This window comes from Notamacropus eugenii, chromosome 3 (assembly GCF_028372415.1).
Source record: "Notamacropus eugenii isolate mMacEug1 chromosome 3, mMacEug1.pri_v2, whole genome shotgun sequence".
NCBI classification, from domain to species: Eukaryota; Metazoa; Chordata; class Mammalia; order Diprotodontia; family Macropodidae; genus Notamacropus; species Notamacropus eugenii.
In genome coordinates, this window is record NC_092874.1 from 155,731 (window position 1) to 275,920 (window position 120,190).

Sequence of the window (120,190 nt, forward strand, 5' to 3'; positions counted from 1 at the left end):
TCATAATAATCATGTTACATAATTTGTTCAGCCATTCCCCAACTGATGGGCATCCCCATGATTTTCAGTTCTTTCCCACCACAAAAAGAGCTGCTATAAACATTTTTTAAACATATAGGTTCTTTTCCTTTTTCCTTAATCATCTTTGGAAATAGACCTAGTAGTGGTATTGCCGGGTCAAAGGGTACAGGCAATTTCATAACTCTTAAGGATGAGTTGATTGGTTATTAATTATTGTCTCTAATGGATATACATGTATACACAGATATGGGTGTATGTATGCACACTCATATATACAAAAGGAGCCCAAGGGCACCTGAAATACAGTTGTATTTCCCTCATCATTCTGATACATGGAAACAAGTCTACTTCTTACAGTGTTAGAGTCTAAAGGACTCATATTTACGTATGTTAAATGCTGACATAGGTTATCTAAAAAGATGTGGCCAATATGGTGACACTGGTACGGTGAGATTCCTCAGTGGTCGTGTACCTCAGGGGAAGAGCCTCCGACGTAGATAAATATAACTTCTACTTTGAAGCTGAAGCCCCTTTCTCAATGGGAACCTTCTGTGAGTGTCTGAAAACCAATGGCTGACCTAACCTGGGCTTCAGAGGCTGCCCCCAATCACGACCCTGTGTTGTTTACTATTGTTTCATACATGTGCAATTCCCAGTGACCCGGAAAGCAGCTGAAGGGCCCTCTGTTTCTAGAATCATACTTCAATAACTTGTTATCTATCATATAATAATCAAGTTTATTAATAACTAGCAAGTAGATTTCACTTTCATAGAAAAGTCCTAGATATCAGAGGAATGGTTTTGGGGATTGAAGTCAGAGTGTTCTCCTAAGTAGCTGGACCCAAGGGCCTCAGAGGCCCCTTCAGACTCTACATTGATGAGCCTGGGAAGTCCCTAAGCTCACCAGGAAGTCTGAAGGCTTCAGGGGCTGACTGCCCTCCCCTTCACACTCATCATTTCCAAAAGGAAGAAACTCTAATTCTAAATTCTATAATACTATGAATATCTACTGAGTGGCAAGAGGGTCCCTGCTTAGGAGATAAGTGACTGATTTCACACTAGGAAAAATTTATATTTTTCTGAAAGGATGGGATGGAAGTTATCATTTCAATGAGTTTAGCAATAACTGTGCACATTTCTACAATAAGTTTGACAAAGCACTTTTTAAATACTATCTCATGTGATCTTCACACCCACCCTGGGAGGAGGTGCTATTATGACTCCCTCTTACAGATAAGGAAACCTGAGGCAACAGATTAAGGGATCTGCTCAGGGTCACAAAGCTAAGTGTCTGAGATTGGATTTGAACTCAGGTCTTTGTAACTCTATGCCAGAGGCTCCACTGACTGAGTCACCTTGTTAACTCAACATTTAGACCCACTCTGTTGCAGCCCCAATTTCATCTCACATAGATGCCTGTGAAAATGAACTTCATCTCCAGGTTTAATATTCCTGTAACATTGGACAGGCCAGAGGGGTTGAGATTCAGGGGCTGCAATCACAGATTCTGGCAGCACATGGCTAGGACATGCAGGGAAGCCTCCTCTCCCCTCCCATCTTTTGTCAAAGGAGTCCAGAAATTCCAGAAATATTTACTAACTCTGGCTTTCATTGGGCATGTGTCTCTGAGCACCTCACTGAATCTCTCTGTAACTCAGTTTCTTCATCATAAAAATAATATTTGCATAATGTAGGAGAAGATGTGGGAGAGGTGGAACAGTAATCCATTGTTGGTGGAGCTGTGAGCTGATCCAACCATTCTGGAGAGGAATTTGGAACTATGGCCAAAGGGCTACAAAAATGTGTATATCCTTTAACCCAGCAATATCGCTTCTGGAACTCTATCCCAAAGAGATCGTAGAAATGGGAAAAGGTCCCACATGTACAAAAATATTTATAGCAGCTCTCTTTGTGGTGACCAAAAACTGGAAATCAAGGGATGCCCATCAATTGGGGAATGACTGGACAAGTTGTGGTATGTGAATGTAATGGAATACTATTGTGCTATAAGAAATGATGAACAGGAAGACTTTAGAGAGGTCTAGAAGGACTTATACGAGCTGATACTAAATGAAAGGAGCAGAACCAGGGAAACTTTGTACACAACAACACCCACAGTGTGCAAGGAATTTTTCTGGTAGACTATTGAAATGTATGAACTTAAAAAATTTCCAACGGACTCTTGAGGCAAAACGCCTTCCACATCCAGAGAAAGAACTATGGAATTGGATCTCAGATGGAAGCAGACCATTTCCTTTTGTATTATGTTTTGTTTTGTTTTATGGTTTCTCCCACTCATTTGAATTCTTCTATGCAACATGCATTTAATAGGAATGTACATGCAGAGCTGTCTCAGGGAGGGAGCAGGGATGGAGGGGGGAACGAGAGGTAGGGAGTGGGAAAAAATCTAAGATATATGGAAGTGATTGTTGAACACTGAAAAGAAATAAAATAATTCAATTAAAGAAGAGTATATGATCTAAGATTCAAAAAAAAAAAGAATACCATTTGTATTATCAGTAATCCTGAGGCTAATAAGAAGCCAGGTCTCTTGCTTGGAACCTAAGAGCTACAGGGAGGCTGTTAAGAGAGGAAGAAGGCAAAGCCAAGGTCCTTACAGGGCAAACTAAGGTTTAGGATGGGACGGCCTTGGTTTGCCAGACCCTGACCCCAGCACACATATATGAGACTCTAGAAGGATGGTGACCCAACAACTGTGCCCAATGGGCAGTCTCAATATGGTCCTATGTGTGGGTGGGTAGCAGCAAAGGCTGGGGAAGTCCTTGATAGGAACCAACCATAAGTGCAAGGGAAATCAGAATCACAGAATTTGAGACATTTGGGCCCTCAGAGGTGAGCTTGTCTAACCAATGATGCCAAAAATCAAAGAAAAATTTGCTGTTCTCATTCAGTCATTTTCAGTCATGTCCAACACTCTGAGCCCACTGGAGCTTTTCTTGGCCAAGATAGAGAGAGGTTTGCCATTTCCTTCTCCAACTCATCTTACAAATGATGAAACTGAGGCCAACAGGGTAAAGTGACTTGTCCAGAGTCACAGAGCTAGTAAGTGTCTGAGGCCAGATTTGAACACAGGAAGATGAGTCCTCCTGACTCCAGGCCCTGCACTCTCTCCACCATACCACCTGGCTGCCCTCAAATAGAAATAGGAGCCACTGATCTGTACTTAAGGATCATTGTAGACCACATATTAACTTAGTTTTAAAATAAAATGTTATCTGCTTTTTGGTATTTTCATGTCTTCATTAAATATCTCCCACTTTAATCTGGTTCCAAAGTATTCTACAACATAGCTGTTAGGCAGCAAGCTGTGTATTGGACCCCGCTGCTCAAACCTATACCTGCTGGCATCCACATTGGAACCAAGCCCATACAATCTGGTCACTCAGTCCCTCCAAGGAGAGGCCCCCTGGAGCAGTGCCCCCTGGAGCAGCCCCTCCTGCTTGTGGATGCCTATGGTGGTTAAGAGGGGGCATTTGGAAAGCTGAACTTTGGGGTCACAGAGTTTGGAGATCAAGGCCAGAGAAGTAACTTCAGTTCTATGAGAGAAGTTTCACATTTCAGTGAACTTATGCATTAGAGATAAAAAAGCAGCACTCTTGTCCTGCTCCTTGTAAGCCATAGAGGGGCAGGAAGTCTTGTGAGAAGAGAGAAGGCATGTCCTCCATGTACAACCCTCCACAACTGGATGAGCAAGGCAAAAGGAGGCTTCTGGGATCAGATGAAGACAGATACAACCCCTCCAAGCTTTTTCCTTACTCCAACCCCAGGCCCCCAAATCATGGTATAAGATGGCTTACACCCCAGGGGAGATCATCCACCCACTTACTACCACTCCCAGTCTTTTCTGGTCGATGAACAGTGGCTCAAAGAGAGCTTCAAGCTTTCTGTTGCAAAAACTATATCCTAGCCACTCATTTCAGTATGAATCACAAACATCCCAGCATGACCCCAGGATTTGACCTGACATATTTGTATCAAATGTTTTCTCTTAATTATCATATATCAGCTAAGAGACAGTAGGACCTAAGTCTGTCTGCCTCTACCACTTTGTGATTGCCTTCCTTAGAACAATTAATAATTGTAATGGGAAACACACACACACACACACACACACACACACACACACGGATTTTAAAACACAAGAACAAAACTTGGATGGCCTCAGATGAGGGGAAAAAAAACTGATGTTAAGCTGAGATGGTGATTATAAGATGGGAGAGAAAGAGAAATAATTAAAACATTCCTGTCTTTTGGAAAGACTGGAGCAGAACAAAAGAGGGAAAGGCAAAGGCTCCCAACAGCCTGGATCATTCCAAAAGGGAAAGGAGAGTGGGGACGGAGGGAAGTCATAGGTGGAAAGAAATCAACTGGCTCTAACCATGGACAGGGTCCAGACTCCAGGGAGGTAGGATGGGGAGGGGCTTCTTCCTATTTAGAGACTAGATATTCCCTCCTTCATTGATTACAAAGGGTTAGGTTAGGGTTCTGACTCTTCCCTTCCTCAGAGGAAAGATAAGCCCCCACCCTGGGCCAGTCTAGAAAGGGAACAAGGTGGTCACTTAGTGCGGTGGCCGTCATCAACAGAGGTGGAGCCCCAGGGCCCTGGACTGAGACCGGAGCAGAGAGCACGGAAGCCCTTAGGGAGCTCCTCCCTCCACCACCACCTTTCCCCCTCCCCTCCAATGAAAGAAAAGGAGGGACACACACACAAGGGGGGAGAGAAATGACAACCAAACAGAGTATTGGAACTCTCCAAAAGTTGGTGCTGAAGGCCGGTGGAGGGACTCACCACCTAGCAACCTGTCTGGGAATGGCTCCAGTCCAGGAGAAGTGTGAAGCCTGGGCTCTGTCTGAAGCCCCTAACAAGTCCCAACACACATTGTCTACACATGCCCCGAGCAGAACAAATCAAAGACAAACATCTGCCCCCACCCAGGCTCCTTCCCCTCTGAGCCCAGCCCCAACTTGCACTCCTAGACTTAGCAGAGCAAATATAGGGGTTCTTGGGTGCATCCAAACGTTCATTTATTTTTCCCTTCATGTGGCCAGAACATCTCCACATGTCATTTTGTCCCCCACAATCCCCCACAATGTGAAGCTGAGCTGAGATTGTGGAGAAAAGCTGAAGACTGCAGAGCAGTGATTCATCAGGCTGTTTGGTGGTCAGATAGAGACCCCAGAGGTCAGGGCGGGGGCACACATGAAGGAGGCTCATTCCCAAACCTCTCCTTGGAGAACACAGTGAGGGCCCTGATAATGCTGCCTAGGCTTGGGCCAGTAGAGTCCAGGGATGATCCTGATGGGGTGCTTGGATGCATGTGCTTAGGCCCCAGTTCTAAAATCACATTTCTTCCTAGTCTCAAAACACCATCCCAGGCAGTTTCTCCCCAGCCCAAGGACACAGCCTGCCTTAGCAACAACCATTACCTCCCTTCCTGCTATAGTAGCCAGCTGCACCTATAGGATTTATTAGTCTGAACCAGCTGTGTACTGGCTCAGTTGGCTGTCATAACGACATTAACTACTCACTGACCAATCATACGTATCCTAGACTTAGACGTACATATACCCCCTTACATGTATCTTGTCTAATAAGACTTTGATGAGAGCAGCCTGGTATTCCTGAGTCAGTCCTGACTGCTAGTTGACTTAGGAAGGTATCAGGCCTAACATCACACCTCCTTATAGCCCCCTTCCCCTTGGGCTGTTTCCTGATGATTCTGGGTAAAATACCTGCAAAGTAAAAGTTCATGTTCCTTTAAGAACTAACTACTCCTTAACCACTCCCTGATCCAGCCCTGAATCACCAGCTAGCATACTTGGCACATGTTTTGCTACAGAATATCCTATATAAACTTTACATCTACCCCTCTAAGGTTGAAGGTTCCCTCAGAACTCACGCCTGCTGAAAAGCGTAATAAGTCTTTCCTACCTTGATCTTAGCAATGCTTGAGTCCATGAATTCTTCTCCAGACTAAGGCCCAAGCAGGGAGCTCCAGTCCCAGGGGCCAGTGCTGGGGAGAGAGGCCAGGGGTCAACAGAACAACCTGGGGACTGCAGACTGGTTTTCTATCTCAGGTCCATGCCAGAAAATTCTCTCAAGCTGAAAAAGGAAAGACAGATTCATGGGGATCCTCCAAGTGCCCTCTGGCCTCTAGCCTCTCATCATTCTGAAGGGTCTGCCTCACCACCCAGCCAATCCTCAGCCCAACCTCCCACAGACCCTCCTCTTTGCTTGACCCCTCTCTCCTCCCAGGCTCCCAGTCTCACCTTTGGTTGTGAGAGAGACATCAGGCCCCTGTGCTCTGTCATTGTCTGTAGACAAAGGAGGGAAACAACCCAGTCAGAGACATGCATCCCAGAACTAGGGTATGGGAAGGGAAGGGAACACCAAGGGAAGGCTATTGGGCTAAGCCTCTCCTCTGCCTTCTCATTGCTCAGGTCCCAGAGACACCATGGCCTGGCCCCTTCTTTCTACCCTCCATGTCTACCCTCCACTTACCTGCAGGCTGAACATAATTGCCTCCTTTTCCACCTGGAAAAGGAAAAAAAAAATCCCAGTGAAGAGGGAAGGAGAAGAGACCACACTAAGGTCTCAGAAGTTCAGTGGTTTGTCCTGGAGACATAATAAATTACAACTGGGACTGCACCCTCATCCCCCACTCCAGTCTTGGCTCTAGACCCAAGGGGAAGAGAGAAAAGGCCCCCAAATGGGTACCTCCCCCTCTCTAGGCCTGCCTCCAGGGGCTCCTAGGGCTGGACTACAACCTTAACCCGAACCCTAACCCTAACCGTAACCCTAACCCTAACCCTAAATGCGCTGGGGACATACCCACCAACCCCTCAGGCAGAGATCCCCATATTCATGTCTGATCTGAGGCTGAAGCAGATTCCCCACTCAGCCAGCCTGTGACACCCCTGCCAGGTATCCTCCAGAGAAATGGCTTCTAGTTAGGGATTTGTTTATCTACACTTTTAGGGCCCATCTGATAGCTCCTTAGAAGGGAAAGAGAACTTGGGGACAGAAAGACAAGTTGCTGGGTCAGGGGAAGCCTGGATCTCCATGGTACCTGCTCCCTAGGGACCCCCCCTCCCAGTCCTGCTTACCTGAATTCCTCTTTTTTCAGATCACAACTCCGGCAATGACTGCAGCAAGGAGGAGGAGGGCAGCAGCAATGCCCCCCACAATAAGCCTGGTGGATGAGGACTGTGGCTCTGAAATGGAAAAGGGAAGTGAGAGGCCCTGATCTCTGTCTGGCCTGAGAGTCACTAGCCCCTCCTCTATGTTTCCCAGTAACTCCCCTCCCTCTGGTCCTTTGAGGAGGGAGGTGGTCTTTTCCCAGACCGTCCTCACTGTCCTTACCCCACTGCAGGGTGAGGGACTCAGAGAGCCCCTAGTGCTGAACTCAGCAGGTGTATTTCCCTTCCTAGCCGGAGGTCACATACACAGCTGCCCACTTCTGAAAGATGCCATCTTCTGCAGGTCTGGTCTAAATGAACTCCTCGTCCTGGGGCTGTTCCTCCCCATACTTCAGCCAAGTCAAGAGATCTCTTTAGGGTAACCCTAACCCTAACCCTAACCCTAAATGCGCAGGTTCTCCAGGCCCACTCGGTAATTCTGTGCTGTCGCCCCGTGGATCCGTGTCTGCCCCTCCCACTACTCCGGATCCTCCTGGACCACCCCCTCTATCCACACAGACCGCGGCTCCTCCCTCGGACCTGTGCTGTCGGGGTCGAAGCGCACAAACTGCTGATCGTCCACATAGCCCACGGAGAGGAACCGCGGCTCCCCGAGCCCGGGCCCGGTCACAGCGGTGTGGAAATACCTCAGGGAGTGAGGGGCTGGGACGTGGGGACGCGGCCGGGGTCAGGGCAGGGACCGAGGCGTGATCCATGACTCCGGACCCCTAACCCTGACCCCCACGTCCGCACCCGGCATCCCAGCCCTCCGCGCCGAGGCTGATGGCATACTGTGCCCAGCGCTTCTAATTCTCATAACTACAGGACTCTAGGGCTTGGAGATCCGCCCATCGCCGTCACTGACTACGCAGACAGGTCCCAGTGCCCTTCTCCTGGACCCCGCCCCCTCTCCCTGTCCCTACCTCAGGTTCGGGTCCCGGGTCTCTCACACTCCTCAGCCCCAGAACCCCACTTTGTGTACTCACCTGCCCCCAGCTCCATCCCACCCGCCCCCGCGATCCTCCGTGAAGCTCTCTAACAAAGCTGTTCCTGATTCTCTGTCCTCCCCCCTGGATTCGGGGGGCTCCCAGATAACTCTGATCCTTCTTAACATCCCCAAGACTGTCGCGCCCATTCTCCATCCTGGCGGCTCCTCTACCTCAATGTTCCATGTACTCCCCACTCATCCCTCCCCAAACAAGAGGCCAACACTAATGCCCCACAGCGCCAATGCCCAGCTAAGGGTTAGGGTTACTGCTCTCCCAGTCTCGCACACACAGGCTTATTCCCGGCTTCTTCCCTTCAGCACCACCCGGACTGCACCTGACGTGAAGGAGCAGGTTCGGGGGAGACGCTCCCTGCGCTTCCCCATCCCAGCCACACGCCTAGCCCTGGATGCTTTGTCCAGTCTCCAGGCAGCTCCTTAATACTGTTCTCTACTTCCTCGCCCAGGTCTCTGGCTGGGTCAGGATCTCCAATAAAAAGAGAGAGAACATATAGCGCTCCACAGTCCATAGGCATGGTCCATAGGTTCAACACCTGAGACCTGTTTGTGCTGGGTTTAGAGAGGGACAAATCCCTCACTTCTGGTTGGCTTCACACAGTGCCTGCCAGCCAATAGCAAGATTGGGCGGAATGATCATGCGCAGGTTAGGACACCATGCCTGAAACGGACACGGAAGAAATCTCGATCTTTAAGCACCCTTTTTCTAGAACAGATTCTAATTCTACGCAGCCCCCAGTCTCCGTCCGTCCCATTATCACTCTGGAAGCCCACGGCTCTTGTGACCCCAGCCTGAACCAGAGAAAAAGAAGCCCCCTGAATGCAGTAGAAAAAGCTAGAAAATGAACAAATTGAAAATCCCCAAGTAAATACCAAATTGGAAATACTGAAAACCAAAGGAAAGATTAATAAAATTGAAATTAAGAAAATTATTGAACTAATAAATAAAACTGAGTTGGTTTTATGAAAAAAACAATAAAATTGATAAGCCTTTGGTCAATTTGATTTAAAAAAAGGAAAGAAGAAAACCAAATTACCAATATCAACAATGAAAGGGGTAAACTCACTTCCAATGAGGAGGAAATTAAAACAATAATTAGAAATTACTTTGCCCAACTGTATGTCCATAAATTCGACAATCTAAATGAGATGGATGATTATTTTAAAAAAATATAAATTGCCCAGATTAACAAAAGAGAAAGTTGAATATTTAAATAACCCCATCTCAGAAAAAGAAATTGAACAAGCCATCAATGAACTCCCTAGGAAAAAATCTCCAGGGCCAGATGGATTTACAAGTGAATTCCATAAAACATTTAAAGAACAGTTAATTCCAATACTATATAACTATTTGGGGAAATTGGGGAAGTAGTCCTACCAAATTCTGATACCTAAACTAAGAAGATCCAAAACAAAGAAAAGAATTATATACCAATTTCTCTAATGAATATAGATGCAAAAATTTTAAATAAGATATTAGTAAAAAGAATACAGCAACTTAACATGAGAATAATACATCATGATCAGGTAGGATTTATACTAGGAATACAGGGCTGGTTCAATATTAGGAAAACTATTAGCATTATTGATCATATCAACAACAGAAACCATATGATTATCTCAATAGATGCAGAAAAAGCTTTTAACAAAATACAACACCCATTCCTATTGAAAACACTGGAGATCAGAGGAATAAATGGATCTTTCCATAAAATAATGAGCAGTATCCACCTAAAACCATCAGCAAGCATTATATACAATGGGGAGAAGCTAGATGCATTTCCAATAAGATCAGGGGAGAAACAAGGATGTCCATTATCACCATTATTATTCAATGTGGTACTAGAAATGTTAGCTTTAGCAATAAGAGAAGAAAAAGAAATTGAATTAGAATACGCAAAGAAGAAACTAAGTTTTCACTTTTTACAGATCATATGTGCCAGGCCTAGAGGCCTGTGGGCTACCCGAGTCTTCTTACCTCACCTCCCGAGGTCTTCGGTTGGCCAAACCAGATGCTCGTATGAGAGAAAGGACGTTCCAGAGTCGAACAAGGGTTGAGCTTTATTTCAGGGTCTAGTTACAAGTGCAGGGGATTCTTCCTTAGGAGGGATAGAAGAATCTCCCAAGGAGGCAAAGATCTTACAATAAGAGATTGGAAGTAGAAGTACAAGCGGGGAGAGAGGGGGAGGGGAGAGAAGGAGAAGAGGAAAAGCGGAGCCTTGTGTCCTCTTTGGCTCCTCATGTGCTAAGAGAGCTTTCAGGTTTCCCTAATCCTACTTAACTCTCCAGTCGCATAGTTTGCATCTAAATACCATGCTGTTAGATAACAATAGTGTGCCCAGATCCGGGACAATCTCGAGGGCAGGGAGATCTCTCTCCCATCACGTTTCTCACGGGAAGAGGCGGAAATACACGAGATAGCTCGGTTCACCTCGATTCCCAGCCTTTTCCTGGGGGGGTCTCGTGAGAGCTCTAAGATTTAGAAGTTCCCACTTTTACCCACCCAAGACTGTCCACATGGAATTGAGCTTCCAACCCCAACACATATGATGATCTATTTAGAGAATCCCAGAGAATCAAGTAAAAAACTACTTGAAATAATAAACAACTTTGGCAAAGTTGCAGGTGACAAAATAAACCCATTTAAATCTTCTGCTTTTCTATATATTACTAACAAAACCCAACAGCAAGAAATAGAAAGAGAAATCCCATTTAAAGCTACTATAAACACTATAAAATATCTGGGAGTCTACCTGTCAAAACAAACCCAGGTAATATATGAACACAATTACAAAATACTTTCTACACAAATAAAGTCAGGTCTAAGCAAGAGGAAAAACATAAGTTGCTTGTGGGTAAGCTGAGCCAATATAATAAAAATGACAGTTCTACCTAAATTAATTTACTTCTTCAGTGCCATACCAATCAAACTACCAGATAATTATTTTCTAAAGCTAGAAAAAATAATATCAAAATTCATCTGGAAGAGCAAAAGGCCAGAATATCAAGGGAACTAATGAAAAGAAATGCTAGAGAAGGTGGCCTAGCCCTACCAGATCTCAAATTGTGTTATAAAACAGCAATCATCAAAACCACTTGGTACTGGCTAAGAAATGGAGGAGTAGATCAGTGGAATAGGTTAGGTACTCAAGACACAGCAGTCAATGAATATAGCCATCTACTGTTTGATAAACCCAAGGACACAAGTTTCTGGGATAAGAACTCACTGTTTGACAAAAATTGCTGGGAAAACTGCTAACAGTATGGTGGAAACTGGGCATAGACCAGTACCTGACACCATACACAAGATTAAAGTCCAAATGGATACATGATATAGGTATAAAGACTGATACTATAAACAAATTAGGGGAGCAAGGAGTAGTGCATTTGTCAGATTTATGGAAAATGGAGAAATTTTTGACCCAACAAGAGAGAGAGAGCACATTATGAAGTGCAAAATGGATAATTTTGCTTACATTAAATTAAAAAGGGTTTGCACAAACAAATCCAAAGTAACCAAGATTAGAAGGGAAGCAAAAAACTGGGAAAGAATTTTTGCACTAGTGTCTGTGATAAAGGCTTCATTTCTAAAATATATAGAGAATTGAATGTACAAGAATACAAATCATTCCCCAATTGATAAATGGTCAAAGGATATGAGCAGGCAGTTTTCAGAGGAAGAAATTAAAGCTATCTATAGTCATATGAAAAAATGCTCTAAATCACTATTGATTAGACAGATGCAAATCAAAACAACTCTGAGGTACCACATCACACCTATCAGATTGGCTAACATGACAAAACAGGAAGATGATAAATGTTGGAGAACATGTGGGAGAGTTGGAATACTAATTCATTGTTGGTGGAGCTGTGAGCTGATCCAGCCATTCTGCAGAGCGCTTTGGAAGTATGTCCAAAGGACTACAAAAATGTACATACCCTTTGACCCAGCAGTATTGTTTCTAGGAATTTATCCCAAAGAGATCATAAAAATAAGCAAGGGTCCCACATGTACAAAAATATTTATAGCAGCTCTCTTTGTGGTGGCCCAAAACTAGAAATCAAAGGGATGTTGGGGAATGGTTGAATAAATGTGGTATATGAATGTAATGGAATACTATTGTGCTATAAGAAATGATGAACAGGAAGACTTCAGAGAGGCCTGGAAAGACTTATATGAACTGTTGCTGAGTGAAAGGAGCAGAACTAGGAGAACTTTGTACACAGCAACAATGACAGTGTGCAAGGAATTTTTCTGGTAGACTTAGTACTTCATTGCAATGCAAGGACCTAAAAAATTCCCAATGGACTCTTGAGACAACACACCTTCCACATTCAGAGAAAGAACTATGGAACTGCATCAGAGAATGAATCAGACCATTTTCTCTTGTATCATATTTTGTTTTGTTTTGTTTTATGGTCTCTCCCATTCATCTCAATTCTTCTATGCAATATGACTAAGGTGAGAATGTATTTAATGGGAATGTATGTGTAGAACCTATATAAGATTACATGTCTTGGGGAAGGAGGGAGGAAGGAGTGGGGAGGGAGGGGGAAAATATCTAAGATATATGGAAGTGATTGTAAAACACTGAAAACAAATAAAATAATTTAAAAAGAAAAACAAAAAGAAAAAGAAGGCCTCCACCCTCACCCCTCCCTGCTGACCTTCCAGGCCCCAGGCCTCCTCAGTGTGACCCTTTCTCCCTCATTAGAAGTTGGAAAGAAAATGTCCCCACCCAAATTTGAGGTCGTCTGAGGACTGAAGAAATCTTCAGTCTGATTTAGAGTGGGGCCTTGCTATCTCAAATTTAATGACCTCCATCCCAGCTGTGACTCAGGCAAGTCATGTAAACTCCCCAGGACTTGTACCTAAGCAAGCAAGGTGCCCAAGAAAAAAGAATATATCAGAATCCAGTAAATGGAATGTGGAATCACAGTAGAAGATTTTGTCTCACCAAAAAAGGGGCAGTTAGATTTCCCAGAGGACAGGACTCGGGTCCTAGAGCCAGGAAGACCTCAATTCCAAGCCAGGCATCAGACATTTTACTAGTTGTGTGGCCCTGGGCAAGTCACTTAACTCTATTTGCCTCAATTTGCTCATCTGAAAAAATGAATTGGTGAAGGAAATGGCAACCCCTCCAGTATCTCTGCCAAGAATACCCCAAATGGAACAGAGGGCAAGACAAAACTCAATCTTTATTATTAACATGGGGAGAAGTACTATTTCAGCATAAGGTTGGTTCTGAACCGCCTGAAGTATGAAGCCATGAATTCCTAGTAACCTTTTTGTCAGAAACAAAGAACCTGGGTACATTTAATGGGATTTTCCCCCTTTCTTACCTCATCACCCTACAAGGAAACTATATTTAATTTTTAAGGAGAACATCAAGTTACCCCTGGAAAGGATCTTAGAGATAATCTCTTTTATTTTACAGATGTTGAGAGACTCTTCCAAGATCATAAAGATAGGAAGCAGCAAAACTGAGATTTGCACCTCCATCCTTTCATTACAAATTTAATCCTCTCAAAGAATTTAAGACTGGCCTAAAGACAGTCCTGAATGAGCCTCCCCTGGGGAAATACACTTCAACCCTTCAGCACATGTTGGAATCAGCACTGTGTGGAAAGGCAAGGAAAGAGCTGGATAATTCTGTTTCTTAGCATTTTCTGCTACCAGACCCTTCAGTCCAATTTCTCTCCCATCTTTCTTCTTTTGATCCCAATGGAGCTTTAAAAAATTCTCCTAAAAACCCCAACCTTGGTCATTTTCCATTGGGTTACCTTCTCCACTGCACAGCTGTCTGATGTGCCAGTTTTCTAGGGAAAATAGAGACAAGTACAGAGATTTTTCCATCCTTTCCATGACATCTCCCTTGTGAAAGATTAGGATCCAGCCTCCTCAGTCTTTCTCTCCCTCAGCTGCTAAGATTGTCCTAAGAGATTTCCTTGTTCTCCCCTCCCCCCAGACTCCTCTAAAGAGTAGTACTGCAAGACACTGCCTTGGTCAGGCCACATCTGGAGGATTATGCTTAGTCTTGGACACGGTGTCCAGAGGAATGTGTCCAGAAGATGAGGAGCAGAATGGCGAGTGAACCATAGACCTTGCTATGGAAGATTGGGGGAAGGAATTGGAGATGTTTTCGTAGGAGAAGATACTCAAGGGAGAAGATGGTTGTCTCTAAGTATTTGAAGAATTGTTCAGAAACAGACTCAGAGGAGTTCAAGTTGGTAGAAATGAGACCTGAGGGAACATTTCAGGGAGGCCAATTTCACCCGAGGATTAGGTCTGTCTAGAAATGTGCTGGCACTCCCCTGGAAGTCATAGCTCCCTTCTCCTTGGAGGTCATCAGGCAGACCCTCAACCATGTGGTTAAGATGCAGAGGGGACTGATGTTCAGAAAAGAGCTTGAGTGGATGCCTGAGGTAGCAGGGCGCTCTTAGTCTCTGATCTGAGTTATCAGCCCCAATCATCAACAACCATGCCTGCAAGTGAAAATCCCCCCAGTCATTCAAATAGGAGAGGGACAGAGAAAGAGAAAATAACTCAGGATGCAAAGCAAACATATCCCTCTTGCTTAATACAAGTTTTAATATAATTTTAAGTCTACAGGTTTCAGGGTACAGGGGGAGTGGAATTCAGTGACCTTAGCTTTGTTAACTGGAGGGATGCAGGAAGCCATTGTAGGTATCACAGGTCCAGGGCCCTAGAGATGGTGCTGCCCAAAAGAAAGTGCTAAGAAACAAAGTCAAGCAAGTGCTGATAGAGAAGGGAGTGAGGAGAGACAGGGCCACAGAAACAGAGAGAGGGAGACCTAGAGAGAGGGAGGAGAGAGGCAGAGGGAGGGACACAGAGAAAAGGTGTGGATGATCCTGACACAGGCAGGGAGAGAGTGGCAGCAGCACCAAAGCCATCTGACATGAACTGAAACAGCCAGAAAACAGCTGCCTGAGGAAGGAAGCCTGAAATGTTGCCTGATTTGAGTTTAAGAAAAAGGATGGCAGGGACAGAGTCAAAAGCGAACCTGAAAGAGGCATCTTAGACTAAAAAAGTCTCTCTGCTAACTTCCAGCAGCTGAGGATTAGTAGGAAAGGCTGCTTTCTGGCGCCATCTACAGGGGAGAGAAGGACCAGGCAATTCTGTTAAGAATTCTAGGCTGTCCAGAAAAGAAAATGACTAATGTGAAGGGGCTGCAGGGAGACAGGCCTGTTGGTGCCCTTTGGGTGAGGCTGTGAATTGGCCAGTCATAATGAAAAGCAGTTTGGAGCTGTGTCTCCAAGACTGTTCTAGGTGTCCTTTTACCCAGCAGGAGCACTTCCAGGTATGAACCCCAAAGAGATCAAAGAAAGAAGAAAAGTTTAACCAAATATATGAACCTATATGTGTGTATACATACATACATACATACATACATACATACATATTTTAACACCTTTTTAATGGCAAAAAACTGGAAACTAAAGCAGTATGCACCTGTTTCAGACTTGGCTAAATGTGGTGTGACTGATGACGAAAGAGATTGTTTCAGAGAGACCAGGGAAGCTTGGTACAAGAACTACATAGTTAAAATAACCCATTTTGAAACCTTACAAATTCCAATAAATACAATGGCCAATCCTGGTTCCAGAGGACCATCGATGGAGAATGACATCCACCTCAGATGATGGACTCAAGAATGAGACACATCTTTGGACATTTCCAACAGCAGAAATTTGTTTGTTTGACTTGTGTCTTTTTATTGCAAGGGCTTTGGTTTTCTTTCTTATTGGGGAAGGACACTGAGGGAGGGAAGGTGGAAGGAAGAAAAAAATTCTTGATAATTGAAATAAGTTTTATTTTTAAATTTTAATTAAAAAGATAATTGAAATATTTAATTTTTAAAAGACAAACTCCATATCTGAGAATTACTGAGAAAACAGGACAGCGGTCTGAGAGAGATAAGCCTGGGACCAGCATCTTATGCCACCAGCTACAAGTTCAAAATAGGCATGTGACCTAAATACTAAAGATCATGTCATTTTAATTTCAGTTGTTGGAGAGCTCGTATTCATTTTAAAGCCTCCGGTAACAGATGGATTCTGAAGCAAGCAAGGCAGGGAGACAATAATAAAAGATAAAATTGATCGCTTCCATTGTTTGAAATGTAAAGCTTCTGTAGAAGCAGAATGTATGCAGAAAGGATGAGGAGGGAAGCATTGTGGGGTCCCAATCCTAGCACTTTCTCCCGAGACAAAGTTCCAAAGATCCCTTTCCATGGATAGGACCTTGTTCGACCAAGAGGCGGAACAGATTACCTTTGGCCAGCAGAGGGCGCCAAATTCAGACAGTTGTGGGTTGAAGCCGCCTTAAATTTGCCTAGATCCCGCCTGGGGTGGGAGGGTCTGATCACGTGAACCCTCCTCTTCTCCAGAAATAGGACAAGGATCAAGAATTCCACCCTTGGCTTCCTCTCGCGAGGGGAGGTTCAGGAAAGTCCTTAGCTGGAAGGCATTCAGCTCCTCTTCCCCACCTCCCACCCTCCTTCATCTAATCGGAAAGCTTCCCTGCTCTAACCAGCAAAGGGGTGATGAGAAAGCACAGCGCCCCCGTAGGCAGGAGACTTTAGGTCGTTGCTGTGTGACCTCGGGCTAGTTATCTGCTGTCTCTGAACCTCGGGTCGCTCATCTCTAAAACACCATCTAACAGGCTGAGATTCTGCGAGAGAGACGGGGTAGGGAACATAAAGGGAAGCTGAAAGGAAGAGAGGAGAGGAAGACGACTGGGGAGAGAGTTCTTTCTGAAAAGATGAAGGAAATATCGGGGCGATCGGAACCGTGCACATCGAGGCACGCAGCCCCCCGCATCCATAGGTCAACTTTGTCACGGAAAACGCTCTGACTGGAGAGGTTAATGGTAGAAGAGAGGTTGGGGAAGGGACAGGGGAGAGAAGGGAGGACCTTCGATCCAGGAGGTTGGAGGCAGATGAAAGCCGGCTGAAATCTGCCTGCGTGATGAATTGGCTGCATCAGCGTCCCACACACATCCATCCAGCCGCACGAGTTTACAGCAGCCTCGGGGAAATTAAAATCCTGCTTCCGCGCCTGGCTTCCGAGTCGAGCTCCATTCCTGCTCGGACATAGGAACCTTTTCCCAGACCACCTCCAGGGACTACAGGAGTCCACCTTGTAAGATTAGACATGAGGCTGGGATTATTATAATTGTGCAGATGGCAAGGCGCGCGGGGGGGGGGGGGGGGGGGGCTAGGGGGGGAACTCCCCTAGATGGAGGTCTAACTGGCCAATGAGGGGCGCTAGTAGCAGGAGCCACTTGGAGGTTGGTAGGGGCATAACTACCACTCTACAGCAAATCTGAACCCGGGCTCTTCCTCGCCCCAGGGATTCAAGAAAGGCTGTCAGGGGGTCCATGTCAGGGAGTGGAGTGCTAGGGTGAGGAATCACGTCTTTATTTCTGTTATTGGCTTTCTGTGCCATTCTATGTGCTTTATTGATGTATTTAAAAGCTTTATTCCTCAAAGGGGTCCCTAGTGGTTATCAGACAGTGGAAAGGGTCCAGGACACAAACACGGTTAAGCACCCGTATATACAGAAGCTCCATCCTATCCCTTGCTTCCTATAACTCAGAGCTCAGACAAGTCCAAGGTTCGTAGGATTTCAGGGCGGAGGATGATCACAGAATTTGACCACCTACTGGGAAGTACCCAGCTTTAAGAGAAAGCCTGAGTTTCTTTTTCCTTTTTCCTAGAACAAGAATCTTCCCTAACTGGACCAGCTAGTAACGAGTGACGTTACAGCCCCTCGAGTTCTCATTGGCTGCGGCGGAACAAAGACTAGCTCAAACAAGGTTCATTAGGAACCCCTCCTTACTCCTGGATGTCAGCTCTGCTTCTTTGTAAAGCTAAAGAAAGAGGAGAAACGTGGGATCTCATTCCCTTTCCTCCACCTTGCTGTGCAACAACTGAATCAGGGCATCTCAGGCCTAAGTTTTTTATTCTGTCCTGAGTGTATTTTGATACATTTTAATTGTACATTGTAATACATTCTGATCGATACATTGTAAAACACATTTTGATACATTGTAAAACACATTTTGATACATTGTCATTTAGGGGTTAGAGTTATATATGTATACATGTATGAAGACATTGTCATTCTCATAAATGATCTCAAAATTTCTTCCATTTCTCTCATATGCTCTTAGGGCCTCATTTCCAAGGACAGATGCCAACTATTTCCCAAGGCTTCATGAAGCTAGGACACCTAGGGCTTTGCCTAAGGTGGACACTTGGGATGAGCCACACTGCTGACCTCGTGCCAGTAGTCTCCCTGCTTAGAGCCTCACCACTCTCCCGTCTAGTTCCTAGAAAGATCTTAGTGTAAAGAATACAGTCACCTCCCTGACACAGCTCAATGAAGAAACCCCAGGGAAGCTCTAAACTGACAGGAAAGTGAAGTCACCCTGTCAGTGTGAAACCAACAGGAATCACCCAAAGTTCCTTTTCTGCCAAAAGGGACTGTGAACACCCTCTGACCTCCAATGACCCAGGAGCCTTTTCTCCCCCCACCAGCATGAATCAGAACCAGCTCCAGGCTCCTTGGTTGCTGCCCCAGTGTCTAGTCCTCCTAGACCCAGAGAACTCTATAAAAACTCACCATACTCTGCTGGTTTGGGAAGGGGTAGCCCATTCTTTCTGGGACCCCATCATGATGCTCATGCCCTCCTAGGAGCCCAGCAGACCTGTTTCCATCATCCTCTCTGATGACCCTTCAATTTGTAACTATCTCCCCTCAATAAAGACTGGCTTACTTTAATATCTTGGGAATTTTGTTTCTTTGTACTGGGCCCTTGGGATTCTGGGCCTTCCTGAGTCTGTGTTAAGGTGCTGAACCAGAAGGCAGTCCCTGGGCATGGGGGAAGTCAGACAAGACAACAGGTTCATTATGAACAGAGGTCAGGGAGGAGGATACAATGTCCACTTCACATCTGCATTCTACACGGAACTGTCTTTGATGGGCCCACTTGGCTCCTCAGCCCTTCCTATCTGGTTTCATCCTTTTGTGTCCCCAAACTCCCCACAGTTTTCAGGCTTCCAACTGCCTCCTGCACCATCTGTCCACTAACTGCTACCATATCCTGGTTTTGGCAGGGCACTGGCCAGGGAGAAAGTACCAGAGGAAAGGTGACTGGGGTCAAGGAATAGGAGACTCCTCCAGTATCCCATCTCCTACCCTTCCCACCTCAATTCCACCTCTCTCCTTCCCCCATGTTTGCCTCTCTCCTCTCCCCTGAGGGTGCCCCTACAGCCACTCACCAGTCTGGGCCTCTCCCTTAATCCCTGCTCTTTACCACATATACCTGAGTTTGAATCTTGTAGACCTTCTTAGCAGCCAAAGGGTTGGAGATCCTTTTCTTTGGGGAGAGGGACTGAGGGGAGGAAGCAAAGCAATTACCAAAATTATTGGATGCTCTCCAGTACAAGTCTGACATAAGCATTTCCAATTTTTAAACATAGAAGTGAAGTTCAAATATGTCACCAGAATTGAGCCTGACAAGATAAAACTCTTCATCTGACAATGAATCCAGCCCAGTGCCCAGCCTCAGCACCAGGTCGTGACATACACAGACTGGCTTTCCCAGCCCTTTCTGCCTGGAACTTGTTCTGTGTGAACATGAAGTTAATCTTTGCATAAGAGTTAAAAATGTCAAACCATCTCTTATATTTCTCCACTTCCTGCATTTTGGGCTGTACAATAATAATTAAGATCTTAGTTTACAAAAACCTTTGACAATACCAAAATTGAAAAACCTTCATAACTCCAAAAATCGTTTGAAATTTTCAACTCACAAAATTTATTATATAAACTGTATGGTATAACGATCTGATTTTTTAAGTGAGGGGGAGATGGAATAGGGGAGATTGTTGGGGGTGTAAGCTCGGTTCCGTGTGGACAGTCTCGGGCAGGTAAAAGTGAGGACTTCTAACCTCAGAGTTCTCATGAGGCCCCCCAGGGAACAGCTGGGAATTGAGGAGTGAGACACGGGCTATCTCGTGCGTCTCCGCCTCTTCTCCCTGGGATATGTGCTGGGGAGAGCATCCCGCCCTTGAGATTGGCCCATGGTCTGAGCACACCTGTTGTTGACTTACAAAGGGCTGAGAGCACGCCCGGTGCAAACTATGCAGCGGGAGAGCTTAAGTAGGGACAGGAAAGCCTGAATGCGCTCTTTGCGCTGAGGGGCCCTTAGAGGGCAGAGGGTCCCTCCCCTCTCCCACTCCCATTCTCTTGCTGTACGATCTTTGCCCCTTGGGAGGAGGAGGATTCCTCTCTCCTGAGGAAGAATTCACCCTGCACATGTAACCAAGACCCTGAATAAAGCCTAACCCTTGTTCGACTCTGGAAAGTCTCTTCTCTCAATATGTTTATCCGGTTTGGCCACCGAAGACCTGCGACAGGTGAAAGGTAAGACTCGGGTAGCCCATCGGCCTCAAGGCCGAACACAAAAGGAAGCAAAAATTCCCCAAGAGTTGCAGAAAGTCAACAGTAACACAATAGTAAAGAAACCAAGAAGGACAGGGTTGAGAAAAGGCCATTGGCTTTAGCTACTAAGCCATCTTGGAATGCCTTGAAGAGAACACTTTCAGTTGCAGGATAGAGACAAAAGTCAGCCTAAAAGATGTGGAGAAGTGAGTAGGATATGAGGAGTAGATCATAAGTCTTCTAGTTCAGCTGTGTAAGGGTTGGCTCCAAGGGCCACTTACATGGTACTCTCTTCTGATTGGTGGAGACTCATTCTTCAACCCTTCATGCCTGGGTTAAGGACAGGTGAGTTGGTGAGAGTGGGAGAGAAGAAAGATCTGCATTCTTCTAGCTTCTACCATGTAGAGAGATGATGGATGATTTCAGCCTCTCTACTGGGCCTGTCCTCACCAGCTCTCCTTCCTCAGATTTTTTCTCTCTTTTTGGACTTGCCCAAAGTCACACAGGGAGTAAGGGTCAAAGGTCAGATTTAAAGCCAAGTCAGAAACTGCTTTGGGTTCATGGTGTATTGTGATGGAACCATCTCAAAGAATTCAGATCAGAGACTCTGCTCCATGTTGGGAGGAGTGTGTGTGTGTTGTGTGTGTGTGTGTGTGTGTGTGTGTGTGTGTGTGTGTGTCACAGTCAGAGAGGCTCTGCCCACAGGGATGCCAAAAACTACTGCAGCTTTATGATGTGTTATGGTAGAATCATCTCAAAGAATTCAGTCAGACTGCCTCTAATCCAAGTACAGGTATTTGTTGAGATCATGAAGAGGGCTAAGTTCTAAGAGGAACCAGCAGCTTCAGAGAAAGCAAGATTGATTTTTATAGGGTAAAGATGCAGTTGCATAACAGAAATTATGAATATTAAAAAAGCAGGAGTGGTTTGTGAAGGGATTGGGTAATAGGGGATGGGTCCCAGCTGCAATGGAACTGAACATGTGATTACCCACAATGCATACAGAATAACCCATTGGGGGGGCAGTATGTATGTATGATAATATTATAGCAAGCCTTTCTACATCAGAATTTTACTCTTCTTTCCTATTCTTTTCTTTTACTGTTCTTTCAGTTCTTTCCTATTACTGCTCAGGTGCCTACTTAGAGAAAGTCCCTTCTATTATTTTAGGGTTCACATCCTGCTTAGGCCTCCTGATTGAAAGCAGAAAGGCTGCTTTCTGATTGGCTGAGTATTGTGGTCCTGTCTGAGACTAGATCAGCGTGGTTTTGGTTGAGAGCATGGACACACCTGCTGTTTCTGTGGAAAATATGAGGAATGGGGGGAGGAGCCAAGATGGTGGAGTAGAAAGACACACACATGCTAGCTCCGAACCCACAGCCCATAAATATCTGTAAAGAAGAACTCCAAACAAATTCTGGAGCAGAAGAAGCCACAGAACAACGGAGTAGATGAGATTTCTGTTCCAGAGAGCCCTGAAAACCTGACGCAAAAGGTCCGTAGCACACCGGACCCAGAGCAGAGCCCAGCCTTGCCTTGCCTGCGTAGCACCTAGAGGAGCAGATCCAAGCAGGCTTCAGGGACAGAATCTCTAGCGGCCATGCAAGTCCCTCCACCCACAGGTGACAAGGGTCAGTGAGAGAGTCTTTTTGGGTGGCCGAGAGGGGAGTGGGGTGTCCGCATAACTCAGGCCCCCTTGGGAGGCAGCAGCAGGGGTGGCAGCAGACAGGGGCTCCCAAAGCAGGCAGGAGCTCCCATCCATTGTTGAAGGTCTCCACAAAAACCCCCTGAGGGAACTGAGTCCCATGAGGTGGCCCTGCCCCCACCTGAGCACCTGAACTTAATCTCACACTGAATAGCAGCCCTGCCCCCGCCCAAAGCCTTGAGGCTGGGAAGCAGCATTTGAATCTCAGACCCCAAGCGCTGGCTGGGCGGATCTGGAGGCAAGGTGGGAGTGGAAAGAAAACTCAGAAGTCAAGTTACTGGCTGGGAAAATGCCCAGAAAAGGGAAAAAAAATAAGACTATAGAAAGTTACTTTCTTTTTTTTTTTGGGGGGGGGGGGTCACTAATTCTTTTTTTTTTTATTTAACTTTTAACATTCATTTTCATAAAATTTTGGGTTCCACATTTTCTCCCCTTTTGTCCCCTCCCCCCACCCCAAAACACCAAGCATTCTAATTGCCCCTATCACTAATCTGCCCTCTCTTCTGTCATCCCTCCCTTCCCTTGTCCCCATCTTCTCTTTTGTCCTATAGGGCCAGATAACTTTCTATACCCCTTTACGTGTATTTCTTATTTCCTAGTAGCAAGAACAGTACTTGACAGTTGTTCCTAAAACTTTGAGTTCCAACTTCTCTTCCTCCCTCCCTCCCCACCTCTTCCCTTTGGAAGGCAAGCAATTCAATATAGGCCATATCTGTATAATTTTGCAAATGACTTCCATAATAGTCGTGTTGTATAAAACTAACTATATTTCCCTCCATCCTACCCTGTCCCCCATTACTTCTATTCTCTCTTTTGATCCTGTCCCTCCCCATGAGTGTTGACCTCAAATTGCACCCTCCTCCCCATGCCCTCGCTTCCATCATCCCCCCCACCCTGCTTATCCCCTTATCCCCCACTTTCCTGTATTGTAAGATAGGTTTTCATACCAAAATGAGTGTGCATTTTATTCAGAAGGTTACTTTCTTGGTGAACAGATATTTCCTCCCTTCCTTTCTGATGAGGAAGAACAATGCTTACCATCACGGAAAGACACAGAAGTCAAGGCTTCTGTATCCCAAACATCCAAAATAAATATACCATGGGCTCATGCCATGGAAGAGCTCAAAAAGGATTTCGAAAATCAAGTTAGAGAGGTGAAGGAAAAACTGGGAAGAGAAATGAGAGAGATGAAAGAAAAGCATGAAAAGCAGGTCAACATCTTGCTAAAGGAGACCCAAAAAAATGCTGAAGAAAATAACACCTTAAAAAATAGGCTAACTCAACTGGAAGAAGAGGTTCAAAAAGCCAATGAGGAGAAGAATGCTTTCAAAAGCAGAATTAGCCAAATGGAAAAGGAGGTTCAAAAGCTCACTGAAGAAAATAGTTCTTTCAAAATTAGAATGGAACAGATGGAGGCTAATGACTTTATGAGAAACCAAGAAATCACAAAACAAAACCAAAAGAATGAAAAAATGGAAGATAATGTGAAATATCTCATTGGAAAAACAACTGACCTGGAAAATAGATCCAGGAGAGACAATTTAAAAATTATGGGCCTACCTGAAAGCCATAATCAAAAAAAGAGCCTAGACATCATCTTTCATGAAATTATCAAGGAAAACTGCCCTGAGATTCTAGAACCAGAGGGCAAAATAAGTATTCAAGGAATCCACCAATCACCACCTGAAAGAGATCCAAAAAGAGAAACTCCTAGGAACATTGTGGCCAAATTCCAGAGTTCCCTGGTCAAGGAGAAAATATTGCAAGCAGCTAAAAAGAAACAATTCAAGTATTGTGGAAATACAATCAGGATAACACAAGATCTAACAGCTTCTATATTAAGGGATCGAAGGCCGTGGAATATGATATTCCAGAAGTCAAAGGAACTAGGACTAAAACCAAGAATCACGTACCCAGAAAAACTGAGTATAATACTTCCGGGGAAACAATGTTCTTTCAATGAAATAGAGGACTTTTAAGCATTCTTGATGACAAGACCAGAGCTGAAAAGAAAATTTGACTTTCAAACACAAGAATGAAGAGCAGCATGAAAAAGTAAACAGCAAAGAGAAGTCATAAGGGACTTACTGAAGTTGAACTGTTTACATTCCTACATGGAAAGAAAATATTTGTAACTCTTGAAACTTTTCAGTATCTGGGTAGTGGGTGGGATTATGCACACACACACACACACACACACACAGAGAGAGACAGAGAGCACAGAGTGAATTGAATAGGATGGGATCATATCTTAAAAAAATGAAATTAAGTGGTGAGAGAGAAATATATTGGGAGAAGAAAGGGAGAAATGGAATGGGGCAAATTATCTCTCATAAAAGAGGCAAGCAAAAGACTTTTTAGTGGAGGGAAAAAGAAGGGAGGTGAGAGAAAAACATGAAGTTTACTCTCATCACATTCCACTAAAGGAAGGAATAAAATGAACACTCATTTTGGTATGAAAACCTATCCTACAATGCAGGAAAGTGGGGGAGAAGGGGATAAGCAGGGTGGGGGGGATGATGGAAGGGAGGGCAATGGGAGGAGGGAGCAATTTGAAGTCAACACTCTTAAGGAGGGACAGGATCCAAAGAGAGAACAGAAGCAATGAGGGGCAGGATAGGATGGAGGGAAATATAGTTAGTTTTACACAATACAACTATTATGGAAGTCATTTGCAAAACTACACGGATATGGCCTATATTGAATTGCTTGCCTTCCAAAGGGCATGGGTGGGGAGGGAGTGAGGAAGAGAAGTTGGAACTCAAAGTATTAGGAACAACTGTCGAGTACTGTTCTTGCTTCTAGGAAATAAGAAATATAGGTAAAGGGGTACAGAAAGTTATCTGGCCCTACAGGACAAAAGAGAAGATGGGGACAAGGGAAGGGAGGGATGACAAAAGAGAGAGCAGAATGGTGATAGGGGCAATTAGAATGCTCAGTGTTTTGGGGTGGGGGGAGGGGACAAATGGGGAGAAAATTTGGAACCCAAAATTTTGTGAAAATGAATGTTAAAAGTTAAATAAATTAATAAAAAAAATCAAAAAAAAAAGGAAAATATGAGGAATGAGTCTGGGGGTGGTGGCTGGGGTCCCAGTACAGGGACACGCCTACTATTTCTGTCAGAAATAAGAGTTCATAGACATACCTGTTGTTCTAGTGAGCAGTGAGGCCTATATGAAGAAGGTAGGATGGGCAGGGGCGAGAGCAGTGGGCCTGCTGTTCAGTGGGGCCTATAAAGAAGTTAGAATATTGGGGCTGGGGGCAGCTTGATCAGGGTTCCACCACTAGGGCTCAAGCCAGTATCCTTTCCATTGTTGTGCATAACTGCAGGGGATAAATGGAAAGGTTTGATTTTAAGGAGGAGGGAGCCTGGAAAGGGATAAGAAGATGGCATGATGATGTCTTCCCCTTCTCAGCTAACCTCCTTGGAAACTCGTGGGCATTTGGGGCCCCTTTGTCCTCTTCTCACCCTCTTCTGAACCCTCTCTAACGTGGCTTTCTTTGTTCAACTGAAACTTTTCTCCAGAGACACCAGTGATATCTCTCATTCCTGGGCCTTCTCAGTCCTCAGAGGTCTTCACCTGGTGCATCATTTCAGTGCTGACTACCTTCTGATCCTGCATCTCATCTGCTCTCTAGGTTGTCATGACACTGTTTTCTCCTGGTTCTCCTCCCATCTACATGACTATTCGTTCTGGATCACTTTTCCTGGTTCTTCATGCAGCTACTAACTGTTGGTGTCTCCCAAAGCCCTGTCCTGGACTCATTTCTCTGAGCTATCTCCAGTCATCCTGATGAATATCTCGTCACTGGATCCAGATGGCTCAGGAGGGGAAAGTGAGACTGGTGACCTTGCACAGCCCTCCCTCACTCAAATCAAAGTCAATTGTAAGTCATGTCATCATCTCCCTGATGTCACAGTCCTCTTCAAGAGCTAAGGACAAACACAACCTGTGAGTGGTCGGAGCTGCCTGAATGGGGACCCATTCAGTTGGGTAACTCAGCTCCTGCTCTCCCTCTCCTTCCTTTCTTCTCCTCTCCAAAGGAAGGCAAATTTTGATGGCTGAAAGCTGCCTAGCTAACTTGGGGTTTACTGGCTAGATTTTCTTTCTCAAAGACCAGACCTTAAAACCAATTCATTCTGGGGCTCATAGATTGAACAACAATAGGTCCCTGCCCAACCACCACTTAATGGCTAATTTGGGGGGCCTTTCTGGCTCAAACTCAATGTAAATGGTAACTTTCTCTTTTGGCCAGCAACTCTGGGGGTCTTCCCCTCTCAGTCTGATTTTTTTTTTGAAGGGAACATCCGTTGAGTCACTTCTTAAAGAGGTCTGTTCACTGAATGGATCTTACCTCACTCAAAGTGAGAACCTGAAGACCTTAGCTTACAAGAGCCAGGGTCTCCCAATGCATCCTGGACCATCTCCAGTCATCCTGAAGAATATCTGGTAACTGGATCCAGATGGCTCTGGAGGAGAAAGTGAGGCTGGTGATCTTGCACACCCATCTCTCACTCAAAACAAAGTGAAGTGCAAGTCATGTTATCATCTCCCTGATGTCATGGTCCTCTTGGAGAACAAAGGACAAGCATCTCCCAAAGCTCTGTCCTAGGCTCATTTCTCTGTTCTCTAAGTACTCTCTCACTTGGAAATCTCCTTGGCTCTCATGGGTTCAATTCTCTGTATGCTGATGATTCTTGCATCAATTTATCTAACCCAAGTCTCTTTCCATTTTCATGGGGCAGCTAGATGGCTTAGTGGATAGAGAAGTGGGCCTGCAGTCAGGAGGACTTGAGGTCAATTCTCAGACATTTATTAGTTCTGTGACTTTTGGCAACTCACACTTCTTTGCCTTAATCTGCTGGAGAAGGCAGTAGGCAGTATGGTCCATGGGCTCACAAAGATTCAGACATCTTAAGCAACGACAAGTGTCTTTCCTAATCTTAAGGCCTACCTCTTACTTGCCCTATAGGACACTTCTTAACCAGCTGTTGGGCTGGGCCATCCCCAGCTCTCCGGACTTTTTCTCTCGCCTCTGTCTCCTCTGACTCCAGAGGAATCAGACTGATGACTTCTCACAGTTCTGCCTCACACCCTCCTGAAATCATTGGTCTTCTTCAATTACAAAGGATGAATGAAATGTCAACCAGGCTAAGCCCATCCTTCAAAAGGCAGAGAAGTCCAAGCTGAGTTGAAAGCACAAAAGTTTTATTAGGAGGAAAATCAGACACTAATGAAGTGGAACCCAGGGACAAAGTACAAAGCAGCCCATAGTCTAGGAGAGGTAGGGCCAATTTATGCTTGAAAACTAAAAAGATGATGCTCAGGGAGTGACATTCACTCATGGAAACACATTCATATATACAAAAGGGCCTAAAGGTACCTAAATTACTGTTGTATTTCCCTCATCATTCTGATACATGGAATCAGTTCTAGTTCTTAATATTGTTATGGTCTAAAGGATTCATACCTATGTATGCTAAATGCTTATATAGTGTATCCAAAAAGATTTGGTCAATCTGGTGATGCTGGTATGGTTAACTTGACCAAAAATTAATACAACTACATTTACTTAATAACATATTCCCTGATCATTTCTATTGCTGCCCCAACCTAGATCAGAGCATCTTAACCTTTTTGTGTGTCATCGGGTAAAGCTTTTAATAAACATCTTCTCAGAGTGCTACTGTGGTTTTTGAAAATTTAATAGTCAAATGAATGCTTGTATTTCAATTAGAAATTAGTTAAAATAAACATGCATTTCCCCCTCCAAGTTCTCAGACCCCCTGAAAACTCTCATCAAATTCCTCAGAGGTCAGTGTACCTCATGGGAAGAGCCTCTGACGTAGATAAATATAACCTCGACTTTGAGGCTGAAGCTGCTTCTCACTGGGAAGCCTTCCCTGGGTATGCCAAACCAGCTTCTCTGAACACCCATGGTCTTCATAAGCCACGTCTCAACATACACTTGTGTTGTTTACTGTTTCTGTGGATATTATTCCCCAGTGATCTAGAAAGCAGCTGAAGGGACTTCTATTTCCAGAATCTTCTTTCAATAACTTGTTATCTAACATTGTTCTAGTTTTTAATAATTTAGTTACTAGTTTTTAGTAATTATCAAGCAGATTCTACTTTCACAGAAAAGTCCTAGAGCTCAGAGGAAGGACTTGGGGATTGGAGTCAGGCAGGGCAACAGCCTTGATCGAGTCTCCTCTAAGTAGCGGGACCCGAGGGCCTCGAGGTACTTTCAGACTCTAGCCTGATGAGCCTGGGAAGTCTCCAAGCTCACCATGAAGTCTGGAGGCTTCAGGGGCTGACTACACCCCCCCATTCCGAAGGGAGAATACTCTAATTCTAAATTCTGTAATACCATGAATATCCACCAGGTGGCAGGAGGGTCCCTGCTTAGGAGATAAATGACTGACTTCACTGGGGTGAATTCTGAACCCCACAGGATGAAAGTCATCGTTTCAATGAGTGTCACGATCATTGAATGACTGTCTGGAATTGGCAGAATCAGGAATTAGCACTTGAAAGCAATAATAATAACAGCGCTCCTTCTATAATAAGCCATACAAAGTACTTTGTAAATTTATTTGATCTTCACCCCACCCTGGGTGGAGGGGCTATTATGACCTCCCTCTTACAGATAAAGAAATCTGAAGTGAGAGGTTAAGTGACCTGCTCAGGGTCACAAAGCTGTTAGGTGTCTGAGATGGGATTTGAACTCAGGCTTTCCTGCCTCTAGGTCAGAGGCTCCACTGACTGAGCCACCTTGAAATTTAGACCCACTTTCTGCTGCAAATGAGGAAAGTGAGCCCCCATGGAAGACTTGTCCTCTCCTCTCACAAGACTTCCTGTCCCTCTATGGTTTACCAGGAGCAGGATGGAAATATTGCTTTTATATCTCTGATGAAAATGACAAAACAGAATGAACCTCTCCAAAGGTTGGTGCTGTGGAGTGGCCTGTAGGTGGGCAGCCTATGGGCTAGTGACCCAGCAGCCTGTCTAGGCATGGCTCCAGGCCCAGAAGTGTGCAGCCTGGGCTCTGTGAGAAGCCCTGGAACAAGTCCCAATAGACCCTATCCCTAAATGCCCCCAAGCAGAACAAATCAAAGACAAACGTCTGCCCCATTACCATACACTGCCCCTCCCAGCACCCCCCCCCCCCCCCCCAGCTCCTCTGGGCTCAGCCCTCACTTGCACTCACAGACTCAGCAGAACAAGTAAAAAGATTCTCAGGCATCTCCAAACTTTCATTTCTTCTCTCCTTCACGTGGCCAGAGCATCCCCACACTGTCATCCTGTCCCCCACAATCTACCATTCAATGTGAAGCTCAGCTGAGATTGTCGAGAAAAGCTGAAGACTGCAGAGCAGTGATTCATCAGGCTGTTTTAGCGGTCAGACAGAGACCCCAGAGGTCAGGGCAGCCTCAGATGTGAACCAGACCCATTCCCAAAGCAGACAGAAAGATAGAAGGGAGGAGGGAGGGAGGCCTTAGAGAGCAGGGTGAGGGCCCTGATGAGGCTGCCCTGGGCTTGGGCCAGTAGAGTCCAGGGATGATCCCAGGGGCCACTGCTGGGGAAAAAAGCCAGAGGTCAACAGGAATAACACAGGAACTACAGATTGGTTTTCCATCTCAGGTCCATGCCAGACAATTCTCTCAAGCTGAAGAAGGAAAGACAGATTCAGGGGGATCCTCCAAGTGCCCTCTGACTTCCAACCTCTCATCGTTCTGAAGGGTCTGCCTCACCACCCAGCCAATCCTCAGCCCAACCTCCCACAGACCCTCCTCTTTGCTTGACCCCTCCCTCCTCCCAGGCTCCCAGTCTCACCTTTGGCTGTGAGAGAGACATCTGACCCCTGTACACTGTCATTGCCTGGAGACAAAGGAGGGAAACAACCCAGTCAGAGACATGCATCCCAGAACCAGGGTATGGGAAGGGAAGGGAACACCAAGGGAAGGCTCCTGGGCTAATCCTCTCCTCTGCTTTCTCATTGCTCAGGTCCCAGAGACATCATGGCCTGGCCCCTTCTTTCTACCCTCCATGTCTACCCTTCACTTACCTGTGACTGGAACATAATCACCTCCTTTTCCACCTGGAAATGAAAAAATACTTCCAGTGAGGAATCCAGGAGAGGAGACCACATTAAGGTCTCAGAAGTTCACTAGTTTGTCTTGGAGACACAACAAATAACCAAGACTGCACCCCCTCCCTCACTCTAGTGCCCACCTCTAGATCCAAGAGGAAGAGAGTAAAGGCCTCCAAATGGGCACTTTCCACCCTCCCCAGGCCTGCCTCCCGAGGTTCCCAGGGCTGGTCTACAGCCCCCAGGTGGGGAGACACCCAGGCCCTCAGGCAGAGATTCCCATGTTCATCTCTGATCTGTGTCTGAAGCAGATTCCCCACTCAGCCAGCCTGTCATACCCTAGCCAGGCATCCTCGAGAGAAATGGCTTCTACTTACAGATTTGTTCATCAAGGGTCTTAGCATCCATATGATCATCCCTTAGTTGGGAAGGAAAAGACTTGAGGAACGAAAGATAAGCTGCAGTGTCAAGGGAAACCCAGATCTCCATGGTGCCTGATCCCTAATGGCCCTCCCAGTCAGTCCTGCCTACCTGAATGCTTCCTTCTCCAGATCTCAACTCCAGCAATGACTGCAGTGAGGAGGAGGAGGACAGCAGCAATGTCCCCACAATGTACCAGGTGGGTGATGACTGTGGCTCTGAAATGGAAAAGGGAAGTGAGAGGCCCTGATCCCTGTCAGGTCTGAGAGTCACTAACCCCTCCCCCACCTTCCTCAGTAACTCCCCTTCCCTCTGGTCCTATGGAGGTGGAGAATGGCCTTTACCCAGCCCCTCCTCACTGTCCTTACCACACTGTAGGGTAAGGGGCTCAGACAGCCCCTCGTGCTGAACTCGGCAGGTGTATCTCCCTTCCTGGCCCGAGGTTATCTGCACAGCTGCCCACTTCTGGAAGGTGCTATCTCCTGCAGGCCTGGTCTCAATGAACTCCGTGTCTTGGGGTGGTTCCTCCCTATCCCTCAGCCAAGTCAAGAAGATCTCCTTAGGGTAAAAGTCCTGGGCCCTGCACCGCAGGATCACCTCCCCACTGGGGTCAGTGTGGCGGGTCACTGGCACAGAGTGGGTCTGGAGGCCAAGGTCAGAGGCATTTCCAGGTTCTTCCTTTCTCCCTCCCCTCCAGGGGCACAAGTACAGGTGGAGCCAGGAGGAACAACTCTAAATGTAAGCCCTAAGGTACAAGGGATTCCTAGGGTCGGGAGCTCGCGGCTAAGGCTGCAGAGGAGGTGGAAAATGGCCGGCCGGGGCCTTGAATGCCACGCACTCACACACCGGTTTGGCCACAGATGCGGTGCCGTCCTGAGGCGGGCCGGCGGTACCTATCCTCATCAGCTTCTCCTTTCCCATCTCCAGGTACTTTTTCAGCCACAGTACGCACGCCTCCTCCAGACAGACCTTTTTTATCTCCGCCAGGCTCCTCCGCCTCCTTCTGGTTCTTGGAGTTCACAGCCTGGGGCACCGATGCCGTCCACGAGTAGGTCTCCGTGTCTAGGGTGAGGTACTCGCGGCCATCGTAGACTTTTTGTTCAAATCCGCGCTTGAAGGTGAGCTCGGGGGACACCTCTCAGCCATACGTGACCTGGAAGGTGTGGACGCCTGCCCCGTTCCTGGCCCCGGGTCAGCACGGCCAGACTTTGGCTGATCCCGTGAACCGCCCCCCACCCAGGACGCCCCCGAAGTATCTTCTTCAGCCTCGGGAGACCCCCCCACCCCCAGGCAGGTGACCACGGGATGATTTCGGCCTCCCACTCCCGTCACGCACCGCCCGCGCAGTAACCCTGTGCGTTGGCCATGGAGACCCACGTCTGACCCTCCCAGCAGTCCGGGTTCATCTGTTCCATCCACGCCGCCCGCGTCTCCTGCCTCGGGCCCGGGCAGTCACTGTCGAAGCGCACGAACTTCTGATCGTCCACGATGAACCGCGGCTTTCCAAGCCCGGTCCGGGACACGGCGGTGTCGAAATACCTCAGGGAGTGAGAGCCTGAGACGTGTGGACCCGACCCCGGCGGCACCGCATCTGCAGCCAAACGGGTATGGGACCCTTGACCCTGTGCCGACCAGGGTGTGACCCTTCATTCCAGACTCCTAACCACGCAACCTGGAGATGCCTCCCCACCCCCAGCATCCTAGCCCCTCGGACCCCCGAGGCTGCTGGCTCACCCGGGTCCCTCCCACTCCTCACCCTCAGTCCCCACCTTGTGTCCTCACCTGGCCCCGCCTCATCACACACTCCCCCACGATCCTCCGTGAAGCTCTCTAACAAAGCTGCTCCTGGTTCTCTGTCCTCGCCCTTGGATGTGGGGGGCTCTCGGACAGCTCTGTTCCTTCTTAACGCCCCCAGAACTGTCTCCCCCATTCTCCCTCCTAGTTCCTCTGCCTCATCGCCCCGTGTGCTCACACCCACCTACCAATCCACTCACCCTCCCCCCAAAACTAAGGAACCGACACCAAGACCAAGCCTCCTGCCAAAGCCCAGCTAAGGGACGACGGGCTACTGGTCCTCGAGTCACACACACGCTCCTATACTTCATTCATGGCTTCTTCCTTTCCGCACCAGCCAGACTGCACCTGAGATGAAGGACCCGGTTCCGGAGAAATTCACGCTAGGCTGGGGTCGGAGGGAGCTTTCTGTAGGAAACCCCATCTCTGCCACACGTCTACCCCTGGGTGCTGTGTCCAGTCTCCAGGCGACCGTTTAATAGTATTCTCTACTTACCTGCCCAGGTCTCTGTCAGGGCCAGGGTCCCCAACAAAAAGAGAGAGAGCATATAACAGTCCATGGTTCACAGACAGAGAAGCTCAAGATGCCTGAGGCCGATTTGTTTGGGGTTTAAAGAGGGACGAATTCCAAACTTATGGTTGGCATTACAGTGTGTCTGCCAACCAATAGCAAATGAAAGTCAAAAACGTCATTGGTGACTGGGCAGAATAAGCATGCAATAGGAGACCAAAACTGAAACTGACGCGGAGGAAATTCCCTGCTTTACAGACCGTGGTCCTTTCTTTTGTTCACAGAACAGCCTCTAATTCTGTGGAGTCTGAGTCTCCCTCCCTCCATCATCACTCCAGGAGCGCACTGCTATTGGGCTCCCAGGTTGAAACTGAGAAAAAGACGCCCCACCCTTCACCCCTCCCTTCCTGACCTTCCATTCCCCCAGCCCTCCTCACTGTGACCTTTTCCCTGCCTTAGAAATTAGGAAGAAAAATGAAGGTCTTGTACCCATAAGCAAGAAAGGAATGCAAGAATAAAGGGTAAATCAGAGCCCAGTAAACAGAATTCGGAATCAGAGTAGAAGACTTTGTCTCACCATAAAATGTGCTGCTAGGTGGCCCAGTACATAGAGCCTAAGGCCTAGAGTCAGTAAGACCTGAGTTCCAATCCAGACGCCAGACATTCACTAGCTCTGTGACCCTGGGCAAATCACTGAACCCTGTTTGCCTCAGTTTCCTCATCTGAAAAATGAGCTGGAGAATGAAATGGCAAACCACTCCAATTTCTTTGACAAGAAAACCCCAAATGGGATAACAGAGAATCTGACAAAACTCAAAAACAACAAAAGGAAAGAGCTTAATTATTAAAGTGGAGAGAAATGCTATTTCCGCATAAGGTTAGTTCTGAACTGCCTGAAATATGAAGGTGTGAGTTTCTAGTAACTTTTTTTTTTCTTCAGAAACAAAGAACCTGGGCACATTTGAGAGGATTTTCCCTCTTTCTTGGATCATCACTCCAACTAGGAAACCATGAAACTTGAAATTTTATGGAAAGCATCAAGTTTTCCCTGGAAAGGATCTTAAAGATAATCTTAATTTTACAGATTGAGAAACTGAAGACCAATAATGTTGAGAGACTTTTCCAAGACCATAAAGAGAGAAAGCAGCAAAACTGAGATTTTCACCTTTATCATTTCATTGCAGATTCCATCCTCTTTCTCCAACTCCAAGGGTGGGCTGGAGACAGTCCTGAAGGAGTGTACCCTGGGGGAGGACACTTGGCCCCTTCAGAGCATGGTGGAGTCAGCACTATAGGGAAAGGCAAGGAAAGCACTGGATAATTCTATTTCCTATCATTTCCTGCTACTAGATCCTTCAGACCAAGTCCTCTCCCATCTTTCCTTTTTTGATCCCAGTGGAGCTTTAAAAAATGTCTCCTGAAAACCCCAAACCTTGTCATTTTCCATTGTGCTCCTTTCCCCAAAGCACAGCTGTCTGGTGCACTAGTTTTCTAGGGAAAATGTAGACAAGTCCTGAGATTTTTACACTCTTTCAGCAATATCTCCCCTGTGAAAGATTAGGATGGGAAGCAAAGCCAAGATGACAGAATGAAAGCAGAGACTCACCTGTGCCCATCCACAAATTCCCTCAGATATCTCTAAGAAGTGAATCTGAATGAATTTTAGAATGGTAGAATCCACTGGGAGACAGAGTGTGGCAGATATCTAGCCCAGGACAGCCTGAAAGATCAATGGGAAGGATTTGTTACATAGGAATAGAGGAACAAAATATCCACAGAGGCACTAGTGCGGATGTGGCCAGAGCAAAGCAGAAAAGGTCTTGGGTGGGTTGAATCATTGGCAGCAGTTCAGATTCCCAAACTGCTCTTCACAGGACAGAGTCCAGCAGAACAGGGTGAAAGAGAAGCACTGGGCCTATGACAGCTGTAGCAGCTGTTCCTGGGCTATCAGCCCACAGACTAAATGTTTGAAAGTCACCTACCTGAACATCTGGGAGCCAAGATGGCTAAGTAAACTGTAAGTGCTCTCACCTTCCCTGATTAACCTTGAAAAACCCAGAGAATATTGCCCAAGGAAAAATTCTGGAATAGTGGAGCCAGCAAAAGAGGTAAAGTGTCTTTTAGCTCAGAAGATTAGGGAGACTACCGGGAAGGGTCCCTCTTGCTGTGACTGAAGGGAACCCGTGCAGCAAGGGATCCCAGCAAACCCCAACCTCACTGAACCAGCAGAAGATCCTGAGCCCAAGTGGGGTAGAGCTGGCAAGTGCCAACACCAGGACCCCAAGTATGCCTTAGCACAGCCAGGGGAACTGTCAGACACCAGTGCAGAAAGGGTTAGTGCACCACTAGGGGAGGAGGAAACCTTCAGATGCCAGACTACTCCTCCCCCACATCTCATACCGTGAGCTTAAGTGTAACCCCCTGGGAAACTCAGACTTCACCTGGCCTCAGCCTTGGCACTCACCAGTCAGCTCAACTGACTGCAGCATAAGCTGCAGCATTATATAGCTCCTTGTTGAGAGAACCAGAGGCCACAGAATACAAAGCCAGTAAGCAGGAACTAACTCTCAGCACGAGAAACATATGCCCCAGAAGCAGAGATCCACTTTAAAAGCCAGGAAAAAGACAATCACCATGAGCAAGAAGTAAATTAAAAAACCAAAGACCATAGAATCTTATTATAGGGACAGAGAAGAAGAAAATATGAATTCAGAAGAGGACAGCATTGACATTGTACTCACATCTGAAACCTCAAATGGAATATGAACTGGTCTCAAGCCCAAGGAGCATCCTTGGAAGAGCTCAGGAAGGATTTTAAAAGCCAAATTAAAGAGATAGAAGAAAAATTGACCAATGCTTTTTAAAATGCATCCAGCTCCTTAAAAAATAAAATTGGCCAAATGGATAGCCTCACTGGAAAAAACAACTCTTTAAAAGGAACAGTTGGACAAAAGGAAAAGGAGGTACAAAAGCTAACTGAAGAAAACAATTTGTTAAAAATTAGAATTGGGCAAGTAGAAACAATGACTCTATGACGCATCAAGTATCAGTCAAACAAAATCTAAAGAATGAAAAAACAGAAGAAAATGTAAAATATCTCATTGGAAAATCAACTGACCTGTAAAATAGATCCAAGAAAGAAAATCTAAGAATTATTGGTCTACCGGAAATCCATGATGAAAAAAAAAAACCTACACAGTATCTTCCAAAAAATCTTTCAGGAAAACTTCCCTGAGATCCTAGTTCCAGAGGACCAATAGTCATTGAAAGAATCCACCAATCACCTCCTGAAAGAGATCCCAAATTGAAAATACCAAGAAATACTGTTGTCAAATTCCAGAATTATCAGGTCAAGGAGAAAACACTGCAGGTAACTAGAAAGAAACAATTTAAATATTAAGAAACCACCTTCAGGATCACACAGGACCTTGTACCTTCTACACTAAAAGATTGGAGGGATTGGAATATGATATTTTATAAAGCAAAACAGCTTGGACTACACCCAAGAATCAACTACCCAGCAAAATTGAACATAATCTTTCAGGCAATGAGATGGACATTCAATGAAATAAGGGATTTCCAGACCTTCCTGATGAAAAGGCCAGAGCTCAATAGAAAAATTTGATCTTCAAATACAAAATTCAAAAGAGGCATAAAAAGGTAAACAGGGAAAATAGAATGGAAAAAAAAAACTTGTTATTCAATATGAGCAAACTGCTTACATTCCTATATAGGAGGACGATACATGTTAATTTTGAGAATTGTATAGTTATGACAACATTTAATAGGGATATACATAGATAGAGTTTGTGGGTATAAATTAGCTGATGTGATGATAAAAAGACCAATTAGGTGTGCAGAGGGAGAAGAGGAAAGAAGGAGACAGAAAAGGGTAAATTATATCACATGAAGAGGCACAAAAACACAGTAAAGGGAAAGAAGAGAGATGAATATTGAGCTTTACTCTCATTGGATACAGCTCAAGGAAGGCATAACATTCTCAGTTAAGTATAGACATCTAACCTGCACTACAGGCAGTAGGAGGGGAAAGGGGAAATAAAAGGGAGGTGGATTGATAGAAGGGAGGGAAGACTGACAGAGGCAGAGGACAAAAGTAAAACTCTTGAGGAAGGGAAGGGAAAAAGGAGAATTAAAACTATTATGGGGGGACAGAAATAGGAGAGAGAGAAAGACACAGACAGTAATTATAACTGTGAATGTGAATGGAATGAACTCTCCATAAAACAGAGGCAAATAGCAGAATGGATTTAAAAAATATAATCCTGCAATATATTGTTCACAAGAAACACATCTGAGATGGAGGATACAAACAGGACAAAGATAAAAGGATGGAACAGAATATATTATGCTTCAGCTGAAGTAAAAAAAAAGCAGAGGTAGGAATCATAATCTCAGGCAAAACAAAAGCAAAAATAGGTCTAATCAAAAGAGATAAGGAAGGAAATTATACCCTGCTAAAAGGCACCATAGACAATGAAGTAATATCATTACTAAACATATATACACCAAGTGGTATAACATCTAAATTGTTAGAGGAGAAGTTAAGGGAATTACAGAAAGAAATAGCAAAACTATACTAATGGGGGACCTCACCCTCTCTGATTTTGATAAATCCAACCTTAAACCATAAACAAGAAAGAAGTTAAGGAGGTGAATAGAATTCTGTAAAAGGTAGATATGATAGATCTCTAGAGAAAACTGAATGGGAATAGAAAGGAATATACCTTTATCTCAGTGGCACATGGCACATACACAAAAATTGGCCATGTATTAGGGCATAGAAACTTCACAATCCAGTGTTGAATGGCAGAAATACAGATCATGATGCAATAGAAATTATGTCATAAAAGACCATAGAAAGATAGAACAAAAAATAATTGGATATTAAATAAACTAATCTTAAAGAATGAATGGGTCAAACAGCAAATCATAGAAACAATCAATAACTTCATTCAAGATAATGACCATGATGAGACAACCAACTAAACCTTATGGGATGCAGCAAAGGCAGTTCTTAGGGGAAGTATTATATCTGAATGCTTACATGAATAAAATAGAGAAAGAGGAGATCAAAGAATTGGACATGCAACTGAAAAAGCTAGAAAAAGAACAAATTGAAAATCCCCAATTAAATACCAAATTAAAAATATTGAAAACCAATAAATAAAACTAAGAGATGGTTTTATGAAAAAATCAATAAAATTGATAAAACTCTAGTCAATCTGACTTAAAAAAATAAAGAAGAAAACCAAATTACCAGTATCAAAATGAAAAGGGTGAATTCACCTCCCATGAAAAGGAAATTAAAACAATAATTAGAAATTATTTTGCACAACTGTATGCCCATAAATTTGACAATCTTTAGTGAAATGGATGATTATTTTAAAAAACATAAATTGCCCAGATTAACAAAAGAGGAAGTAAAATACTTAAATAATCTCATCTCAGAAAAATATATTGAACAAGCTGTCAATGAACTCGCTAGGGGAAAAAAATCTCCAAGACTAGATAGATTTACAAGTGACTTCTATCAAAATTCAAAGAACAGTTAATTCTAATACTATATAGATGATTTGGGAAAATTGGAAAAGAAGGAATCCTACCAAATTCTTTTTATGATACAAATATGGTGCTGATACCTAAACTGGGAAGAATCAAAACAGAGAAAGAAAACTATAGACCAATCTCACTAATGAATATAGATGCAAAAGTTTTAAATGAGATATTAGCAAAAAGATTACAGCAACTTATCATGAGAATAATGCATTTTGATCAAGTAGGATTTATACCAGAAATGCAGGGTTGATTCAATGTTAGGAAAACTATCAACATAATTAATTATATCAACAACAAAACTAACAGAAATCATACAATTATCTCAAGAGATGCAGAAAAAACTTTTGACAAAATACAACACCCAAAAATGAAGGAGAAGAAGGATGGACCTGTAGAAGCTCTCACTCCACAGCCCATAAAATACCTGTAAAAAATGACTCTAAACAAATACTAGAGCCGCAGAAACCACAAAACAACAGAGTGAAAGAGATTTCCAGCCCAAGAGAGTCTAGAAGGCCAACAGGAAAGGTCTATCACACCAGGCTCAGAGCAGGAGCAGAGCACAACCTTGGCCATGCAGCACTGCATGGACAGGACTGGAACAAGCTTCAGAGCAGTGAAATCACATGCAGCACTGCACAGACAGGACTGGAGCAGGCTTTGAAGCAGTGGAATCATAGGCAAAAGCTGCAGTTCCAAGATTTCTCACTCCACAAAAGCCAAAGACAGCTTCAAAGGTCAGTGAGAGAGCTCTTTCACCTGGGTGAGAAGGGAGCAGGATCTGGCTCTAGCCCTGGCCTCAGACAGGGCAACATCCATTTTTGGACGCCTGGCCTCAAGACCCTGGGGGAATCAAGCTGCTTATCTGGGTCTCAGCCCTGAGTGGCAGTCCTGCTGTGAGCAGAAGCACTGGCTGGTGGAGCTGGTAGAGACTCTGGAGAGAGAATCATACTCACAGATCCTGGGCAGAAAAACTTGTGGTTGTTCCCAGACTAGAGTGCAAGCCAGGAAAAGAGTAAGCTCCTCTCCCTTAATTGTGCCACCTTGGAGGATCTGAGAACTTACAGGTCCCTAGAATATACCCTCCACTTGACAAACGACTCAAAAGGTCAAGGGAAAATGCCTTAAAAAGGGAAAAAATAAGACTATAGGAGGTTACATTCTTGGTGAACAGGTATTTTCTTCCATCCTTTTGGATGAGGAAGACTAATGCATACCATCAGAGGAAGCCATAAAAGCCCAGGCTTCTACATCCAAAACCTCTAAAATAAATTTGTAGTTGTCTCAGGCCATGGAAGAGCACTAAAAGGATATTGAAAATCAAGTAAGAGAAGTGGAGGAAAAACTGGGAAGAGAAATGAGAGCAATACAAGAAAATTATGAAACACAAGTCAACAGCTTGCTAAAGGAGATTCAAAAAAGTGCTGAAGAAAATAACACGTTTAAAAATAGACTAATTCAAATGGCAAAAGAGATCCAAAAAGCCAATGACGAGAAGAATGCTTTAAAAAGCCAAATTAGCCAAATGGAAAAGGAGGTTCAAAAGCTCACTGAAAAAAAAGTTTTTTAAAAATTAGAATGGAGCAGATGGAAGCTAATGACTTTATGAGAAACCAAGAAATTACAAAACAAAACCAAAAGAATTAAAAAATTGGAGACAATGTGAAATATCTCATTAGAAAAACAACTGATCTGGAAAATAGATGCAGGAGAGACAATTTAAAAAATTATGAGACTACCTGAAAGCCATGATCAAAACAAGAGCCTAAACATAATTTTTCATGAAATTATCAAGGAAAACTTCCCTAATATTCTAGAACTAGAGGGTAAAATGAATGTTGAAAGAATCCACAGATCACCTCCTGAAAAAGATCCAAAAAGAAAAACTCCTAGGAATATTGTAGCCAAATTCCACAGTTTCCAGGTCAATGAGAAAATATTGCAAGCAGCCAGAAAGAAACAATTTGAGTATTGTGGAAATACAATTAGGATCACACAAGATCTAGCAGTTTCTACATTAAGGGATCAAAGGACTTGGAATATGATATTCCAAAAGTCAAAGGAACTAGGACTAAAACCAAGAACCACCTACCCAGAAAAACCTTGATTCAATGAAATAGAAGACTTTCAAGCATTCGTGATGAAAAGACCAGAGCTGCATAGAAAATTTGACTTTCAAACACAAGAATCAAGAGAAGCATGAAACAGTAAACAGGCAAGACAAATCATAAGGGACTTACTAAAGTTGAACTGTTTACTTTCCTACACGGAAAGATAATATTTGTAACTCTTGAAACTTTTCTCAGTATTTGGGTAGTTAGAGGGATTACATACACACACACACAGACATACACACACACATACACACACACACACATATATATAAAGACAAAGAGGGGGGACACAGGGTGATTTGAACAGGAAGGGATGATATCTAAAAAATATAAAATTAAAGGGTCAGAGAGGAATATATTGGAAGGAGAAAGAGAAAAATGGAAGGGGGCAAATTATCTCTCATAAAAGAGGCAAGAAAAAGCATTTTCAATGGACGGGAATAGGGAGGGTGAGAGGGAAAAAGTGAAGCCTATTCTCATCACATTTGGCATAAGGAGGGACTAAGATGCACACTCAATTTTATATGAAAATCTATCTTGTACTACAGGAACATAGGGGAGAAGGGAACAAGTGGGGTGGGGGGGATGATAGAAGGGAGGGCAAATGGAAGGAGGGAGTAATTAGAAGTAAACACTCTTGGGGAGGGATAAGGTGAAAAGAGCGAATACAATAAATGGGAGCAGGATAGGATGGAGGGAAATATAGTTAGTCTCACAACATGACTATTATGGAAGTCATTTTTGTGCAGGATGCACAAATTTGGAATATCCTTCCCAAATATTCACATGGACTATCTGTGCCCAACCTGTGGTAGAGCATTCTGAGTTCATATTGGTATGATCAGACACAGGCAGACACACTGAAATTCCACTTTATCATGGTGATGTCATTTTGGTCCTCTTCAAAGATGGACAACAATCACTATGGAAGTCTTTTGCTAAATGACACATATGTAGCCTATGTTGAATTTCTTGCCTTCTCAGTGGGGATGGTTGAAGAGGGAGGAAGGGAGAGAAGTTGGAACTCAAAGTTTTAGGAATGAATATTGAGAATTGTTTTTGCGTGCAACTGGGAAGTAAGAAATAACAGGTAATGGGGTATAGAAATCTATCTTGCCCTACAAAAAAAGAAAGAAGATGGGGATAAGAGAAGAGAGGGGTGTGATAGAAGGGAAGGCAGATTGGGGGAAGGGAAAATTAGAATACATAGTGTTTTGGGGTGGGGGAGGGGAGAGATAGGGAGAAAATTTGGAACTCAAAATCTTGTGGAAATGAATGTTGAAAACAAAAAATAAATAATTTTTTAAAAAAAGAAGATTAAAAACTACAACACCCATTCCTATTGAAAACACTGGGGAACATAGGAATAAATGAAACTTTCCATAAAATAATAAGTAGCATTTACCTAAAACCGTCAGTAAGCATTATATGTAACAGGGATAGGCTAAATTCATTTCTAATAATATCAGGGGTGAAACAAGGATGTCAATTATCACCACTGTTATTCATTATGGTACTAGAAATGTTAACTTTAGCAATAAAAGAAGAAAAAGAAATTGAAGGAATTAGGATAGGCAAAGAATAAACTAAGTTATCACTCTTTGTAGATAATATGATGATATAATTAGAGTATCCTAGAGAACCAAATAAAAAATTACTTAAATTAATGAACAACTTTGACAAAGTATCAGGATACAAAATAAGCCACATAAATCATGTGTGTTTCAAAATCACTAACAAAGCCCAACAGCAAGAGACAGGAAGAGAAATCTCATTTAAAATTACTGTACACACTATAAAATATTTGGGAGTCTACCTGCCAAAACAAAACCAGAGGCAAAACACTTTTCACACAAATAAAGTTAGATCTAAATAACTGGAAAAACATCAGTTGCTCATTGATAGGCTGAGCTAATATAATAATAACAAGAACTCTACCCAAATTTATTTACTTATTCAGTGCCATACCAATCAAACTACCACATAATTATTGTCTAAAGCTAGAAAAAATAACATCAGAGTTCATCTGGAAGAACAAAAGGTCCAGAATATCAAAGGAATTAATGAAAAGAAATGCTAGGGAAGGTGGCCTACCCATAATTGATCCTAGATTGTATCATAAAGCAGCAATCATCAAAATCACTTGGTACTGGATAAGAAACAGAGGAGTAGATCAGTGGAATAAGCTGGGTACATAGGACAGAGCAGTCAATGACTATAGCAGTCTACTGTTTGATAAACCCAGCTCTTTATTTGACAAAAACTGTTGGGAAAACTGGAAAATAGTGGGTCAGAAATGGGGCATAGAGCAATGCCTGACACCCTATACCAGAAAAAAGTACAAGTGGTTACAGGATCTAGGTGTAAAAGCTGATATACTATAAACAAATTAGGGGAGCATGAGATAGTGTATCTGCAAGATTTAGGGAGAATTATGACAAACAAAAGATAAGGCACTTTATGATATGCAAAATGGATAATTTTGATTACATTAAATTGAAAAGTTTTTGCACAAACAAAACCAACGCATTCAAGATTAGAAGGAAAACAGAAAACTGGGACAGATTTTTTACAACTAGTGTCTGTGATAAAGGCCTCATTTCTAAAATTTATAGAGAACTGAGTCAAATTGACAAGAATTCAAGTCATTCCCCAATTGATAAATGGTCAAAGGATATGAACAGTTTTCAGAGGAAGAAATTAAAGCTATCTATAGTCATATGAAAAAAATACTCTAAGTCACTATTGATTAGAGAGATGCAAATCAAAAGAACTCTGAGGTACCACATCACAACTATCAGATTGGCTAACAAGACAAAACAGGAAAATGATAAATGTTAGAGAAGATGTGGGAGGGTTGAAACACTAATACATTGTTGATGGAGCTGTGAGCTGATCCAACCACTCTGGAGAGCAATTTGGAACTATGTCCAAAAGGCTGCAAAAATGTGCATACCTTTTGACCCGGCAGTATCGCTTCTAGGACTGTATCCCCAAGAGATAATAAAAGTGGGAAAGGGTCCCACATGCACAAAAATACTTATAGCAGCTCTTTTTGTGTTGACCAAGACCTGGAAGTTGAGGGTATGCCCATCAATTGGGGAATGGATGAGCAAGTTGTGGTATATGAATGTAATAAAATACTATTGTGCTGTAAGAAATGATGAACAGGAAGACTTCAGAGAGGCCTGGAAAGACTCACTCTCACTTGGGTGAAACAAGTGGAAAACAGCTACCCAAGAAAGGAAACCTGGGACATTCATTTCTTTGGCTCTAAGGTAAAGGATGGCAGGGAGAGAGTCAAAGTCGAACCTAAAAGAGACCTCTTACACTAGAGGCGTAGCTCTGCCAACTTGGAGCTCATGAAGATTAGAGGAAAGACTGCTCTCTGGCGCCATCTACAGATTCTAGAGGCATGAAGGCCCAGGTTAATATGTTAAGAGTTCCAGGCTGTCCAGAAATGAAAATGACCAATGTTGAGGGGCTGCCAGGAGACAGGGCCATTGGTGCCCTTTTTGGGAGTCTGTGAATTGGCCAAGTCATTCCAGAAAGCGGTTTGGGACCAAAGCGATTGTATTATTCATGTTACCCTTCTACCCAGCAGGACCACATCTATGTCTTGAAAGCAAAGAGTGCAAAGAAAGAGGAAAAGGTTTAACAGATATAACCCCCTCCCTTTTTTTGTAATGGCAAAGAATGGAAACTAAAGCAGCGTGCACCTGTTTTAGACTTGGCGAAATGTGGTGTGAATGATGATAAGATTGCTTCAGAGAAACCAGGGAAGCTTGGTATAACCCAATGCAGTGAAATAAACAGAACCAGTAGAACAACTCGGACAAGAAGAACATTTTAAAAATAAACCATTTTGAAAGCCTTATAAATCCTGATAAACACAACGACCAACCCTGACGGAGAATGCTACCTACATCAAATGATGGACTAAGTACTCAGAATGAAGCACATCCTTGGACATCTCCAATATGGGACGCTTTCTTGCTTGACTTGTGTCTATTTTTCACAAGGGCTTTAGTTTTCTTTTTTTTATTTAGGGTGGGAGAGAGGAAGAAAAAAACAAATTCTTAGTAACTGAAATGCTTTATTCTAAAATTTTAATGTAAAAATAATTTAAATATAGTTTAATTTTTAAAATACTTGAAGTCTACCACTAATTTGGGAAAAGATCACAAAGAATGGTGCACCATGGCCTTGTGTGGCACAAGAATCCCAGAATGTAAAGAGGGAGACTCTGAGAGGCTGTATGTGGCTGACTTGGCTATATTACTGGCAGAGCTTTCTGAGGAAAAGAGATACGTATAGCTCCAGAGCACTAAAGACCCTCTCTGTCTTAAGAGATACAAACACATGATGTCTCCCTAAACCCAGCAGCCAAGGACTGAAAGAACCATTAAGATAGGAAGAATGGCTGCATTGCCTGGGCATCTCTACCCCTGGTTCTCCACCCTCAGTCACCAGTGAGCATTTCACTCACTCCTCTGAATGTGGAGGCCAAATGCTACCTGGTGACATTTTGCTACACCTGGGAAGTTCTCCAGTTTTTCCTCTTCTGTAAATAAAGCTGTGGAAAGAATTGGGAGGGCATTATATGATAGAAAGAATGCAGACTTGTGAACAGCTTGCTTTGGTGGGAGGAAGCAATTGGGGTTAACTGTTTGACTTGCTTAAGATCACACAGCTAGTAAGTGTCAAGTGTCTGAGGCTAGATTTGAACTCAGGTCCTCCTGACTCCAGGGCCAGTGTTCTATCCACTATACCATGGAGCTGCCCCACAAATATAAAATGCTTTTCTCAACATTCCATTGGGCCTCTCATGATGATGGTTTCAAGTGTTGATTCTGACACTCATAAAGGGCAAATCCCTTCTCTATGTTTCAGTTTATTCTGTGAATTGATGAGAATGCAATTAGATCAGTTTTGAAGTATATTTCAAACCTAAATCCTGTGAGTTTTGACATATTAGACGCTGGTGATATTCAAGGATGTAGCTGTGGACTTCACCCCAGAGCAGTCAGGTCTGCTGGAGCATACTCAGATGGAATTGTATAAAAACATGATGGTGGAGAGTGTTTTCCCTGGGTAAGGACCACTTCTCTTGATTATTCTGAACCTGCCATCAAAAGGAGTGTCTGCATTCTGTCCCTAGTGTGCAGAGTTCCAGGCATTTATTACCCTCTAGAAGGCCAAATGCTGGTCTCTGGGTCCAAGACACAAAGTCCTCCTGCTACCTGGTTTTGCATTGTGTGATAGGGAGCTTGGACTTTCCCATTTCTTCTGAAGCTGTCTCCAGATGTGGGCAACTTCAGGATAAGGTACTGAATCTCAGACTTGGAACTGCAGACATCTTGTCATGTCTTTTTTTTTTAAACTATTTAGTGTTTGGGCTTATCAGCTCTTGATTATTCATGTTGCTGAAAAGAACTCATGAATGATGTGAATCATGCAAAATAAATTCCAGTACTTAAAAGTTATCTTTACTTGGATCTGGAATCTCTTTTTCAAAATTCAGAACTCAAATGACAGAAAGTAAAAAGGAATTTCCTTGCACACAGAAAAACATAAAAAGTATTTTATATGAAACTATGACTTTCCATTTTATACTTCTTTATTTAAGAGTAGAATAAATTGTATTTGTGACTTTCAAAATAGTCCCGCTTGTCTGTACTTCCTTCTGTTCTCTTCTGTGCATTTAAAAAAATATTACAATTGTTGGCATACCATGGGCAACCCCTTCTTCCCCTACCCCCATATTGCCTTTTCTCCCAAGTGAAAGAAAGAAAGAAAGAAAGAAAGGAGCCAAACCCTTGTAATAAATAAGCATAACTACGCAAAATGAGTGCACACATCAGCAATGTCAATAAAAGTACATCTCTGCACTTAACCATCACTTCTCTTTCAGAATAACACATTTTATCATAGGTTCTCTAGAAATGTGGTTAGTCACTGCTTTAATCAGAGTTCATAAGTCCTTTAAAGTTGTCTTTTTTTCTCTTTTACAGTATTGTCTTTGTATAAATTGTTCTGTGGGTTCTACTCATTTTATTCTACATCCATTCATACTCTCCAGGATTCTCTGAAATTGTCTCTTTGATCATGTCTTACAACACAATAATAGTCCATTACATTCACAGACCACACTTGGTTCAGACATCTAGTTGTCGAAGAGGTAATCTAAGACATGGCTATAGATTCGAGTTCTTTTCTTTCTCTTCCCCTTTTTAATCTCCCTTCAGGAACAGGAAGTTTGATACACGTGTGTGACTATTCCCTTCCTCTTGAACCTCTTCCCTACTCTCATTCCTGCTTGTATTCCTTTTGCGTTTCCTGTATTTCTACACCAGACACTCTTTCTCTCTCTCTCTCTCCTCTCTCTCTCTCTCTCTCTCTCTCTCTCTCTGTGTGTGTGTGTGTGTTTTCAACCCTTCTTTATTCTTCTTCCATGTTCATTCTCTTCTGCTTGTACACCAGATTGATGAGAAGTAACCTTTCTACATTAGTGTATTCCTCCTTTTTATCCTCCTTTCTCTTTTCACTCTTCAACTCCTCAGAACAGAGCCAATCCACCATCTCAGACCTCTGTTTTTCTTTTAAATCTTCTTCAATACCCTTTGAAGATGTTAGGCTCTGAAGGGATACCTTTCTTCTCCAGTTAGAATGTTAGCACTACTTAGCAACCCAGAGCTCCTTCCAAATATTCAAATAAATTTTCCTTTCTTGATTTCTCTGGACTCTTGTGTTTGTATTTCAAAGTCCCTACTCAGTTACTTCTGGTTTTTTTATCAAAAGTAATTGAAAGTCCTCTATTCCACGAAATATCCATTTTTCTCCCTGTAGAATTATACTCAGTTTTTCAGGTTAGGTCCTGCTTGATTGTAACCTGATTTCTGGTCTTTTGGCCTATTCTATTCCAAGATCTCCCCTGGATTTTAGCAAAACCTGCTGTGTCTTCTGTGGTCCACACTGTGCTTGACCTGCTCCTTTCTGGGTGAATGCAGACTGTTCTTGTCATGGGAGGTTTGTAGTTTTGTTATATCTTGAACTTTTCCTGTTGGGGTTCCTTTCAGGAGCCCTGTGAACGACATCTTTTCTTTCTTCATTTTGTCCTGTGGTTCTCATAGTTCTCATTGGTTTTCACTTATGTTTTCTTGAAATAGTGTGCCCAAGCTCTTTTTGAAAAATTGGGGTTTTCTGGAATGACAATGATGCCTAACATATCCTGGACCTCTTCCACTTCTTATATTTTTATAACACTTATCTTTTGTTTTCTTCCTTTTTTCAGTCATTTAATTTTCTTCTAATATTTCTTGCTATCAAATGAATCATATTTTCAGTTTAATCTATTCTACTTTTCAGAGAATTCATTTCTTGGGTAAAGTTTCACCTTCCTCCCCCCTTTCCTCTAATTTACTTATTCTTCTTTACATTCTTTTCTTAAGAGTTTTTATTTCTTTTTTTTTTTTTTTTTTGGTCTTCTACTTCATCTCTTCAAGGTATTTGTATAGTCCTTGTAAAAAAGCTATTTTTTTCCTTCAAGTCTTCATTTATAGTTGTTAAATGGAGTTAGATTCATGATAATTTTTGTTTCTATTCAACGTTTTTATTGACTTCTTACTTTCTTCAGTTTTTGTTCAGTTGGTACATTGTCCCAGAGTCACAAATTCCGCTGTGGTGGGGTGGTTAGTCCTTAACATGTCAGTGCTTCCCTGACTTCTACCCCCAGGAGTTTCAACCCTGCGGATCTTTGGAGTTGAGAGGTTCAGAGTGCTGGCTTTTCAGGATCCTCTCTGAAATCTCAATTTAGGCTCCTAGACCCCCAGATCACTTGGGTCTGGGATTTCTCAGTCTCAGTGCCACTGATCCCTGCATGTTTCTGTTCCATATAACCTCTCAGGTTCCTTACCTTCTGACCACAGTGAAGTTTTCTCAGAGGACCCTGCACCATTGCTACCTCTGGAGTACAGAACCTTTCAGAATAACACATGTCCTTGGCCATTCTCTGCTCTCATTGCCTTTACTGACAGTTCCCTTTCTTATTACACTCAGGCTTTCATTGACTTCTTTTACAGTTCTGGTATGGGAAAAGTCACTTACTGTAGTTTTTATAACCTTATCTGGTGAGAATAAGTATATGAGTGCTAGAAAGTCCACATCCACTTCAGGCCACTGTGTTGGTCATAAGTCTAACTGTGCCATTTTGTTGACTGCCTGGAATGTTCTCTCTCTTCACCTCTACCTCCAACCTTTTCCTGGACACCTTTAAGACTTGGCTCAAAAACCACCTTCTGCAGGTAATGTTTGCTGGCCCCCTAGCTGCTAATGCCTTACATCCCTTATAAAAATGTTTTCCCTCTATATGGAGCATATTTTGTATATACCTAGTTATTTATAACTAGGATATCAGGATACAAGCTCTACGAAAAGAGAATTTTTTTGGCCTTTTCTTGCATCCCCAGGAGTTGGGGCTACTGCTAAGTTGTTAGTCCAAATAATTTCTTTATAGTTATAATCTTCTTCATAGATTTACCAAAAATTTTTTTTATTAAATATTGGATTCTTTCCTAAGTAATTCTTATATTCTGGTTTATTGAAAACTAGGTTCTTGAGTTTCATTGTTTCTGATTCTTCCTTGTCTAGTCTGTTTCATTCATTAACTATTTTTAAAGTAATTCTAGAAGTGTTATTTCCTCCTTTGTTATTATGTTTCATCATCCTTCTTGAAATTCTAGGTCTTTTATTTTTCTAAATGAATTTTATTATTTTGGTGTATGCATACTATAACTATGATATATCAATTTTGTTGCTAATTAAAATTATAAATTAACTTTCCTCCAGATATTTAAGTTATTTTTTTTTTTTATTTCTTAGAGCAGAACTTTGAAACTGGATGTATTTATTTATGTTTTATATACACCTAGATAGCTTAGGCATTTTGTGGTTAATTTGAATGGAATTTCTCTTTTCTCTTTTTGCCTTTTGGAATTTGTTACTGTCATATAGAAATGTTGTTGGTTTTTGAGGTTTATTTTGTAGCCTACAGCTTGCAGAAGCTACTGTCTGTATGTTTCTGATTTCTTATGATTTTCTAAGTAAACATTTATGTTTTCAGCAAATAGGGATGGCCTTTTCCTCTTTACCTGTACTTATTTCTTTAATTTAATTTTTCTTGTCTTAGTGCTATTGTTAGCATTCCCAGAACTATATAAAATTATAGTGAGGAGAGTGATAATCCTTGCATTACCTCTACATTTATTGTGAAAGCTTCCAGTGTATTCTCATTTCCTAACTGTGCTTGGTTTTTAAATAAGACACTTTTATGATACTAGGAAATGCTCTTATACTGTGTCTGATTTTTTAGCATAAATAGAAGTTGTCCTTTATCAAAGGCTTTTTCTACATCTATTGAGATAATCATGTAGTTCTGGATTAAATACATATCTATATCATTAATCACATTTTTATTGTTTCCCTAATGTTGAATCATCTTTGCATTTAGCTCTGTTATTCCTTATTGAGCTGGCAACAGCTAGAGAACTGTGCAAAAGATTCTCAGCCCAACAAATTTAATGAGATTAGTTAAACTTGATGATGGTTTGTGTAAAGATGGTATTTTATGAGCTTAAGTGATCTTCTATTGAGACTGCAACCTTAAGAGTTTGCTATGGACAGAAATCATTACTAAGTAGACCTTTCCAAGAGATATCCTGGAAAGACAAGGAAGATGGATGGAAGACCCACTCTCTTTGAGTTTGGAAAGTTGGCTAGACTCTGCAATTTACTGATGTTGAAACTCAGAAAAGTTTAATGACCTTCCCATGCTCACAAGGCTAGTAAGTAACCTTCTCTCCCATCTCAGCTGAGAACCTTGCCTCATATTTTACTGAAAACATTGAGACCATTCACAAAGAGCTTCCTCTTCTCCCTTTCTTATTTCACCTCACACAGATGCTTTCTGCCACTGTCTCCTCCTTTACCCTTGTTTCATATTGATGGAATCCTAATAAAGCTGCCTCCAAACCTAACATTCTAACTTTCTTATGGGCCTCACTGAACAGCAAGCATGTCGTGATTTAGCCACTCAATCTGGCTTTAACCACACCACAGGTCCCCAGAAGCAATACAGCCACTGTCTCTAGCTAGCCACTATGATCCGATATGTGATCCAATTCACATATTTGGACAGTTGTGTCTTATATTCAACCACAATCACATCATCCATTTAGTCTAAGACAGGACCACAACACCTAACTATCCGTCTTGACCAGACAGGACCACAATAGCTAGCCAGGCAGAAAGCATTGTGACCAGGATGTTTGACCATCCAACCATAGAAGGTGCCCCTCCCTATTATCTAATCCTTTAACAAATTCTTCCTGCCTTTTTAATATTCATAATTCCTGTTGTGTAGTCAGCATCATTACACTATAAATTTGCCTTTGTTGTCTTACTAAGTTGCTGGGTCCTTTTGGTACATGGGGCCTTGATCCCCAGTAAACACCTGTTCTTGGATTACAGATGGTCTGACTCAGAATTCTTTGAGACAGTGCTGCCACCGCATACCATGAAACCACAACAGTATAATGAGGTGAACCTCCTGCCAAGGAAAACCTCTCACAGGCACTTCCGCTTCATTTCCTCTTCCTTTCATGACTTTACAGTCTGACTTCTGCCCTCATCATTAAACTGAAACTGCTCTCCAAAATTACTAATAATCTCTTCATTTCCAAATCTAATGGTTTTCTCAGTCTTCATCCTTCTTTACCTCTCAGAAGTCTTTCACTCTGTCAGTCACTTTCTTTTCCTTGATTCTTCTCTTTAGGTTTTTATGATCCTATTCTGTCCTGATTCTCCTCTTTTGCAGGATCTTTGGTCACGCCATCTAGTCATTGGGGTCCCACAGGGCTTTATCTGGGGGCCTACTCTCTTCTCCCTCTATACTACTTCATTTGGTGATCTAGTCAGCCCCCATGAATTTAGTAATCATCTCTGAATGGCTGCTACCTCAGTCAAACTGAGACATTGGAAAGACCTTAGCTTGAAAAGGCCAAGGTCTCCCATTGCATCCTGGGCCATCTTGTTGTCTTGATCCATATCTGACCCACTGAACTCAGAAGGCTCAGGAGGAGAAAGTGAGGCTGGTGACTTTGCACAGCCTTGCCTCACTGTAATCCAACTCACTTGCAAGTCATGACATCACCTCCCTGTCATCATGATCCTCTTTGAGAATGAAGGACAAACAATGTCCTCGTGACTCAACAGCTTTTGAAGTGTCTCCTCCAGACCTCCTTTGCCTAGAGGCCTCCCTCTCCTTTGGTTTAAGCATCTCTATGCTTTGTCCTGTCGTTCCTTCCAAGTCATTGAAAGTGCAGCAGACTTGCTTATTGGCAAACTCAATAAACCCGAAGACAAGTCTGATATTTTGTTATTCCTGAATCATCCACAGCACCTACAATGCTCCAGACACTTGGGGGAGATCAAAGCACCCCTAATTGTCTTTGGGAGGTGGGGCTTCAGCTTAAACTGGTCAGTCATTGATGGACAATGAAGAGTTGGGCTAAACGGGTTAATATGGAAATGTCCCAGGGGCTAGCAGTGATCTGTCAGCCAATTCAAAGTAGGAGAGTTCAGGCATTTTTGTTTTCAGGCAGATGCGAACCACTATAAAAATCAATACAGCATAAAATCAATTACACTGTTAAATCAATACCCTAGAAATGAGTCAGAGAAATCCCAAGGAAGTGAAGCCAAGTGAAAAATAAGATGTCTGAGATGAGCTTTCTCTCAGAGGAGGATTGGAGTTCATGATGGTTAAGGATGGATGTGGAAGGACTGAGAGGGAAAGAGGACTGGAATACTTTCTGCTGATAGTGAGATAGGGAAACAGAGACCAATATCAATCCATAAAATGAATGCTTTCCTGTAACGAGAACTCACATTGTGAATCAATACTATGCAATGAAGCATTGTGAGATCCGAATGAAAAGGAAAGATTTGAAAATTGTTGGGAATTTCAAAAAGTAGAAATGAACAAAAGTCCCGTAATTCTTCAGAAGTGAAAGAGCAGGTTCCTTCAGTCTGCCCTGGGTGTTTCACCCGGAACTGAACAGTAAGTAACAGGGTGCTAGGGTTGGAAGCTCAATTCCAGGTGGACAGTCTCGGGCGGGTAAAGGTGGGAACTTCTAAATCTTAGAGCTCTCACGAGACCCCCCCCAGGAAACGGCTGGGAATCGAGGTGAACCGAGCTATCTCGTATTTCCGCCTCTTCCCGTGAGAAACGTGATGGGAGAGCTCTCCCCGCCCTCGAGATTGTCCCGGATTGGAGCACACCTAGTTACCTAACAGGCACGGTATTCAGATGCAAACTATGCCGCTGCAGGGTTTAAGTAGGATCAGGAAAGCCTGAAAGCTCTCTTGGGCGGAGGGGCCTGGAGGGGTGAGGACAACAAGGCTCCGCTTTTCCTCTCTCCTCTCTCCCCTCCCCCTCTCTCCCCGCTTGTACTTCTACTTCCAATCTCTTATTGTAAGATCTTTGCCTCCTTGGGAGATTCTTCGTTCCCTCCTAAGGAATTATTCCCCTGCACTTGTAACTAGACCCTGAAATAAAGCTCAACCCTTGTTCGACTCTGGAACGTCCTTTCTCTCATACGAGCATCCGGTTTGGCCAACCGAAGACCTCGGGAGGTGAGGTAAGAAGACTCGGGTAGCCCACAGGCCTCTAGGCCTGGCAACAGGGCTTCCAGGTACCCCAGAACCATGTGAAGCCCCTTTATGCTGGATCTGGGACCCCCTTCTTGGCCTGACGAGCTGCAATGTTCAGCAATGCCCTTCCTGGCTGGATCCCTTCCCCATGAACCATAAGATATAAATAAACAGAGTATATTATACAAACTCAATGAGTCCAATAACATAAATGGAACATCTAAAGTTAGTAGACTTCTGAGTAACTGTATCCAATAGTGGATATCTCTGAGAGCAGATGATAAAAAGGACCTCCCTCCTCACCAAGGGGCCCAGAGGACTACCTACCAGGGTAGAAGGTTATCTCCACTGGCAAATGTGCTCTGGGGTCAGATTGTCTGTTTCAGTTATTTTCCTTTGTCAGCAAAGAGAATTCATCTGGAGGGAGAAAGGTTTGTCTCCCCTCTGGTATGAAGACAAAATGCGTCAATAAAACATCAAAGGGAGGAAGAGGAGGAGACCCAGAGCTCAGACATTACTTTACATGAGTTGATTGTTGTCCTTCATTCTCGAAGAGGACCAAAGTGACATCACCATGATAAAGTGAAATTTCAATGTGTCTGACTGTGGCTGATCAGACCAATATGAGCTGGGAATGCCCTACCACAGGCTGGGCACAGACAGCCCATCTGAACATTTGGGGTGGATACTCCAAATTTTCGCATCCTATTTTTCCTTTGTAACTTTGCATGAGGTAATTTATAGTTGATGATATTCCCAATAAATTTAATTGATGTACCATCAGACAAGTCTTAGTAGAGAAGAGCCTTGTAAACACAATCGCTGAGGGAAGGCTTCAGGCTTGAGCCCTTTCTGACACGTAGGAAGTCTCCACTTTAGATTTGCCTGCTTTCTGGGACACTGGAGGAAAACACAGGTTGTGAATCTTGGGAGAGGACTACAGAGGACTACAGCCTGACTGGGAGGAGGCTGTTGGCATTGCAGATGTCTTTGGGGACATTTTCTTCTGCAAGCATACTTACAACTGGTGGACAAGCGTGACTGCATTGTGTTAATCTTGCCTATTGTAGCTCAGAGACTGGACTTATTTGTTGCTTTAAGATCACATTTGCTGTTTAATGGGGATGTGCAGATCGTGCTGATCTCAGAAACCTTTCAGGGGTTCCAGAGATAGAGGTAAGGAATTTTTTTGCAATAGTTTTGGGTTTTTTTAGTTAATTTATTTTTAGTTTTCAACATTCACTTCCATAAGTTTTTCTCCCCCTCCCTCTCCAAGATGGACTGGAATCCAATATAGGCTCTATGTATGCATTCCTATTTTCATGTTAATTATGTTGTGTAGAAGAATTTTAATGAATGTATAAAGAATTATAACATAATTATAGGAGAAATCATGAAAAGCAAAACAAAACAAGAAAGAAAATAGTCTGCTTCATTCTACATTCAGAGTCCATAGTTCTTTTTCTGGATGTGGATGGCATTTGCTAACACAAGTCCTTTGGAACTGTTTTAGGTCCTTGCATCACTAAGAAGGGATAAGTCTCTTAAAATCAGTCATCTCAGACTGTGGCTGTTACTGTGTACAACGTTCTCCTGAATCTGTTCCTTTCACTCAGAATCAGTTCATATAAGTCTCTCCAGGTTTTTCTGAAGTCTGCCTGTTCATCATTTCTTATAGCACAATAGTATTCCATTACATTCATATACCACAACTTGTTCAGCCATTCCCCAATTGATGGGCATCCCCTTGATTTCCAGTTTTTGGCCACCACAAAAAGAGCTGCTATAAATATTTTTGTACATATGGGTCCTTTCCCCATTTTTATGATCTCTTTGGGATACAGTCCTAGAAGCAGTATTGCTGGTTCAAAGGGTATGTACATTTTTATAGCCCTTTGGGCATAGTACCAAATTGCTCTCCAGAATGGTTGGATCAACTCACAGCTCCACCAACAATGAATTAGTAGAACCTTAAGAGGCTTTCAGTAACTGGTATTTATTATCAAAGTTGAAATGCCAACAAGATGCCATAGCTACAAAAAAAAAAAAATGTGTATATTGCAATCTCAATGCAAAGAGTCAAATGCAATCCCAGTCATTAAAAAAGTAATTAAAACTACCCCAGAAAGCAACTGAATTTTAACATCTTTATACATCCAACTAACAAATTAAAATGGTTAACAAGGAAAACAAAATACAAATTTGGAAGTCTGGTTTTGATGTTCAAAAAAAAAAAGATGACTGCTTAATCACTTCTATCAATTCGCACATCCATCTCTGCCATTGAGTTTTCTTCCATTCATTATCTGGCAGGCTCTCTCTGCCACCTCTGGGGACTCAAACTTAGCCATACCACAACCCTTGCATTTGCCATTCTTTATTGTGACATCTACATACAACACATGGGTACATTCATTGAATTTATCTTATAACATTTTCCATGTAAAGTCAAAAGGGAGATTTCTCACAAATACCTGGTAGGCTTTTCAAGCAACCCCGGGTATATGGCCACCAGCACCTCGAAAACTGCCTCCAAAATTTCCCCTATCCATTTCCATAGCTCTGTCAAAGCTACCTCCCATGGCAAGTCCCAGACACTCCATTCCTGAACCTAGGGCTGGACCCAGAGTGGAACCCATTCTCTCTATGTTATTGGCACCCATACAGTTGAAACCAGTAGACATTCAATCCATAAGCGAGCCCATGTAATATATGCCTGATTCCATCCTTTCTATAGTGGAGTCAATCTGATCTATTAGAGAAACCATTCTCTCAATACCAAAACCCATGCCAGACATCATCCTCTATACCTGAACCTATCCTACCCATGATGTGGCCCATCATTTCATTACTTGTAATCAGGTGATCTATGCCAAGGGGACCCATTAGTTCTGTCCCTGCCCCCATTCTCTCTATAGTTGACCCCATAGGATCCATGACAAGGCCCATTCTCTTCATCTCAGACCCTACTGTCTCTGTTCCATGGTATAGGCCAAAACCTGTTCTTTCCATCCCAGCACCACTTATGCAGTCAATCCCATGGCCCATCCTCTCCATTCTTGGCACACTACTGACACCACCAGCCATTCTCCTAACAAGAGGTTCTCCAAAATTCTGAGTCATTCCCATCTCATTTCAAGCAAAGTCTCTCTCAAATCTTCCACGCATTCCTCGATCCATTTCACTCACTCAGCCCATGTTCATGCCAGATCCAAACCGGCCCATGTTTTCTATGCTGCCACCACCAAAGGAGACCTCTATGGCTCCCATTTTGTTTATTCCAGTTCTTATGCCATCCATTCCCATTCCTGCAGGCTCAATGCTGCTCATTCCTATGCCTTTGTTCAGATGGTTAGCATCAATGGGCTGTCCTCCTGGTCCTAGCTCCATGCCAATGCCACTGAGTTCATGAGGGAGTTGTTGTGGGTGCTTGAGAGAGAAAAAGTAACTCTTTGGCAGGGCCCTCTCATCCATCTTCATATGCATTGGTCTTTCAAATAGCAGCTGGCCATTGAACACTGACACAGCCTGAACTGATTCAACTGACTGTTCAAAAATGACAGTGTCAACTCCATGACTCTTCCTGTCTATCTTCAAGAATGTCTGCTCTAACTACTGTTCCAGCCTTACAGAACACTTCCTTCACTTTCTTCCAACCAACTTTATAATCCAGATTTGCTGCAAATACTGTGCTTCCAAATCTTCAGGCCTTTTGCTTTGCTTTGCTGGGTTCCGGATCTTCTTGAACTTTCAGAGGTCTTCCACTCAGACTATGCTTGTTCAAAAGTTCAGCAGCTTTTTTCATGCTTTCTTCCATGTTAAATTCAACAACAGCACATACCTTTGACTTTCCTTCTGCATCCACTAAGAGCTCCAAGGGACTACCATTCCACATCAAATGGTACATTTGTAGTGAAGGCTTTCTATCTCTTAGTAGGATTGGCATAGGGTTCAAATTGATTCCCTCCTTGTTTCACATTTTTCTTCTTCCACTTTTCTCATTTTGACTTGATCATTCACCTTCATTTTGGGGGGTTGGAGTCAGAGCACCATTACTCACAACTCAGGATTAAAACTGGCAATGATAATATTAGGTGGCTAAAAATAAAATAAGGCAAACTAAAAATAAAAATGAGTGAGCAAAGGAAAAAAGAACCTGATCATTGAAACTGCTTTGGTGTAAAAGATTTGAATTCATATTCAAAGGAAGATAGTGAGGTTTAAAAAAAATGGCACTTACCCTAAAGAGCAAGGTCAAATGATCCCAAAAGAAATCTTGGAAAAAACTTAAAAAGGAATTCAAAAATCAAACAAGAGAGAATGAGAAAAAATAGAAAAAAATAAAGGAGAACAAGGAAAAATTAGAAAAAAATTTTTAAAAATCCAAAAACGTTATAAAAAGAAAGCTGACCAATTAGAAAAGGAGATACAAAATCTTAAGAAAGAAAAGTAGTCCTTGAAAATTAGAATTGGGTAAGTGGAATTGATTAATGTTATAAGATCCTAAGATGTAAAAAATTAGAAAAAATGGAAGAGAATCTGAAACATCTTATTGCCAGGCCTAGAGGCCTGTGGGCTACCCGAGTCTTCTTACCTCTATCGCAGGTCTTCGGCTGGCCAAGCCAGATACTCGTATGAGAGAAGAGACCTCTCAGAGTCGAACAAGGGTTAAGCTTTATTCAGGGTTCTGGTAACAAGTGCAGGAGGAATTCTTCCTTAGGAGGGAGAGAGAAAGATCTCCCAAGGAGGCAAAGATCTTACAATAAGAGATTGGAAATAGAAGTGTAAGTGGGGAGAGAGGGGGAGGGGAGAGAAGAAAGGAAAGAGGAAAGGGAAGCCTTCTGTCCACACTCGTGGCCCCTCCGCCCAAGAGAACTTTCAGGCTTTCCTGACCCTACTTAAGCTCTCCCGTCGCGTAGTTTACACGTCAATACCGAGCCTGTTAGGTAACAATAGGTGTGCCCAGATCCGGGACAGCCTCGAGAGCGGGGATGCTCCTCCCATCACGTATCTCACGGGAAGAGGCGGAAATACACTAGATAGCTCGGTCTCCTCCTCGATTCCCTGTTGTTATTATGGGGGGCCTCATGAGAACTCTAAGATTTAGAAGTTCCCACCTTTACCCGCCCGAGACTGTCCACATGGAATTGAGCTTCCATCCCCAGCATCTTATTAGAAAAACAACTGATCTGGAGAATAAATCAAGGAGAGATAATATAAGAACTTTCAGAGCACCTGAAAGTTATGATCAAAAAAGTAATCTGGATGCAATATTATAAGAAATCATTAAGGGAAAATGCCCTGAAATTCTAGAACAAGAGGGTAAAGTAGAAATAGAAAGAATTCATTGATCACAACTTGAAAGACATCCTAGGAAGAAAGCTTACAGGGATGTCACAGATGAGTTTCAAAATCTCTAGGCTAAAGAGAAAATATTTCAAGTTGTATGATAAAGCAGTAATTATCAAAACCACTTGGTACTGGCTAAGAAACAGAAGAGTAGACAAGTGGAATATGCTAGGTACTCAAGACATAGTAGATAATGAATATAGCAATCTACTGTTTGATAAACCCAAGGACCCCAGCTTCTGGGATAAGAACTCACTGTTTGACAAAAATTGCTGGGAAAATTGGATAACAGTGTGACAGAAACTAGGCATAGAATCATGCCTGACACTATACACAAGAATAAAATCAGTAGGTACACTATCTAGGTATAAGGATTAATACTATGGACAAATTGGTGGAGCAAGGAATGATGTATTTATCAGATGTATGGAGAAGGGAAGAATTTTTGACTAAAGAAGAGATAGAAAGCATTATGAAGTGCAAGATGGGCAATTTTGAGTACATTAAACTGAAAAGTTTTTGCACAACCAAACGCAATGCAACCAAGATTCATTTCTAGAATATATAGAGAACTGAGTCAAATGTACAAAAATACAAGTCATTCCCCAATTGATAAGTGGTCAAAGGATATGAACAAGCAATTTTCAGAGGAAGAAATTAATGATATCTATAATCATATGAAAAAATGCTCTAAATCACTTTTTATTGGAGAGATGCAAATCAAAACAGCTCTGAGGTACAACATCACACCTATCAGATTGGCAAATCGATGAGTTTCAAATTGTATTATACAACAGAAAGATGATAAATGTTGGAGAGGATGTGAGAGAGTTGGAACACTAATGCATTGTTGGTGGAGCTGTGAACTGATCCAACCATTCTGGAGAGTAATTTGGAACTATGTCCAAAGGGCTCCAAAAATGTGCATACCCTTTGACCCAGCAATATTGCTTCTATGACTGTATCCCCAAGAGATCATAAAAATGGGAAAGGGTCTCACATAGTCAAAAATATTTATAGCAGCACTCTTTGTGGTGGCCAAAAGCTGGAAAGGAAGGAGATGCCCATCAATTGGGGAATGGCTGAATAAATTGTGGTATATGAATGTAATGGAATATTAGTGTGCTATAAGAAATGATGAACAGGAAGATGTCAGAGAGGCCTGGAAAGACTTGTATGATCTGATGCTGAGTGAAAGGAGCAGAACCAGGAGAACTTTGTGCCCAGCAATGACCACAGTGTGTGAGAGTTTTTTTCTGGTAGACTTGGAACTTGGAAGAACTTTAAAAAATTCCCAATGGTCTTCTAAGGCAAAATGCCTTCCACATCCAAAGAAAGAACTATGGAATTCAATCACAGAATATAGCAGATCATTTTTTTTGTGTATTACATTTTGGGTTGGTATATGATTTCTCCCATTCATTATAATTCTTCTACACAGCATGACTATAGTGAAAATGTATTTAATAGGAATGCATGTGTAGATCCTATATAAAATTGTATGCTGTCTCTGGGAGGAAGGGAGAAGGTGGGGGGAGGGAGGGGGAAAATGTGGTAGTGATTGTAAAACACTAAAAATAAATAAAATTAATATTAAAAAAGAAAGAGAAAATATTACAAACAACAAGAAAAAAACATTTTAAATACTGCAGAAAGACCATCTGGTTTCATAAGACCTAGTAGCTTCTACACAAAAAGATCATATATTTTGAAGTGCAAAGGAGCTGGGATTTCATCCAAGAATAACTTATCTAGCAAAATTGAGTATAATCCTGAATGAAAAAAAAAAAAACAGGATAGTTGATGAACTGAAAGACTTTCAGGTATTTATAACAAAAAGACCAGAATTCAATGGAAAATTTGATATAAAAGCTCCAGAAGAAATGTAAGGAAATCATTAAAAACTAATTATAAGGCACAAATAAAAGTTAAACTGTTTGTTTACTTATGACATATGACAATATTATCAGGATCGTTAAAAGTGTTATCATTACTTAGGTAGTTTGAAAGAAAGGTTGTGGATGAATTGTCTATGATGGGATGATTCTAAAAAACAAAATTGGCTAGGAAAAGTTAGAAAGGAGTAATTATTTATTTAAAAAAGGGTGTGAAAGGAAGAACTAATACAGAGGAAACAGGTGGTAGTGGAGAGCTGGTAATGTTGGAACTTTGCTCTCATCTGGGTTGAAGAAGAAATAATATATACTTTTGAAGAGGTTTAGAAATCTTCTGAACTAGAGCAGTGAGAAAACTGGGGGATAAATTGAGGGAAGGACTTTAAAAAGAGTATATAGAATAAGATTAAGAAGGTGGGGGAAGAAGATAAGGCAGGGAATTTTAAAGGGGAGGGTAAAATAAGAAATAAAAGCGTAAGGGGAAAAGATAAGGTTAAAGGAATAGGGTGAAAAAGAGAAGATGAGAAGAAAAATAGTGAGTAAAAATAAAATGGAGGGAAATTCACAAATAGTAATTATAACTTTGAGTGTGAATGGGATGAACTCACTTATAAAATGGAAACACAGAAGAATGGATCAAAAAGTACAGCAATATGTTGTTTACAAGAAACACATTTAAGAATGAGAGAGTTAAAATAGAGGGTTGGAGTAGAATTTATTACGTGTCAGCTGATACAAAAAAGGCAGGGGCAGAAGTTATGATATCAAATTTATGACTAAAATAGGTTTAATTGAAAGAGATAAACAAGGTAACTACATTTTGGTAAGAGGTACCACAGACAATGAAGCAATATCAATATTGAACCTATATCCACCAAATACTATAGCATTTAAATTTTTAAAAGAGAAGTTAAATGAATTATAGGTGGAAATAGATAGTAGTACTATAATAGTAGGGGACTTTAATCTTCCCCTTTGAAAACTAGAGAAATGTAACTCAAAAAATAAATAAGAAAGAAACTAAGAAGTAAACAGAATTTTAGATAAACCTGATATAATAGAAATCTGGAAAGAATAGGATGGAAATAGAAAGGAATACACCTTTTTCTCAGCAGTTTATGGTACCTTTAAAAAGACTGAATATATATATTAGTACATAAAAATATCATAGCTAAAAGGAGAAGAACAAATCTTAGAAGTGTTCTTCTCAGATCATAATGTGATAAAAATTATGCTTAGGGACCAAGGAAACATAAATTAAAAGCTAATTAGTGATTAAACAACCTAGCTCAAAGAATGATAACCCTAACCCTAAATGCACAACAATCAATAGTTTCATTAAAGAGAATGACAATAATGGGACAACATACCATAACTTATGGGATACAGCAAAAACAGTGATTAGAGGAAAATTTATATCTCTAAACATTTAAAACAATAAAATAGAGAAAGAGCATAGTAATGAATTGGATTCAGTTTAAAAAAAAACTTTTATAAGAGCTAATTAAAAATCCCCAATAAACACCAAATTGGAAATTCTAAATATTAAAGATGAGATCAATAAAACTGAGAATAAAAAACATTGAACTAATAAATAAAACTAGGAAATTGTTTTATAAAAAAAAACAAATAAAATAGGTAAACATTGGTTAATTTGTTTTTTTAAAAAGAGAAGAAAACCAAATAACTAGTACCAGAAATGGAAAGGATGAATATACCACTAACAAAGATGAAATCAAAGCAATTATTAGGAGTTATTTTGCCCAATCATATGTCAATAAACAGCAATTTAAGTGGAATGGAAGAATGTTTACAAAAATATAAATTGCCTAGATTAATCAGCATAAGAGGAAACAATATCTAAATAGCCCAGTTTTAGAAAAAGAAATTAAACAGCCATAAATGCGCTCCCTAGTAAGTGCACTTGTGTTTGTGTATTTAGTGCTTTGCCAGTTGCCTCCTGATTCCTTTTCTCTATTCCAGGTATTTCCAGAGCACACCTACATGTTTCCTGGCGTAGGACAGGCTTCATGAGCTGACTTCGCATGATCCATTAGAACATAGACTTCTTGCAGGGTTGTTGTTTGTCATTTCTCAGTCATGCCCGACTCTCTTTAACCTCGTTTGGGGTTTTCTTGGCAAAGACTAGAGTGATTTAGCCATTTTCTTCTCTCGTTCATTTACCAGTGAAGAAACTGAGGCAGACAGGATCACACAGTTACTAAGCCTCTGAGGGCACATTTGAACTCATGACAATGGGTCTTCCTGATTCCAAGCCCAGTGGTCTATTCACAGTTCTAAGTAGCGGAGGAACTTTCTTCGTATCCCCAACACCGCCTACCACCTGGCACATAGCATGTGCTTAATAAGAGTTTATTGATTGCTTAATAAATACTTCTTGAATTAGCATGATTGAGTCTCCAGTTCAAGAGAATTTGAGGCATTTTCTTATTTCCTGCCTTCCAAGACGTGACAATATCAACTCTAATTAAGGAAGGAGTCCCACTCTGAATCAAAACTGGCGTCTGTTGGGATGAAGGCATCTCAAAGACATCCCTTCAACACATAGTATTCCAGGTCTGACTTCATAATTTTCCTAATCAATGGTCAGATAAAATATCTTCTCTGCTGGAGGTTTGCCCCCAACCCCGATATGAGAAACAGAAGAAACTTCACAGTAACAGAGACGTTCCCGATTAAAGCAGGAAATACAGCTGCGGAGGGAAGGACGTCGGTGCCACTGAATTCACTCGCGTTATCCCAGAGATCACCATCCGTGCCTTGGACACCAGACTGCCGTCGGGTACCACAGCTCTCCCCGCTCAAGTGCCAGGCTTTAAGGCTCTGTGGGGTGATCCAGGGCAGACCAGAGCGGACTTCCAGTGAGATCGGGAGCTCAGCCCCGCCCGCCGCATCACAGTCACAAAGGGTACAGGGCAGCCGGTTAGTCAGTGCGCTGCCCACCTTCCCTCTGGGCGATCGCGCGGCTCGGGAGGAGCAGGGTCTGAGCCCCAGGGCAGGGTAGGGAGGCCCGGGGCAGGAGCAGCCCTCCGGGAGGGCTGGCCCTGGGCGGGTGGGCCAGGTGGGTGGAATTCTAGCCCTGGGGTGGAGCCTGGAGCCTGGGAGGAGTCTGCGGCGGAAGAGGGTGGCATTCCCGTGGCCCGGGCGATCCGGGTGAAGGAGGGCAGGGCTGGGGGAGGTGGAGGCAGGGTGCCGAGGTCCTGGCCCAGGGAGTGATTGGAGGAAACGGCTGGCCGTGGGGGGCTCAGGGACGGGCAGGATCCTCCCAGAGTGGGCTGGCTCTGAGCAGGAACTCTGGGAGCCTGCTTCCCTTGTGGCTCTGGGCTTCCTGCCTTCCCTGGAGCTGAGATCGCTCTGCGGGTACAGGCCCTAGGTAGGTCTGAGCCAGGCCCCCTGCCCCCCGTACCTCCTGGCTTCGGCGGGGGCCATGGGGACCTCATGGGAGTGTCCTGCGGGTCGCTCCCTGCCCCTAAATCTTTTCCAGACTTCGGTCACTTCTCAGAGGTCCAGGGTCCCAATCCCCAGCTTTAACCCTGGGTCACAAACTTCAGACTTTGCCAGAGGGACCCAGAAGTCCTGCTTTCAGCCTTCTCATCGGGACCCACGTGCCCTCTCTCCCTGCCCCCAGCTCTGGCCTTCAGACCCGGCCTCCTGTAAGGCTCCATGAGGACCCCACCTTGGGTTCAGCCTGGCCCCCCCTTAGCTGGCCTTGCAGCTCTCCGGCTGCGTCGCTCTCAGATCCCAAGATGTGACTCCCGGAATCCACATTCCCTTTAGGGATTCCAAGCCTAAACTTTACCTGGAGTCCCCAAGAGTCCTTCCTGGCTCCTAGTTAGACTTCAGGGTGGGCTTCCTGCTTCCCCAGGCTCAGCTGCCTACCTGGAACGTTTTTGTCACTCCCTTATCTCCCAGACCTTACCTCCATTCCTCTTACTAGGGGAGCTTCTGCTTCCCTGCCTCCACTTCTGGAGCACTCAGGGCTGAATCCCAGACCAGGTTTTGTCTCCCAGCTTCTGGCTTCCCCTGGTCATTCCCTGGAAGCTCCATTTCAGAGCCCCCCACCTCACCCCCCTCAACCTTCCATTCTAGATCAAGCAGTCTGTTGTCTAGATAGTATGTGTGTGTTAGTTGGTCGGAGGGGATACAGGGAGGGCAGAGGTCAAGGTGGAGAGAGGACTGTGACTCAGGAGCTCCTGAGGCTCTGACTGGTCTCATCCTGTCTGGGATCCCAAGCCCCCTCTGCCTCTTGGGGCTCTGTAGGAGGATGGGGAAGGGGGCAAGTAGTCTTCCTGTTCAGACCAACGTCATTTCCAAGCCTGACTCCTATCTGCTGCTTCCTTCCCTCTGCAGGTTGGAGTCTTTCCCATGAGAGGCCTGGGCCTTTGCAACTTCTCTGGGACCTCTCCCTCTGCAGGCCAACCTCCAGCCTAGGAAGAGAAGACAAAGACCTTCCCGCTCTGGGATCCTTTACCCTCCCCAGCTCAGTCTACAGAGGACCAAGGTCTGGCCGAAGCAGAGAGCCTGGAGCCAGAGGGAATGGCCCCTGGGAGCCACAGCCCCCTACCCCAGGTGAGTGCCATCCATCCACAGACTTGACCAAAGGCCATTTCCATAGGATTGACCATGAAGCTAGCAATGTCTTCCTTGTAGATCATTTTTTTTTAAATAAATAATAGGTATGAAATGAATACAGTAGCAACCACCCTGCTCTGCTCTCTGCTTCTGTATTTTAAACTGATTCATTGGCAGCCTGGGCTCTGGAGCACTTACCCCCCTCCCCTGTTTGGTTTTACACCTGATTGGCAAGGACGGCCACTTCACTCTTCATAGTCTCCATTCCATAAGGACCATGCCTTTGCTCTCTTTATGCCTGCCTAGCCTCCTTCTTCTCCTCTTCTCTGTTTCTTGTGGCCAGGCTCTCCCTTGTAGCTAATGAAGGCCAGGAAACCCTTCACCCTGAGTCTTGTCTGGACCAGCCTGGAGCAGAGCCCTGAAGGCTCCCCCAGCTCTTGTCCATTGCGGTGAGGTCATCAGAGCAGAAATTGTCCTTCTGCTTTAGCTCCTACAAGCCTTCCCAGATCTCTCTAAACCCCTCTTCTTTACCAGTTCTTAAGTCCAGTCAGTAAGCATGTACAAAGGCTACTCTGTACCAGGTACTGTTCAAAATTTCCCTGATGCAAAGCAGGGAAAAACCAGTCCCCTCCCACAAGGGTTCCCCATCTAATGGAGCAGCTGAGCCCAAATGAGCTCCATACAGGGGAGGTGGGATCTCAGAAGGAAGACTCAAAATAGTTGAGGGACAAAGAAAATCACTTTTTCAGAAGGTGGTATTTTAGCTGGAACTTGAAGGAAGCCCAGAGGCCAGGATGAGGAAGTATGACTTTGAGAGACAGCCTTTGGAAAGGGATGAGTACTGGTCAAGGAGCGGCCATGAGGCCAGTGTCTCTGGGCCAGAGGAGAAGGAAGAAAAAGAGGGGGAGTGAGATGTAAGAAGACTGGAAAGAGGGTTGGGGCTGGTTAGATGTGCCGCCTTATGCACCTTAGACATTGTCATTCATTGGATTCTGTTCCAGGAATTGTCAGGGCCCTTGCTGCTGACTGAATAAGGCATTTAGGGTTAGGGTTAGGGGTACAGCTGGGCGGTTCATTGATATTTTTGTGTTTGTATTTTTTAGGGTTGTTTGTATTTGTACGTGGGCAGCATACGCCATGCATAGCGGGTGGACACCAGTGACCGTCCATTCCACAATGTCATGGCGCTGTCATTTTCTTTAATGAGATTATCCATCATTTCTATGATTTGTTCTTCAACTCACTGGCTTTTTAGTTTCCAATTAGTTTTTAATCTCCCTTTCCATTGTCCATTACTGAGTGTAATTTTTGTTTCATTATGATCTGAAAAAGAGGTGTGTACTATTTCTGCTTTTCTGCATTTGATTGTGAGGTTTTTCTGTCCTAATACAGGGTCAGTTTTTGCGTAGGTGCCATACACTGCTGAGAAAAAGCTTATTCCCTTCTATTCCCATTCAGTTTTCTCCAGAGATCTAGCATATCTAACTTCTCCAGAATTATATTCACCCCCTTAGCTTCTTTCTGTTTATTTTTTGGTTGGATTCATCTACTTCTGAGAGGGGAAAGTTGAGGTCCCTCACTAGTATAGTTTTATTATCTATTTCCCGCTGTAACTCATTCACCTTCTCCTTCAATACCATTTGGTGTATGCATGTTTAGTATCGATATGACTTTGCTGTCTGTGGAACTTTTTAGCAAGATACAGTTTCCTTCCTTATCTCCTTTAATTAGATCTGGTTTTGCTTTTCTTTGTCTGAGGTCACGATGGCTACCCCTGCGTTCTTGGCTTCAGCTGTAGCTTAACAGATTCTGCTCCAGCCCCTAACCTATCTCTGCTTCAGAGGTGTGTCTGGTAAACAGCATGTTGTAGGATTTTGGTTTTTAATCCATTCTGTTCTATCCTTTGGTTTTATGGGAGAGTCCATCCTGTTCACGTTTATGGTTGTGCTGTTTATTTCCCTCCATGCCTCCATTTCATTTCCCTCCTCACAGACCCCCAATCTACCCTCCCTTTCATCAGTCACCCCTCCATCCCCATCCCTTTTTACTTCCCTATAGGGGAAGATAGATTTCTGTATCCAACTGAATGTGTATGTTATTCCCTCTTTGAGCCAGTGTTGATGAGAGTAAAGTTGAAGCTTTGTTTGCCACCCTCCCGTCTTCCCTTCCATTACAATAGCTCTTTGGTGTAATATTTATGTAATATTGCCACATCCAATCTCCCTCCTCCTTTTCCTTCCAGTGCAATTTTCTCTGTTGCCCATTTATTTTGTTTTTTGAGGTGTCATCCTGTCAGTCACCTATATCTACACCATCTGTCTACATATACTTTTAATTGCTCATATAGTAATAGAGGTCATAAGTTACAAATATTATCATGCCATATGAAAAATATAAACAGTTTAACCTTAATGAATTTCTTATGTTTTCTCTTTCTTTTTTCCTTTTTATGTTTCCCTTGTATTTGGAAGTCAAATTTTTTATTCAGCCCTGGTGTTTTAATTAGGAATGCTTGAAAGTCTTTGATTTTGTTAAATACCCATTTTCCTCCTGAAAGGTTCTATTCCATTTTGCGGGTAAGTGATCCTCAATTGTCATCCTAATTCCTCCCTTCTGGTCTATCACATTCCAAGTGCTCCAGTTCTTTCATGTGAAAGCTGCCAAATCTGTGTGATCTTGACTATAGCTCCAAGATATTGGAATTTTCCTTTTCACTGCTCATAGTGCTTTCTCCTTGATCTGTGAGCTCTGGAATTTGGCTGTGATGTTCCTGGGAGTTTTCTTTTGGGGATCTCTTTCAGGTGGTGATCAGTGGGTTCTTTCAGTTTCTATTTTGTTCTCTGGTTCTCATCTCAGGGCAGTTTTCTTGGATAATTTCTTGAGAGATGTTGTCCAGGCTTTTTTTTCTTCTTTTGATCATGACTGTCAGGTAGTTCAATAATTCTTTCATTATCTCTCCTGGATCTGTTTTCTATGTCAGTTGTTTTTCTGTGAGGAATTTGTGAGGAATTTCACATTTTCTTCTATTTTTTTTTTTTTACTTTCTTGATTTTGTTTTATCGTATCTTGATGTCTTAGAGTCATTGACTTCTGTTCAATTACCATTTTTAAGGAATAATTTTTTTCTATAAGCGTTTGTACTTTTCCACTCAGTCCATATTTTTTAAGGAGTTAGTTTCGTCAGTGAAATTTTTGTATATCTTTTCCCATGCTATTACCTTTTTTTTTTTGTGATTCTCTTGCATTACTCTCATTTCTTTGCCCAATTTTTCTACTTCTCTAATTTGCTTTTTAAAATTCTTTTTAACTTCCTGGAATTCTTTTTGGGCCTGAGATCAATTACATTTTTTCTTTGAGGCTTCGTAGGTAGCCATTTGGACACTATTGTCCTCTTCTAAGTTTATGCCTTGATCCTCCCTTTTAGCATATTAACTTTATATAGTCAATTCTTTTTTTTTGTTAGTTTGGGTTTTTTGCTCATTTTTTTCTGCCTTTTATGTGACTTAGTATTTTTTTGTGAGAGTTGGGCTCTAGTCCAGCACTGTCCCATGCTTTCTGTGCTGAGGCTCTGGGTCTTACTGCTGGCTTTCACTGGATTTCAGAGCTTAGTATCTTGCTTTCACTATAGAGTAGACTTCCCTTCTGGCTTGTACTGGGGGGTGGGCCTTCCCTGGTGGCTTCCCCTGAATGGCCTGTTCCAGGGATAGGACCTCACTGCTGGGTCGCCATGGTAACAGCCTTTCTGGTGGCTGGCCCTGGAGGAGGGATCTTGTTGCTGATCTGCCTTGCTGCTGGCTTGCTGCTATGGAAACAAGGTCTCTCTTTTGGTAAGCCCCAGGGGCAAGGTCTTGATGTTGGTCAGCCATTGGACCAGGATGGAGTCAAGGCCCTGTGCTTGAAGCCCTGCTGCAGGCCCCCTGCTGTGAGGCTGGCTCCAGCTGCTCCCGGATCTCACCTCTTGCTGGACTGGTAAGTGGCTTCTCTGCTCCTCAGCCAAGTCTGAGGCATTTTTCTAGTTGTTTGGAGGGGAATTTGGAAGGATGTCAAAGTTCCTTCCTCTCTCCACCATCTTGGCCCTGGAAGTCTCCACAGATGTTATACATTTAGGATCTGGTTTCAGATTGGGGGTGAGGATGTTCATTGATGAGGTTGGCTTGGAGTTTACTTTCTGTGTTTTGACCTTCCCTGGTTTAGGTCTCAGGTCTGTGTTTCTCTTTGTGGGATCATTTTGGGAGAATTATTCCTGAAATATGGGTGCTAACTGTTCTCTCCCAATCTGACAGAATTCTCCTGACAATGTCAGAACCTGGAGGTTTCCCCCTTTGCTTCTTTCGCATCTGCATCTGTTCCCTTTTCTGAGATCAGGCTGCTCCGCGTCTCTCTGCTCTTCTGATGTTGGAGCGTATCCTGTCTTGGGGGGTTTCCTCTATTTCTGTTGTGTTCTCAGTTTCTGTAGCATAAAACTGTGCATAATGTTCGGTTCTTCTGGGTTTTCTGTGATCTTTCCCTTTGTCATTTTCTGCTTTCTTCCGTAATGGGATCAGCTCAGAACCAACTCTGAGTTTTGTCTGTCATTTTTATGATTTTACCTTCCCATTGATTTATCACAGTTTACCAAGGCCTGACGGTTTTGGTGGCTGTTGCTTGACAATGTGGTTTGAGGTCGGCTGGAGCGGCTCTCCCGTGTTCTCACTTCTTTTCGTCATTTCCCTTGATATTGCGTTTTGCCAAATGAATTTTGTTATGATTTTATTTAGCTTTGTAAAATATTCCCTTTATAATTTCATTAGCAAGGGAATTCATTCTTGATCCTGTATTTTCTATTTGATTTTATTCGAGAACCACATTCTGTTCTCTGTGAAAAACCACAAAGCCTCCTCTTTGTCTCTTAGAGAAGAAGCTCATGGGGGCAAAAGTTGAGTCTCTGTCTCTCTTATGGGGTTCAGAATTACCCAGCCTCCAGTTAAAGGAACTGCGGCCAAGCTTCAAGCCAATAACACTTTATTAAAGGGTCCATGGTACCCTCCAGTGAAGGACTTCAGATCTTCCTTATGACCTGAGATGCTTCTGGTCCCCAGAACCTCGTTTTTGTTAGGTTTGGTAACCAGGCACTTCTGGAGACACAAAGTAAAATGCAGAATCCACTTGGTCAACAAACATTGCTTTTGAGCACCAGAAATGATGCACCCCCCGAGAAAACAACAGGCATATCAGCAGGGGGTCATAGACTGGGTCAAGTCCACTCAACTGGAGACATGGGCTGTCTCCACTGGCCAATTGATCATAAGATAGGTCAGGTACCAAGACAAATTGGGGGACTTTCCATACCACCACCAGCCACCCAGGCTAGGCTTGGACATGGAATTTGAGCAAAACAGAATGGAGATATCTTTATCATCATTCTTGTGGTTGGACAAATGAACTTTATAACTGGTAAACAAGTGGTGAATTTTAGATGAAAGTTTATGAAGCTTACTGTAAGAACTTATCATATCAAGTTATTTCTGTGACTTTATATAAAATATGTCTTAGTACATGTGTATTCTTGGTTGGGAAATGACCCAATGTAGAGTGATACATGAGTATAGCACTTCATAATGACTATTAATTATCACCCTTTAGAAATCATGCTGATTGCAGTGCAGTAGGGGTCTGTAAATGAATCCTTTCTCACATTCCCAAGGCTTGAGCTCATTAGTTACAGAATATTCTCAGTATTCTCAGAATACATATCTCAGCATTTCCAGCAGGGTTTGGATCCTTGAGAAGATCTTGTCCAGCTTGTAACAATTTAGATGGCAAACCCCTCCCCATAATCAGTAAGTCTCCCACACCAGGGTCCTCATGAGCTACCTTAGGGTGCCTCTAGGACCCATAAATTAACCAAAGCATTCCTTAGAGATACAGGGGGGTGGTTCTTATGGGGAAGTGGGGGCTACATATTTTCTTTGATTTAACAATGATGATCCCTCATCCCTGCGATGCTAACCAATGACAGATTTTCTGTTCTTTCTTCTGTGCTTATAAAAAGAGTTGCTTTTTCAGTTAGGGGTCTTTTAACTAGAGGCAGGGCCATTTGACCCATCCTTTATTATCAGGCTGCCTGCCCTGTTAATAAATGATATCTTGCTTGGAGAACTGCCTCAGTTTACCCTTTTTAAATATTTCATTCCCCATATTAGTATAGCATTAAAAGTAAATATTTTGGTTGGTAGTGTCATTTGTATTATATTGACACAACCTAGCCATGAGCACTAAATATTCTCCCAGTTGTTTTGGTTGTCCTTCGTTTCTTTAAGGGCTGCTTTGCAACTGAATCAATGCAACGTTTGTGTGTGCTTTGGGAGGCTGATTTTCAGATATTGTGTGCATGTTTTACTTGTTTGGAGTGGGATTTCTCTTTCAATGACCCCTTGCTGCATTTTGTCATTATTATATAAAAATGCTGTTGACTTTTGAGTCTTCATTTTGTAGCCTACAACCTTGTGTTAGCTAGTCATTGTCTCCTTGGATATCTGTACTGGTTCCCTAGCAAATGGATAGTCTCAGCTCTTTTTTACCTAACTTTCTTCCTTTAGTTACTTTTCCTGGTCTTGTTGCTTAGTGCTAGCATTTCCAGTCGAGTGAGGCGAGTAGGCATCCTTGCTTCACTCCTGCATTTATCAGGAAAGGTTCTCATTCATCTCCACTTCGTGTGACGCTTGCTTTTGGTTTTAGATAGATGTTTATGATGATGAAGAAGGTCCCACTATGCCTGTCCTTCGTCCTGCATTTTCACCATAGAAGGGTTTTATTTTGTCAGAAACCTTTTCTGCATCTATTGAGATGACCATGTGGTTTTGAATATGATTATGTTCATTGTTTTCCTAGTGTTGAAATATCCTTGCATCCCTGGTACAAATCCCACTTGACCATAATGGATTGTTTCTTGGTTAATTTGCTACAGTTGTTTTGATAGGGTTTCATTTAGAATTTTTGAGACAGCATTCACTGATGATATTGGCTGTAGTGTACTTTCTGTGTTTGGACTTCCCTGGTTTCTTTATTAGGTCTGTTTTTGTCTCACAAGAGGATTCTGGTAGGATACTTTCTTATTTGGGGAAATGATTGGCCATGTGGGTACTAACTGTTCTTTACCACTTTGACAGAATTCACCTGTCTTCTGGTCGTCTGAGTGGTTCACTTTGTGGAGGTATTTATTCCTCCAGGTCTTTTGTGTTCTCAGTTTCATAGCATAAAACCGTACGTAATATGTTATGATTGTCTGTTATTTTTTCTGGTTTTGCTATGACTTTACCTTTCTCATTTGCTGTTATATTTATTTGTTTGTCTGATCGCTTTTAATCAGATTAGCTAAGGCTTTTATCAACTTTATCAGTAGTTTAAAATAACTCATTTGACTTTCATTTGTCATTTCCATTTTTTGGTTTCCAATTTATCTATTTCCCTTCTAATTTTTACTGTCTTCTTGTGCTCGTTTTAGCTTTGTTTGTTTTTCTGATTTTTTAAATTACACATTCAGTTTATTAATCTTCCCTTCTGTATCCTGAACGCATGATTAAGAGGATGTGTTCTCCCCCTGAGGACTGCATTAGCGGAATCCCAGAAATGTTGGTGTCTTACTTCATCATGATCATTTTCTTTTACAAAGTTATCCTTTCTGTGATTTGTTCTTTGACTCAGTCATCATTTACTATGTCATTGTTAAGACTTCATTTGGATTTGTATCTTTTGTTTGTGATCCCTGAACCAGTGTCTATTTTTATCTCATTATGAGATGAAACATTGTATTGGTTATTGCTGTCTGCAGTGTCTCTGTGCCCAAGGGGTTAATTTTTGTAGAAGTTTTGTGTGTTGCAAAGAAATATGTATATTCCTTGGTTGTCCCATTGAGAAGATGCTATAAATCTTTTAATTCTAGTTTTCTTCAGAAATTCTGCATTTTTTACCCCTCCTTTTTCCCCTCACATAGGTAGATTCCCTTTCCTCTTCAACTAGCCTTGTTCAATATTTGGTGTTTTTTTTTTAATTTTATTCATTTCTCTGACCCTTTCCAGCAAGGATTTCTCTTACTTTCTTCTTTGTCCGTCTTCTCATTCTGTTCGATTCCCTGATTCATGGCCCCTCTAATCATCTGGTCTTTCTTTTCTCTGTACGCTTCATTCGGTCAAAGCCTCCAAGGCATATCCATTGTAAGCTCTGCCCTCCTGGTGCTTCTGACTGCCTTGTAGGATTCCCCTTTTCCATTGGACCTAACTTCAAGAGTAATGTGTATTATTGCTGGTGTAGAGAGGATGCTGCTCTGTGAGATGAAACATCTTCTGATCTATACCCTGTCTTGTTGGCCTTTTTCTTCTACATTTTTCCTTTAAATCTCAACCCTTTGTCCATGCTCTCCTAGTCCTCCAAGAACTAATTGCTCCCCATGGGTGGCAACACCCCCAAAGCCCAGGACAGGCAGACTTTTAGGGTCCTCATCTCCCTTCACCCATGAGAATATTCATCAGTGGGACCTCCTCCCATCTCCAAAGTAAGCCCGCCTTCCTTTCTCCAGCTTTTCTTGCCTACTCCCCCATTTGCCCTTCTCTTTCTGAGACCACAGAGGTCACCTTCTCAGTCCTCATTCTCCTTGACCTTTCACCACCTTTGACACGGTTGACCACTCTCTTTTCCGTGGTGCTCCCTTCTCTCCAGGTGTTTAGGACACTGCTCTCTCCTAGTTTCTTATCTGACCATTTTTCTTTGTCTTTGCTGGGTCCTCCTCCAGATCACACCCACTTATCCTTGGTTTCTATCTTAGGTTCCTCTTCTTTCTCACTCTGCACTACTTTACTTGGTGATCTCATCAGCTGCCAAGGATTTAAACACCGTCTCTTTGATGATTCTCAGTTCGACTTTTCTTGCCCTAATCTCTCTGCTGACCTCCAGTCTTGCATCGATACTGATCTTCCTGGCTTCCTTTGAGTCTGAGAAAAATGATTATTTTCTGATTATATTAATAACCAATTCTGCATGCAGGACCCAAGAATCCTTTGTCTATTTGTTTGCTCGTTCAAAGCCCAATCTCAAGAACATTTCTGACTTTGCCCAAAAATTCACCTCACCCAGACCAACTTAACTAGGTGGCATTCTCACCCTAACACATACTCTCACCTTCATTATTCTACCTAGTAGGACTCGGTAGAGAACAGGTTCTTTTGTGTAGATGGCTGGTGAAGTGATGTGGGTAGAGACAAGTCTCTTGTCCCATTGGAAAAGCCCACCTCATTATAATATTCATTCTCTCAGTGTTTACCAGTCAAAGTTAATTTTCCCCCATGGGGCACCCCCTTTTTCAAGATCCTTAAGCATTCACCTCCATGCCTGCTCTTTGGTCACAGAGACCCTTGACCATCAGTTTATTGATTAACCTAATTAATAGATTGATTAATTATCCAGAAACTCAGTCACAATTAAAAGCCATCTACAGGAAGCCTTCTTTAACTTCTCTTAATTATCATGCCTCCCTTTTATTTATTTCTCATTTGTATATTTTGTCTGCATGTTGCCTCACACATGAGATCGGAAGCTCCTTGAGGGCATTTGTGCCTCTTTTTGTGTCTGCAGTTTGTAGCAGAGTACCTGGCACATAGCATGATCTTGGCCTATCACTCTTCTTTCCTCCCTTTCATATATCTTCCCACGTTGTAATGGAGTCCCATGAAAGAAGGTTCTGTCCCTAATACCCCCTGCCCTCCTCTTCACTGTTATCTCTACCAGATTTTCTCCTTCAGTCCTGTGTCCTTGTGTTGTTGTAGTAAGAAATCTCTTGCTGGTCTTTCGGTTGTTACTCTGTGACTAATGTTGTCCTCACTGATTCACTCTTCCTTCATTTCTTTTGTTTTTGCTTTGGGTACTTAAGAACCTCTTCAGTTCTGGTTTTCTTTCTAAATATGTTTAGAGTTAGGGTTAGTCTGAGAATTCAGGATGGCCTGCTCACACAAGTTCTTTTGATCTGCTTTGTTACAGGAAAGACAACTTTCAAAGGGGTTAACAGTCCTTCTTTAGTTAAACATATATGTCATTTACTAATTCAGGGGAAAAGTTTACACAAATGCAAGCAGAGAGATGCACACAAAGTTTTAACAGACAGGGCTCCAGTTGTCTGATCAAAGTATTACAGCCACCTACAGACGCCACCGGATGGGGGAGTGCCAACAGCATTTGAGCAATGGGGGAGCTTATAACAAATGGTTAACCAGAGTCCCATCCAGGGAATCAAAAGGCCCTTCTCCTAACACCAACCTCCCAGTATATATAACAAAGACAGTCCATAGGCACTAAGTGACTCAGCACCGCTGTGAACCATCAGGGTTCAAAGGAGATTGAGCCTTCAGATGTTTTCAACGAGCCTGGGAACTGAACTCGAAAAGAAAACAACAAAAATCCTACTTTGCTTGCACTTATAGAGGGCAAGGTATCTGTAGGATTAAATGACAGCAGGGAGGAAGGATAGGGTAAGTAGAGTGAGAAGGATAGTGAGGACAAATAGGATGGGGAGAAATACAAGTAATTATAACTTCAAATGTAAATGGATGAATTTACCCACAAAATGGAAATGGATTAAAAATCTGAATTCAGCAATATGTTGCTTTCAGGAAACACAATGAAAACAAGCAATACAGAGATGCAGTAAAGGGCTAGAGTAGAATTCATTATGTAAAAAAAGAGGGGTAGTAATCATGATCTAAATTAGTTAAAGTTAAAGCTAAAATAGATTTAATTAAAAGAGAAAAATAGGGAAACTACACTGTGTCCCCTATATTATTCAATATTGTCTTAGACCATTTAAAATAAGTAGAGAATATAAAATACCTGAGCACACCAAAACAGACCCAAGAACTACATGAACATAAATATAATATAATCTTTATATAAATAAAAGTCAGTTTTAAATAAATAGAGAACTATTCATTGTTCATGGGTAGGAAAAGCCAATATGATAAAAAATATGTCAATTTTACCTAACTAATCTATTTATTCAAGGCCATTCCACTAAAATTACTAAAAAATTATTTTACTGAGTTAGAAAAAATAATAAGTCATTTGGAAGAAGAAAAGGTCAAGAATTTCAAAGAAACTAAGAGAAAAAATGTAAAAGAAGGAGATTCAGCAGTACCAGACCTTAAATTATATTATAAGGTGAGAGCATTGTCGAAGTGTAAAATGGATCATTTCAATTCCAGTGATCATTTCCATCTCACAGTGTTCTTGTGATCTGGAAAATCCACATAAATTATTTGGACCAGAAAAGAAGTCTGAATTATTATGGTATTAAAAGATAAAATATATTGATATTATATGATACTATCCATATATTTTATTCATTTCTGAGCTTCTAAATTTTTTCTGTGTTATCTATTGGCCTGTCTATGTCATCTTCAGTTTCCACAAAACACCAATAAAATTTGCTTTTAATTTCTCATGTCAATCCATAGTATATCAAAACTGTGATGAAGAAAGTCATCACAGGGAAGAGATAACTGTATTTTAGACTGAAATTTTCTTATATAAATAAAACCAATGTAGTCAAGATTATAAGAAAATTGGGTGAAAAACTTTAATAGATAATCTCATGTGGGATATGATTGGGATGCAATAGTCCGGTGGTATAGGAAATGATGAGCTGGTTGATTTAGAAAAACTTGGAAAGACTTGGGTTTGTGAAGGTAGGTGTTCTCCACCTGCAGAGAAAGAACTGATAAAAAGAAATATGCATAGTATGGTCTTATGTGCATGTATATGTGGTCTTCAGGCCACACGTGGCCTCCTAGGGCCTGAAGTGTGGCCTTTTGACTGAATCCAAAAAAGATTTGTTCTGTAAAATTTGCATTCAGTCAAAAGGCCAGTCTCAAGGACATAGAAGACCTTACGTGGCCTGAGGGCCAAAGGTTCTCCACCCCTGGTGTAGAGTTTATTACATAGGTTTTAGGGAAATGGAAATACATTGTTTTATATTCAGTCCTCATGTTCAGAGCATGTTCTGCTCTGGAAATGGAAATTTTCTTTTTTTTTTTCTTTACTTATTTTGTATTTGTTTCCAGTGAATAAATTTTAAAAAAAACTTGTCCTAATCTCTGATAAACTGAATCACATTCATGTGATGAAAATTAAATGGAAGACCACCCAAATCCAAGCCCATTGGCCAAACACTTATGCATGTAGCAAGTTGGAAATATAGATTTCCCTTCCCAAGTATCAGGCTGTTCTCAGATCTAGCCAGCCTCTCCTGTATATGAACACATTCTCTTGACTCTTGTCCTGAGTTTCATGGAGGGGGGAGCGGGCGGAAGGTAGGGATTTACATCATTTATTTCTCCTAAAGGTGACTTAGCTCTAAAAAAACACAAGTTAATTAAATATTGCTTTTATACTTGAAGGAAGCCTCTTTCTTCTGTCATGGTTACTCTTCTTTCTATGTAACTAAATATTATAACCAAGGAATATATGCTGTGGACAAAGGCATAAGCTGTTGTGGCCATGACACATCATCCCTAGTGACCTCAAGTCCTCAGTGTAACAACAGATAACTCTTCACTTGGCTGGAAACCATCTCATAGCACACAGTGCAGTCCAGATTCTGCTAGAGTCAGAAGCATTTAGGATTAGTCTCTTGTTAGATTCCTTTTCCTATTTTCATCCAGATAAGACTTTATTCCAGCCTCTTGGGAAACAAACTAGATCTTTTCCTTAACTTTCTTCTTTTTTAACTTTCTTCTTTTTTAACTGATCACAAGACTTTCCCCCCAGTATACCCTGTTCTTGCTAGATTCTCAAATACACTTATACAAAATTTTCCTTAAGATCTATCACTTGTATCAGTTCTGAGAAGGAAGAAATTTCATATTACCCCCCCTTTTTCTCCTCCACAGATCCACACACCTCACAGGTAGAACATGAACTTTTCCCCTGATTCCACAGGGAGACACATTTTCTCATATTTCTCAGCTTTATTCCAACTGACCATGTGAAATGCTTTTCTCAAAATTCCATTGGGCTTTACTGACCGGTTTCAAGAACAGACTCATAAAGGCTACAATCTTCGGGCAAATTCCTTCTCTGCACTTCGCTTTCCTCCTGTAAATCGATGAGGGTTGAATTATTTAATTCTGAAGTGTCTTTCAGCTCTTTGTCCTATGACCTTTGATGATTTAGGAGTCGGTGACATTCAAGGATGTGTCTGTGGACTTCACGCAGGAGGAGTGGGGCCTCTTGGACCATCCTCAGAAGGAGTTGTATAAGGAGGTCATGCTGGAGAATGCCTGGAACCTGCTCTCCCTGGGTGAGGACACTTCTGCTGGTAACTCTGAGTCTGCCATCAAAGGGAGTGTCTTCATTCCCTAGTGTGCAGGGTTTGGAGCATTTATCAGTTACTGGAAAGGAAAAGTGCTGGTCTCCTGTCTCCAAGAGGTGGGGTCCTTCTGTCTAGTTTTCCTATAAAAGGCCTTTCCATTATGTGATAGGAACCTGAGAGTTTCCTTTGTTGCTCCTGATACTGTCTCTTCCCACTTCTAGATAGCTTCAGGTCAAATACCCATTCAGTGTGGAAGCATCTGAGACATGGGACTGACCTCAGAGGTCATTTAGTCCAGCCTCTAGCTGGACATGAATTTTGCAGCCAAGTCTCTGAAAACTGCATCAGCTTTTCCTTCCTCTTTGGGATATTCGTCTTTTTAGGGAGCATCATTTTATACCTTCCAGCTCCCAGATGTGCCCAGTGTATGTAACAGGCTTCATGTTACCCTACAATTCCAGCACAGATGGTGGGAAAGGAGTAGAAGGGAAGCAGCCTTTCTGTAGACATGGTGTTTGCCAGGGGCTATGCTAAGGGCTTTCTGAACAATATTATGTCCCCCTCACCATAGCTTTCTGAGTTAGGTGAAATGGGGAAAACTGGGTCAAACAGAGGTTAAGTGACTTGTCCAGAGCCACCCAGCTAAGAACTGTCTGAGGCCAGATTTAAGCTCAGGCATTCCTGACTCCAAGCATAGGACTCTGTCCATTGCTAGAGAATGGAAACTATGCCATGATTCCATCCTTCTATGAAGAAGGTACACCTAAACCAAGTTCTCTGACTCCAAACTGGTTCCATAATCTTGCCCCCAAGGCTCCCCAAAATAAAAGGTATAGAAACTGTCCTTCATGAGTCCTTAGAATCACCTTGGGCTCTTTTCTTGCATGCCCCTATCACTGGCTAACAGACTGAAGGAGAAAAAACAAAATAGAGCCAACTAGGGTTTCTGGAGTTCACGTGCAGGAGGACCTCACCTGAAAAAGCAAAGACTCCCCAAATGAGCAACACACAAAGGTTCCATAGGTTTCAAGGAGTCAAGAGCCAGGTGGGGGGACAGGGCAAAATATGATTCCTTAAGGTCCCTGTTGCCAGGGCTTGAGGCTGACCTGGCACAATAAGGCTTTTACCCAGGTTAGGGTTAGGAGTTTCTGCCAGAATGGCGCATAACAGGATGGGGGGCAGAGGGTTGGTCTGTTTGTATCACACATCCTATTTTGGGTTATTTGCATCACAGGCACATTGGGTCAGTACAGTCTCATCTGTGTGACCAGAATGGAGTGATTGTCATAATGGAGCAGCTCCGTATACACACCCCTTTCCCTAAAGAGAACTCACTTACAAATTTCTCATCCCTAACTGATTCCCCATGCCCAGGGTATCCAGTTCCCAGAGAAGATGTGATCTCTTATTTTGAGCAAAAGGAAGCACCATGGATGCTGGAGCAAGAGGGCCTGAGGAGCTGCTGTCCAGGTAAGGTGAAGGCAGATATATGAGAGCTGTGATTTCAAGAGCCTACTGTGTGTTTTGGTGAAGCAAGTGCTAGATTTAGGGGCATGAAGATCTGACTTGGAATTCTTTTTCAGATATTTTTGGCAGAGACTTTCTGGGCCTATCCCTGAACCACTGAGCCTCAGTTTCCCTATTTGTAAAATAGGGGTTGGGACTCTATGGTCTTTCAACTCCCTTCCAGGGATCAGTCTGTGATTGTACTTTGTCAATGTTTGGAATTTGGCAGCATGAAATTTTCCTGAAAGTGCCAAAGGGGTCTATCCAATATGAGCTCTCTTCGACCTTCTTTAGGTCAACAAATGTTTAAGTGACTGCTGAATGCCAGACCCTGTGCTAAGCACTAGAGATACAAAGAGATGCAAGGGACATCCCTGACTCCCATGGATCTCAGTCTGGTGGGACAGACAACACTCCAACATCTCTATGGAAATCCACTAGGACAAGATCAATTGGAGCTGGTCAAGACAGGGAAGTCCCTAAAGTAAAGGAGGGCTGAGAAAGGCTCATTGTGAAAGATGGGCCCTAGGTGGGACCAAGGGGAGGGGAGGGCAAGCATTCTAGGCAAAAGGGATAGTGAGGAAAACCCAGGAAGTCAGGAGGTAGAACATCCTGTTCTATACCACTGCATTACACCCTATATGGGGGAAGATGGGATGAAAGAAGACTGGAAGTGTGGGAGAGGGGGAGGTGATGCAGTGCTTTACCAGCCCTAGGGAGTATTTTATATTTGATTCTTTCACTGTGAAGCCCAGTGAACTTCACAAGTCGGGGGAGGATTGACTGGATTGGGGGAAGATGAGGCAGCCAGCCCAACCAGCAGACTCTTAAATACACCAGGTGTGAGGTGACTGAGAGGGTTGAGATAGAGAAGTGTACATAGGAGAGCCATCATAAAGATGTAACTTTGCAGCCATTTGAATGTGAGTGTAAGGATGTGTGAGTCAGTGAGGACTGTGCCACTTCATTTATGAGCCCGGACATAGTCCAGGAAGGATGCTTCATGCAGCATTAGGAATGTAGGAAGGAGGGAGGGTTGTCAGAAAGTGAATGCACTTCACTGTGGATATGTTTGTGGACAGAGAGATGGTTTGAGAAGACGCACGAACCTCACACGTAGCTGACATATACAGAAAACTGAAAAGGCTCACACATGCACGAGGTGGAAAATGGGAAGGGAATTGGATGGGGTCTCCTGCTCATGGGTAGAAAGTCATTGTTTTTGCTGGTTTTCACTCCCTAACATGATAAAATGAGGTGCTAGTCACTGTACAAAAGATTTATTTTTCTACTGGCTCATGACAAGTAATGAATGATGAATACTTAAAGGTCAATTCCACATATTACTTTGGTTTGTTTATTTTTTAAAACAATTTTTTGGGGGGCAGAGCCAAGATGGCAGAGTAGAAAGACGCACATACACATAGCTCCGAACCCACAACACACAGAACGGCTACAGGGGAATAACTCACAGCGAATTCTGCACCCAGAGGCCACGGAATATTGGAGCGAGGGAGATTTCTGTTCAGGAGGGACCTGCAAACCTCTCGCGGGGGGTCCTTCGCGCTGCGGACTGGGTGCCGGGACTGGGAGCTGAGGGCAGCCCTGCAGCGGCCGCGGCACCGAGAGGAAAAGATCCGAGCGGGCTTCGGGGACGGGATCTCCAGCGGCCACGCGGGTCCCTCCACCCACAGAGGGACCTGCAAACCTCTCGCAAAAGGTCCGTCGCGCTGCAGACGCGGAGCCCAGCCCAGCCCAGACCTGCTGCGGCCATGGCACCAAGAGAAACAGACCCGAGCAGGCTTCAGGGACGGGATCTCCAGTGGCCGCACAAGTCCCTCCGCCCACAGGTGATGGGGGTCGGTGAGAGAGTCTCTTTGGTGGGTCGAGAGGAGAGTGGGGTGCCCCCATGATTCGGGCCCCCTTGGGAGGTAGAAGCTGAGAGGCGGCTGCAGACCGGGGCTCCCCAAGCAGGCGGGAGCCTGGATCCATTGTGGAAGGTCTGTGCATAAACCCCTTGAGGGAACTGAGCCTGAGAAGCGGCCCTGCCCCGACCTGACCACCTGAACTTAATTCTCACACTAAATAGCAGCCCTGCCCCCGCCAAAAGCCCTAAGGCTGGAAGCAGCATTTGAATCTCAGACCCCAAACACTGGCTGGGAGGACCAGGAGGTGAGGTGGGTGTGAGGAGAATATTCAGAGGTCAAGTCACTGGCTGGAAAAATGCCCAGAAAAGGGAAAAGAAATAAGACTATTGAAGGCTACTTTCTTGGAGAACAGACATTTCCTCCCTTCCTTTCTGATGAGGAAGAACAATGCTTACCATCAGGCAAAGACACAGAAATCAAGGCTTCTGTGTCCCAGCCCACCCAATGGGCTCAGGCCATGGAAGAGCTCAAAAGGAATTTTGAAAATCAAATTAGAGAGGTGGAGGAAAAACTGGGAAGAGAAATGAGAGAGATGAAAGAAAAGCATGAAAAGCAGATCAGCTCCCTGCTAAAGGAGAACCAAAAAAATGTTGAAGAAATTAACACCTTGAAAACTAGCCCAACTCAATTGGCAAAAGAGGTTCAAAAAGCCAATGAGGAGAAGAATGCTTTCAAAAGCAGAATTAGCCAAATGGAAAAGGAGATTCAAAAGCTCACTGAAGAAAATAGTTCTTTCAAAACTAGAATGGCACAGATGGAGGCTAAGGACTTTGCGAGAAAGCATGATATCACAGAACAAAGAGAGAAGAATGGAAAAATGAAAGATAATGTGAAATATCTCATTGGAAAAACAACTGACCTGGAAAATAGATTCAGGAGAGACAATTTAAAAATTTTGGGACTACCTGAAAGCCATGATCAAAAGAAGAGCCTAGACATCATCTTCCATGAAATTATCAAGGAAAACTGCCCTGAGATTCTAGAACCAAAGGGCAAAATAAATATTCAAGGAATCCACAGAACACCGCCTGAAAGAGATCCGAAAAGAGAAACTCCTAGGAACATTGTGGCCAAATTCCAGAGTTCCCAGGTCAAGGAAAAAATATTGCAAGCAGCTAGAAAGAAACAATTCAAGTATTGTGGAAATACAATCAGGATAACACAAGATCTAGCAGCTTCCACATTAAGGGATCGAAGGGCGTGGAATAGGATATTCCAGAAGTCAAAGGAACTAGGACTAAAACCAAGAATCACTGAGTATAATACTTCAGGGGAAAAAATGATCTTTCAATGAAATAGAGGATTTTCAAATTTTCTTGATGAAAAGATCAGAGCTGAAAAGAAAATTTGACTTTCAAACACAAGAATGAAGAGAACCATGAAAAGGTGAACAGCAAAGAGAAGTCATAAGGGACTTACTAAAGTTGAACTGTTTACATTCCTACATGGAAAGACAATATTTGTAACTCTTGAAACATTTCAGTATCTGGGTACTGGGTGGGAGTACACACATACACATGCACACACGCACACATACATAGAGACAGAGTGCACAGAGTGAATTGAAGAGGATGGGATCATATCTTAAAAAAAAAATGAAATCAAGCAGTGAGAGAGAAATATATTGGGAGGAGAAAGGGAGAAATGGAATGGGGCAAATTATCTCTCATAAAAGAGGCAAGCAAAAGACTCATTAGTGGAGGGATAAAGACGGGAGGTGAGAGAAAAACATGAAGTCTACTCTCATCACATTCCACTAAAGGAAAGAATAAAATGCACACTCATTTTGGTAGGAAAACCTATCTCACAATACAGGAAAGTGGGGGACAAGGGGACAAGCAGGGTGGGGGGGATGATAGAAGGGAGGACATAGGGAGGAGAATGCAATCCGAGGTCGACACTCATGGGGAGGGAAAGGATCATAAGAGAATAGAAGTAATGGGGGACAGGATAGGATGGAGGGAAATATAGTTAGTCCTATACAACACAACTATTATGGAAATCATTTGCAAAACTACACAGATTTGGCCTATATTGAATTGCTTGTCTTCTCAGGGGAAGGGGTGGAGAGGGAGGGAGCTAAAGATGTTGGAACTCAAAGTGTTAGGATCAACTGTAATGTTCTTACCACTAGGAAATAAGAAATACAGGTAAAGGGGTAAAGAAAGCTATCTGGCCCTATAGGACAAAAGAGAAGACGGAGACAAGGGCAGAGAGGGATGATAGAAGAGAGAGCAGATTGGTCACAGGGGCAATTAGATTGCTTGGGTTTGGGGGGGGAGGGGAGAAAAGGGGAGAAAATTTATAACCCAAAATTTTGTGAAAATGAATGTTAAAAGTTAAATAAATAAAAAAAATAAAAATTAAAAAAAAAAACAAACAATTTTTTACATTTAAAACCAACTTTGTAAGGATAGAATTCTTTTTTCTACTGCTGGTAAGCTGGCTACAAAGTCTAAGTAGCTAAGTTCAAATCAGAAAATGCCTTAGCACTGCAATGAGGGGTGAGTTGAGGTCTGTTTTGGGAGAAAGGTGGTGGTGGTCCATGATGGTTTCATGATGGCCTTGATTGTGCATGTTTGGCAATCATAGTTTTCAGTCTGCCATCTCTGTTCTAAGAGTGCCAACCCATGTAAGATCTTGGTCTGGTAATTAGACCTTTGAAGAGATGGGAATACAAGGTAACTCAGGAGTGAGAGAACCACCCTAATGTAGACACAGCCAGCCAGTGAGGGTCTTTGCATGCCTGTGACCATTTGCACATGAATGTTCAGTCTTTCTGGAAGTTTGGAAACAATTTGATGCCAAGGTGAGAAACTGAAAGCATGGGCTGCACTTAGAAGCAGCAGAGTTTGATGTAATCACTGCTTGATCCGCGGAAGCGCCATATGCCTGATCATGACATTCAGGAGCACAGCACAAAGAATCCTGTTAGGGTTGAAACATGCGCCTGCTTCTTGTCCCAGAGGAAACTATCTTTGTAACAAAATTGGGCCATTATGTGCTGCTCAGGGTGCTCAGTCCCTTGGACCACTGTCCAGAACCTCCACAGGCTTTGTGAACCACTAAATGAGAAGGGCTGCAAGAAGACTGAGAGGGAAGCCTGCTGTCTACTTCCTTATAGAAGGACAATGACCTCAAGGTCTTGCATGAGACATATTTTCAGATGTGGGAAATGCCATGCATTTTTAAAAGTTGTGTTTAGTACAAAGAATTTATTTTTATTTTAGTGAGCAGAAGCATCGAAAGATAAATTTTTGAAAAGAAATAATGTAATGCCTGTCCCAAAAAAGCATTGAGCCAGAGAAAAATCTCTTAGGCCTCAAGTAAATACAAAAATAAGTGTTGGCATTCATCAGGTGATCTCAAATAGTGCAGCAAAAAACTAAAATAAAAATGAAAGCAATCAATAGGAAAGCTACATTATGCTTATGGGCACAGTAGATCTGGAAATAATATGAATATTCAGCTTGTGTGCACCATATGGCATAATGCTTATGAAGGAAGGATTGATAGTGCAGACAGTGAAAGTGAGGTTAAAAGTGAAGACAATCTGTCTAGTACGGTGGACAGAGCATGCCCAGTCACAGAGTTTGACTTCTAGTTTCAGCTGCTGGGATTGGAGTCAAGTCACTCAGCCATTCTGAGCTCATGCTCAGAATGAGTTGTGAATGTGATGAGAATGATGGCCCTACTTGTGTCACAGATTTGTTGTGAGGATCCAGTGTGGTTGTGTATGAAGTTCTGTAAATTAAACCACCCTTGGTTGTGAGCCAGTGGCATTTCAGATATTTGATTCTGCCCACTTAGGTTTGAAGACTTCTCTGTGCCCAGGGAAATAGAATGTAAATCAGTTAATATTCTGCCAATGGAGGGAAGGGGATATAATTATATATGTGTGTATATGTGGCTGTATATGTATGGTTTTATGGTTTGTTTCTTTCAGAAAGAGAGATCAGACTTGAAATGAAGGAGACACCTGCAGACCTAAACCTTTCTGTGGAAGAAACTCACAAGCAAAGCTTCAGGAGTGATGCTCCTTGTGACTTCACTCAAAGAGAAATCTGTGCTATGTATCAGAGAATCCACACTGAGGAGAAACCTTATGAATGCAATCAGTGTGACAAAGCCTTTAGTCAAGAGTCATCCCTTATTGACCATCAAAAAATTCAAACTGGAGAGAAAGCACATGAGTGTCATGAATGTGGTGAAGCTTTTAGTGAACACTCATCCCTTATAATACATCAGAAAATTCATTCTAGGAAGAAATCTTATGAATGTAATCAATGTGGAAAGACATTCAGATTTAGAAATGACATTGCTGTACATCAGAGAATCCACACTGGAGAGAAGCCTTATGAATGTAATCAGTGTGGAAAGACTTTTACACAGAAGGGTGGTCTTACTGTACATCAGAGAACCCACACTGGAGAGAAACGTTATGAATGTAATCAATGTGGAAAGACTTTTAGATGTAGCTCCAGTCTTCCTGTACATCAGAGAACCCACACTGGAGAGAAACTTTATGAATGTAATCAATGTGGAAAGACTTTTACTCAGAAAGGTGGTCTTACTGTACATCAAAGAACTCACACTGGAGAGAAACGTTATGAATGCAATCAATGTGGAAAGACTTTCAGATACAGCTCCAGTCTTCCTGTACATCAGAGGGTCCACACGGGAGAGAAACCTTATGAATGTAATCAATGTGGAAAAGGTTTCAGATCCAGCTCCAGTCTTACTCAACATTGGAGAATCCACACTGGAGAGAAACCTTATGAATGTAATCAGTGTGGAAAGACTTTCATAAAGAGGGCTAGTCTTACTTTACATGGAAGAATCCACACTGGGGAGAAACCTTATGAATGCAGTCAATGTGGAAAAACTTTTGGATGCAGTACCAGGCTTGCTCTACATGAGAGAATCCACACTGGAGAGAAACCTTATGAATGTAATCAGTGTGGAAAGGCTTTTACACAGAGGGCCAGTCTTGCTTTACATGAGAGAATCCACACAGGGGAGAAACCTTATAAATGTTATCATTGTGGAAAGGGTTTCAGATCCAGCACCAATCTTACTGTACATCAGAGAATTCATACTGGAGAGAAACCATATCAATGTAGTCACTGTGGAAAGACTTTTACAGAAAGGAGCAGTTTTACTGTACATCAAAGAACCCACACTAAAGAGAAACCTTATAAATGCAGTCAATGTGGAAAGGCTTTCACACAGAGGGCAAGTCTTGATCACCATCAAAGAATCCACACTGGAGAGAAACCATATGAGTGCAATCAATGTGAAAAGACTTTCAGATACAGCTCCAGTCTTACTGTACATCAGAGAATTCACACTGGAGAGAAACGTTATGAATGTAATCAATGTGGAAAGACTTTTACAGAGAGGAGCAGTTTTACTGTACATCAGAGAACCCACACTGGAGAGAAACCTTTTGAATGTAGTCAGTGTGGAAAGACATTCAGAACCAGATCTGGTCTTGCTGTACATCAAAGAAACCACACTGGGGAAAAACCTTATAAATGTAATCAGTGTGGAAAGGCTTACCCACAGAGGGCCAGTCTTGATCATCATCAGAGAATCCACACTGGAGAAAAACCTTATGAATGCAATCAGTGTGGAAAGACTTTCACATGCCGCTCCAGTCTTACTGTACATCAGAGAATCCACACTGGAGAGAAACCTTATAAGTGTAATCAATGTGGAAAAACTTTTAGATGTAGCTCCAGTCTTCCTGTACATCAGAGAATCCACAATGGAGAGAAACCTTATGAATGTAATCAATGTAGAAAGACTTTTACACAGAGGGCTGGTCTTACTGTACATCAGAGAATCCACACTAGAGAGAAACCTTAGGAATGTAATCAACATGGAAAAACCATCCAAAAGAAAGAATCTTGCTGAACATCAGAGAATCCACACTGGAAAAAAGCCTTAGGAATGTAGTCAGTATGGAAAAACTTTCAGATGTAGCTGCAGTGTTCTGTGTAATAGAGGATCCACACTGGAGAGAAACCTTAAAAGAGTAATCAATGTGGAAAAACTTTTAGATGTAGCTCCAGTCTTCCTGTACATCAGAGAATCCACAATGGAGAGAAACCTTATAAATATAATCAGTGTGGGCAAACCTTCAGGAAAACATCAGCCCTTATTTCCCCTAAGAGAATTCATACATGATAGAAATCTTTTTAAATAGTATTTTATTTTTTTCCAATTATATGTAAAGATAATTTTTAATATTCATTTTTATAAAATTTTGAATTCCAAATTTATCTCCCTCCCCTTTTCCTAAAATAGTAAGCAGTTTAATAAAGATTATATATGTGCGGTCATGTGAAATATATTTCCATATTAGTCATGTTGTGAAAGAAGAAACTGACTAAAGAGAAGAAAATGAAAAAAAATAAAGTGAAAATAGTCTGCTTCCATCTGCATTCAGAATCCATGAGTTTTTTTCTCTGGAGATAGCTAGCATATTCCATCATGAATTTCTTGGAATTGTCTTGGATCATTGTATGGCTGAGAAGAGCTAAGTCATTCATACTTGTCAGCGTTGTTGAGAATGAATGATAACCCAAGAGGTGGCATTTAGGGTCTAGTAAAAGTGTCTTCAGGGATGAGGGAGACCATCATATTGGAAAGGAACCCATTAGTGGGGAAAGATTGAGAATTTGAGAGGGGATGGGATGACTGAAGGTGCCAAATGTGGAATGGGCAGGAGGGATTGGGATCAAATACCCATCTATGGAGGGTGTTTGTGGGAGAGTAAAGGAAAGAGGAATTGTTTTTGACATGGGAGCTCCCAGTGAGAGGTTGGTGGGGGAGAAAGCAATAGTAAGCAGGCTATAGGTGGGATAAATAAGATATGATGGGGGAGGGCAGAAGCAACTGTGAATCAAGTAAGATTGGGAAAGGCTTCGTGTAGCTGGGACTTGGAGAAAAGCGGTGGATAGACAAGAGAGAGGATTCCAGCCATGGAGGCCAGCTAGAGAATGCTCTGAGCTGAGAGATGAGCAGGGAGGTCAGTGTCATCAGATCAGTGGGTAGGGAGTCGGAAGGAAGGTGTAAGAAGCTTGGAAAAGGAAGTGATATCTAGGTCAAGAAGGGCTTTGAATGAAAGGATTTTGGAGTTGATCCTGGAGGTGATAGGGAACCACTGGAGTTTGCTGAATAGAGGAGTGACATGGTCAGGTCTGCAGTTTAGGAAAATCATTTTCTTGACTAAAAGGAAGGTGCATGGGAGTGGGGAGGTTTTGAGGCAAAGCATCCCCCCAGGGCATTCAGTTTGAGGTCTTTGAAACAAAGTTGGGAACTTTTAAAATGAAAGAGACAGGGTAGCTGGAGCAGAGGGCAGCCAAGTCACGCCATAGTGCACAGGGTTCTGGGCCTAGAGTCAGGAAGAGTCATCTTCCTGAATTCAAATTTGCCTTTAGATACAGTAGTTGTGTGACCCTGAGCAAGTCACTTTATCCTGTTTGTCCCAGTTGGCAAACCTCTCCAGTATCCTTGCCCAGAAAACCCCAGATAGGGTTGATGGAGTGTCAGGGACCCCCTCAAGGACCAGGATGCAGGATAGGGTCTTCTGGAAAGAATTCACAGACTCAAGCATTCTTTAAGTCAAGTTGGCAAAGGTTTATTTTTATGCTTTTCAGTGGACCAAAGGTCAGGCGATTTACTGAGAGTTCACCAGAGAGCTCATGGGGGGAAGTGGGACACAGAGAGGGTTTTAGGTCTGCTGTGTCACTAACTCGCAGTCAGGGCTGACTGATGGAGGGATGTGCGTGTGTCTAAGTCCAGGATATACATAATGAGGAGTCCAGGATGCATATAATGAGGTAGGGAGTTGGTGTGTATAGGCAATGCCCATTCACTGAATGGGCCTGTTTAAGTAGTAGCCAGGGCATGGCCCCTTGAATGAGGTCAAGAAAAAGAAAGACTTCAGGCTGTGTGGGCAACAGCAACAGTAACCATTGATAATCACTCTAAAGCCAGGAGGGTCCAGAGGAGTCCTTAGGCCCATTGGAGTTCCAGTTTCAGAGTGCAGTAGGTTTAAGGTTTTGGGACAGGAGAGGAGAGGAAAGGATAGGAGCTGGTAAAATCCAAGTCAACTAGGCATCTTTTGGCCATCCAAATTTACCTTCCTTTGGAGAGGAGAAGGAAGGGGAGGGGTAGACAGGAGAGGAGGAGTTGAGTTACCCAGCTAGCTAAGTACCTGCAAAGACTTTGGCCTAAAGGACCTGTATGGGATGGCAAGATCCCTGACTCAAATTAACTACTCAGAGGCCTCTCAAAGTGATGACAGAAAGTTTATTTATTCGATTCTCGAGAAGGGGGGCAATTACTTCACCAGGTGGTCTGGAGCAGGAAAAGCCGAAGACAAAGGAAAAGCAGTGATACATATAGACCCTAACGCAAAACCCTCCTCCCACCACTGACCATTATTCTCATTAGCTGAGAATATGATCTTACATTCTAGATACGAAATCTAGCCAATCCCCTTTGAAATGAAGGCATCGAAAAGCTATGTAAGTTTTCTCCAGTCATTGAGACCCTAATGCACTACATAGTCTATATCCTTATATGGGAATTATTCCACAACGAAGGCACTGTTGCCTGAGCCTCTCAGTCTGGGAGAAGAATTACGATCTGAGAAGTCTTCACTGAATCTATTCCATTCAGTGCATCCTAGGTTATCTCCGGTCATCCTGATGAATAACTGGTCACTGGATTCAGGTGGCTCTGGAGGAGAAGGGAGACTGGACCAGCACAGCCCTCCCTCACTCAAAACAAAGTCAAGTGCAAGTCATGTCATTATTTCTCTGATGGCGTGGTCTTCTTCGGCAACAAAGGATGTACACAATATAATATAGAAAAGTACTGAATATTTTTATGAGCCAGTTAAAACTAACAATTCCTACAGATTCAGTTTGTTACTATACTAGGGAGAGAGATAAGTATATGGCTGGGACCCACCCATGAGTAATTGGTAGGCATAGTGCCCGTGGGCTGGGGAGAAACTGATAGGGATACTGTTTTTGAGGCTACAGAAAAATAAGGTGTTGGAATTGGGGTCTAAGCACAGGCCCCCAAGCACCACATCAGGGTCACAGAGTCAGACAGGGCTGAAATGACTGAACAACAAAAACCTGGAGGAGAGTGATTAGGTGGAATGGTCAATAAACGTTTATTAAGCATAGATCATAAACTGAGCACAATTCCCACCATCTTGTATGAAGCATGAGCTTAATATCATTAAAGGACTTCCTTGCCATGCAGCTCATCCCATGACTGCTTCACAAGAATATCCTGGGTATAACTTCATTTCAGTGACTTCACAAATTCCCCAACTTCGGAAATCAGGTTGGCCATTCAGGTCAGGGCATCTCGGCCACTCAGCAGCTCTCACAATGTCCCCTCCAAATCCCATTTTGCCCGAAGCCTTCCCCCTCCTTTGGTTTGAGCATCTCTGTGCTGTGTCCTCTCATTCCTTCAGAGTCTTCGGCAGTGTGGGAGACTCACTTGTTAACAAACTCAACAAACCCCAAGACAAGTTGAATACTTCATTATTCGTGCTTCACCCAAAGCATCCACCATGGACCAGGCCCTTGAGGGAGATCAAATGACCCCTAATAACTGTCTTTGGGAGGTGGGGATCCAGCTTAAACTGGTAGGTCGTTGACAGACAATGAAGAAGGTTATCCAGTTAAACTGGCTGGTAAAAAAATGTCCCAGGGAATATGAGTGATTACATCTCTCCCTTTCAAGCACTTCAAAGTAGAGTAATAGCATTTCTTTTAGTTCAGGCAAATGTGAACCATACAAAATCAATACAGCTTAAAATCAATTGCATTGTAAAATCAATACAGTAGAACTTAGAGGTAATACTAATTTCTAACTTTTCACAGATACAAATATAAAAACCATCCAGAGTCCCTAGCCTGCAGCTACTGCAGTCTAATAGGAAGTTAATATTCCAGAGGAAGCTGAAAAAATAAGTAGCTGGGGAGAAAGTGCCCGATTTAGGGGCATAGTAGAGAGATGAGTCAGGGCAGTCCCAGAGAATGAAGCCAGGTGAAGAATGAGGTGTCTGAGACGAGCTTTCTCAGTGGAGGACTGGAGTTCATAGTGGTTAAGGATGGATGTAGGAGTATCGAGGGAATGAGGACTGGAATGATTTCTGCTGGGGGTGAGTAAGGGAAACAATTTGAGATCAGTTGTCAGCCATTAAAAAGACTGCCTTCCTATAGTTAAGAGGCCACACTATGAATCAATACTATGCAGTGAAGAATTGTAACCCAAGAGACCCCAATAAAAAAGAAAGATTTGTACATTGTTGGGAACCTCAAAAAGTGGAAATGATCAATAAATTACTTAATTATTCAGAAGTCAAATAGCAGGTACCTTCAGCCTACCCCTGGATAGGATTAGCCTACACCTAGAACTAGACAATAAGTGATAGGGCTTCCTGGTACACCTGTTCCTGCACCTTCTCAAGGTGAAGTCCTTTATGCTGAGATTGGGGCCTCTTCTTGGCCTGATGAATAGTCTCTCCCTGAGCTGCAATGCTCAGCAATGCCCTTCCTGGCTAGAACCCTTCTCTAGTGTCCACACACACCTCTGTGTCTCCCTCCCTCTGTCTCTCTGTCTCTCTGTCTCTCTCTCTCTCTGTCTCTGTCTTTCTCTCTCTCTCTCTCTCTCTCTCTCTCTCTCTCTCTCTCTCTCTCTCTCTCTCTCTCTCTCTCTCTCTCTCTCTCCCCCTCCCCCTTCCTTCTCTGTTGCCCTATACCGACCTGGTCATGAATTTCCCACTCATGCGGACTTTCAAACAGAGCTCCACTCTTACTTGACATAGGAGAATCCACACTGGGGAGAAACCTTATGAATGTAATCAGTGTGAAGGACATTCACACCAAGTTCTCATCTTGTTCTACAAAATGTGCTCAGTGGGGATAAACCTTTCTCTGAGGTCACTGGTGACAGGTAAATGTTGTGTCTGATTGTGTGTGAATGGTGAAATAGGGGGACATCATTTATGCTGACCCTTCAGGCAAAACAATAAAAGGAGGCCATGAATCGTTCCTAAATAGCAGGAGTGTATGAAAGGAGCCATCTGGATGTCTTCAGAAATACAAATGTCTTCAGAATAAGGTGAAGGATTTGTGTCAGTATTATGTCAACTGGGGAAGAATGTTGGATGAAGGGAAGACAAGCGCCCCTCAATGGTTTCTCATTTCCAGTTCTTTGCCGCCCCAAGGAGAGCTGCTATAAACACTCTAGAACACATAGGTTCTTTTCTTTCTTGCCTAATTGTCTTTGGAAACAGACCTAGTAGTGAAGTTTCTGGGTCAGAGGGTGTAGGCCATTCAATAACATTTTGAGCATAATTCCAAAGTGTTCTCTAAAAAGGTTGGATCTTGGTTCCACCAACAATGAATTAGTGTCCCCATTTTTTCCCCATCTCTTCCAACTTTTGTCACTTTCCTCTTCAGTTACTTTAGCCAATCCGATAGGTGTAAAATGATACCTCAAGTTTGTTTTATTTTGCATTTCTCTAATCAATAATGATGTACAGCATTTTTTCATGCTAACCATCTCTAGGAGGAGGGGATAAGAATAAAATAAAAAAAACAATAACTTTATTATACATTTAAAAAGAGCAAGTTATACATAATAGATTTGCAGTTTTATGTACAATAGTTTTTTTTAATTCTACCATGTTATGGAAATATTTTATTTCTTACATTCAGAATAAAAGAATTTAAGATAAAATAAAATTTAAAAAATAAGATCATTTAAGGATCTTCCTCCAACAGATCATGCCACTGCAGGAGACATGGTGAAGGTCTGGCAGGTGATCACAGGGAGTGACCCAGGTCAAGATATAGTATGGCTCCAAGTGCCTCTCCAGCTAGTGTTGAAGGCCAGGAAGCAGGTAAAGAGGTGGGGCCAGGAGCACTGTGGAGAACTCCAGGGTAGAGGTAGGAAGAGCCTCTAAGCAGACAAAGGAGATACAAGGAGTACCCTGTCCACAACCAGTGGTGTGGGGGTACGTTACTAGAAGTCATTGTCCCTCCTGATGTGGCTTCAATGGCAGTAAACTCCAGGATGGTAAAGGAGAGGGAGTCTCATGTTACAGGCAGAGTGAGGTGTAATGGGACCAGAATTGTGAGTAGATTCCAAGGTACTCTTCATGGTGCTTGCCTTCTCCAGGGTAGTATACATGCTCAAATTTCCTTCTGACATAGGCTCATGCTCCTGGTTGGGGCTGAGACTGCCACCTTAGTGTTATGTGAGGACATTGCCCCTTGATCCTGCCCTGAAGTCCATGTTTCCAGGGGCAGAATGCAGTACATATCTAGCATTTCCTGGTGACCTGGTTGGTGAGTGCTGTGGCAGGTGAAAGATGAGATGACTGAGGAAACAAAAGTTCAAGCTTGCAAAAGTTGATTTATTGAGCAATCTATGCTGAGGGAAATTATTATTTTATGATAACCAACTGTTACATTGGGATCCAGGCTTTTCTCCTCTGTTTCTTCATTGAGCCTCTAAAGAACATGACTAACTGGGATTGCCCTCAGCCCTCAAGGATCATGCTCTTCAATCTTGAGCCAGACCCCACACAACTAGGAGACCTTACTTCTGTTGAGAGTGTAAACAGAATCCAGTCTAGGCAAGTTCTTACCTGGAGGAAAATAGGCCCTGTCCTTGTACGCCTCCATTAGAGTTTAGGGTGAAAACTCATGAAAGAAAAAAAAATCTGGAGTGGTTTGTATGTAGATGGATTCCCTTGTCTAGAGTGCTGGAGGTGACTTTCTAAATGTCCACTCATCAAGGTTGATTTTCACCTGTTAGGGACATTCCCTTTTACAAAAGTGTTAAAAGCTTTCACTCTCTCCATGGTTTTTGTCTTTGGTTACCAAGAGAAACCACTGACCATCAAATTATTGATTGCTGGCTAGCCTAATTAATAAACTGATTATTAATTACCCAGAAACTCTGTCTCTCTGGGTTTTTTATTTGTAACAATGTGAATTGCCCAACAAAATATCCTTCCTCAGCATGGGACCCAGAATACAAGGGGAGACTGATTTTTATACATTAAAAACAACCACATTTGTTGTTCAGTCATGAACCCTTCATGACTCCTTTTGGGATTTTCTGGAGTGGTTGGTCACTTCCTTCTCCAGTAAATCCAGTGGATTCATTTTTGTCACCTCAACCCTCAAGCAGCTTGTGAGGCCAGCAGTCCTTAAATGTCCAGGACATTAATGTACCCATTTCCCAAGGCCAATTTCCATATGAGGCATATCCTGTGCAGTAATGGAGCATTCTAGGCTGCTGGTCTTGTGAGGCTGTCAGCCACCTGTTTGAATTCTGCTTCCTCTGTAGCCCTTTCTGTGGGGGTGAAAACACCCAGGTTGGGTAGGTTTGTGGGCACACTGCAATGTCCCTCCAAAGTACAGCACTTCATATGGATCAGCCTTGGATCTGCCAATCATCATGGGCCCACTTGCCAGAGCAGACTGTAAGTCCATTGGCAACTGCCCAGAAATCAGTATAGCTCTGGAGGAAACCCCTTTCTTGCTTCAGTGAGTCCCTCAGGGTTATGCCCACAGGGCACCATGCCTCTGCCATCAGTCTCCAAAGAGGCTGCAAGGTAAAAGGCTGCAGTTACCCAGAGGAGATAGTCACTGGAACTGGAGACACTGACATCTGTGAAAAAGACCTCATCCCTGTTGTTTGCCAGTTGATGCCACTGTGGGACCCACTTAGCAAATGGGTCAGGACGTGAAGGGGAAGGGGTATTTCCTGGGCTTGTGCCAACTGCTCATGTAGGCTGCTGACTCTCTGTCCCAGTCGAGCCCTGTCCTGCAAATACCATTTCCACTTAAACAGGAAGGCATCAATGGCTGACCCAGCATCCTGGGGCAGTATTGGTAATTCAGGCCTTACAAGGACAGGGCCTGTGTTCACGGCTCTGTGGCCATCAGAACCCAGTAGGCAGTCATCACCTTTCTGTCTGTGGGTGGATATATGGTGACAATATCTGGGAGTTTCCTACGCCAGCCATCTCTTGCCACTATAGCGAGCCTGGGTGGATTCATCTGAGGCCTCTTGAAGTCATCACCTAAAGGGCATGCTTGACTCACTGCTAGCTTGATTACAGTCAGACGCTTCTGCTCCTCTGGACCCCACTGAAAGGTGGAGGACTTCTAATGACGGTATAGACAGGGACAAGTAGGGCTGTGAGATGGGGAATAGGCAGTCTTCAATATCCAAATGTGACCAGTAGATGGCGAGCTCTCTTCACATCAGTAGGAGCCTTGAGAGAGGAGCTTATTTATCTGGGACTGGGCCAGGGATGTCTTATGTATCCTAAGAATTTAAAGCACTGCAGAGGCTTGTATTTTATGGAGGTGAGGGCTATTGCCCAACTACAGTGGGTCAAGCTGTGGGGTCAGCTTGCACAGGTCTGGGAGGGGCAGAGTCTTCGATCATGTATTCAACAAAGTGCCATCTGTGGGGGTCCCTCTGGTACCCAGAGGTCTTGTACTGATGGTACAATACATGAGCGTATCCCATGGGTAGCCTGGGAAAAGTATATTGTGGCCCCTCAAATGTAGAAGCAGATTGGGGATGAGAGTCTGCGAATATGGGCAAAGAATAAAGCATATTTGGGGTTAGCAGCCACCTCTATAATTTTGAGTGTGGGGCCTCAATTGCAGGAACACCCTCATTCAGATTCCTAGGGTCCACAGTTACTCTTCATTCATCCTTGTCTGCTTTCTAAATTGGCCGGATTGGTGAGCTGAATGGGGAGACTGTGGGGATACTCACACCTTCAGTAAGTAAATACTTTATAATGGGATAGATGCAGGCATTCTGTCCCCTGCCTACAATCATGCTGTGGGGTCTTAGCAATTCTCATGGGGAGGAGTAATGACACTGGCTCCCACATGGCCTTAGCCATGGTCAACTCTAATACCTGGGGTTTGGTGTAGGTCACCAGTGATGTCCTAGGATATCCCTGCCAATCATGAGTAAGGGGATGGAGCACTCAGAAACTACAGGTGGACTCAGAGGACTCCAATTGCTCCCACAATAAAGTCGTCATGGATCTGGATGCCTTGAATAGTCGCATCTCCCACTCCCTGTATCGGGTTGGTGGGGTCCTGGACAGGATACTGAACTACAGCTGAAAGAGTCTGAACTTCTTGGAGACTGAGGCCTAACACTGCCTAGTGAGGGATGCCCAGATCCCCCCTGGGGTCTGAGGCCTGACGCTGCCCAACAAGCAATGCCTAGATTCCTTGCTCTCCAATGCAGGGGCCCTTGTGCTGACTGACGCCTGTCTCTGTGACAAGTAGAGACCGGATGATGTTTGCACATTTCCCTTGCACCTTCAAGAGTCTAAAACTGAAGTATTTTCTCTAGGGTTGTGAATAGACAAAGGACCAAGAGACTCATTCCTTGCTCAGTTTTCTGAACAAAACCAGGACTGGGATATTCCAAAGATTCCCCAGTGGCCAGAATCTAATCCGACTAAGAAGATGCTTTCTGACGATGTAGTGACCAAGACAGACCTGAAACTAACGCGACTAGAGACCCCCGAGGGGCAGGGCTTTCTGCTTCCTTCTGCCGGTAGCTTTTACCCCTACCCTAACTGCAGTTTCCCTGTAGGTCGCTACCTGGGCTGGTGACACCCTCCCAGAGCGTGGGCATGCCCACATTATCCCCCCCCCCCCCCCCCCCCCACACACACACACACCGTTTATTCAGATTCTGAGGGAGAGGGAGAAGAGAATAGTTTTCCCTCCGCGAAATTATTTTATAGCCAAAATTCGGCTTGGCGCCTGAGTCCTCCCAGCCCCTTTTCTTTCATCTCAAAAAGCATAAGACAGGATGCCCCCCACCCCCACCCCAGGAGAGCTCAGACACTGCCCGCCATTGACCAGTGTTTCCTTTTAAGATCCCACGGAGGAGGGGTCGGGGACGGATTCTGAGCGAGGCTGGGGTCGCGTTCAGTGTGGGGGCTAGGAAGGGAGACAGCAAAGGTGGGGCTGAGGGGGCGGAGAGTCAGCCCCTCCCCCTCTCCCTCAGCCCTCGTCCCCTCCCCTTCAGCCCCCTTCCCCTCCGGCCCCCTCCCCGGCAGGTCAGTTTGGCTCATTAGCCAACTGATAACAGTTTCCCTCTGAGCATCCCAGTTCTTTGGTTCCTCACCAGGAAAGACCTCAACCCGCAGCGGGAAACAAGGAGCCAATCACGCTTCAATAATGCCCTGAGACAAACCGCAAAAGGGGGAGGGGTACGGGGGCAGAGGGCGTGGCTCTCTAGCAGGGAGGGGATGGGGAGGAGAGGGAGAGGGCATCGTCCCGTCCCCAGGGTATAGAGCTGGGCACACAGTATGGACCCCATGGGAGTGAGGGGAAGTAGTCTGGAGGTGGCAAGGAATCAAAGGTCTCCTTTTATAGTTTTTCAGAGGGCACAGACCACTCCTCTCTGTGCCCCCTTGGGGTTAGTTCATGGACACAGTCAAATCATGCCAAGTGCTGCGCCCCTCTTGTCCTGCGGCTCTGGAAATGGGCAGATCTGGGTGGGAATCTATCCCTCCACCAGAGCTCGGACAAGCAGCTCCTAGACGGCTTCTCACATGACGCTGAGATGTATTTTGGTTCCTACAGGATACTTTGTGTGAGTCATGCTCTTTTGATCTTCGGGACGATTGACTGCCCGGTTCCCTTTGCAATCTTGTCCAAGTCTTCATGATCCTTTTGGGAGGTTTCTTGGCAAAAATACTGGACTGGCCGGCCATTTCCTGCTCCAGCTCATTTTACACATGAGAAAACTGAGGCAGACAGGGTTAAGTGACATGCCCAGGGTCACACAGCCAGTAAGAGTCTGAGACTGGATTTGAACTCAGGAGATGAGTCTTCCTAACTCCAGACCCAGTATTCACTGTGCCTAAATCCAAGAGAACTATTTGTCATGTTAGATGAGAGAGAAAGGACATTTCAGAGACTGTTGAAGTCCCCTCCGTGTTTTTAAAACCAATTAGAAGAGAGAGACCTGAAGTGAACCAGCTGTGGTTGCGGCCAATCTGCAGTTCGCGTTGATCATCCACAACAAAATGGAATCAGTTCTATTCTCTAAGAAATTTATTTCATTATTTCAGGGATATGTTGGAGTCACTTTGACCAGCTGGGTAGGGCTCATTGTTAAATGTTTCATTCAAACATCTGGTTCAAGGAAATCAACTTACAAGTGAGGGTTTAATGGTTTTATTGATCATCCAGACTTTAAAAAGTGATGTTCTTGATGAACAGAAAATGTAAAAGTAGATTGTGCCCATCATTAAAGATTTACTGGCACACCTTTGTCTGGCTCCCTCCTATAAGGGATGCTTGAATTTTATTTTCACGGAAATTATATGAAACCTAAGAAGTCCAACTAATGGCAAACTAATCATAGTGGAAAGGTAGTGGGGGATGCTGGCCATCTGATAATCAGCATATCTAAAAGCTGAGAAAGTCTTTTTCCTGTGTATCACAAGCTGTCAGACCAGGTGTGATTCACAAAGAACAAAGTGAATCACCACTACCACCAATAACAACTGGGAATCATCCCAGTGCATAGCTTAGTGCATCTAATATAGAGTTGAAGGACAAGTATTAACTAATGCCAAGTCTCCTTGTATCCTGGTAACCCACTCCCAATGTCCATTTATTAAGTGTATTTCCTCTTGCATCCCAGATGGTCAACTGGTCCTGGAAAAATGTCTTCTCTTGGACATTCTGGAATAGGTTTCATTCTCAGGGCAGATCTGCAGGGGGCTCTTCTCTGGTTCCAAGTCACTTGGAGAGATTCCTAGGTCATTCTATTACAATTTGCTAGTAACAAGACAAAGTGTAATTTAATACAACCTCTTCAATTTGGCTTTTCTGTAACTAGTTCATATGGGCAGTTAGGTGGTGCAGTGGATAGAGTACCAGTGCAGGAGTCAGGAGGACCTGAGTTCAAATCTAACCACAGACACTTGGCACTCACTAGCTGTGTGACCTTGGGCAAATCACTTAGCCCCAATTGCCTCATCCTGGGTCATCTCCAGTCATCCTGATGAATATCAGGCCACTGGATTCAGATGGCTCTGGAGGAGAAGTGAGGCTGGTGACCTGCACAGCCCTCCCTCACTCAAAACAAAGTCAAGTGCAAGTCATGTCATTATTTCTCTGATGGCATGATCTTCTTCAGCAACAAAGGATGAACACACACAAATTCATGTGGCAAAAACCAGCTCAAGTATTATGGTTCTGATCCAATTAACAACAGAGCTATAAGAAGAGCAGTAAATTGGGGATCCATGATTCACCTGAAATTTCAGAGAATTTCAGGGGGTTTTTAAATACCATTTGCTGTTTCTGTCTTCAACTAAACCTGTATGTGATATGGATTGGCCAAAGAAGAATCCTAAAAAAAGATTCATGAGGACCTGACTTGGAAAAAGAGCCCTTCTATCTCTTAAAATACTTTCAAATAGGAAAATGATTTCACTTTCTTTAGAATTATGCAATTTCATATATTAAATCCTTAATCCAATTTTGAGAATTTATTACTTTAACCTAAAGTCTAAATTTCTCATCATACAGATATATATATATTCTAGTTCTTAGAAAAAACATTCTAATCTTGTTACTTTCCAAATTTTATGATTTGCCATCTCTTTCTTCAACTCATTTTACACATGAGGAAACTAAGACAAAATTTAGTGACTTAGCCAGGATCACACAGCTTTGTAAGTGTCTGAAGCCAGATTTGAATTCAGGAAGATGAGTCTTCTGGACTCCAGACCCAGCACTCTATCCACTGCACCACCTAGCTGCCACTGTTTAGGGTTAGGTTATTATTTTTCTCATGTTCAAATAACACGAACAAAATAGAAGGACACTTAATTTATCTTTCATTTAGAAATTAAGAATAATGGTGAGAGGGGCTTGGAGATGGTGATAGCACTGAACAGGTCCCTCTTTGTTTTTTATCTCTCCATATTTTAATTAATTCACTTAGAAGGGTTTTTTTTTTACTTAGTTTACTTACTTTTAAGTTGTTTTCTGATTTAAACAAACTTTTCTCTTTTCATGTTCAAGAAAGGGTTAATAAGAGACAGTCTTAAGCACCAGATAAATTTAAACAGAAAATTTTAAACTCACTTTTTTCCTTTTCTCTTATCAAGTGAAACCACCTTCCTTCACTGCACTGATGAGAGATCTGTAAGTCTCCAGGGAAAGAAATAAGAGGTCAAAGCTTTGTTCTCCCTGTAACTTTCACAGAATCTTATTCTTAGTTTTTCTTAGAACAAATTCTACAGAATGGTGCCATAAAACTCTAAGCTATTTCAGCATTTGCTACGCTTCTGCCAAGTACCTTATCAAACTGGACAGACAGAAGGGTTTTGTTCCTGGGGTTCCTGGAACTACCCAAAGTTAGCTTGGAAAAAAAGAAAAAAAATGTTGTGAGTGATTTCTAACTGAGAAAACAGAATCCCAACTATATGATTTATTGTCAAGGCAGGCATAATAACTTGGGTGGCTAGATGGCCCAGTGGATAGAGTCAGGAAGACCAGAGTTCAAATCCAGCCTTAGATGCTTAGTAGCTGTTTGACCCTGGGCAAGTCACTTAACTCTGCTTCAGTTTGTGATAAGGACCTTCTTCATGTTTTATCTAGATAAGACTTTATTTCAGCCTCTCAGGAAAAAAACTACACCTTTTCTTCATCTTTATTCTCTTTTCAGTGATCACAGGTAACTTTTCTTCCCTCCAAATACACTGCACTCTCTAGCTTCTGTGGATTCATCCTGAGAATGACCCTTTTTGGCTCACACACATATCTATGTACTCTCTCATTAGCACTTGAGATGCAAGTAGCCCAAAATAGAATGTGTTGGGATAGCCAACCCCTACCCCAACCCTGTAACTGGGTAAAAGGCTTGTCGTACCAGATCAGCCTTAAGCCCCAGCAACAGGCAGCTTGACCAATCCACTTCTACCCTACCCCTGCTCCTCTCTGGCCCTTTGAAAGCCCTGCCCCTTCCTTGATCGGTTTGACTCTACCCTAACAGGACAGCTACCCCTCCAGTCAAACTCAATACACCTCGCCTTGGTTTACAAATGTCTTGTCCAATTACCTGCTTATTCCCATCATCTCCCACAGTCCTTACAAACTCTTCATGGGATCTTTTTCATAACATATCACTTGTATCTGTTCTGATGAGGAAATTTAACATCACCTTTTCTCTTTCTCCTCTAGAGATACTAACATCTCTCTGATAGAAGACATAGTGTCTCTCATTCCATTTCATAGTCATCTTTCTGTTCTCAATATTCTACTGGGCTTTTCATGACTATGGTTCTACCTGCTGACTCAGACACTCATAAAGGGGAAATCCTTACTCAGTGCTCCCATTTCTTCCTGTAAATCCTCTCCCTGAGCCCCAGTAAGTAAAGTCAGGCCAGAGCTCAGGGGACTGGGGCTAGGGTTTTCTAAGCATTTGCATTTACTTCTCTATGTTTTTACCATCCTGAGTAAAATATGGACTAGGGACCTAGTGCCTAGTGTATAGGTACATAGCGGTAAAAAGAAAACTAGGTCAGGGTGAGGAGAAGTGGGGATTCTCATATTACCTCCAATGCTTCTCAGCCATGTGACTCTGGGTTAGGTCAGTTAGGATCAGAGACTTACTTAGCCTCTCATGTTTTTCCTCCATAAATTGAGGATGATAATACAGTAGCTCCTGCCATGCATGGTTGTTGTGAAGACCAAATGAGATGATGCCCCTAGAGCTTTGCAAACCTCTGCGACCATGGAAATGGTCTTCCCTGCTTCTGAAATAGATGGACCGAGACAAAGCACAGGCAAGAGTCAATTGAAAATTTGGGAGCATCTTCATTAGCCAGCAGCTATCTCATGGAAACCCAGAGGAGGCAGCACCGAACAAGGTGTGTGTGTGCCTTTTAAGCATTTCGGCACTTCCTGGTACAGCTCTGTGGTTTTAACATCAAACATATCTCACAGAACAGTTTTGACAGGGGCCCAAGGAGCAGCTAGGCAAAGGGGCACAACAGAGAGGGGGGCCCAAGCAGCTGCTAGGCACAGGGGCACAACAGAGAGTGGCTGGGCCCAACCCTGCCTAGAAACTCAACAGACATTTCTCAACCCAGGGACTCGGGGGGGGGGGGGGGGGGGGAATAATGTCCACTTCAAAAGGGGTCTCCTCTCACCAGTCACCTGACACACGCTTTTGCAGGGATTGAATGTTTGCAGGGCACTCTCCACAGCTGCCCTGTACAAGACTAATTCCCACTTCACAGATGAGGAAAACTGAGGACCAGAGAAAGAAAGTGTCTCACCAATATGCATAAGGCCTAAGCCTGGATCCCCAGCTCCTCCTGACTTCTGATCTGAGGCTTAGCAGGAGCTAGAAGGAAGGCAGTTGGCAGGGGGCCTCCCCATGACCCATGCCCTGTTGTTCCTGTGGGGCTGGAGCAGGATGGTGACACACCTGGGCAAGAAGATGAAGCCCAACAGGGCAGCATTGGAGGCCAGGATGCTGAAGGCCTGTACAGCTGCGGCCACTGCCTGTCCCCTGCTTTGGATCTGGGCAGGCAGGGAGGCCAGCCAAACGCTCACACACCGCCAGGCTGAGTGTGAGAAGGTGAGCTTCACCAAAGCCACCAGGATGCTGGCATGTCAGAAGGGCCAGGACAAAGCCAGCCAGAGCCAGGAGGCCCAGGATGCCCCAGAAGCCAGGAGGTAAGGCTTCACGACACTCAGGTGAGACTGTGTTGGAGGCCAATGATGGGCTTCTGCTCTGGCTTGTGGGGGCGACCCCTAACCAGAAAACACAGATACACACTTGGGCCAGGAGGGGCCCTGCGACCATGGCCTGAGGCAGGCCAGGCCTCAGGCACATCTGGAGGGAACCCCCTGGCTGGACTGCTCGGAAGGCCACCAGGACGGCAGCTGTCCTGGCCAGCACACAGGAGATTGCCACAGTGAAGGTGATGCTGAGGGCCACCTGGCGGAGGCTGCAGTCAAGGGACCCCCGATGACCTAGGAAGAGAAGGGAGCTAAGGCTACTGAGGAGCAAGGCAGTGAACAGGAGGACACTGAGCCCCGGGCTGCTGGCCCTCACCAAGGGAGTGTGGTGGTGGCAGACAAAGACAGCCAGGACCACTCCTGTAGCCAGAGACACACAAACCCCCAGGGAGGACAGAACAGCCCCAAGGGGATCCCCAAATTGGAGGAAGACATCGGGCTGCAGCTCACAGCGATCCCTCGATGGGCTGGGCCACAAGGTGTCATCAGGGCATTTCCTGCATGCAGAAGCATATGCTGAAAAGAAAGGGCCATGATGGAACCCATGGCCACTCATCCCAGAGGAATGAACCCAGCAGCAGTGACTTGGCCCTTGACAGGGGGCAGTAGCCCAGGATAAAGGCCTGTCCCCTAGATCTTCACAGGATTACAGCATTGGGTGCAGGCTGCCCAGGCATGTTGTGTGTATGTCCAGATGAGTTAAGTAAATGGGGCTTTTTCAAGAGGCATGGACAGATATACCTGGAACACGGCCCATGCCTTTCCAAAGGAGGCTCTGATTCCTCTCTGGAGGAGAGTGGGGGAAGGGACCAAGCACCTAGACTATAATTCTGTCTTTCCCCTCTAGATATTCCTAGGATAGACACATGATTCAGGATTAGTCTCAAGCTGCTTCCCTGACAGCAACTTTTTAACAGTACCTGCAAGTTTGACTTATTCCCACAAGATGTGAGTTACACGAAAGACCCTCCAGAAAAGGAAAGAGTGAGTAAACTTATTTGCTCAAATTGAAAGCAAATACAAATCAGAGAATTTCTATAGCTGAGAAGATGCCGGAAAATACACAGATGGAGGAGATCACTCAGCCAAGAGAGAGGCCCCATTCTGGCCTGAGGGGAAGTGCTTTATTCCTAGGGAGGAAAGCTGGAAATCAGACATGCCAATTTTGCCAACACTTCTGCCCTACCAGGTCTGTTTCTCTCCATGTGTCTGGAATTGATGACCCAGACACATGGACACTCTCAAAGAAGGAATGAATAAGGTCCCTCTTCTTCAAAGTTCATTGTGAGCTTAGGCACAATGCCTCACCAAGATAACTCAGTCTTGAAATCCAGGTTATATTAGATTTAAAGAATTATCAGAGGAAAAATGATTGGGGCAAGTTTCTCAGATAAAGCTTTACTTTTAAGATATACAGGAAACTGATTGAAATTACATGAATAAGAACCATTTCCTGATTGATAAGTGGTCAAAGATGTGAATAGGCAGTTTTCAGAATAAGAATTCTATGTTATCAATAACCATGTACAGGAAAAGTTCTAAATCTCTTGTAATTCAATAAATGCAAGATTTTGTTTTTGTTTTTTAATTCTGATTAGATTGATGAAATTGACAGATGCTGGAGGGGCTGTGAGAAAACTGGTGCATGACTGGGCTGTTGGTGGAGCAATCATTCTGGAAAACAACTTGTAGCTATGTCCTAATAGCTATGAAACAGGGAATGCCTTTCAACTCATGGACATCCCTGTCAGGTCTATAACCCCAAAGAGGTCAAAGAAAGAGTGAAAGGACCCATATATACAAAAATATTTCTAGCAAATCCATTTTTGGTGGCAAAGAATTGGAAATCTGAAATTGAAAATTGAAAATCATCATTAGGAGGATGATGGCTGAATGAGTTATGGTTTATGATGGTGATGGAATCCTATTGGGCTGTAAGATTTGGGAAAGGGGATGGCTTCCAGGAATACCTGAAATATTGCAGAGTGAAGTGAGCTTAGAATCAGAAGAACAATGTATATAATAACAATATTGCAAAAAGCAAAAACCTTTGAAAGACTTAGGAACTCCAAGCAACACAATGACCAAACACAATTCCAAAGGGCACATGACAGAATATGCTGCCCACCTCCCAAGAGGGGTGATGGACTCACAGTCTTTTAGAGATGATCAATGATGCAGTTTGTTTTACTAGACTATATAATTTTTTGTAAAAAGGGTTTTGTTTTTTCTTACTTTCTCATGGTGGTAGTGGGAGAGATGGGAGGGAGAGAAACTGGATCTTCAATTGAAAATAAACTAAAATTTCATTTTGAAATTTATAATAATTTAACTTATAAAGGGGTCCCAGAGAGCTATTCTAATTTTCTCCAGTCATAGATCTAGAGATGGCAGAGATATGCCCAAAACCTGGCATGTAGTGAGTGGCCAAGCTGGTATTTGTACCCAAGTTCTCTGGTTCCAGAGCCAAAACTCTTGCTACTTCCCCTCCTCATCTGCAGCTTTCCAAAGCTCCCAGACAGACAAAAATGGAGCTAGTGTTTCTCCTAGTGCCAACTGAGACTTTCATGGTGTCCCAGCTACCCCAGAGATCAAAAGGCAGTAGTGACTTCTCCAGCATTGGGGATCAGCCAGCAGGCTAGGTGAACATCCTTCAATTCTTGTGTAGACGTGGTGGGTGCTGTTCAGGTAGCCTTGGCCTCTGAGGTCCCTTCCAGCTGAGAGATCCTACTATTGAGTAGACTCAGTGGACAAAGCTAGCACACTTTTTTTTCCAGTCACTTTGTCACTTTCCACACTTTGTTTGGCCAGTCAGTCACAGAGAAGTCCAGTTCATTGTGAGAGGATCCCAGAGACCCACACGTGCACATACACACACATGCATACAGACACATGCACACAGAAGCAACTTTACAGCTGGCCATGGTCATGAGGACTGTGTCCTTTCCTGTCTCTGATGAGTTACCACTTACACCAATATAGCCAGCCTGGGGTGTACGGATCATTAATCCTGCCTTCCAGATATGAGGGCTGACACCTGGGACAGCCTTGGTCAAGTCCCATAGTTAGAACATTCATAGACCTGAGGTTTTTTCCATCCCAAGTCCAGCAAAAGATATCTCTCATGCAGAGCTGAATATAGGGAAAGGCCTGAATATAGGATAGACATGGGATAGAAAGGACAAGACATAGCCAGTCCCTGTTCGAAGGAAAAAGCTTCCATGGAAGCTGTGGAGTGAGGGACAGTCAGGAGGTATAGAACTTCCTTCTCACCTCCCACCCCAACGCCCCAGGATAAGATGAAGGGATTATGCTAGACAATATCTAAGGTCCCTCCTATTTTAAATCTATGACCTTATGACAGGGTTTCCAGGAAGAGCAGTTTCTGGCTTGGAAAGACCCTCACCTTTGTGTTCAGACATCTGTCCCACTGGGCACTGGGGACAAACAAAACAGCAGCTTGCCTGGCCGATCTGGGAGGTCCTCCAGGTTCCAGGAGGGCAAGTCTCCTGGCAGACAGAGGAGGAGACCTAGGGGTGTGGTATGGGAATGTCACCTCATTAATCCAGGAGCCACTTTATTCCTCCCTCCCTCCAGCCTTCCCCCATTATCTCCATCAGCCTTTAGTCCCCTCTGCCCATGGTACCCCCCCACCTTCCTAACATCTGTCCACATCATTGCCCCATGGGATACAGTGGAAAGTAATATCCTGAATCTTGAGCCCCATGACTGGGGCTCAGAATCCTGGCTATGCTACTTGTTGCTTGGATGACCTCTGGAGAATTTTTTCTGTTTAGGCCTCAGTTTCTTCATCTATAAAATGGACTAGGCAGCTTCTGAGGTCCTTTAAGCACTGGGTCTGTGTGTTCATCCTTCATGGCTGAACAAGACCGTGCCATTAGAGAAATGATGACATGACTTGCACTTGACTTTGTTTTGAGTGAGGGAGGGCTGTGCAGGTCACCAGCCTCACTTCTCCTCCATAGTCATCTGAATCCAGTGACCAGATATTCATCAGGATGACTGGAAATGACCCAGGATGAGGCAATTGGGGTTAAATGACTTGCCCAAGGTCACACAGCTAGTGAGTGTCAAGTATCTGAGGTGAGATTTGAACTCAGGTCCTCCTGACTCTTGCACTGGTGCTCTATCCACTGTACCACCTAGCTGCCCCAAGCACTGGTTCTAATATTTAGGATGAGAGCTGGGCCACAATTGGACTGGTTAATCCACACATACAATTCCTAAGCCAATGAGGGCCAGAGTGACAGGAAAAGGGCCTAGGTTAGTGACTGAACCAGAGGATCCTCTGGTGTGGGTGAAGTGCAGGCTAGGTGAGGATTGGCAACCCCTCATTATTTATTAAGGTCTGACAGAGATCACAGCACCTCCTAGTGGCCACAAACTAATCTCTATGGTCTCCAAGTCTTTCGCCAACCAGTTTGTCTTCATCCAGGAATGCTGTTTCTTCCTATAACTGGTGGCCACACCTGAACCCAGCAGAGTAGATGTGATCTGACCATCAGACAGGGCAGAAGAGCTATCACTTCTCTTCTACTGAACTGTTGGGGCTTCAGGTCCAACTAAGGATTGTGGTCCAGTCAGCCCCTCAGGTCTTTTTCAAATGAACTGCTGTCTAGCCATGGCTCTACTATGATGTGCTGGCCAAGTTTATTTTTTAACCTTAGGGTAGATAGGGCTTTGTTGAAATGTAACTAAGCATGTGTAGCTGCTTCCCCCAAAAAAGTGTTAGCTGAATGAACAAAGTCCAGGTGCTGCGTCTTCCCTTCTGCTCATAAAAGGCAAGAGAGGCTCCCAGATGAGGATTTCTTTTTCTGTTATTTCATGATAGGGAGCTAGCTGCCAAGGAGGCCCTTGATCAGGGATATTGTGAGTGAATACCTATGACCAAGACAAGTCAACAATTTCTCCGGGACTTAGAGCTGCCAGAGCCACAGATGTGAAGATATGAAGCCAGGGTGTGGCTGAGCTGAAACCTGGACTCAGGTCTTACTGACACAGAGGCCACAGAGATACTAATCTATGCTGCCTGAGATCTCTCTGAAACTTTGTGGGGGTGGGGGTGGGGCAGTGTCTACTTCTAAAGGACAACTTGAAGGAGAGCAATATCAGGTTCTTAGTCAGGGGTGGAATAACCCTTACCAAGACCTGGTAAAAATGTATTTGCTTGGAATCTTGCAAATTCATCCAAAGAAGCTTTAAGCTGCAACAGCATAGGAGACAGGAAGAAGGATGAAAGGAAGAGAGTGGCAGAGGGGTCACTTCAAGTGGGTGAGATCCCACCGGATCAGGTTCTGGGCACCACACTTTAGAAAGGGTTTTTTTTTTTGTCAGTGTTGAGACTTAAGAGAGTGATGAAGCAAATGTCCATAAAGAAGAAGAATTTCAAAGTATGTCTTCTGCACATTTTTTGAGAGTCAGTTTTTAAATATTTCCAAACATATCATTGGGAGAAGGCTGTGAATTCACCAGTTCAGGGGATGTCTGGGGTGGAAACTGACATCGCTAATGGTTATCCGCACCTCCTCTGTCATTTATATTTCCAGGAAGTTGGTCCTGAATTTCTCAGTTCCCCTAGTCAATGCTCTAAGACTATATTAAGGGGGTGATTCCTCAAACAACTAAGACCATAGGCAAGGGCCAGGCAAGTCCCTGAACCTCTCATACCCAAAGACAACACTCCAAGACTGAGGGACAGAAGGAGAATTGTTCAAGGGAGTTCTGAATTAGATGAATTTGCCAAAGAACATGACAGATTAACAGTCAAGGATCTTTTCTAGAGGCATCCCCAGGAGCACCTCTGAAGAAAGAGCGTCTTAAGTGCCTGGTTGCAGAGCCTGGTTGCAGAGCTATTTGGCTAAATGCAGGTGAAAGAGGATCGGAGCTCAGAGCATTGGAAAAAACTAACAGACCAGCTCTTTCCATCACTGCCTTCTTCTCCTCCTCCCCCATCCCTTGCCCTTCTCTCCATCTTCTCTCCCTATCTTTTTTTTCCAGTATAGGGCTCATGCTTACGCTCCACTGTGGGATCATCCCCAAGGCTGTGCCTGTCCTCTGAGGATCTGTGCAAGCATAAAACTCTGCTTTTGCAGAAACCCTCTCAATATCTAAGCAGCTCTGGAGAAAGTCTGCTCTCAAAAACTTCCCTCGAGGAAAGTGTGGGAAGGCACAGTTTTTTTTCATTAGGACATAGGTGCATTCTGCTGTGTGCTCATCTTTGAGAGAGAGAGACAGAGACAGAGAGACAGAGACAGTCAAGAGTAGAAGAGAAGTGAGAAGAGGAAGAGAGTGAGGCAGAGAAGGGTTAGAAGGAGTTGAGGGAGAGGGAGAGGAAAAGGGGAGAGGAAGAGGGCACCGAAGGAAGGCCACAGCAAGAAGGTGGTCAATTTATTTTTACATACCACCCAGAGATGGGCAGATCTCTTTGCCCACCTCATCCTGAGCCCCTGAATCTCAACAATCAAGGCATCGGAGACCATGCCCACTCTAAGGGAAGGTGCCCCTCTGAGATCTCCATGCAGATGCCCACCCACTTTAACCTGTCAGGTTGGGAAACTGACCAGTACCTCCCCAATATTGACATGTAGTCTCCTGCTGCGGCCTGTGCTGGTGAGAGGTTGTGACACACATACCCTAACTGGGGACTCTCCAAATCACAGATTGTAGCCCTTCCCACTCTGGGATTTGGAGAATGAGGTCCAGTGGCAGGGGGTTGAAGAGGGAGGGGGAAAAGGTGGAGGAGACTGGGGGGAAGAAGCTAGAAAAAGGTGGGGGTCAGGGAGGGGGAGCCCGATTTGAAGGCCTCTTACCTGCCAGGGCTGAAAAGTGGGCATGTCTGCACACTGGCCATCCACAAAGGGCCCATTCCCAGCCTCACAGATGGCCATGTCGTGCAGCGCGTGGGCCACACTGGACACAGCATTGGCCACAGCGTAGGTCACGCTCAGGTCACTCATGTCCAGAAAGGGGAAGTCCCGGCCCTGCAGAGTCTCTTCCCCAGTGCAGGGGGCGCTCCCCTCCCAGCCCGGGTCTCAGTCTCTGCTTCTTGTCCTCGTCCTCCTCCTTCCTCTCCCCCTATCATGGCAGCCCAACCAGAAGAGGATGAGTTGGAGAACCACTGGCAGCGGAACGTCTCCTCCCAGAAGGGCCCCAGGAATTTGTCCTCTGGGCTGCGCGCCGGGTGCAGCCGCCCCAGGAAGTCGGCGAAGCCCGGGATCCAGCCACGATGCCCGGAGAAGGCGAGCGCCCAGCGCAGGGCCCCACCGAGGTTCAAGGTGGCCAGCAGCGCCGGGTCCCAGACTTCGCAGCTGATCCACAGGTGGCCTTGGCCGGCGCCCTGGCGGTGCAGCTCGGCGGCGAGCAGCAGCTGCTCCTGGGCACGCGAGAAGGCCAAGAGGACGCGCAGCCGAGCTGCTGCCAGGGCGCACGCCGCTTTACCTAGCTTCTCTGGGGTCCGAGAGCTGGGCAGCTCGGCTGCCACGTACATGCACAGGCCGGCCGCTTCCAACTCCAGTCGCAGAGCCCGCGCCCCACGCTGCCCATAGTCGTCATCCTGTGCCACCAGCCCCACTGCGTACCAGGCCAGGTGGGCCGCCAGGCGCGCCATCCCACGAGCCCGGGCTTCGTCAGGAGGCAGAGTGCGCAGGAAGGAGGGGAAGCGCTTCTTGTCGCTGAGGACCGACATGGTGGAGCCGTAGCTCACCTGAGAACAAGAGGAAGGCCTCGGCATCAAGGCTGGCGCCCCAGCCCCAGAAGCCCTGGGCCTCTGCCTCTGGCCTCCCAAGTGGTTTTGCAGTCCCCCTAAAGGTGGTTCATTAGCACTGACGTGAAGTCAGGAGGAGGCCCAGGGGCCTTAGGGCTCAACAAGTCCAAACTCTTATTTTTACAGATGGGGAAACTGAGGACCAGAACCATCGAAGACTCGTCCAAGACTCCACCCGTAAATAAGCTACAGATCTTCATCAGGCTCTAGCCACTGCTTCCCCATTGTTTACGGCAAACACTTGCTCAACAAGGGGATTCCAGATAGGAGATTAGGATAAATTCCCAGATGGTGACTGTGTAACCATGGTTAGGGGGGTGATTTTCAGGTTTCCCTCTCCAGGCCACCCTGCTATGCCGTGGTAGAGTTGGAGGCTTAGGACTGGGTTACAAATAAGAAAGTAAGAGAAGGGCTTGATCACCATTTTGTCCACAGAATCTTAAGTGGTTCTTTATTAGCTTTATGTGATGTTTGAGGGTTGGAACTAAGGAACTTAGTTTATTTCGCAGCCCCCCTGGCTGACAGGGAGTGCTAGGTGGAGGAGTGGATAGAATGCCAGGCCCAGAGTCAGGAAGACTTCTCTTCCTACCTCAGACACCAGCCACATAGCGCTAGACAAGTCACCGTTTGCCTCAGTTTCCTCATCACTAAAATGATCTGGCAAACCCCTCCAATATCTCTTCCAAGAAAACCCAAATGGGGTCACAAAAAGCCAGACGTGACTGAAGTGACTGGTGCCATTTACAGCGTCAGCCCTTCTCTGTTCTGGACCAGGATGAACGCACTATTGAAGTGAGACTTTACTTGCCTTTTGGGCTCTTACAGTCTGGTTAGGACATAGGACATCCACACAGAGACCTATAATAGTGCATCATCTCTGAAGTGTGATCAGAGATGGTGGGAGGTGTTCACTTTCTTGAAGCAGAGGCTGGACCATTGACTGAGCCTGTAAGAGGGGGCCTTACTTTTGTGTATGGCTTGGCATTGTAGCCACTGGGCTCCCTCCAAACTCTTCAAGGCTGCCATTCTTTCAGACAGGCAAGAAGTGCATTATCAAGGGCGGTGTGCCAGTCTGTGTGCTAAAATTTCCAGGGACATGGAAAGGCAAGAGCTTTGTCCATGCCCTCCGGGAGCTCAGCCTCTCTTCAGGTAGCCCAGGATTCTTCACACCAGCTCCTGTGGCTCCCCATCCCACACTGACTCACTTTCACCTTTCAGTCAGCTACAACCCCAGTGTGGTTTGATTGGTTTTTCTGATGGACCCCTCTCAAACTTTCCACCTTCTTGGATATGTGAAGTCCAATGCTTTCCTTTAACTCATATCAATCAGTCAACACATATTGATTAAATGTCCACTATGAGTCAGGCACCTTACATTCTTGTCTACCAATAAACTTCATCATCTTAGACATGGCCCAGGATTCCAGATTGTCCAGATCACTTAGAATCCTGTGTCATTCAGTGTGTTCCCTTTCTTTCCTTGCTTGTGGAGATTCAGAGGGGTTCAACTGTAGAGGGCTAAGGGGAGTGCGAGTCCTGTGATCAAGGTCATAGCTGAGGCAAAGCCTGTTCCCGTGGGACTTGTGCTTACTCAGACCCTGGCAAAAGGTCTCCATGACCCTGGAACCTGAGGTTCCTGCAGATACTGACGTTCTTTGCAGAAAAGTAACAGTTGGGTCTGGGAACTCAGGAACTAGCTTCAGGAACAAGATAAGCTTCATTACTTGCTTCAGGTGCAAGGACGTGGGTAAGTCTTGAGTTGGTGAAGTAATGGGATGAGCTCAGCCTGCATGTGATTGTGGTTACAGCCTTTATAAACCCTGATTTTCAGCTGAATAAATGGAGTTGCCTTACATCCTGCCTCCCATCTCATTCATTGCTTTTGAGACAAGGGTCTTGCTGGTCAAGACCCTCTACCCAAGGAGTTCCTAGGTGAAAGGAATCCAACATTCAATCAAAAATGAGTCTTTGGGAAAATTTGAAAGAGCTGGTTTGGGTTTTTTGTTTGTTTTGCTGATTTTACAGATACGAAAACTGAAGTCCAGGCATATAAGATGAGTTAGTGAGGTCAGCTCCTCCTCTGAAGTGACTTTTGCACCTGATTAGGAGTCTGAGGCTCAAAGGTTTCGGGTATTCTTTGGCCAGACATCACTTCGAGTCTTTGATCCCTCAAATGTCAGTAACTCTTTTTGGCATCACAGAAGGAAAAAAAGGAAGTAGCTGTGAATTCTGAAAAGAGCTGGAAATTTTACATATGTGCATCATCAGTTTCTAAATGTGTATCATCAGTTTCTAAGGGGTACTTCTAAGAGGAGGGGAGGTTTGAGGAAGAATTCAGTAACGGGCAGTCAGGAGGTGAGTTGGGCACTTACCTGGGGAATCCTGTAGAGGCCCAGCCATGAGGCCATGGAGATGGAGAGCGCAGACCGATCCTCACCAAGGACAGCAGCCAGGGGAGCCTCAGGGAGAGCACATCCATAGTTAGGGATGGGGTATCCCTGGCCAGTCAGCAAGGCCATCGTTCCCCACAGGGCTCCCAACTCGGAGCTCCCAGAGTCCCAGATGGTAAAACCCAGGGTGAAATTAGGAAAAAGCTGAGGGTTATGGTTGATTTCTTCAATGGTGAAGACAAAACTCTGGACCATTTGGTAATGAGCAGAGGAGAACCTAGATTAGACAGATGCCGACCACATGGATAGGGTAAGCCCCATTATGACATAAACCCCCAAATGGAAAAGAGCTCAGTAGGTACCTCATCCAACTCTGATTGGACCTGGCGGTGGCCACTCCAATACCCCTGACGAAAGGCCTTCTACCCACTCCCTCCTGTGAGGGTGTGCCGTTCACTTTTGGACAGCTCTCAGTGCTAAGAAACTTGTCCTTAGACCAAGCCTCGGTTTTTCCATGTGCTGGCTCACCCTACCCCTAAATTCCTAGTTCTGTCCTTTGGGGGCACTCAATCATTCAACATACATTTATGAAGCCCCTCCCATGTGCCAAGTTCTCTGCTAAGCACTGGGGATACAGAGGCAAACAAAATTATTCTTCCCACCCTAGTTCCTCTTTTATTCTATCTGGTGAAGCAATAAATACAAGCAGACACTTGTCTACGCACAGTAAAGGCAAGAGACATTGTGGAGAGATACAATCAGTAGGGCTCACCCGGAGGAAGGGAAGCTAGCCTTGGAAGGGACCGAGGCAACCCCAGAACACAAGGGAAGAGAGAGTACCTTCTAGGTATGAGGAGCAGCCAAGGCAAGTACAGCTAGATTAAAGAAGGTGCAAGGGCAGGACTGGAGGCAGATTGTAAAAGACCTGCCATGCTAAAGGACTTTGTGTTGGCTCCCAGAGACAACAGAAAGTCATTAAAATGAGGAATTGGCATAGTTGGGCCTGTGTTCTAAGAAAATCACTTTGGCACTGGTGAGGCTTTTACACTGGAGGGTGGAAAAGGCTGAAGTCAGGAACACCAGCTAGGAGCCTTTTGGAACATTCTGAGCAAAAATTAGTGAGGACCAAAAATCGAATAGTGTGTGTGTGTGTGTTTGTGTGTGTGTGTTTGTGTTGACATAATGTGATGTGAAAAGAGTTACAGATGTGACTGGTATTATGGGGATAGAATCTAGAAGATCACAGGGTTATAAATTTTAGGGTTAAATAAAACCCTAACCCATCCCTACCTTCCCCCCTCTCCCACAATTTTTCTGACAAGGAAACTAAGCCCCTGGGAGGTTGTGATGTGCCAGCAGGCATACACATAGCAAGTTTCTGACTTAGGATTTGAACTTAAATCACCTGATTCTAGACCCCAATACCCTTCCTGCTATACCATCTCTCTCTCTCTCTCTCTCTCTCTTTCTCTCTCTCTCTCTCTCTCCCTCTCTCTCTCTCTCTCCCCCTGTCTCTCTCCCTGTCTCTCTCCGTCTCTCTCTCTCTCTCTCTTTCTCTCTTTGTCTCTCTGTCTCTCTGTCTCTGTTTCTGTCTGTCTCTCTGTCTCTCTGTCTCTGTCTCTCTCCTACACCTTCTCTTGAAAACTTGGTCACTCATTGCGTAGAAGATGGCTATGAGAAATAAAAGTCTCCTATGACTCCAAAGCTGCCAATGTTTGACTGAAAGAACAGTAAAAACCATCACATAAGAAAGTTCCAAGAGTGTAGGGATGCATTTTGCAGAAAAGATGATAGCTTTTGCTTTGAACAAGTTGAATTTGAGGTGCCTGTAGGACACCCAGTTTGATATGACCCCAAGGCAACTGGTAAGGCAGGCCTGGAGCTCAGGGGCTCAATTCACTGATGGAGAAATCCATTGGTGTGTTATCTTCACAGAGATAGTCACTGAAGCCTTGGGAGCGATGAGATCACTGAGAGAACAAAAGAGGCCCCTGGAGAAAGCCTTGGGGTACGTGCCCACTTTGTGGTCATGACATGGATGTTGGTTCAGCAAATCAGACTGACGAAAAGTAGGCAGAGATGGAAGAACAACGATGAAAGGGTGTCGCACCATCCCAGAGAGAGTGTCCAAAAGGAGCAGGTGCTAGAGTGGTCCAGCGGGGGGACAGCAGACAAACGGTGTGGTCATTAAGTGACCGTGAGTGACTTTGGAGAGAGAGACATGAGAATGGAAGGACGTAGGAACTGAGTGGGAGAAGAGAAAAAGGAGGGGAAGAGTCTGCAGAGATTGTTGGAGGGATCTGACTGTGAGAAGGACAAACATAGGAGAGAATGGAAAAGCAAGTGAAGCTTTTCCAAGGATGGAATAGGGAGTCTTTCATATCATCTGACAAAGATGCGTACTCGCTGAGGATCACAGGAGATTGTGGCTCTGGCAGCCTCAGCTTGGGTCACCCTGAGGAGGCTACAGAAATGGGAGCCTAGAAGGAGCAGTCAGGTTATTTGGGAGGTGAAGTGAGGCTCTGCTCTCCAGCAAGACTGAGACTTGAGATGAGACTGGCACCATGGTGCAGTGTGGGAACTCTGTGTGCCGATGAGTCATGAAAAAGGAAAACAAAGACCTACTGGGGTGACATCTAAGCATGGAGGAGGGAGGGCTGGGCCTGTAGGCATTGGGGTATGGCCAGAGAGAGGGACATGCCAGACCAAATATGAGATCCTGCAGTTCTGACAGAGAGGATGTTTTGGCCATTTGTGATTCCTGCTCACCCCCCAGAGTTGCTGTCGGGTGGCCTGGCCCAGCTTTCCTTTTCCCTAAAGCCATGACCACTGACGTTTAGAGTGCACAGACGTTTAGCTCCTCCATGACTAGATCTGGTTGTACCAGTGGTTTCTCTCTCCCTCTTGATTGAACCTCTAATGATTTTCACGACTGATTTAATGGTCCATTTTACAGGATCCCCAGGCCCAGGCTCCTACCTATAGCCCAGGTCACAACTAGAATTCAGATTAGAAGTAAAAATATAAAAGAATTAGATTAATCCAATTTGGGTCAGAAGCAATCTCACCGACCATTTAGCAGGAAAGAGATCTGTATTAGGATGTAGCCAACAGGTTAAAGCTGAAACATATACAGAAGGACATGGCTAAGAGGACCAATGACTCATTTCTAGGGATGAGAAACTGGGATTTTAAAAAAGAGGAACAACTGTACAATGGCTCAGGAAATAGATGGAAATTTGGTCTAATTCGCCACGGCTTCCAACCCTCACCACCATTTCTGACCTTTATATCCTCAGTCATCTCCCTTCTCTTTCCTGGATCTTCAAAGTGATACTGCAGGATTTCGAAGATCTCTGTGATCCTTACCAACCCAACATGGCTAATCCCAGCCCTGAAACTGAGAGACACCTTGAAATAAAGCCCCAAGGTTAGCAACACAAGACGCTCTCCCCTCCATGAGTACACAGCCTCTTCATGCTCTTCTTAGTCTGGCACCAGAATTTCTCCCTGCCTCCCTGTCCAGTCTTGGCTTACCTCTCTGCCTTTGGCTGGGCACCCAAAACCCCTTGGGGTGGGAACTGGTGAGGATGGCTACAAACAGCAAAGACACCTCCCAGGATAAGGTCCCCTGGAAGGTCTCTGGAAGTCGGGCTTATCTTTACCAAGACCATGGCTCATGAGGGGGCTGGCATTGTTGGAGGGAAGGAGCAGAAGCAGGGGCAGCAGCCCAGGGCCAAGGAGTAGTGGCATTGTTGGTCCCACTGAGTCTGTCAAGGTCTTTATGCCCCCTCCTGGTCTGCTCCCCAGAGTCTGGAGAACCAGCAGCCTCAGGGATTTCATGCAAGACAATGTCAGTCATTAAAAGTTCCTGGTCCTGAGCCCTGGAGGGATAGCTGAACCCCTAGGCTCTACCCTGGCTGTGTGTGTGTTCCACTTCTGGGAAACCAACCTGTAGAGCAGAGGCCCTGGGGCTCTACTCCAGCACAGACACAAGAGGCTCTGAGATTTGGAGATTCGCCAATTGGTCCCCCTCCTCTTCTCCCCGCCTCTTGGGGAGGGAGGTCACCAGGGGCTTTGTCAGAGCTAGGAAAACCCTAGAGTGTCAGAAAAGCTAAGAAGGGTCTCTACAGCCCTTCTCCCTTGCTGCCAATTCAGCTTCCAGCTGGTGCCCCGCTTCCCCTGGGAAACAACCCCATGACTCCGAAATTTGAGCTAGAGCGGGAGGCCTTAAGACCTTCAAAAAGCAGATAAAGAAACTGAGGCTCCCAAAGGGACCTGATCCTAAGGTTACCCGTGGACTTCTCAGCACCACTACCAGTCTGACAGGCTCACCAGAGGCAGAGCAGGAGGAAACTACCATACCTAAAACCTTCATTTTACACATGAGGGAACTGAGGTGTAGTGAGGGCAAGTGTTCTGCCCCAGAAAACACAGGCCACATGTATGTAATAAAGGACTGCCGTCACACCTCCATCCTGCCCCTAGACTCAAGATCTGAAGCAAGAAGAGTGATTAGCCCAGTACCTGGCACATGCAGTGAATACTTCCAACTAGTGACTGACTTTGATACCTCCATTTTATAAAGAAACAGGCTCAGAACAGAGCAGTGGACTGCCCAAGATTCCATGGACCACATCCAAACTTTCCACCCCTTGGTTCAGACCAGCATTACCTCCAGCCTGCCCCATGGTGGGAGGCTGTTAACTGGGCTCCCTGCTTCTAGTCACATCAGGCCCTGCCTGTAATTCCTAACATGTCCCTATTACTTGTTCAAGCCATGAACATCTTATCCTGACATCCAAGGGCCTGCCCTCTCCTGCCAGACCTCAGGCTGCCTTTCCAGCTTTGCTGTCTCTTACCTACTCACTGGCTTCATATTCATCTTTCCCTTTCCTATCCCCCACTCTCCTGGAAACCTGCAGTAAATGTCCCCTCACATCTGTTCATTGAAGCTCCTCCCTTCTTCCCAGACCCCAAACAGGTGTCCCCCTCCTGGCATCCTGAACAGAGAGTTGGCCTCAAAGCCAGGAGGCCCTGAGGTTGTCCCACCTGTGACACAGGTTGGCTGTGCAACCCTGTACTGGGCTCAGAACAACTCTTTAAGGTACAGGGAAGATGTTTGTCTATACTGGTGGGGAATGCTCCTTTAGGGTTAATTGTTTATTTTTATTTTTTAATTGCAATATTAAAGAATGTGAAGCTTCTATTGTCCCAGTTCTCCTCTAGCTCTTGAGTTCAGCCAGAGGGTCCTTCTTGACCCCTCTATAGCCTTAGATACTGTCAATCAACTTCTCCTTGATACTTGGTTCTCTATATGTTTTTGAGACCCTGATGTCTTGTGGTTCTTCTCTTACCTGTCTGACTATTCTTTCTTTGTTTCCTTTGCCAATTTCCATCTATTTCATGCCTGCCAATAGTGGGAGCGCACCAAGGCTCTGTCCCAGATTCTGTTTTCTTCTCTTTCTAGACTATTTCACTTAGTAATCTCATCAACTCTCATGGTTTCAGTGATTGTCTCTATGTAAATGGCTCTAAGATCTACTCATCCAGTCCTCAACTCTTTCTCTTCTCCAACTTCCTTTTAGATTTATTGAATTGGGGTATCCCATTGATTAAACTCAACATGTCCAAAGCTGAATTGATTACTTTCCCCTCCCAATCCTTCCCTCTTTCTAACTTCCCTTATACTGTCGAAGGTACCAACATCCTCACAGTAACTCAAATTGGCATCTTAGGTGTATCTTCAACTCCTCCCTCCCTCTCACCAGAGAGAAGAGATAGATGGAAGTCAAGTAGTGGCAAGACTGAGGAAATGGGCAGTTTGATGAGTACAAAGAGCAGTGTGGAGGGAAAAAGGCACAAGATAAGCACAATCTGCCTCCAGATGAGATCTGGGGAA

At 43.8% G+C, this 120,190-nt stretch overlaps 4 protein-coding genes, 2 long non-coding RNA genes and 2 pseudogenes across 6 annotated transcripts; 2 read left to right on the plus strand and 6 right to left on the minus strand.

The window, feature by feature from the left end:
* Positions 1-16,600: 16,600 nt before the first annotated feature.
* LOC140532325 (uncharacterized) lies at positions 16,601-19,033 on the plus strand. The gene is made up of 2 exons (XR_011976456.1): positions 16,601-17,389; positions 17,967-19,033. It is a non-coding gene; the product is annotated as an uncharacterized lncRNA (long non-coding RNA).
* An 8,563-nt stretch (positions 19,034-27,596) lies between these two features.
* Positions 27,597-31,838, minus strand: LOC140531186 (saoe class I histocompatibility antigen, A alpha chain-like). The gene is made up of 6 exons (XM_072650262.1): positions 31,764-31,838; positions 31,286-31,649; positions 31,029-31,135; positions 30,474-30,506; positions 30,242-30,286; positions 27,597-30,074 (listed from the first exon to the last, which is right to left on the minus strand). The coding sequence occupies exons 1-6, from the start codon at positions 31,836-31,838 to the stop codon at positions 29,904-29,906; spliced, it is 795 nt and encodes a 264-aa protein (XP_072506363.1). The 3' UTR covers positions 27,597-29,903.
* Positions 31,839-32,189: 351 nt separating this feature from the next.
* On the minus strand, positions 32,190-33,594 carry LOC140532323 (class I histocompatibility antigen, Gogo-B*0101 alpha chain-like). The gene is made up of 2 exons (XM_072650715.1): positions 33,208-33,594; positions 32,190-32,508 (listed from the first exon to the last, which is right to left on the minus strand). The coding sequence occupies exons 1-2, from the start codon at positions 33,269-33,271 to the stop codon at positions 32,246-32,248; spliced, it is 327 nt and encodes a 108-aa protein (XP_072506816.1). The 5' UTR covers positions 33,272-33,594; the 3' UTR covers positions 32,190-32,245.
* A 63-nt stretch (positions 33,595-33,657) lies between these two features.
* Positions 33,658-64,020, minus strand: LOC140532330 (uncharacterized). The gene is made up of 3 exons (XR_011976457.1): positions 62,873-64,020; positions 34,829-34,942; positions 33,658-34,511 (listed from the first exon to the last, which is right to left on the minus strand). It is a non-coding gene; the product is annotated as an uncharacterized lncRNA (long non-coding RNA).
* LOC140532329 (heterogeneous nuclear ribonucleoprotein M pseudogene) lies at positions 55,859-57,920 on the minus strand (annotated as a pseudogene).
* On the minus strand, positions 55,870-56,804 carry LOC140532328 (heterogeneous nuclear ribonucleoprotein M pseudogene; annotated as a pseudogene).
* Positions 64,021-64,120: 100 nt separating the features above from the next.
* Positions 64,121-88,677, plus strand: LOC140532327 (uncharacterized). Its single transcript, XM_072650716.1, has 5 exons — positions 64,121-64,262; positions 65,240-65,458; positions 78,656-78,782; positions 80,169-80,264; positions 86,175-88,677. The coding sequence occupies exons 2-5, from the start codon at positions 65,426-65,428 to the stop codon at positions 88,097-88,099; spliced, it is 2,181 nt and encodes a 726-aa protein (XP_072506817.1). The 5' UTR covers positions 64,121-64,262; positions 65,240-65,425; the 3' UTR covers positions 88,100-88,677.
* Positions 88,678-103,704: 15,027 nt separating this feature from the next.
* On the minus strand, positions 103,705-114,543 carry LOC140531190 (extracellular calcium-sensing receptor-like). Its single transcript, XM_072650263.1, is given in 7 exon segments — positions 103,705-103,930; positions 103,932-104,631; positions 107,522-107,645; positions 109,279-109,339; positions 110,794-111,140; positions 111,143-111,838; positions 114,271-114,543. Coding segments are annotated over 7 exon segments (2,427 nt in total).
* Positions 114,544-120,190: the final 5,647 nt, after the last annotated feature.

Excerpts from the sequence above, each read along its gene's own strand:
- LOC140531186 (XM_072650262.1), bottom strand. The coding sequence starts at position 31,838 with ATGGGAAAGGAGAAGCTGATGAGGATAGGTACCGCCGGCCCGCCTCAG. Across the intron at positions 30,507-31,028 it reads CTGGAGAAGGAAGCATTCAG|GTGGAAAAGGAGGTGATTAT; the intron begins GTAGGCAGGACT and ends TTTCATTTCCAG. Across the intron at positions 30,287-30,473 it reads TGATTATGTTCCAGTCACAG|GCAATGACAGTGTACAGGGG; the intron begins GTAAGTGAAGGG and ends CTTTGTCTCCAG.
- LOC140532323 (XM_072650715.1), bottom strand. The coding sequence starts at position 33,271 with ATGGACTGTTATATGCTCTCTCTCTTTTTGTTGGGGACCCTGGCCCTG. Across the intron at positions 32,509-33,207 it reads CCTGACAGAGACCTGGGCAG|ATGCGGTGCCGCCGGGGTCG; the intron begins GTAAGTAGAGAA and ends GTTTGGCTGCAG.
- LOC140532327 (XM_072650716.1), top strand. The coding sequence starts at position 65,426 with ATGGCCCCTGGGAGCCACAGCCCCCTACCCCAG. Across the intron at positions 65,459-78,655 it reads GCCACAGCCCCCTACCCCAG|GAGTCGGTGACATTCAAGGA; the intron begins GTGAGTGCCATC and ends TTGATGATTTAG. Across the intron at positions 78,783-80,168 it reads CTGGAACCTGCTCTCCCTGG|GGTATCCAGTTCCCAGAGAA; the intron begins GTGAGGACACTT and ends CCCCATGCCCAG.